This window comes from Arvicola amphibius, chromosome 11, assembly GCF_903992535.2.
Source record: "Arvicola amphibius chromosome 11, mArvAmp1.2, whole genome shotgun sequence".
Taxonomy (NCBI): domain Eukaryota; kingdom Metazoa; phylum Chordata; class Mammalia; order Rodentia; family Cricetidae; genus Arvicola; species Arvicola amphibius.
This window is the reverse complement of record NC_052057.2, coordinates 8,865,318-8,987,647: the sequence shown is the minus strand read 5'-3', so window position 1 is coordinate 8,987,647 and position 122,330 is coordinate 8,865,318. Positions and strand designations below refer to the sequence as shown.

General features: G+C 38.7%; 1 protein-coding gene across 1 annotated transcript; it reads right to left on the bottom strand.

Annotated features, from left to right (window-relative positions):
- Window positions 1-3,152: 3,152 nt before the first annotated feature.
- Window positions 3,153-110,005, bottom strand: Wdr49 (WD repeat domain 49). The gene is made up of 18 exons (XM_038347937.2): window positions 109,823-110,005; window positions 92,117-92,557; window positions 91,399-91,575; window positions 90,433-90,607; window positions 78,374-78,541; window positions 76,460-76,608; window positions 66,563-66,796; window positions 52,432-52,596; window positions 46,893-47,008; window positions 42,461-42,591; window positions 40,598-40,696; window positions 38,836-38,997; window positions 36,415-36,602; window positions 35,153-35,350; window positions 32,125-32,306; window positions 17,881-17,984; window positions 16,656-16,802; window positions 3,153-3,283 (listed from the first exon to the last, which is right to left on the bottom strand). Exons 1-18 carry the CDS (start codon window positions 110,003-110,005, stop codon window positions 3,153-3,155), a joined length of 3,150 nt encoding a protein of 1,049 aa, XP_038203865.2.
- Window positions 110,006-122,330: the final 12,325 nt, after the last annotated feature.

Here is a 122,330-nt window from a genome sequence, read left to right as displayed (position 1 = left end):
CAAAGTTAATTTTTCCTTTTGAGCTCAAACTAATCTCAGGCAGCTTTTATTCTGTCAGTGTATACCATGTATTTTAAGTGATAAGAGGAATATAGTCTAAAAGGAAAAAAGGATTACATTTTATCCGGTATAGATGTACATATTGCAAGCAACTATTGAAAATCATAACACATCTTATTTTAATATGACAAGTTCCTTTCACTTTAGAAAAATGATTCTTAAGTAATTGCATTAAAATGTTAATTCCAGAAGCAGGTTATAATGCTCTAGGCTATTAGCATTTGACAGGCGAGACCCTGCTACTTGTTTAGCACAATTAGATGCTGTAAAGAAGGAAAGAATCGTAAAACATAACAGCTCGATGTCACTCATCTTTCTTTTTGTATACATTTTGCCAAATTATTAGAAGTGGTAACTTTAAAAGAGACTTTCAGAGCTTTAAAGCATCTATTGAATTTATCAAATGTACTTCGAGACAGCTCCTTTTAATCATTTTTACAGACGAGGCCAGGAAGTTCATGAGGAATGGAATTAGTGTTATATAACGCGCCAAGCTTTGCAGACATAATAGTCTTTAAAAAAAAAGAAAGTCTGTGTATGTGGAGCAGATTTTGTTACACTAATCTCTTCAAAAATAATATCAGGAGTTAGAAATTAAAAGTGCTTATCAGAAGAACTTCTAAATTACACCTGAAAAGGTGATATCTCGTTCAATCTTAGCCTAATTAACTATTGTATTATTTGTGAATCCACGTGAGAAAGCTGAAGGCAAGATGAGTTTTTCCTGTACATGTGTGAGCAAGTCATTTTACCTCTGCTTTCTATAACTGGACTTCAAATGAATAGGAGGATGCATGCCCTCATGGGTAATAGACAAATGTGCATGGAGAAAAGAGTCATCACAAAAGATTTGGTGTCCTAATTACATCTCCTTCACATCTTAATAATCTTTTAAATTTCTTGTAAAGTGTCTTTGATTTAAGTTCCCTTTACTATCATCAACCTTTGACTCATCAATCACTGTTATGGTTTGAAATGATGGATTGTTCAATCAAGAATTCCATTCAATGTAAAAATTCTTTGCAATATCCCCATGAGATAGTTTGTTTCTGTTATAACAGCTAAAATAATTTTTACTCAAAGCAATATTTTTAAGTTTTAAATTTTTGCATCGAAATACTTTCAAATTTACATAAATTTGCCCGTAAGTACAAAGACCTGCAATCTCTATGTCCTTTTGTCAGTTTCTCCAATTGTTACCATATACCATACTTGTATACTACATATATCCTTGATTAATCTAAAAAAGAGATAAATAAACAAAGAAACATAGATAGATGTCAAATCAATGATAGACATAGATAATGCTTGCATACACAGATATGTTTATGTGTTTTGAATACATATATAGTATTTTTTAATCATTTGAGGTCAAGCTGAAGCTTCTATTACATAGATTTCACATATATTATATATTTCCTCTAAAGAGCATTTTCAGATAAATACCTCAACACACATGCATGCACTTACATCAGACAGACAGACAGACAGACACACACACACACACACACACACACACCCTCCTGGATCTTTTCCACATATTATTACCATCCAACAAGAAGATAAAGTTATAATACTTGACTCACTAGTAACATAAACACAGACAGAAATTAATTCTGTTCTCAAAAAACCTTTCTACTCCTCCCATTTCCAAATCAAAATGTTTGCTCAAATAATGATGAAAAAATCTATTGTTAAAGTCCATGTCATTAAATATATCCCACAAAAGTGAACAGAATTATGGTGTAAATCGTTAATCTTAGAAGTAAACAGATCAGAAAGGGAGGGAACGAAGAAAAATGTATAACTCAATAAAATCAATAAAAAGAAGTAAACAAATCAGCGTTATAATCCCAACAATGAAATTTAATCAGTAGACAATCTCATAATCAAGAAATATGTCATCTTTCAAAATGAAAATTTTAAAGGATTGCATATGAGATTTAAATACTTTGAATGTTTTCGTTGTTGATCAAAATTATCTATCATATGTTAATTATTTATTAGCAAGTGTTATTTCAAGAGTTTTACAGTCCAAATAGTTTAAGGCCTCTTTAAAATATAAACATATGCATATAAACTGAATGAATTTATTAATTTTTCTAAAGAGTACAATAAAAACGTTACAACAATACTGGTTTCCTGGGGTTTGATGTACATAAAGAAATGTTTATTACAAGGAAAACCAGTAAGTGTCAGAACCAAGCATTGCCTATGTGACTCTTCTTGGACAGTGCTGTCTTTGCAAGAGTCCAGGCATTTTGCTTTATTCAAGGTTGTTAATTTTTTGGCTATGGTACGCCACTCGGTTTTCAAATACAAAACCAGATTACTTCCACAAATTAACCTCTAAAGGCATAAGAGCAGGAATAGAATTCTAAAACGATTACTTGGAAATACTTATTCTCATTTGACTACTACATATTAAATCTTTGTGTTGAATATTAACCTCACTGTGTACATCCACATGTTCAATGGACATATGTTAATCAAAAATATTTGAAAATATTTAGTGACTTTTAAATGTCGACATCCCCAATTTGATCATTAATGTGTTCCAAATTTTAACACTATACACCATAAATTTGTACAGCTAAAACTTTTAATATTCCTATATATTAAAAGAATATTTTTAAAGTATATTTTAAAATAATAAAACATGCTGCTATCTAATTGTCAATATCAAAATTGAGGAAAAACAAATTACAAAGAGGGAGAAACTTAAAATAAATTTTAAATGAGTTTTTTTAATTTGTTAGACTTTTATATATGTTAATGAAGATTTAATAATAAGACGGTACTATTAATGTCTGTCTACAGTGGCAATTATAGGGACAACTAAGTAAAATACTTTCTTCTGAAACAGATAAAACCAAATGGCATTCCTCCAGGTTAAGGCACTCTTTCGTATATTTCTTCTTAGATTAGACAGAGGAGGGAACAATTCTGAATGAAAACAGAACAAACACAGTCTGAAGACCTAGTTTCTTGAAGTTTACAGGTAAAGCAACAGAGAAGGGAAATTCTGGACATTTCTTGGCATTTTCTGGGAGTGGTTTATGGCACAGTGGCGCGTTTGTTTTTCTGTTTGATCATAATTGCTTCCTGTTCCTTTTTATCTTCACTTCGCCACTTGTTTCTTGACACAATTGCTTGTCTTGTCTTTCATGATCAAGAATTTCTTTAGGGAACAGGTTTTTCTCATCAAATACAGCTTTCAAAGCTACAGAAGGAGGAAATGAGATGAAAATTACATATAGTATGAGCCCCAGTTAAATAGCAGGGAGAAATCTCTCAAGATTTCTTTGTCTGAAAAGCTTTGTTTATACACCCAAGATTGTACCGGGGAGAGTTTTTTCTAAGATTTGCTGTCTGTTTTAGTTTTAGCTTAAAGCTCTCTCTCTCTCTCTCTCTCTCTCTCTCTCTCTCTCTCTCTCTCTCTCCTCTATCCTCTCTCTCTCTCTCTCTCTGTGTGTGTGTGTGCATGTGCGTGTGCATGTGTGTGTGAGAGAGACAGAGACAGAGACAGACAGACAGAGACAGACAGAGACAGACAGAGACAAACAGAGACAGACAGACAGAGATAGACAGAGACAGAGACAGACAGAGAGAGACAGAGAGACAGTTGTCCTACTGCTTTGTGTATGAAAATAAAGACTGGTGATTTAAGGGTGAGGACTGAAGAAGAAGCTGGTGTTTTCTGTTTCTGTTTTTTAATCTACTTTACAGCTATCAAGGGCTTGTAAAAAGCCCAGAACAAATTATTCTGTATTGCAATAAGAGAATTAAAATAATCACAACACAGTTTGACTGTCTGAATGACTAAACACATGCATCTGCACTTGCATCCTTACAAAGCACGCTGATGTGCAGGGACCTGTAGCTTCAAAAAAAAAAAAAAAAGGGAAAAAAAAGAGGCAAATTATTCCTATGGCTGGTGGATACAGCACAGCAAGTAGTGGGAGGAAACTGTGCCATGTGATCAAGGAAATAATTCTGGCTTCCAGTGTAATTCTGACATTGAACAAATGCACACTGTAAGGACATTATACAAATGTATTGGGCTAAGGCTATCAGACACTAATATGGCTAATTCATAGGCTTCTCTTTGAATTGATTAAAAGCAGAAGCAGTACTTGTGCCGGTTACACCATAAATATCATGAACACTAGAACAGGATGTGAGCAGAAAGCAGGTAACAGAAACATTGCACATATAAATATATTCTGTATAAGAATACATAAAGAATGGGGTAAAACCTTAGCTACTATTTGAAAAAGATTTTGAAACCCTAACAGGATTTTAGTTACTTATTGCAAAGATGGAGATGAAGAAAGATTGCCAAAGGTGAACAGGGATGTCACCTGGAAAAAATAAAGAGTGTGTAAGTACAGAGAAACAGGAGCTACTGTCCAGGTGATGGGGTGACTCAGCACAATAAGACTGAAAAGTAAAGAAGAGAAGCAACATAGGATAAAACTGAAGCTTGGCTGATGAGAACGTTAAATGCCAAACCAAGGAATACTAAAAGAAGAAAAAAAAAAGAATACTAAACAACTTAAAATTAGTGATATCTTGGGCTGGGACGATGACTCAGAGGATAAAGGGCTTGCTTCACAAACATGAGGATTAAAGTTTGGATCCACAGAATGCACACAGAGTCAGATGCAGGCTAGACTGCACACAGAATGAGTGTCTATAACCCCACTGTCCCTGCAGTGAAAGGGGAGGTGGAAGGAGAACACTAAGAAGCCCATCCCATGTGTTTGGTTATAAGATGAAAAAAGAGAACCAACATTGGAGGTGTCCTCCGACGTCCACATGTTCACCTGCACACCCCACCCACCTACCCACCTACCAACGCACCTACCCACCCACCTACCCACAAACCCTACTCCATCACACACTTCTCAACAAAGGTAAAAATAAGATAAAAGCACAAAATGAAACAAAATAAGTAAACAATGATAAATAAATAAAACACTCCTTACTAGTAGTATAAGCATGGTTATGAAATTCAGTATCTTTCCCTTTCCATACTTTATTTGGATAGCAAGATAAGAAATGAGAGGGAATTATTTTGCAAACAAAAAAATACTATTTCAGAAAACCTCAAAAGGAAGAAGCAATAGAAGCACTAAGAATATGAAGAATATTCTTTATATATAGTCCCAATAGTTGAGACTGCAGAAGCTACACAAGAAGAAAATTACACAATGGAAAGTCTAAGGCCAGCCCCATTAGCAGCAACAGTGGCAGCTCATAAAAAAGCAAAACAAAACACCAATCAATCAACCAACCAAACAAAAACATTCACAGGATTTGAGAGTACCCTAGAAATATATGACAGTGGGAACCAGACAGTTGATCATCAGGGAAGGTAGAGAAACTTAGTGTTCAACTTTTTTATGAGACAGTGGAAGCAAGACAGGTTGCAAAATTGTGGGAGCTCACAGACTCTAGACTGACAGCACGGGAGCCTGCATGGGACAGAAATATACCCTCTGCATGAGGGCAACAGTTGTGTAGCCTATAGCCTGGTCTGTTTGTGAGACCCCTGGCAATGAAACCAGGTTCTCTCGCTAGTGCATGAGCTGGCTTTTTGCAGCCCATTCCATATGTTGGAATGCCTTGCTCAGCCCCCATGCAAAGGGGAAGGGCTTAGTCCTGTGTCACCTGTATGTGCCAGGCTTTGTTGACTTTCTGAGGAGTGGATGAGGAAGGGTTGTGTTGGGTGGAGGTGGAAGGGAGCAGGAGGAGGGGAGGGAAGGGGAACTGTGGTTGGTATATAAGATAAAGAAAAAAAGAAAAAAGAAAAAGTAAGAACAGAAAGGAAATACTTGTAAGAAAACAAGGAAATTACTGAAATTGTTTAGGATTCTAAGCTTCAATTTGATGATTTTCTGTCTGTGTGTATGTATGCTTGTTGACTAGACTCACGATGCCTAAGTCCCAAAGAATTTGTTTTCCAGGTGCAAATAATAGTTCCTAACTTTTCTAGATCCCTTAGGCAAATCTGACTTAATCACCTGGAAGACATAAAAGCAGTCCTGAAGCTTTCCTAGGAGAAGGAAAACACTCCTCTGCCCAGAGTGCCCATCTTCTCTTACGACTGAGATCTACGTATTTTGTAGTTGCTTCAGGCACCCCACCCTGCCTTAAACCTTCTCCTACTCAATATAGACCCATGCTGGTGCTTTTTCCGTTCTGACCAGTATATTTGCCATGAGTCAATCGTTTACTATACAGTGGTGGCAGGAGATCATGAAGACAAACAAGTGAATTTGTCATGGTTCCTGTGACTTGGTACTGATGTCTGTTGAATAACCCTAAGAACGAAGCTTGTGTCCATCAAGCACGCAGCTTATTTTAAAGCAGCTTGCCTGCATGGCACCTAATTAGGAACCTGAATCACTGTCTTCAAGGCTACACAGCTTAAAATCTTGGAGTGGAATTTGCTCAGAAGGGTTAGCAACAATCATTATTAATTGGTTCCTTGGTCACAAAGATCTTCGAAGTTTGTGAGAGCTTCCCTTCTGACTTTCAAAAAACGAAACTCCTTTACTGGACACCATAATCTCACATGAAGTTATTCCTGACATAGTTATCTAAATTTCTTCTTCTACCTAGCTTCTCAATGACCTCCAGATACAAGAACCTGTGTTCTGACTTTGGCAGACATCAGTTTTGCTTCCATCTCGGCGACTTTAGAGCTCTGTGCATCGTGCTTGGACTATTCGGCCTCGATGTCTTTGATGTCTCCATCTCTCAGAATTAGCCTGACATGCAGGAGACCTGTGGGGCTTCCAGCTCAGTCAGGTCTCTTCTGGATGCTTTGGTTACAGTATGGGATCTGTATATAATCCTCTTCTGGATAATTTGGGTACTACATTACATGGTTTATTTTTCCTACATGACAATTACCACACAGGCTTAGATTCTCTCTGCTTTATTAACTTATCAGGTTAGCAGTTCCATTGCTGTGACAAAGACTGAGAAAACAACCTCAAGGAAGGGATCATTAATTTTAGTTCCTTGGCTCCTTTGATCTTGGGCCTGTGGAGAGCGAAGGCATGGTGGTTGGAGCATATGGTCATTGTTACTCAGTAGAAGATCATAGAGGCAGGGAATAGGAACAAGATACAACTCTCAAAGACATGTTCCCAGTGACCAACTTCCCCCATCTCTCTAAAGTTTGCACCACCCCCCGAAAATAGCTCCACCACCCAAGGATCAAACATTCAACACATCAGAACACTTCAAGCGTCAAAACTTCTTTACTGCCTGTCTCCTCTAAATGGTAAATTGAATGGAGGAAAACCCTTGCCTGCCCTTGTACACCTTATATCCTTAGCACACAGTATTGGCTTTGGCTAAAGGAAAAAAATCAAATATTCTCTATATAAATATTATATATGTATAGATAGAGATATTCAGGTGAGAGACATGTCCATACACTTAAGCACTTAAGTGAATCTGCTGAGATAGCAGAGTAGGTAAGAACGCTTGATGTCAAGCATAAAGGCCTGAGTCTGACCACTGGGACCCACATAATAGAAGGAAAGAATGAACTACCATAGGTTGCTCTCCAACTTTTACATGCATCATGACATGCACATGTTCTCTCTGTCTCTCTTTCACACACACACACACACACAGAGAGAGAGAGAGAGAGAGAGAAAGAGAGAGAAAGAGAGAGAGACAGAGAGAGAGAGAGAGAGAGAGAGAGAGAAAGAGAGAGAAAGAGAGAGAGACAGAGAGAGAGAGAGACAGAGAGAGAGAGAGACAGAGAGAGAGAGAGAGAGAGAGAGAGAGAGAGAGAGAGAGAGAGAGAGAGAGAGACCTAATAAAAACAAAATGTAAAAAGTTGCATCTATGGGCCCGTGGGATGTCTCAGCACTTAAGGCCTCTTGCTTCTCTTTCAGAGGACCTGAGTCCAGTTCCCAAAACCCATCTTGGACAGATTCTAACAGCCTGTAGCACCAGCTCCAGGAGATCCATTGCCTTCTTCTGCCTTTTAAGGCACAAATGTACATGACACACACAGAGAGACGAGACATACATACGTACGTAAGTAAGAATAAATCTTAAAATAAAAATCTACTGTTCTCAGGAACAATTTGCACTCATTCTTCCCTACTAAGAAAAATATGGCATTAACTCACCCACCACAGCATTTCATGGTTGGCTGTCTGACAACGTTTTCTATAATGACAACCCCAAAGTATTTTTAAGTGATGAAAATGAAGTACTTGCTGGTTGTGAAGCAATGGAAAACATTTTTCACAGAAATAACATGATGTCCTGACTTACAAATGACAAAGCTGGTTTATCTGCTGCCATCTGGTGTTCTTTTCCCTCACTAATTGGCAACTTCATCAGACTGACAATAGCGAAATTTTCAAAGATGACCTGAAAGATGTACGGACTCTATGCAAACAGCACATAACAACCAGGTGTGGATGATCTCGGGATGCTCAGGTTTCTGAAAACCTTCTCCCTCACACATATTTCCAGCCACATTCTAAATCCACTCACTGTTCTTTGTCTAACACCAATGCACATAATAGACATGAGAATTGCTTGTTAAAATCACATTGGCCAGGGACACTCTAAACACTATGCTCGCTTTGTGATATCCTGAATAGAACTCCTCAATAGAAGTTTTATATCAGCATTGTCAAAGTCCTGCTAAATTTCAGCCTCTGTTAGGTAGGTTTCATTTAGCTGGGAGGAGCAGAGGGAAGGGAAACTGTGGTTGGGATGTTTGAAAAGAGAATCTACATTCAATTTCAAAAATCTTGTCTACTTCCAATATTCAGGAGGATAACTATATGTTTTTCTTTGGGTTCAACTTCTTATATAGCTTCTCTAGGATTTTTTACGAATTATAGGCTCGATGTCCTTTATTTATGGCTAGAAACCAATTATGAGTGAGTACATCCCATGTTCATTTTTTTGGGCCTGGGTTACCTCGCTCAGGATGGTGTTTTCTATTTCCATCCATTTGCATGCAAAATTCAAGATGTCATTTTTTTTTTTACCGCCGAGTAGTACTCTAATATGTATATATTCCACACTTTCTTCATCCATTCTTCCACTAAAGGGCATCTAGGTTGTTTCCAGGTTCTGGCTATTACAAATAATGCTGCTATAAACATAGTTGAATAAATGCTTTTGTAATATGATTGGGCATCTCCTGGGTAAATTCCCAATAGTGGGATTGCTGGGTCCTGGGGTAGGTTGATCCCAAATTTCCTGAGAAACCTCCACACTGCTTTCCAAAGCGGTTGCACAAGTTTGCATTCCCACCAGCAATGGATGAGTTAACCACAGACTGGTGTCAAAAAGTAGTGATGGCGTAAAGTGGCAATCTTCACATGATTCCTAACAATGTTCAGAGAGGCCATTGTCTATTTATATTTACCAAATATCTGTTTATTGCACTTTGATGTTTTTGTGTGCATACGTGTGTGTTTGTGTGAGCAAGTGCATAAATTCCACACTGTTCAATTGGAGGTCAGAGGATGTTTTATGGAAGTCAGTTCTCTGGTTCTACTCTGTGGGTTTCGGGGATTGAGCTCCAGTCATTGGGGTAAACTTCAGATGCCTTTTCCCACTGAGTCCTCTCGCCAGCCTCAGAATATCCTTTTCATACATTCAGATAACTTATAGACCCAAGTGTCGGCTTGTGTTTCTGAATTTAATGGTGGATTTTCCTTGGAGGAAAACCTTGTGCTTCCATGGAAAACTGTATTTTACCCTGAACACCTTTGTAGGTTGTCAGATTCAGGCTGAGCTGACTGGTCTTGATTATTTTGCCTCTTTGTCAATTTGTATACGAGCTTCTTTAAAGTGTTACCCAAAGACCCATTTGTTGAAGGTTTCTTTCAGCAGCATATAGCACTGCTGGAGGATGGAACTTTTACAAGATAAAGTCTATAGAAAGGAAGTATGTCAGTAGTAAAGAACTATAAGCAGATATTGGGACTTCTGCCCTTGCTGACTTTCTTCTTGGGTCCAGCTAAGTAAGCTCTTCTCCTGTCACACACTTCCTACCTGGATGCCATTCCCCAACCATAAACTCAGAGCTGAAAAGCTATGTAGTCATGATCTGAAACCTCTGAACTCACAAGCCATAAAACTTTCTATGTTGAATGTCATCAATCATTTAACACAGCACCAGAAAGCTGACCAGAGCAGGAGGTTAGAGGTGGATGAGCAACTCTCTTGTCTAGTAGAGATTGAATTGATTTCCTTCTCTCCTTGGAGATAGCAGTTTGGGTGACTGCATCTAAGTTATGCTATAGTTGATTTCCCTGTCCAAATTATCATTAGTAATTCTCATTTCTTTATTTCCCTACCAAGCTGCAACCATCTAAATTAACTTTTCCAATTATGTCACCCCTCACCACCACACAAAGGCATCACTAAAAACTAAATCCCCACAACCTAGATCTGCCGAACTCTGGGTTGCCACTTGAGGATCCATTTATCACTAGGAGCTTCAGCCATCCAAAACTGCCACTTCCCAACTTGTGGTTCAGCAAGTGCTGTGGAATAATCCTTCTGTACAATAAGAATACATATTACTCTCATTGGTTGACGAAGAACTGGCTGACTGGTATCTAGGCAGAAAGCATAGGTGGGGCAGCCAAACTGAGAATGCTGGGTGGAAGAAGAGAAGAGTCAGTGGAGTTGCCAGGAGACACAAAGGGAGCAAGACATGCTAGAGGACAGGTAAAGAAAGCCATGAGCCATGGAGTAGTACATAGATTAATAGGAATAGGCTAATTTAAGCTGTAAGAGCTACTTAATAATAAGCCTGAGCTACCAGAGAGCATTTTATATTAAGTCTTTTGTGGCTCTTTGGGAGTGACTGACAAGACACAGATAAACTGCACCTAAAAACTATTGCAGGAGTTTTACCCACAAGGTTTCCTGAGAGATTACTGAGATCTTGATTGACCATATCCAGAAGGGGTCTGGCCTCCTCTGGATTGTACAGCAGTAACTGATACTGGTTCATCATCCACAAAACAGAGCCTGAGAGCAAGCACCTGCTTTTACCTGAGACTGAGCTTCTGTATAGCAGACATGAATAAGAAATCTCATTGTTCTTCTGTGCTCCAGAAACAATTACTCACAAAGACGCCAACTCCCCTCATATTACTGAGGCACACCTTCTCTCTCCTTTCTCATTGTTTACAAAGACTCGCAGATGACTTCTTCATTTGTGCGAAAGCACAGGCCTTCTGCCAATCTGGAGTTGGCCTTCATTAATAAGAATCTTCCCAATTATAATGGCCTGAATAAAATCATCTTTAATAATTCCTTGTAACTTGTCTTGACAGATCACAATAGTAATAAAACCCACTTTGCCTGAAGTGTCCCTAATACAGCACTTTTTCTACAATGAAAGTTTTAAAGATTCAAAGAATACATATGAATGGTTCTGGGAAAGTTAGTAGTAAACCTAACCTGCTAGGTTTAAATACTATTAATATAGCATACAGAAGAGGGAGTTAAAACTGTTTGAGAACCCACTGGGAACAACTTGGAAGTTAAAGAGAAAGAGCATACGATGTTTCAAGTCAAAAAATAAAGACAAAGAATACAAAAAGATATTAAAAGCTCAGTAGCTAAAACTGAAAAACCACCAGGGGATTAGGAAGTATTTGAAAGTGTCCCATCCAAAGTAATAGAACTTTATCAGTACCTGGCACAATGCCGCTTAAAGTACAATTGTCAGATAAAATTCACTATTGTTTCCATGTTTTATTCCCTTTATAAATAGACTTTCTTCCTTTAAATTACTATTTTAGAATTTACTGGGGGTAATTACTCTGAGACATATATTCTCAAGAGGTCCCTTTCTAAAGGCCCATGTTGCTGTAATGTCCACATATTGCATTTGAAATTAGATGAAGAAAACATGAACGTTAAATTAATTCTAAACTATGTTTTACCTCTGTTGCTACTCAGTCCCCATGCTCTCTTTCTTCTCTACCAAGGCCAGTTACCTTTCTAGATGGTCCACAGACACATCCCTGTCTCCAAATCTGGAACTGACATTTCCCAACTTTGAACCCTCTTCATCTGCATTTCCTCTCTCAGCGAGGATCTTTTGCTTTGGCATAGTTATTCAACTTGAAATTTGATAGATCTCTATCTCTGATCAGAGCAGGTGATCCTTCTCATTGAACACTTAAACACTTTGAAGGTAGTTATTTTCTAAGGTTTTCATCTTAAAATGATATTATGCTGCCTGGTAAGTGATCGGGGTATGAGTGGTGGAAGACAGATAGATTGCACACATCTCAACTATTGTACTAATCTACCTTCAACCCAGATCCATGATAGCCACCCTCCACACTGTTCCTAAAAGGTTGTCTACAATGTAAATATGATCAAGTAAGTTTCCTGTTTCTTTTTCAACAATAATTTTGTTTCTGTGGAGGATTTGTTAGGCAGAAGACAGTTATCATTCTCACATAAAGCTAGAAAAAATATCAGGCATATCAGCTCTTATAGTTATCAGAGGGCATGCGAAGGAACAAAGATGAACACATTAACTAAAGGGGCAAACAGCAGGAAGCGTTTTCTAGATGACCTGAGTTGGAAAAAGTTTTCTTTAGGTCATATGTGGACATTTTTAGGAGATAGATTTCTGATAGGTATGATCAAACCTGAAAGCACTCAAAAAGGTAAACATTAGGCTTTTCAGGACAGTCAGGATTACAATTAGTTCAAAATGAGCTTGGGTTACAAAGCAAGAACCTGTCTTGAGGTGGAGGTGTATACTTTGTTCCAAATGTTCTGATAGCTCTGTAGGGCAGTGCAATATATTGGAATACAGAGAAACCCAGTATATTTGGCCAGTATTCCCTTCCACTTTCTCTGAACACTGGTACGGGTGGGAGGCCATTCAGTAGAGTGGAAAACCAAAGAAATACATGATCTTGTAAGATTTATAGGACAATATTCCTCTATCTAAAAGGAGAGAAGTCTAGCTCAGGCGTTCTAAATCAGAAGTGCTCTAAGTGCACTGACAGCTGCACTCAGCACTATCTATCACAATTCCGAGTTTTATTGGCACATGTTGACCACAATTCTCTCTACAGGACTAAATAGCCTTCACTTCAATATCTATAGATTTTTAAAATTTCTCTTGAATAACAAAACTTACAAGGCTTACAAAGAAGATATAAAATAATAGCCAAGGATCAAGAATAAAAGCAAACAGCGAAAAACGATTCAAGATTACCCAGTGTGAGCAGACCAGAACTGTCAAATTACTATTCTAAACAAGTCTTGCCTGCACATACTGTTGTAACACCAGCTGTACAAAAGAGTGAGGCAGGAGGATTGTCTAACTTCAGCAGTTTGAGGCCAGCCTAAACAACAGAAAAAGACTGCATTTAAAACTAAACAAAACTTTTGGGAGTAACCAATCACTTATTGATAGGATTTAAGGTCCACTCCAGAAGACAGAATATGTGTGTCTATATGCATCCATATGCCCAAATATTTATTAAATCTAATTAAATAATTGATTAAATAGATATATTTTCTTGTTTATTTATTTTATGTGTAGAAGTATTTTTTTCGTGTGTGTGGCTCTGTGCATCATTTGCCTGGTGCTTACTGAGTTCTGAAGTTCAGATCCCCTGAAACTGGAGTTATGGATGGTTGTGAGTTACATGTGGGTTCTGGAAATAAAATCCCAGTCCTGAAATAGTAACAAGTGCATTTAACCATGGAGAAATTTAGCACTGGGCTAGGCTCATTTGAAAACAGACTGAAGGTCTAGGAAAGTGACTTATGGGATATAAAAACTCTCATGAAATCATTGGGACCTGAGTCCCATGCCCAAAACTCATGTAAAAATATTAATAAGCAAATTTACATTGAAAACAAGGCTACAGGGAGTTCTTTTGATGAAAGGACATGGTCGTAGATAGAGCCTTGCTACTCCAGGTAGAAAAGCTGGACAGCATAAACAGTATTGTACCTTGAGAGCAGTCAAAGATAATAACACCAAGACATAAAAGTCAAAGCAGTCACAGAGGAGATAATGTAGACCCATTTAGAACAATGGAATAAAACACATCACTGGCTTCTCATTTTTTAAGAAATCAATGCCAATATCCCTTGAATGGCACAGTAAGTGCTCCATCTGGGTTTCTGCACATTCTCTTTGGAACTCAGTCACATAGACCCCCATGTATTTTCCTTTGACTGTTCCACTCACAGTCTAAAGGCATGTTCTGTGGCTACCAGAAATACAGACACCCCTTCTTTTCTGGCCTGCTTAACTATTATTACCTGTAGAGCCTGTTTAACTTTGATCTGTTCTGATCAACTGTTTTGGTTGAGATGTGTGTGAATTTGTGTGTATTGACTGTGACCTTGTGCATATATGTTCAGCGATACATGATTGTGGTCACCCTTTGATATCATTCCCCAGAAGCCATTCACACTCTTTGTTGTTTTGTAGGTGGTCTGGGTCTTTTTGCATACACATTTTTAATTTCTTTTGCTGGATAGTTTTATAGAAACTTGACAAAACCTATTGTCATCTGAGTGGTAGAAATCTCAATTGAGAAAATCCCTCCATAAAAAGGCAGTAGGCAACCCTGTAGGGTACTTTTTAACATTACTAATAGGCCAGTGAGAACTTAATCCATTCTTTGAGGACACAGCTCTGGTCTTGTGGTCATGGCTTCTATGAGAAAGGATTTTGAAATAGCCATGAGGATAAAGCCAATAAAGAGCCCTCCTTTGAGACCCCTGCATTACCTCCTGCCTCCAGGTTCCTGGCCAGTTTTAATTCCTAACTTGGCATCCCTCAATAGACTGTAACTCAGAAACAGAAGCTAAATAAACCTTTTTCTCCATGAGTTTCTTTGGTCATCATGTTTCCACACAGTCCCAGCATAACCTACAGCTCACCCTACAGGTTAACCTAGCTAGCCAGGTTCTGCTAGGATCCCCTCTCTCTGACTTTCCTAATTGTTGAGTGCGAGGATTAGAAGCTGAAACCATGCACACACATTTAATCACATGGATTGTGGAGATACAAAATCTAGTCTGTAGCAGATATTTTGTCCTCAGACCCATCCTTCCAGCACACATACTCATTCTTTTTTTTTCTTTTTTTTTCCAGTTTATTTTTTATTAAAAATTGCCATCTCCTCCCCTCCTCCTCCCCCTTCCCTCCCCTCCCCTCCACCCACACCCCCACTCCCTCCCTCTTGAGGCCAAACAGCCATCAGGGTTCTCTACTCTATGTTGAGTCCAAGGTCCTCCCAACTCCCCCCAGGTCCAGGAAGGTGAGCAACCAAACTGACAAGGCTCACACAGAGCCCGTCCATGTCGTAGAGACCAAGCCCATCGCCATTGTCCTTGGCTCCTCTGTCAGCCTCCACCATCAGCCACCCTCAGAGAGTCCGATTTGGTCGCATGGATGGAGATAGAGACAGAGCCCCACATTGGAGCACCGGACTGAGCTCCCAAAGTTCTGATGAGGAACGGATGGAGAGAGATCATGAGAAAGAAAGTCAGAACCATGAGGGATGCGTTCACCCACTGAGACGGCAGGACAGAACTAATGGGAGACCACCAAGTCCACTTGGAATGGGACTGATGGAACACATACTCATTCTTAATGTTAGATCATTCTTACAAGATTACAGATTGGAAGCCCCAATTCCATATACCTGAAGGCTTAAAGTTTAATGAGCTCCCTCCTGCTAAGGGAGTTTTTCAAGAATGAGTTTGAGCCCTGTGTCAGGCACTGGAAAGCTGAGACAGAAGGTCTCAGATCACTGTCACGTAACTCCATCCTTTCAGTATCCCACAGTGAAAACATTCCGTTTCCATCAGTTATTGGAAAATGAGACCCGTTGCAGTGTCCGGATGCCTTCTCTGTACCTGTTCCAGTTTCGGGTTGTGTTGCCTGAATTCCCACGAGGCTCCTTTTGTGGGAAAGATGTTTGGACTAATATTCCTCAAATGCTCACAAACTGTAAAGGCTGGAAGAGTCTGAAAAAATAGAGCATTCTTGTGCACATGCCGTTTCGAAATCCTCAGAGATCGTCCACTTGCATATTGTCAAGTTAAGCTTCCTCGTCCTCTCTTATTAGCCAGGCACTGCAGCTGGAGCCTCTGAGACAATGCACTTTAAGTGGACGCTATTTATAGAGACAAGGGAAGAACAGAGCCAGATTGCCAGAGTCTCTTCTAACTCTTTAAAATCTCATAATGCTTCTATCTCTGGTATCGGTTTTGAAAATGAAGGTTATTCGGGTAGAAGAGGTGCTCAGCTATGACAGATTCATGGTATCCAAGGCAGGCTTCCTGCAGAGCAGCCACACAATGGAAATATCCATTTCATGTGTTACAGCCATTTGGTTCTTCTTGCTGAGAGCACAGAGCTGTGAATCTTGACAACCACACCACACTTTGTTTCATAGCAACCTACAAGGCAAATATGTTGTTTGCATGCTATTCTACGGTATTTCCTTTGCCTTTCATTGAGTCATAGAAAGAAAGAATGGTGGTTGGTGATTGTAGGCCACCTAAAGACTTACTTTCAGAGAGCAAAGGGAGCTCCGGAATTGGGGGCTCATCTTCCTCTGGTTCTTCCTTAAAATATTTGTCAGGGTCAAGAAGAAATGCAGGTTGAGTCACTTCAGGCAGCTCTTTCAAGTCTCTAAGGCTTAAAGACCTAAAGGTGCCTTCAAACAGCAAATTCCAGGGAAGGAGGAGAGGAAGAGCACAATGAATGTCGTTAGCTCTTTGAAATGACCTAATGTGCTTCCAAATTCACTTTTTAAAATTTACCCGTCTTATTACTCAGTTGGTGCAGCTGCAGTGATTACCACATCCTCTAAGCGCAGCTGAAAATAAACCCAGGGTCCTTTCTGTTCAAAGGACAAAGAGGAACCAAGGCTTCCTTTTCATTTATTTTGTGTATTTTTCTACAACATTCCCTTGAAAATGACTATTCTACAGTTTTGGAAAGGCTTCAATTCCTCTCTTTTATCTCCAAGAAAATTATATCCTTTGTGAAATGGAATATATTTTTCAGTGTTTTTTGAAGAAAACAGCTAAAATTTTGAATTGACAGGTACTTTTTCATTCCACTATAGCATAAGCCACAGCAGCATCCTATTTATTTTGCCTGCGAAGAAGTAAAAGGACTTATGTGAGCTGCACATTAAAAGCGAAGTTTTGAATGAATTGGAAAAAGTTTTTGCTTCAAATGACAAGTGAGTAATGAAAGAGGACTCAATAAATGTTAAATTCAGGTATGGTTTGTGCTCTGTGGCTGTTAGTCCTGTGAAGGCAGAAGCTGGGCTCTGACTGTCTCACTGTATTTGTTCGACAAGGCCTACCCTAAGCACATGCTTCTTGTGCTTTGTTACTCATGAGAATCATCACTGAGAGAGTGTTTTAAATCATGGGTCACCAGGTACCACCCTGGCTTCTGATTTTTTTTTTTTTGCGGGGAAGAGGAAAAGATGAATGTACTAGGATTTACATTTGTAATGTGTTCCATAATGCTGCTGGTACTAGACCTAATAATTCTTTGAGAGTCAGGGTGATGTCAAGCATCCATTGCCATTTACTGTGTATGCTAGAAACCTTACAACTTATTTAATAGGTCCAGGACTTACCCTCCTCCTTCCCCAGATAAAAATAGAATCACTCCATTTTATTTATTAATATGAAATGAAAATTTCTCATAGACAACATAGCTCCTTGTCTTATTCATATTAGTCTATAAAATGCTATTCTATACTGTTTACTTACTGGCTGATTTCTGTATAATTTCATGATAGCAAGGTTTACGTGTTTTTTTCTTATCGATATTTCTCTTCTTATATTTCAGACTGAAATTTGTTTCTTCAAATGATCTGAAAAAGGAAGAAAATGTTTAAAGTATAATAATAATTAAAAAGTTGGAGAGATGCTCTCTGGCTATGGCAAAATATCTTAAGTTTGCAAAAAATTATATATCTATTCCTGTGTTTGTAAGTAGTGAGAATGACATTTGCTTAAATTAGTGAAGCCATCAAGCCTTTGAATAAAGTGCCACTACCCAGTTGTTAGCATAGCAGGGAGAATACAAAGGTGAAGGCCGGGAAAGACTCTTCTGCAGCTGTGAAATCAGGGGAAATGATACAAAAGATTTTATAGAAGCACATTCACACTCCCCTCACCTTGTGCTTAGGTGATGAGACCCAATAAAGCATCTTTGTCATCGGTCAGCATCTCTTAAAACTAGCCTCTTTTTTTATAGTGTCCAAGCCAAAAATGATCAATAATTTTACGCTTCTATATGTATCTATAAGAAAATTTTAAAAGAACTGGAATGCACACAAAACCTCCTACAAATGAAATATGGGGAGCTGTGCTGGCTAACCGTGGCTGTCAACTTGACTATACCTGCAATCAACTAAAAGTCAAGCAATTGGCACACCTGTCAAGAATTTTATCAGTTGGATCATTTGATTTGAAGATCTACCCTAAATCTGGGCCACACTTTCTGTTGATATTCCATATAAAAGGATGTGGAAGAAGGAAGTGTTTGTGTTTTGCCTGCTTGCTCTCACTTTCAGGGGCAAATCCAGCTACCCTGCTGTGGAGGCTTTCCTTGACTGGGGTTAGAACCTATTTCTTTGTTTTGCAGTGTTGCCTGAAGACCAGCAGCTCTCTAGGACTGGAACTGCTAAGACATCCAGTTTCATGGACTGAACAACAACTGGATTCTTGGTATTTCTGTAGGGAGACCACCATTGTTGGACTAACAAGAGCACAGCTCACAATCCACTCTAATAAATCACACACACACACACACACACACACACACACACACACACACACACATGCTCTGTTCCTTTAAAGAATTATGACTAATACAAAGGGAAAGAATTTTATACCACTGTACATCCCTAGCAGAGAAGAGAAAATGATCTTTAGATGTTTAACATTCACTATCGTAGATGCCCAGTTTAACAGACAAAACTTCTGTCACTTCCAAAAGTCACTCTAAGTATGTAAAGTACAGCAGATATGGATGTACCTACCCTCCTCATGTCATGTGTAATGATGGGAACCAGCCGACCCCCTATTCTGCATCTCTTTCTCACATCCCCTTGCCGTTTGGTCACACTTGATAACTTTTATTACCAATTCTGTCACAGATTTTCTAAGTATGGAATCGTGAGATAATTCTTAAGCCATCAGTCTTAGGTTTCTTTCTATATAAAGAAAATTCTTGGTGTTTTGAAACTCTGTGTGTGTTTGTGTGTGTGTGTTTACATGTGCATGTGTGCATGTTTGTATGTGTGTGTACATGTGCATGTTTGTGTGTGTGTGTGTGTGTGTGTGTGTGTGTGTTCCCCTCTTGCTCTTTCTCTTGGTTATCTCTTTTTTTCCCTTTCTTGTTCTCTGTCCTTCCACTTCTCCTAAGTCCTGTCTGCTGGCCCTGTTCAGTGTATTACTTCCTCGACATTACTTCCTGACCTCTTCCAGATGCCTCTGCATACACTCTCCCTCATATCTACGATAGAACCCCATTCTCCAGCTATGCCTTGAAGCTTGCATGTCCTCACTTTATACATGCCAAAACCTGGAGGAACCTGGACAGCAAGGGAAACAGAGAAGCAGATGTTTCTGGCCGTTGCTTGACTCCCTCTCTTCCTGACCTCTGGTTGGCCTCCCAGCCTTCCTGGACCCCAACAAACAGGCACCCTACATTCAGTTAAGCAACTATAGAACAAATTATGTTGTTATCATCAACAAAAAGCTGGAATGTCAGATCCAAAAGAAAGGGAACAAATTGCTAACTGTGGTACCTATTAACATACCAAACTACACCGTGGCCTCCAAGCTCTCTCAGAATCACAAACACGTGTTTCAGGGTCCATGCTGGCTTCCTCCCTCTTCTCTTCTTACCCTACCCCCAACTTCTGCAGCTCATGGGCTTCCCTTTCGTCCAGCTTCTCATTTATGTAACCCTGCCATTTTTACCATGGTCTTGATCTTCCTTCCTCAGCACCTTCTCTCTTGTCTTTTTCTTTTTTTAATTTTATTTATTTATTTATTAAAAATTTCCACCTCCTCCCCACCTCCCATTTCCCTCCCACTCCCTGCACTCCCCCTCCCTCTCCAGTCCTAAGAGCAGTCAGTGTTCACTGCCTATCTCTTGGTCATCCCTTCTCTTCCTCTCCTGCTATCCCCCTCTCTCTTCCTGGTTTAGTCTCCTGATCATATTCAGTGATCTATTTTCTCTCCCTGATCTAGACTTCCAGGTGTCTCTGGGTGTACTCTCCCTTATATCTATAATAATAAACCTCCCTCTCAACCATATCTTGGTGTGGGTATGGCCACACTATAAAGTATCACCTGTAACTCCAGTTCTAGGGAATCTGACCCCTCCTGACCCCATCAGTGCTGCAGGCACATGGTGCACATAAACTATAAAAGGGCATGTATATATTTACAGACAAAGTAAATAAATTCTAAGAAATTATTTTAAAAATCATTATTAGCACCTAATTAGCTAAACTCCAAATTTTGTTAGTATTATTGGTGGTATGTTTTCTTTTTCCTTACTGCCCTTTCTCTGTAATATCAAAATTCTAAGGATTTGATTCCTGAGCTTTCTGTAGCCTATGATACTTTCTCATATTTTCCTTGTTTATCACAATGTTGTCAGTTTTAAGAATCAGGTGTCATATTCGTAGTCCACTAACCCTTAATTTGAATCCAATGTGACATTTTTCATGTGTTTACACTGCAGTTGGTGGTCATTTGGGTGAAATGCTGTCTTGATTACACAGCACCAGAGAAACATTGTCATCTGACTGCAGATACTAACCTTTATCTCCTGGCGAATATTATGTTGCCCGATTCACACTAATAACATCCTGACTGTGCTCACTGGAATATAATTTTTCTTTGGAAGCAAGTTGTCAAACAAGTCAGAGTTTAGGAGGGGCAGGTGAAAAGCTTTATCTTGAGAGCCCATGTATCTATGAGAGAATCATTTGGAGTCACATAATTTTCTAAGAGAGCTTTGCTCCCTGTAAACAAATTTTGGATAGATGGGAAGTTCTTTCCCAGTAATACTGGATTGTTTCCCTCACAATAAGTCATTGCTCTAAAAAAGAGCATATTCTCTGGATTGGAGAGGTGACTCAGGTGTTACAGCACATACTGCTCTTGCAGGGGTCCCCTGATTGGTTCCCAGTGCCCAAGCTGGGTGGCTAACAACTGCCTGTAATTCCAGCTCCAGAAGAATCCAGACCTTTGATCTCCATAGGCACTCGTATTCAGGATCACAAACCTACACAGATACACATAAGGAAAACTAATAAAAATAAATATTTTCAAAACAAGCATATATAGTCGCTTCTGAGTTTCACAGACTAAATCTGGCATCTTCAGACTGTAAAGGAATCTGTAACAGTGGGGATTTAGTAGGATGCAGGGAGGTTAGGATTGCCACTTGGACAGTCTTTGTAACTATTGGTCAATACAATTTCCCTGGGAAAGTATCATAGGCATAAACTGACTGCAAAAGCGTGAGAGGTAGAAAGGTCCCACATCTGAACAGTTAATGCCAAACCTTGGCTTTTCCCAAAGTGTTATGACCTTTTACCCCTATTGAACCATTTTCTCTCACAGCCTCATCAAATAGAATTTAAATTGACTATCTTTTGTAGGGAATAAAATGTGTTATTCAGAGATAGACAGAAGTAGGCAAAATGTAAAAAAAAAAAAAAAAAACATTCCAGGAACTATAGCATATTGATTGACTTATTTAAATAACTACACATAGACTAGGGTCAGGCTATAAAACCTTGAAGGCAAAGGACATCTCTGTGTGATGCTAGACTGCAAAATCATCTACATACTCTAAGGCTAAGAATAAGGCCAAGAGTATACAAGAGTACCACTTGCTTTCCACCGATATCTAGCGTTCAGAAGAATCATGAAAATATTCTGAGAACTGGAAAGGGGTGAATATTCCTAAGAGGAGGTGCACAGATAAAAATAATGAAGCCAAACAGGACATCATTTCTCTCTGCTCTGGATGTACACAGGAAATATAATAATTGTGACAGGAACTCCAGAGTCCTATATGGCGTAACAAGAAAATAGAGGGTGGTGGCTCTGGTACAGCAGGTACCGCACAAGGTACTGGATGACTGGAGAAAAATGCTTTATCACTTCAGTCTGGTACACGCTGGGCAAGCATCAGGGCATAGCATGAAAGTTTTAACTCAGAAATTAGAATGTCTGAAGCCTTTGGGTGGATATTTGATTCTCTCCTCCTGACTTTCCCAGATGTGAACTGGGAATGAAAATAGCATCCCCGACCTCAAAGTATTGTGAGAGTAAATGTCTTAAAAGACCTTAAAAAAAAGACTTTCTGAAATACGCTTAGAGCTCCGTGAATGTGGGTTACTATTATTTTACTCAACAACATGACTTGATTTTATGCTACTAAGGGAGTTCCAACACCACTTCCTAGCAAGTTCTAGTATTCTTGGTAACAGAAAGTTCAGACAAAACGTCAAGAAATATGACACGTGGCCCAAATGATAGCTTATTCTTTGAAGGTTTTAAAGACCTGAATTTCAAAATTTAATAGGTCTTAGCATTTCATATATTATATGTGATAATTATCACCACAGATTGTTGGTAAAAGCTGACTGTCAGTTATTCAAGATTTCTATGCCAGATAATCTCCAAACTAAAATAGAATGTAATGATTTTTCTGTTTTTCTTTAAGTCTATCCATTTTATAATTTACTTTCTAACATGGCATCTATTGTCAAAATAATTAGGTAATCAATAGCAACAAAATTTTAAATATCAACTCCTTATTAATAAGGATAGCACATATATAGCACACTATTATTACAAGGTATAAGAATGTAACATGAGGGCCTGCTTTTTGGGGTTTCTGTCCTGCCCAGTTCCTGCATTTGCTAAGTCACAAAAGAAAAATCATACAGAGGTCTACATTAGGTTATAAACTGATTGGCCCATTATACGAACACTAATAGTGGAGTGTAACTTCTATGAAAGTTGCTGTGGTTTTCCGAAATCTCGGTGGAGACATCCAGTTGCCACGCACCATGCCCCCGTGTCTGCCTTCAATGTGCTTTTACCCAGTTACCGAGCTTCGGGCAAGGGGCTGGAGGTTAAAATACACAGACATACATACAGACAGAGAGACAGAGACACAGGTCATCCTTGAATTCCCCAAGAATGCCCCCTTTATTGTGTTCAGGAGCAGATTATATAGAGATAGCCACGCCCCAGCCAAACCCACCAGAAACCACTCTCCTGCCATCAGGAACTCCTGAAGGTCTTGTGCTCAGAGCAGCTGTAGGCACTCAGATCAGGGGTTTACAAGAAATTCAGGATCTGGGGTCTCACTGCTCCCAACAGTGGTTAATGTAAATTTCTATTTTGTTCTTCATTTTACTTTTTCTGGTTCCTTATAATTAATCCCTCTTTAAAGTAATTTTAAAAATAATGGTTAAAAAGGAAAATGTAACACACAGTCAAAGAGGGAATGAAATTGCTTACTATTTCTGTAGAACATGGAAGAAGGGTGCTATATGAATGGATAGATTTGTTTATCTCTACTAATGATAAAGTAGAAGAGCATGTAAGATGATGTATGAGTGCATCTCATCGGGATTCTTCAAAGAGGAGCTGAATGTCCTAAAGATGTTACTGAGAGAAGTCTAATATGCCTCTAATAATTCTTTCAACTTCCCTATTGAACTGTAAATGTCAATATAAATATCAAAATGTTCACATTCACAAAGAAAATCAAATTAAAAACAATGAGTAAGATATCTTAGGGTGGCTGAGGAGAAAGAGGTGATCTCTATTAGTTTGAGGGCACCCTGGTCTATATACTTACTAGGGCCAAGGCCAGCCCAGGAGTACACGATGAGATGATATTTCAAACACAACACCTCTTGCCAAAATCACAAAAAACAACCAAACAACATCAGTAGCAAAAAGATATCAAGGGAGGACCAATGAGATTGCTCAGTGTATGAAGGGACTTGGCGCCAGCCTGATGATCTGAGTTCAGTCCCCGGAACCTGCATGGTCAAAGGAGAGAACCAACTACAGAAAGTTGTCTTCTGACTTCCAGACATACAGTATGGCTCATCTGTATATACACATATTCATAAACTCATACAACAGCAGATGATTCATAAAACTTTACACAATAATTGAGCAACATGGGGTTGATTTAATGTACATTCAAAAATGCTTTCTCCAATTTTTTTTTTTAAAAACTTGGCCAACCACTTTGGGGTGGTGGGTTTAGTAAAGAAAAAAAACATGTTGTTCTTACAATGAAAATATATCTTGAGGTTCTAAAGTCTAAGTGTTTCATTTTGCACATAATTCCATTATGTGGGAATATATTCCAGAAAGCAGCACTCCTCCGTGGCCTCTGCATGAGCTCTGCCTTCAGGCTCCTGCCCTGTTTGAGTTCCTGCCCTGACTTCCTCCAACAATGGGCTATATGGTATGATAGTGTGAGCCTACTAAACCCTTTCCTCCACTTACTTTTGGTCTTGGCGTTCTGCCACAGCAATAGTACCCATTACTAAAACAGAGGACAAGTACTTCGTATTGCTGTCACGTAAGAAAAAGTACATATGTCCATAAGGGTTCTCATTTCCTATTGGATCCCTTCGTTTGTTCCTCCACTGTTTTTCATTTTCAGAAAGAACGGGACCCTACTAAGAGTTACAAGATGGCTCATCAGCTAAGAGTACTTGCTATTCATGTCTGACAATGTGGGTTTAGTCACCGATGGGGAGAGAGAACTGACTCCTAAAAGCTTCCCCTGAGAAATGATCTGCATGAGATCTGTGGACAACTGTGCTAACTGAACAAATTTAATGTCCACGAATCTTTTTATTGGCCAGCAACCAAGAGCAGACTCATGCCTCAGGGTCTCTTAGTGTTGAAGCTCATAGATATAGCAATTTTAAAAATAAACAGAATAGAGATGAGAGCAAGGAAAGAGATATCTCAATTGAGGAAGCCATTATAAGGTTAGCAAGAAACCTGCCTCTAGAGAAATCTCCAGGAACCCACAAGGATGAGCCCAGCTAAGACTCTAAGCAATAGAGGACAGGGAGACCCAAATTTGACTTGCCATGGAGTCAGACATGAATATCTTAATTAAGATAAATATCTTAAATATCACCATAGACTCTTCATCAAGCAATTGATGGAAACAGAGGCAGAGACCCACATTGGAGCACTTGACTGAGCTCTCAAAATCCTGTTGAAGAGTGGGAGGAATGAGAATATGAGCAAAGGGGTCAAGACCATGATGGGTACACCCACTGAAACAGTTTACCTGAGCTAATGGGAGCTCACAAACTCCAGCCAGACTGAGAAGGAACAAGCATAGGACCATACTAGTCCCTCTGAATGTGGTTGGGGCCACTGGCAGTGGCAAAAGGATTTAGCCCTATTGCATGTACTGGCTTTTTGGGAACCTATTCTCGTTGGATGATACCTTGCTCAGCCTAGATATAGTAGGGAGGGCCTTGGACCTTCCCCAGAGCAATGTGCATTACCCTTTCTGAGTATTGGATGGGGGTGGGGTGGGAGGGTAAATAAAGGGAATGGGAGGAGGGAAGGGAGTGGGAACTTGGATTGGTATGTATAATAAAAAAAGATAGATTGTTTTCTTATAAATAAATAAATAAATAAATAAATAAATAAATAAATAAATAAATAAATAAGAAGCACTGGTCAACGTGTCCTGGGGGGAGAAAACATAATTACATCAGTATTTGAGGGGGTTCAGAGCAACAGTTCTTTTTTGTTGTTGTTAATTTTAGTGGTATTTTCTATATACTACATAACGTTTTTCTGATTTACACTTCCTCTTAGTTACTTTAGTTTTGTATTTTAACATGTAAAAGCATCACTTATTCTAATTAGTATGTCTGTATCAGGGTCAGGGTTAAAGACAGTCCCCAAAGGGATGCTAATATGGTTGTCGCTATTGGAGTGTAGAAGACTGAGAAGTATTCATGCAGACATAAACAGAGTCATGAAAAGGTGTTGCTGCCTTTTAGCCGGTTCACCCTGAACTCTACTTCATTACCTCTCTCAATCTCCCCTGACTCTCCTTCTGCCTTTCTCTGTATCTTTCTCTCTCTTTTATCTCTATCTTTCTCTCTGTGTCTCATAAATAAAATGAAAATTTATCTTTAAAATGGTAAGTTAGCATGTTGGCTGGAACATATAATATTTACATTGACCCTTAGGGGGTTATGGAATGAAGAGAAATCATGATCTTGCTGTGTTGGCCTCAGTTAACTCTTTTGCTCATCTCCAAACTGAGTTGGTGGGAAGCATCACATCCTTGCTAAAGTCTTTCCATTCTCTGCCTTCTATGCTTGTACATATTAGTGATGCTCTATTTCTGAAGCAAAAATGTCCTTTGCCTGAGAATAAATTGATACTTGACATTTTGGAAAGCTACAATTCAAAAAAATAGAAGAATAAATACCAAAGTTTAATTTAGCATAGCAGGTTGTTAAAAAGAGAACAATTTTCTTTTGTCTCTATTTCAGCAAAAGTTGAAAGCTTTGAAAAGCAAAATTATTAATTAGGAATTTAAAACAAAGATCTATACCTCCTGCTCCAAAATGATGTGGTACATTCTTTGTACTGACCCACTGTACCAAACAAAGGAATTGCTTCAAAACAGATCTTGTAATTCCTGTGTCCACTGCCACACTGAAGAAGTGACAAACACAAATTTAATAATATCAGAGAAGCTTCAGTGTGCATTCCTCTTCCACAAAGTGAAGCACACTTCACATTTCCTTATTTGAGCCTTATTTCATGCTGAGTAGTCGAAACACTGCAAGTATAAACCCTGAAATGACCTTAGAGGGTAGCAGTAGGTTGCTATGTCATTAAAACATAAACAGGTACGTAGGCAGGTACGTAGGTACATAGCTACTTGTGGGTAGGAGCTCCACAAGTAAGCGGGAAGGAGAACACAGTAGAACATGTGCCAATGTAAGGTTGTTTGTATGGACAGACTATACCCACACAGAAATTAACTCAAGTAGAGTTGTGCACAGGCCCTAATCTAAATACACCGTGTGTGTGTGTATGTGTGTGTGTGAGAGTGTGTGTGTGTGTGTGTGTGTGTGTGTGTGTGTGTGTGTGTGACCTCAGGAAACAACCAATGGGTGCATCAGTTTGAAACATTCAAAACAAAGATCCCTTTGTGGAGGTCACCAAAGAACCCCCAACTGTATGTACTCCTATATTAAAAGTGCAAGATTTGCCCATGTGCTAAGCCTAGAGAAGTGTGATTCCATCATTTTCCTTCTCTTTTATTTCTCATTTCCATTTCTTAACCTCAGCAACTGGAAAACAAACAAATCAATGAGTAACAGGGAAGAAAGAAAGACAATATGTGTTGTGAATGATGATCTATTGGTCATCATAGAGAATAAAAGAATACAGTAGCATTCCATTGATACATGCTGGGAGTTTTATAGAGCAGATTTCTTATCATTTTAAGCATTATTTCTTTTCATATTTGGAATAAATAGTGAGTGAACTTTATTTTTTAAGAAGTAAGTTGAAATGACTACCAGATTATGTCTTGTAATTACATTTGTCTAATGGGAATAGTGCTTTTTATGAGCATGTGATAGTTGCTTACTGACTCAATAATAACATTCTAAAAAGGAGTATCAAATCCAGATAGAGTCTCTGGTAAGTTGTAGGAAACATGTAAGTCACAAGAAATACCAATTTTGTGCCACAAAATAGGAGTAAAGGAACATTTAGTAACTTATTCTAGGAAGCAGCACAATTCTTGTAGCAAAACAAGACCCAAAAAAATTTAAAGATCAATCTCTCTCACGAACATAGTTTTAAAACCTTAAAATATTATTAAGCCAATCCAACTCTACATAAAAGGAGATATATAAAACAGCCAAGTAGAATTTATTCAAATGTACGTGTGCAAAGTTTCTCCACCATTTAGAATCAATTTATTCAATCCTTGCTCCATTCAACATCAGATTAGGAGAAATTTTAACTAATACAAAAAGGAAACAAAAAGAAAAGAAGTACAGATTGGAGAAAAGAAATAATAATAGTTTTGTTTGAAAATGATGTTATCTACAGAGAAAAACTAAAAATAAAAGTTCTAGAAAAGATAAATTATCATAGCAAGACTTAGTGATACCAGGTTTTTAGAAAAAATATAATAACATATATCATAATAAATATATATATAATCATACATAGTAAATATAATAATCACTGGACAATTGTATTTTGAAGTATTTTCTTCTCCTCCTTTCTTCTTAACTTTTGGAGATCCTACCTACAACACTGCTTAGGCACCAGTTTATGTCTTAATGAGATATCAATCCACTACTACTCACTAATGTAATTTCAGGGTTTATATTTTCAGTATATAGCATTTATGCTAGCATAAACATTGAAGTATTTAAGCATAACCTAAAAAATACACATGGAAATACCTGTGTTTGAGAAACTATGAAATTCTAAGAAAGGAATTATTTTTTAAAAGATGTATAAAACTAGAAGAATATTTCTGTATAGCAGTATCCTCTAAATTGAAACATTCACCCCACTGGCAAGGGGCAGAACTCAAGAAACTTCAAGTGAACAAAATGTCAGATGTCCCAGAAAGTGGAAATTTGGAAGATTCTAGAAGCCACATCCCAGCTTTATGGTAGCAGTAAACAGCTGCTATGTGACCAGTCGAGCAGAACAAAGATAATTCTTCCACCTGGCTAGCTGCCTACAAGTATGACAGCTTTCATGAGTCATCAGCTGTATTGACCCAGTATTTTTCAAGACACAGCTACTTTTTTGAGTCAACCTTTGTATATGTTAGTTCTCACCCATATTCCTATTAGTAACCACAGTGAAACTCACCAGTCCACCAAACTGGACTTTTAAGCAACTATCACTTCATTCTTCGGTGTTTCACTTTGCGAGGTAATGGCTATGTATGTATTGTGTCTCCCCAGCAACAGTCTGAACTGTACATTCAATAGAAACCATAATCAAAATTCTAAAAACTTATTTTATGAATGTCAATAAAGTGTCTGAAGATTTTAAAAAAGGTGTAAGACCCAGAAGAGCCAAAAGAATATGGACTAAATAAAACAAGAATACTATGAACAAACTTTACTTCAATGCTTAATATAAAACTGCAAAATCTGAAACAGAAATTTGTTGGTGAAAAACACAGACAGCCAGATCAATGGAATAGACTAATTGTCAGAAATAGCCCAATGCAAATAGAATGGAATTATTATTTATAATTATATTCTAATTAGCTACTATAGATGTAATCAAGACATCATTTGATGAGAAATGGATTGTTTATCCATATTACTTAGGGGTAAAAAAAATAGACTCTCTAGTCTTTAGTGAATATTGAGGAACTTTAAATGTGTATCCCTTAGTGAAGGAATCTATCCTATAAGATTTTCTCACTATATAACTCTTAACTATATGCCATTATGGTATGGGCAATGATAAGAAGAGAACATAATCTCAGTTGGTGCTGAATTCAGTCACAGGGATGGAGAAAGACTATAAAGACATGTAAGAATTAAGTCTGAAAGAAGAAACAAAAGATGAGAATTTAGATAATCTCAAATAGATAGAGAAACTTTCTTTAATTACAGAAAGGTGCCATCCCCAAATATGTCTACACTGTGGTCATGGTACAGGACACAGAAATACAAGAACCAGAGTTCAGAAGAATATCAATTATAATTATGAATTTGGGTATGTTTTGTGATCATTTTCATTGAATTTTAGGAAACAACCTTCCTCAAGACCCAGTAATACCACTTTTGGGTATATATCCAAAGGATGCTGATCATACCACAAGAACATGTGCTCAATGTTCTTAGAAGTATTGTTTGTCATAGCCAGAACCTGAAAACAACCTAAATGCCCCTTGACCAAAGAATGGAAAGGAATATGTGATACATTTACACAGCAGAAAAAAATAACATCTTGAATTTTGCAGACAAATGGATGAAGTCTACTTTAATCCCAAAAGCAACTATTAATCACAAACTATTTTACATTAGTATGGATTTTGGTTTATTGATACAAATTTAAAGTTATACTGTAGGTATGTTTCTATTCTTATTTGGGGTGTTCTGTTTATTCTACTCATTTAAAAAGTAATGTATAATAAAGAAATGCATGTCAGTAGTTAAGCATCTATAACCATCAAACATATAGTCAAATTTAGTGCTGTATTTAATAACTTAAAACTTTTCACAATGTTAGGCACATCTGCTCCTGGCAGCAACAATTTAAAAAATGATTATGGGTAGCAAAGAACCTCCATATAGAGTTTATTTTATTTATGGCAAATCTAGCGATTTGGGTGAGAAACTGCTTTTGTCTTGACTACTGTCAAAATGTTGTTCAAACTGGACAAGCAGGACACAAAAGAAAGTAACTGCCAACTTTGTCAAGATGGGATAAAACAGTGTTTCAATATTTCCTGCTTCACAGAAAAGTCTGTCAGGTATTATAGGTTTTTATCATAGATGGATGTCATAAAGTTGGAGGAAAACTGCAGATGACTGTCCAGGAAGCCAGATGTCTCTGTCATCTTAGAAATGACCCATACTGCACTTATAGTTTACTCAAGTAATATTATATCCTTCTTGAGTCTTTGATGGAGTTGAAGGCTAGATAGTTATTACAGTTTTCCTTAGTTATGATAGAAATTAAATTAGGAACAGAACTTTGGACTCAACAAGAAAAGATAAATAATTTAGTAATGTCTCCAAAACTGCAAAATAAAAATGGATTGCACATTGTAAATGTAATTTCTACATGATAATTGTTCTTATTATGTATAGTTTTACTGTGTTAGAGTTTAACCCTTTTCTTTTTATTTAGACAAAAAGGGGGAAATGTCTAAAAACCTTTTGTACACTGTGAAGATGTGTCTTTCCCAAAGAGCCTATTGGTTTAGTAAAAAGCTAAATAGCCATTAGCTAGGTAGGAGGTGTATTTGGGAGAGCCAGACACAAAGCACACTGGGAATAAGAAAGATGAAGTTGCAAGGTGACACAGAGGGACTCAGACATGCTGGAGGACAGATAAAGCAACGAGTCACATGACAATATATAGAAATAATAGAAGTGGGTTGATTATAAGTCATAAGAGCTAGTTAGAAACAAGTCTAAGCTATTAGCCAGAATTCAATAATTAATAAGAGGTCTCTGTGTTGTTATTTAGGAGCTGGCTGTCTGGACAGAAAAAAAAAGCCTAAAGTTTTGTAGCTTGGTCTACTTGTGAGATTCCTGACAATGGGAGCAGGGACTGTTCCTAATGTTTTGGCTAGATTTGGGAAACCTATTCTTTATACAGGGTTGCCTTGCCCATCCTTAATAAAAGGGGAAGTGCTTAGATCTAGAGCAAGTTCGTTTGTTGTGCTTCATTAATAGTCATGGGAGGCTTGAACAGAAACAGAGGAGTAGATGGGGGAGAGAGGAGATGGGGAGGGTATTGGAGGAGAGGAAACTGTGCTTGGGAGTGAAATAAATAAACAAATTTAATTAAAAAGGAAAACAATACCCACAGTCCTAGTACTGAGAAGATTGGGGCAGAAGAATATTCAAGAATAACCTGGATTACCTGGCAAGACATTGTCAGGTGGAGAGAAAGAGACAGACAGACAAAAAAATACACACAGACACAGAGGAGGAGAATATAAAGAGAGGGTAATAAATAAATAGAGGCAAAAAATAAAATACATAAGAAGCTCTAAGAACATATCCCAGCATGCACACTCAATAATCTCCAAGCCTTAAGCAAGTTTGAGGTTGCCACTGGATAGATTCAGAGCCCCAAGGGAAATTATGTCCAGCTGTACCTAATTTCTAAACCTCTAAACTTCACATCTGGACAAGGATTCAAAGTACTTACAGGTGCTTTGAATTGTCTTTGCTTTCTTCAGTTAGTAGAAAGTCTTCTTTTGGGGCTAAGCATGACTCGTCTTTAGAAAAAGCAGGAATTATTTTCACACTTTCCTCTTGACTTCCACTTTCTATGAAACTAGTACCTCTTTCAGGAAGAGAAAAATAGTTTTCAATATCCCAACGGCTTGCCTAAAAAGAAAAATATATTTTATTTTCACCTAACATTTATATGCCTTCGCCCTGTCCAAGATTAATACACAAACTGTCATTGATATTCATAAACACAAATGAGCAAGACCAGCTATGATCTTAGTCTTGTAACAGAGATGAAATATTTATAACTTTTGTAAGGTAGAATATGAGCTACAAGGTAAAAAAGAAACAAACTTATCAAATGAAACTAGAGTGAACCAAAAAAGTGATTTGGGCAAGAAACTGCTCTTGCCTGGACTGCTTGATGTTATGCTGTACGGACTGGATATTCGGGACACACAGAAAAATGACTGCTGGAAGTTGCCTAAAGAAGGTGAAGATGGTCTTCAGGATTCCTGCTTCATGAAACAGTCTGCCAGACATTCTGCAGGATATGGAAGAAAGTTACTGACCAACTACCAATATAGGCAAAACTATCTTTGAAACTTCCTGCTTAATGGAAATGTCTGCTGGATACTATGGACCTGTAGCCTGAAAATGGATGCTCCAATGATAGAGAGCACTTTGGGTGACTGTCCAGATAGTGAGACATCTCTGTCAATTCTAGAGTTTTAGAAGTTGCTTACAATGTACTTTTTATTTACTTAGGTAATGTTGTATCCTTCTGGAGTCTTTGGTGGAATTGCAGAATAGATAATTATAGTTTTCCTTAGTTATGATAAAAGTTAAAGTAGATATAAATATTGTAACTGTAATTCTTCCTTGATACCCGTTTTGTTGCCTGTAATCTTGCTATGTTTAGGTTAAAGCCTTTCTTTTTATTTAGATAGAAAATGTGGGTGATGTGGGATTCTCCTCTGTATGCTGTGAATACCATAGCTTAATAAAGAAACTGTCTTGGGCCTGTGCAGAGCAGAATAGAGGTAGGCAGGGAAAACTAAACTGAATTTTGGGAGAAAGAAGGCAGAGTTGGGAGACTCCATGAAGCCCTGCCAGAAACAAATGCTGGATAGAACCTTGCTGGTAAGCCACAGCCACACCCCCATGTGGCGATACACAGATTAATAGAAGTGTGCTAAATTAATATGTAAGAGCTAGCCAATAAGAAGCTAGAGCTAATAGGCCAAACAGTGATTTAATTAATATAGTTTCTGAGCCGGGCGGTGGTGGCGCACGCCTTTAATCCCAGCACTCGGGAGGCAGAGGCAGGCGGATCTCTGTGAGTTCGAGGCCAGCCTGGTCTACAAGAGCTAGTTCCAGGACAGGCTCTAAAAAAAGCTACAGAGAAACCCTGTCTCGAAAACCAAAAAAAAAAGAAAAAAGAATATAGTTTCTGTGTGGAGTCTGGGTGGCCAAGTAATGAACAAGCAGTCCCTTACTACAGGACATACTTCAAACCCTGCATCTCCAACCCTGATGTCACATTCTAGCCATATCTCCAACTCCATACAGCGTTGTTGATTTCAATAAACCTATTCCTCTTGGGTTTGTTCCACTCCCTGTTAGCAGCTTTCATTATCAGGTATCCAATGACTTTATCATCTCCAACTTCTAGGGGTCTCCAAGGTAATCCAGGCTTCACCTTCACAGCTTCAGAAATGACTTCTCTGAGTCTCTATGGAGGGACGCTCCTGACATAAGCCTGGCCTCAACATCTTTCATTAGTTGCAGAAGGAGATTTCATAATGCCTTCCTCATATCATTAGCTTGAAATCCTTAACAACAAGGTTGAAGGCGAGTAGGGGATGGATGGTCTATGGGATTGTGGGCAGAGAGGGAAGAGAAGCTGTACCTTGTGGTCTGTTGCAATGCTAGGGACAACCCTACGTTACTGAGACTAAGGGAACACAGACAGAAAGGGGAAGGACTGTGGGCAACCTACCTAGTTTTCTGGCTGGGGTTGAGCAGGAGGTGACTGCTGAAGTTCGGGTCTAAAAGACAGAGACCACTGGGGATGTTGGTAAGAAAGGGGTAGTCTGTGGAATCCACAAGAGATATGAACAGAGGGCAAGGAAGGCGTCAGCTGGTGATCTGTTGGAGCACTAGGAACAAAACTCAGGATTTTACTGAAATAAATCTTACAATAACTATGTGGAGCCAGTAAGAGCTACCATCTTTCCGTGTCATACTGAAGGAGGAAGCAGGCAAAAGCACCTTGGTCTAAGTACTCCCACATTGACTTCATCTGCAGGATGAAATAAATTTCACATTCCCAAGACCTAGGGGAGCTTAGAACTTTCCAACGGTTGAGCAACCTCATTCCTGTATCATAGAAACAGTCATTATTCATCTTTAGTTCTTTAGAAACATTATGGTTGTTCCTAACAGCATAAAGAACAAATGATTCTGATTGGTTGGACTTTAAGGCTTGCAACGTATGTTGGTTGACAATGATAGAAAACACAAGGAAAAAAATCACTAATCTTGACTTCTGATTGGTGAAATTTATAACTGTAACTTGGCAACAAATGTTTGTAATTTTTGTTCTTATAAACCCCACTTTTGCTCCTGCTTGGGACTGTCAGAAAAAGAAAAAAAAAAAAAAAAACAAGACTCCCGGGTCCCTGTCCTGTAATCCTGATTCATCAGGGACCCTGTTATGTGGTGAATTTTTAAAACCTTTGGAATTCATTAATGCTTTCTCCTTCCTCATGGCATGTAACAGAACAGACTAGGTATAAAAGCATGTGCCCTCCCCCTCATGGGGCTGGTTGCAGTTGGTAATCAGGGAAAGTGATTATAGAGGAACACCTGTAGCATTCACATCAGTCCATCCATAACCAGTAAACTATAGACAATAGAGGAGACTCCCATAGAAATAAGCAGAGATTTACACTAACTGCCACGTAAATTCTAGAATAACAGAGAAGGAATGTGCGTACCTGACCAAAGACCAAGGCAGGAGCATCACAAAGCCCAGTCACACAGACACTGCAATCCGCAGAGGAGGAAATGATAACCAGGTGACCACGTGACTCACACATCTGCAAAGAACTTATCTGGTCCTCATGGGGTTGAAATGATCTGAGCAAGGTTGGAGGCTGGGTGATTTTGTTCCCAGTAGAATTGGTACAATAGTCCTGAATGGAAAGAAATACCCCAAAATTTAAAAATCCACATAATTAAATAATAAATAGATGATTTGTAAATTAATATCAATCTTTAAGAAGCCTGATATGAAAATGGGAGGATGCATTTATAAATAATAACTTATGATCTTTCTTCAAGAGAAGCTCATGATGACAAAGCTTAGAAACAGCTATATTAATGTTGACAAGAGTCTGGCCACTGAAATGAGCAACTTGGGAAAAGAAAGAATAGGAGGAAAAGAGGGTGATTAGTATCTGATAGAGGAGAGCTTGATGACATGGAGACACCATATGGTACATCATCTTACGATTGTTAATTGATTTTATTAAGCTATACACTTTTCTCTGCTCCCCTCCCTTTCTCTCCCTTAGGAGCAGGTAAATAGTTGCTACATCAACTAACACAGGACATTGATAACAGTAAATGAAGGACCAGCACACTAGATGGAATTTAGAATATTTTCACCTAAGATTTTTCCTACTGTTTATGTCCGATCAGTGCTACAGTGAGTACTGACAAGACTGTACTCCTACCATGGACAACTGGCATGGCTGGATATTAATAAGTTTCAGCACTGATAAAAATCTGTTTTGTTTTTGTTTGTGTGTAAGACACACACACACACACACACAGAGGGAGGGAGGGAGGGAGGGAGGGAGGGAGGGAGGGAGGGAGGGAGGGAGGGAGGGAGAGAAAATTACTTGAAAACAAATCTATGCGAAAAATATGCAAATAGTTTCAACTTTTGTTTGTTTGTTTGTTTGTTTTTTTGAGACAGGGCTTTTTCCATGTAGTCCTGGCTATCCTGGAACTCACTCTGTAGACCAGGCTGGCCTCGAGCTCACAGAGATCTGCCTGCCTCTGCCTCCCAAGTTCTGAGATTAAAGACATGCGCCAGCACTGCCAGGCAAATGGGTTCTTTAAAATACTTTTGACGGAACATTTCTCCCTTTATCTAGGAAATAGAAAAGCTATCACTCAGCCAAATACTTATTTTTTTATCAAATATTGTGCTTAAAATAATAATGGTGCTGTGAGAACATTTTCCGTTTACCTCTATGTTCCAGATTTTCAACCATCCATCAGGATCTCCAGTGGCAAGGTACTGATTGTGTTTATCAGTAGACATAATAATGGATCCAACTCCAGCATGAGCCAAAAATTCAGCCAAGAGTTCTTTCTTAAATATATCCCAGAACCTGACGTAACCAGATGCTCCACATGACACCAGGTTAGCACCTCCTGTTGCATAGGGGAAACAAATTAGAAAAATAAACTCAGGAAACCCAAAGTGCCTCCTATTGGAAGCGTACGAGAGTGGAGAGGTCAGTAGCATTGCACACTAGACTGAGCACCATTTCTGATTCTCTACATTATATGATGGCAATTATTCTATGTTACCCTTGCTGTAACATTACGAAGAATTTGTGTGGAACGTTTATAACACAGGTTATAAATAATATTCTTCTGTTTGGTTTTCTTTTACTCATTCATTTTACATTGATATTATTTGCATTAAACTCAGATAAAAATAATTGACTTATTTGATGAATTTATAAATTATTAATTTAAACATTATAGTACTATCCTGAAAATATAAAATAGATATGAATATATTTTCATATATAGGTGTATGAAAATATAAAACTTATTATCCCTGGTAAGCCACTGGACATGTGCACACGAGGCAACAACCCTCGTATGAGGTCTAGATGCAGGCATGCACTCATGTCTGCACAGATATGGATTCTCTACTGAGCAGCAACTCATGGATTCTTTTTATGAGCTCATTTTAAAATGTTTCATCAGGAATTTTATTATGAGCCCTTGTGGAACCCGTCTGTTGCTGTTAATAGGTCTGGAATTAGCCTTTTATACTTTCCATTTACATAAAAATGTTTTCCGAAAGTATTCCTCTGTGGCAAATTTATTATTAGATAAATCTGTAGATCATTTTCCCTTTGTTACATAATTGTTCTGGCAATTAACCGCGGAGTTAGGGTGAAAGTGATGGCTTGTCTTTTTCAGTAGAAGCACCAGAAACCTAATATTAAGAAGAATTAGCTATGAGGAATTGAAAGTAATTTTAGGGTACTGTTTCATAATGTGAGGACAAGTATGTTTTAAGAAATAGTTTTGTAATAAATTTCAAATTCATCTTAAATATTGCATAAGGTTTTTTAAACAAAAGTTTATTGATGATGATTTTTTATATAGATACCATGCAGGTTTTTCATTAGCAAATTCAATGTAGAAAAGTGATTATACAAAATATGGCTCAGATATGCTCATTTCTTTATCTAAACATGTAATGTTCATGTCCAGATCCCAAAATTTTCATAAACAAATGAAAATATTTCTCAAACCGTGAGGGCCCACAGATGTGATTGGAGGTCAGTGGGTTTGAGTTTATTTTTGCTCTTTCAAAGTTGTTGACAACAAATGTGGCTGCAAACAAGGGATTCTGACAGAGGGTGTGGTTAATTAGTATTTTGGGTATAGAGGGTGATCAGCTTCACCTGGACCAAAGGTCAGAGAATTCAAGTCTATTCTGTATATCAAGTTAATGAAGTCTGTTGCTTCTCCCCGCCCCTTTTAAAGTGAAGTATATAAGCACATAGAAATTACATTAAACATGTGTGAATTCAGTATTCACTATATTCCCCTCCAGATGCTGTTCTGTGTTCTTTCTCTTATTTCTCTCATATCTCTCTTCCTTTTGGCTATAGTTCTAATCATCTTGCTCCTACTCTGGAATGTGTGACTTTAGTCAAGGATGGTCTTCAACATCAAATTATAATTTAGTTGAATGTTCAATGAATCTTCTCTACATTAGATTTTGTGGAGCAAGACGTAGCTGTATCCAAATCATGACACAAAAGTAGGCATATTGTTATCTTGTCTATAAACTAGTAGCTCACCACAAAAAGTCACAGGGTAGCACCAATGCTGGTATCTCTCTTCACAAAAAATTCAAATGAGACTCTGATCTATTGTAGGAAGTACAATTCAAATAGCAAAGACACTCAAACAATGTTCAATATGTAAACCAGGCAGTACTTAAAGTAGGATATGCAGTCAATTCAAACCTTCCCATTGAGTCCAATCTCAAACCTTGTCAGTGCAGTAACAGGTACTTTGATACGCGTTGACACACACATTGACTCATGCGATCTATCTATTCCTCTGCCCTCCCACCTGCGTATCATGACTGAAACACCAATATCAGTTGTCTGCCATATGAAAGAATTGCTGGAATTTTTCTTGACCTCATCTCAAAATTGACAACAGGTAAATTATTAGGCAGATCCATTCACCACTCTCCCCATAATAAGCTTCCTGTCCAGATGTCCCCATCCTTTCATGAACCAGGGCAGGCTACATGGCTACACAAGTTTTTTAAGACCCAGATAATGAAACCCTTTATTGCTCCCTTTCTCAAATACCAAAAGGCATATATACACATATATTTTACCTGTTGCTGCATTGTTTCTTCTTCCTTCAAGGAAGCAAAGCTTCGTAACAGCATTGTTACCTTCTGTGTCAATCACAACTTTTTTGGCAGCCTGAGTGGCCTGCTCTGCCAGACATTGTGCTGGGCAACTTCTCTTGGCATTAAGTTTTTGGGCTTCTGGGTCTGTGATGAAGGAAAGGACAGGGATATTGGTGAAGAGAACTGTCTTGTCGTCAAACCAGAAAGCTTAAACAACAACAGAGTCTCTCCCATCCAGGCCTTGGGTGAGATGAGGCCACCAAGTCTCACAATGTGTATTGAGTCAGTTCCTATCAAGGCTCTTACTATTCTCTTCTACAACCTCAACAGAAAAGTTTTTTGATTTCGTTTTTGCTTTGCATATGCATAAGTCAGTAGGTAAAGTGCTTACCACACAGGTAGGAACACCTGAGTTCCACCTGCAAAACCCACTTAAAAACAAAGGGCAATACCGTACACACTTGTGTTCCAGTGCTGGTGGGGAGATGAAGACAGGTGGATCCCAGGGGCTCACTAGCCACAATAGCTTTGTCTACTTATCTCCAGTTCACTTTCTGTTTCATGTGTGCAGTTTAAGAGGTTCGTGTTCCCATCAGCATGCCTCCACTTTGCTATTATTGCTTTACTCCTCTAGAACCATAAATGTAAATAATCTGTTTCTTCTACAAATTGTCTTTGGCCTGGTACTTTATTGCAGAAATAGGAAAATGACCAATACAAGTACTGCTACTTTTTCTGTCTTACTTCTCTATGTATTTAGTCATAGCCACAGTTAGGATGCTTTAAATATAGATGGTACTCTCTTGAAGGCAAAGGGAGAAACAGAGGCAGAATTACACTATCCCCTTGGAATTTTGAGATTAATCTTTATAGTTGTGTTTTTGTACATAAAGCAAGTCAAAGCTTTGTGTCTGCAACCAAATAATCCCTCAAAATCTTAAATTCTTAAATTGGTTGTCTTACTCCCAATAATTCACTCTTCAGTTTTTCACACACACACACACACACACACACACACACACACACACACACACACACACAAATACTACCTCTAGGGCCCAGTACTTCAAATTTTATTCTCTATGAGCTTACCCAAGTGAGACAATAGGAACTGGTTTGATAATAGGAAAAGAAATAACCATTATCTAAAGAAATTCATCTAAAGAAAACACTTTAGCTTCCTCAGAAACTAAGATAAAACATTTAAGACAATCGTGGTGACACTTAACTTAAGCATAAAATATTCATGTGCTTGGCTAACTGCTATAAAATATAATATACTCCTGTCTAATGCTCCTCTCATGTTTCCAAAGTAAGGAATAATTTATGATATCCAGGTGGCATAATATTTATTATCAGCTTCAAACCGAGGCTGAAAAGCCAATCAAGTGAGTACAGTTACCATTTTCCTACCAAGCGATACCCAAAGTCCCTCAAAGGCAATCCTGCAAGTTTTATTGGTTAAAGCTAAACTAGATAAAAATGAGAGTTCTCCCCCTGCTATCAATAACACAGAAATGCTGACATAGCATAAAGAGAAAACTGGAATGCCACGTATAATTTGCAAAGTCAAGTTAGTCTCAAGGTTCTTCTTAGTGTGATATGGTTTCACTATCTCTAATGCTTGGAGCTTACAGTCTGTCACCTATTAATCAGGTGTCCACAGTATCAGACGCATGCATTAACAGACAGGCCTACTGTACTATAGCTCAACATAAGATTTCAGTTTCAAACTTGCACTCACCTAATTTAGATATTAGCTGCCTCTGATAATCAGGGTGAAGGACATGGTGAGCATTTTCTGTGCTGCTATTCCACAGAACAATTTCTCCATCATAGCTCCCTGTTGGAGCCAGGGCAAAGAACATAAAGGACCAGGTGATTTTATAGAAATATGCAAGGAGAAATAAAAGGAAGCCATCATCAATGTGTATTATATAAAATTTTATAAATAGTAGGTATTTTATATTTGGAGATATGAATAATAATGATAACTAATACTTTATTAACTGTGGAATTTCAATACTTATAAAGTAACCCATTTATTTGGTGGATATAAGCCATATAGCTATCTTATTTTAATAAATCATTCTGAACAAAGGCTCTGAGGTTAAAGTACTTGAGTCTGAGACCAGGTCCTGCCAATAATAATACACATGATATTGACTCATCCTGATTCCAAAATATCTTCACCTATAAAACTGGGTAAACAATTGTACTTATATTATGGGCTTATTTTAAGAATGAAAAGTATTTAAGTGGTGTTAAACAAATAGGCAGGTATTGAGAAAGTGTGAATCACTTTTATAGTTCTGTTCCTACACTATTTGTGTGTGCACAAAGAGAGTGCTTTGCTTTTATTTCAGCTAAGTTCTTTGTGAAATGCTTTCTCTGATTCTAAAATTCTCCCAACAGAAAGTCATCTGTTCCTCTTTTGTTTTGTTTTCAAAAGAATGAGAGAAAAGCTCAAACAGAAAAAATTATGACCAAGCCTGTACTGTGGAGAAGTCACACAGCAGTCAGTGTTCAAAGGGCACACTCAGTGGACATTGAGGACAGTCCACTACTGAGCAGAGGCACAATGTCAAGTAAGGAGCACAAAGGACAGCTGAGTTAGGGTGAAACATATATATATATATATATATATATATATATATATATATAGTCACTCCTAAGATTTGGGGAAGGGAAAAAAGTCATATCAAGTTTTATACTGTTCTGGACAAAGCAATCGACTTAGTGCACAAACTATTAGGTAAGGGGATGGATTTCAGCTCCCCGTGATAGATCTACTATTATTCACTATGATTCAAAATGCATTATGAACAAAGTGCTTGGAAGAACATTTTCCCTGTACACCTGATGGTATTAGAATAAATTAAGAGCTAGATTATGCCAAAGAGTTAATTTTTCAAAGTTATGAAGAAGAGATAACATGTCATCGAAGACAGATAATGAAGAGAGTCAAGATATTCTAAATTAGAAGTATTTGGGTGCTACCAAAGTATGATTCTTACCCAAAAGCTCTATTACTGCTCTTGAAAAGTAAACAGTATAATCAAAGTTAGTGTTCACTAATAAATTTGTTCTATGTCAAGCACTATGTTAAAATATTATACTGGTTCTCTGTACCTTAACATAATAATGCACACAAAACTATTCTTAGCCAAGAGAACTATGAATTAACATTTAAATAAGTCACGATGCCGGGCGGCGGTGGTGCACGCCTTTAATCCCAGCACTCGGGAGGCAGAGGCAGGCGGATCTCTGTGAGTTCGAGACCAGCCTGGTCTACAAGAGCTAGTTCCAGGACAGGCTCTAAAGCTACAGAGAAACCCTGTCTCGAAAAACCAAAAATAAATAAATAAATAAATAAATAAGTCACGATATCATCCAGTAGCTAAGTAGCAGAGCCAGTGTGTGAAACCGCAGATACAGCCATGGAAGCTGGTGGTCCTCACTACCATAAAAATAAGGACTGAAAGGAACTGCATGACTGCTTCGTTGGGAAATCAAATCCCTTTTCAGTTGAGAAAAGTCTTTTTTTTAATTTACTCAAAGCCAACAAAGTCTCTCTTGTCCATTGTCCAGTGAAGGCTCAATTCACCTGTAGCAAGAGTTTGTGGGGGTAAAAAGGCAGCACACAAGATGTCATCTTGGTGATGGATTCCTCCTTTCCATTCTTCAGACTGGATGGAAAACTGATTGAAGTTCTGGGGTCGAAACACAGTAACTGCTCTGTAAAATGATATAGAATTTAGCTGCAAATCTAAAATTGGCACTGATATTGAGTAGCCATTATCCACTTGAATGGTGCAATTTGAACAGTCTGAAAGACTCTACCACCCAAAATTTTATCACTACGTGCTATCCGTAGTAAAGTAAGCTTCCCACTGAAGTTTCTTTAGAATTCTTACATTAAATCTCTGGTAAATGCTTAATGTGGAAAATAAAGGTTAATTGTGCTTCCATGACTATTAAAACCAATGATACCTTCATTTATCAGATTAATTATCTGCTTCCAAGACCTGAAAAAATTTCCTCATATGAAACTATTAAGTTTTATGACAATAATAAAAAAAAACTAGAGTAGGTCTATGAACAAATATTGCCATGTAGTTTAAGTTACATCAATTTGATTTCTTTCATCAAAGCTGCTTCGTAGGATATTTACATGTATTCATTCCCTATGGTATTTTCCAGAATTACCGTAACCATAGAGTCTTGGAAATCACTGTATCTAAAAGCTGCCGTTTGTAGAAAGTGTTTGAAAAATGCCATCCCCAGGAACTATGAGATCTGGAAAATAGAGACATAACAGTTTTAGAGAAGTCGATCTTGAGGCACTGCCGACAAATTGGAGTGTAGACCATGAAGAAGATAGAGTAGACAGTCCGGTACCTGGGAGGGAATGAGGCAGCATAGATAACAGTTTATGGGGGAATCAGCAATGCCAAGTTTCCACCCACTGTCTCGAGTTCTGGCTGACAACCAATATTTATCCTTCTTTTCATGTCTACACTCTGAAGTGATATTTCATTTGTATTTTAATAAATGAAGCTTGCCAGAAGATCAGAGAGTAAAACAGCCACCCTGGTCAGCCTTCCAGAACAGGCGGTGGTAGCACACACCTTTAATCCCAGTACCACACTAGTTTTCTATAGAAACCAAGCAGTGGTGGTGCAAGCCTTTAATTCCAACACTACAGAGAAATATAAGACAGGAAGAAACAGCTCTCAGGCGGTCTCATTCTAGGTATTTCTGGAGGCAGGATCGCCATTTCGAACTGAGATAGAGCTAAGAGCCAGTGGCTGACTGTTTTGCTTTTCTGACCTTCATGTTGAACCCCAAATTCTGTCTCTGGGTTTTTAAAAATAGTGCTATAACCTCCCTTCAAATGACCATTTGTTACCAAAGCTTGAGTCCTCACTGCCATTCTTCCCTGCTCCCTGACATCATGCATCTTCAGCCCCTTATTTGTCAAACCTAATGTTGGTCTACACTCTTGAACAAGAAGCTCCTTTTCCTCCTTCAAATTCTTGCTTTCAGTTTGCAAAGGACATTTTGTTTGTAATCTTGCCTTGTCTGATATCCTCTTCAAGCCTCAATTTTCTCCCTCATACAGAAAAAAGGTAATATTTTTCTCCCCCGGTTCTAAAGACAGAGTAAAATTTAATGTCTATATTTATTGTTGTTTACAAGCAATGGTTTGTTTAATTTATTTCTCTGATGGCCAGTTTTCTTGTCTACCATTTTCTTATTCAATAAGTATGTTTGTATATATGTGTGATTAGAATTAGGCATACCATTTAAATATATTTAGAATATCATATATATTAGGCTCATCATTTATATATATATAAGAAATATCACATATATATCATAAGAGTATTTTTTACTTAGCCATATATTAGAATATATAGCTAATAGAATGCATATAATTTATGAATACTATACACATAACTTAGTAATAAATATTCCTTGGTTCAACAAAGAACAAAAGAATAATGTGCACAACGACAAGAGGAGAATATATTTCCTCCACTCTAGTTGTGAAAAAGAATGTAAAGTAGAGAATATATCTGATCAAGTATTGAAATAGAAACAAATATTAACACCATTTTACAAACAGGACAGGAATTTCTAGATATAGTAGAAAAAATAAAGACCTGAAGGTGTGTAGAGGATGTCATTAAGCTTAGACTGGAAAATGAGCAGAAAGGGACAAATTAAAGTGCTACAGCCTTCATCCATGCAGACATGGTGCTCTAAAGAATGCAGCTATAATACTCACAGGTGCAGGTATCCAAAACTTAGGGTATAAAATGAAAAAACCTTAGGACAGCTGGGTTGTGCATTGGAGGAAAAATCAATAAAAATGGTGATGGTCTATGCCTGTGGCCATGAAGCAGATCTCAAAATCCGAGAGGAAAGTGGTGTCAGAGAAGAGACTGAGCAGTGCATTCCGTGAGAGATATCTGGTAGGAAAGCAGATGAGTGAGCATAAAGGTGACAGCTCAAGGCAGAGATTCGAGGCTTCTAGAAGACACTGCCTGCCTACCAAGATGAAGGCAACGATTAAATTAGATAATGTATGTAAAATACCCACCGCTTTACAACACCATGAACAAAATAAGCCAGCAAGTGTATTTAGGTGCCTCATTCAATCAAAGCAATTTCTACACAATCCTGAGAGTAATTATCAAACCAATCTCTATATCTAGACAGAGCCTGAAGTTAAAGCTTCAGCTTAACCTGAGAAGCTCTCTCTGGGTTTTATAGAATCAATAAGATGATTGGCAATCTTTACTTTTTCTTCTTTAATCACTGAGCCACGCTGAGTGGTTTCAAGTCCATATTTTCTCAGCTATAAGCAAGCAGTTGTCGTCTGACTTTATGAGCTAAAAGCCTACTAGTTAGAAATGACCCCATCTGGTTCATAAAAGCTCCATCCTAATGAAATGCTTCTAGGGAAACAGATTTTTGAAATCCATATCTATAAATATTGGATACTATAACTGATAATTCTTTAATGCATTCAACAGATAAACGATCCAAGTCTGACAACTCTGAGAAAGATGGGAAAAAATGGAGACAAAGAATAATCTAATTTTCTTTCATTTTACTCTTCCTAAATCTTCTCTTAGTTGTGATAAGTAACTAAGAGCTTACAAACATATATCAAAGCACAAAATGTTTCTTTAGGCCACTTTTCAATAACTTAACATATTAAACACTTTAAATTTTGTTTTATAAGCATTCATAAATATTATCTTTGGGGCTAATTTTTAACTATGACTATCTAAAAATATAAAGAAATGCTGTCTGTGAATTTTGTTTTAATTAATTTTTTCTGTTTAGAGTGTAAACTGGATCAACTGGATACCATAACCTCACCCTTCCATGGAATAAGAGACTTCAATTTAGTCATAACCATGGTCTACCTGTAGACCTCTGAGCCCCAGCCTGCTGAAGAGTCGTAACTTGGTAATGAATAAGGATTGCTACCAGGCCTGTGAAAAAGCCTTGTCCTTCCAGCTAAGGATGATTGAATTGGTCTTTAATATCAAATAGAATTATTTGAACTATGTTTTCTTTATCATCAAACTGCTCTTGAAAACAATCCACATATAATCATTTTAGGACTGAAAAAAATGTCTGTCCTATGATTGAGGAGAATCACCCAACATACACTGCTGATTTAAAAACGTCTTAAGCCTACTTTCAGGCCATCCATAAAAGTTATGATTATATAACAAACAATATCAGGCAAGTTACCTAATACAGCAATATTTTATGAATTATCAAATTTCTAAGTGAGTTATTCTCAAAACACTTAATTTTCCTGGTGTTTGTACAATGGCATAGAAACATGGTCATCCATGAATCCATGATCCCTTTTTTTTCTCTCAAGAAAAGTAAAGAAAACAAAAATAATTTTGCTAACAATGGCAGGAAAGAAGCTCACCCATGGAAGGCAGAGCTTGCTGTGTGAGGTGCGTTTCCCCAGTGTCTGGAGAAAGTGCTGGCATAGGTGTCAGGGAGCCATTTCTCTCCTATAGCAAAGAGCAGGGCTCCCACTGTGATGAACCTAGCCTGTTGTTCGTAGGCCTTTAGAATTGGTTTGTGGAAGATATGTGGATTCCTTTGGAGATGCAGGGTATGAAAATGTATCAGAAGAAAAACAAAAGATTTCCTGTGCAATTGAGGAGGCCATTACAACAGTCAGAGTTACTGAATTTGCCATATAGGAGAGACTTGAAAACTCATGAAACGATATTACATATTTATCTGGAATTTTTAAAATAATACTCAAATTTCAAAACCCAAAAGAAAGCCCAAAAATGGCTCCCCTAGTCACCCGAGATGGATAATCTTGCGGTGTTTTATTCACAAAGCATCCAGTTCCAACTCACCTAGACTACCAACAAGTTAATGACTCATAAGCAAATGAGACTTCTTTCGTCTCCTTTTGTATTTTGATTCAGATAAAAACATGCTCATTTTCACTTCTGACATTGTACATAAGAATATCATACCTCTCCCAGCCCACAACCAGGATAGTCTTCTTAAGAACCAGGATCTGCGAAATGTCCACAACTCCATCTTGCCCAGCATGTAGGGTGTGGTGACAATATCCATTAAAGTCCCACACCTTTCAGAGAAAAATGAAAAGCAGCAGTGAGATGGGAACATGAAAATATCTTCAGTGTGGGAAGTAACAGCGCAACAGGGAAAGTCTGTTAAACATGAGTGTTTACATTCTATGTTAGTTTATCTCAAATGTCTATTGTGTGAAGTTTGAAATCACTTAGGAGGCAAATCTCTGAGTGTTTACTCTGAGGGTGTTTTCAGAGAACATTAACTCACGTGGAAAGACCCCATTCTAAATGTCCATCTCATGGGCTGAGATTCCCAGACTGAACAAAAGGAAAAAATGGATGATACATTGTCACTTATCCGTCTGTTTTCTGCCTGCACTTTTGGTGTGACCAGTCTCTTCAGGCTTCCCCACCATGATGAACTGTACCTTAAACCATGACCCAAAATAGACCCTTTTAACTGTCGGTTCTGCCAGGTATTTTATCATAGCAACTTGAAAAGTGACTAGTACAGAAAATTGGTACCAAGAAACAGATCTCTCACTGTGATGAAACTGATCACATGGGAATGGTCCTTTGGGACTGGTTTTCCAAAGAGGTGTGGATAAATTTGGGGCTGCAGCGTGCTGGTGCTCGAGAAGCCATAAGAACTGATAGGCTTGTTGTGAGGTTTGCAGGGTAAAAATGCAGAGAGAAGAACCGGGCAGTGGTGGGGCTCGCCTTTACTCCCAGCACTTGGGAGGCAAAGGCAGGTGGATCTCTGGAGTTCAAAGCCAGCCTGATCTTACAGGACAGGCTCCAAAGCTACAGGGTATACAGAGAAATACTGTCTCAAAAAAATAAAAAAGAAACAAAGAAAAAAATGCTGAGAGAGAAATGTACATAGTAGAAGGCAGGCTCATGAGCTGCTAGAGGAGAACAGGAACCCCAGTGAGAACTGGGCTAGAAGATATTCATGTTATAATTTGGCAAAGAATCTGAAACCTTCTCATCGTGTTCTGCGAACATGAGTGGGGCTGAGTGTTCAAAGCAATGGCTAGCCTCCTGTGTCAGTGTGTGAGTCCGCATGGGTATGTTCTTCTGATTTTTCTTTGTTTTTTTGCTGTTTCCTCTGTGCTTTATTTGTTTCATTGTGGTTTGTTTAGTTCTTTGCTTGCTTGCTTATTTTCTAAAGATAGAAAACAGGTGTGGAGGTGAAAGGATGGAAAGGCGAGGAGGATCTGGAAGGAGATGAGGCACCGAAAACCTTGGTCAGAATGTATTGTGTGGAAAGAGTCTTTTTCAATAAAAAAAAAAAAGTAATGGAGTAATTTGTTTGACAGAAGATAACGTTCAGGCAGTGACACAGATACTACTCGTTGTTCTTGTTCTCCGTGAGAAAGCAGCAAGTAGAGCAAAGCAATGTGAGAAAAAGGTCAGAGCAGAAATGATTTTGAGTGAATTCAAATTTGCAGATATGGCACTTGAGATAAAAGCAATATAATTGTTGAAGAGATTAATGCCATTAAAGAGATAAATTTTTTTTTACCTAGGAACAATAGAAAAAAAATGCTAAAAGGATAAGACATCAACCATCAAAGTTGTAACTTGTACAAATGAAAATTCACCTAGAATAAAACAGCCTGGACTGAAAATACTACCAAATCAATACTACCAAATCATTTCTTACTAGAAAAAAGCTCCCTGAGGATGGGCATTTACAGATTTGGTCATCCAGACAAACAGGAGACACTACAGTTGTGATAGAATGGTCAAACTCTATCTCAAGATGGAAACAGACCTTGGCAGCAGCATCCTAACTAGGACTGGTTACAAAAAAAAAAAAAAAAAAAAAAAAAAAAACCAAAACCATAGCTTTGGAGACTTGAGAATGAGGGTCTCCCAGTATCTGTGGGAGAGAAACTGAAAATGTAGATGCTCACCAGTGAGTAGAGACGCAGTTAGTCATGTCCAAGCAATGAAGCAATAGGAACAAAGAAGCAGGGTTACAGTTTCTAAAGAGATGAGCAGTGGATAGAGGAGGAAGTGCAATGTTTCCCAGCAAGAGGAAGACGCCACCCTGCCCACATGCCTTTCTCCAGACTCTTCCAACTGTCTATTTTCCTGCATCATTTAAATAAATGTGTGAATATAATAAGGTGTTTTCTTGATTTCTGTGAGATGCTCTTGCAAATAAGTGTGGCACAAAGAGGGGTTCTTAGGATTTAAAGCACATGGATTATAGAATAGATCCCAATCCGTCCTTACAACTTTCCATCTATGAAGCAGTCAACTGAACTCTAACCTAATTGCTCTGTAGACAGTTAAGGTACTTAATGTGTTAAGGACACCCAACTGGTAACTACTGGAAAATTCACCACATGATTGCTTCTGTGGGGGTGGGGGGGAATGTCTTGTGTGTGTGTGTGTGTGTGTGTGTGTGTGTGTGTGTGTGTGTGTGTGTCCTCCAGCGTTCTGTTGAATTGAATATTTTGGAATCGATTACCATCCTGTCTGTTTGTTTGTCTTCCCTTACATGTGATATAGGCACCATATTCCTCAAGGATGAATAAAGGATTAAACATCTAATTCAGGGTCTAAAGCATACTCCTGTCTTTTGCTGATTGATCTGCCAGACCCAATCTTAAAGTATATCTAACAATGGTTTGACTTGCTACTCAGGGACTGTGGTATTGACAGGGCCAAAAGATACATTTTTACAGAGAGGGAATCAGTAGGTCACTGGCAATTAAAGGAAGCCCAAAGATGAAACATTTTGACAAATATTATGCACATTTTGACAAATATTGGCACTGTGTATTAAAATTAAAACCATTACACTCTTTGACTTCAAATTTCAACATCTGTAAACTTTTCTCACAGATAGACTCATTCTCAGAATGTTTTTAAGCATATCCTAGAGTGCTGTTTATAAACCTTAAAATTTTGAATCAACATAATTCCAATTAGCAGCAGACTTAAGTTGTATCACATGATAGAACCACCAGGAAATGGATCATGCTGCCGGCATTGTTCAGTAGTTAAAGCACCCGTTTATAAAGTGCACGGTACTTGTTTCATCCTGAGTAACACCCTCCTTGTGCACAAAAGAGAGGATGAGTCATCTGCTATTTCTAGACTTGCCCAAAAACCCTAACAACTGGGACACCTTTGACTACAGCACTTTAACTCTTGGAGCTTTAGCACCCTCAAATGTAAAATATGGATTTCCTCTTGCATCGCTATGGGGAAGGGGGCTTTGTAACAGTATCTGCTTCAAAGGTAACATTTTATAGAATTTAGTAAACATCATTATTATATAGACTATCCTTATAAACTAATATCCAGGGCGGAACCCTGAAACGGCAGACCAGCATGTACAGTGGTCTGTCATCTAGCCAAAAATAGCTTTGAGGACAGAAAAACAGACAAGAAAGCAGCAGTGCTGGTCTCATAAGGGGAAAGGGGAGCAGTGACTGCGTGTAGACTTTACTTCAAAGATTAATTAGTTTTCAGATCTTTCAAAACCATAAGTGGAACACAATGTTAATACCTTGATCATACAACTTCTGATTTGAGATCATAAATGGGGTTGCAAACTGTCATTCATTTTTATTCCCTCACAAAACATGCCCAAATAAGCTTAACCTTTATTTACACATCTAATGCAGAGGTTGCCAGACTTCAGCTTATGTTGTGTGACTGTGGTAGGAATAAACACATCTTACAATTCAGTAAGAATACTACTAAATAGATTTTAAGGTTTATTTTAGTATGAATGTATGCATATGTGTGTCTCTGCATGTAGACGTGCACAAGCATGCAGAGGTCCACGGAATGGAGGCCAGAAGAAGATGCCCTGGAGCAGAAGTTCCAGGCAGTTGTACAATGCGGGCACTGGGAACCGAACTCAGATCTGCGTAAGAGCAGAAATGTTTCTCAACTGTTCAGCCTTCTCTTCAGCAAGGAGACTCATAGCCACCTCTAAAATGTGCAGGTTTATACAGAGAACCTAGGGTCCTCTAGGCTCTGCATCCATGATGTATTGCTTTCTCTTAGACAAGACTCTTAACTCTGCTCCACTAAAATAATTCCCATGAAAAAAATATTGAAAAGATCTGGCCATTCCTCTTTCTAGGAAGTGTTTATCATGGATCATTTTTCAGTATCTACAAGGTCTACCTTACCCTGAACTCCATAACCAGTTCCTTCTATATATGGGGTAAATGGGCTTTTAGCCCTTGTTTTATTCTTGTCTCAGTTTTCACACTTTAAGATTGGATAATGAGGCATTGGATGATTCCTTTTGCCTGTGAAACACTCCAGTTTTGGTTGTTGCTCTTTTGTTTCTCTTCATCTGTTAGGACTGGGGTGACCAGTGACTTTTACAGACTGAATTAGATCTCCTGTGAACGAGGACCTTTCCTTTAATAGTTCCCAGTCCTCTTCTCACTGATCCAGCTTTGCATAGCCGTATTCTACTAATAAACTGAATTTTTCATGCTAAATCCACCCTAGCTCCCTTCTCATGGTGACAATTATCACCCCGGGTTTTCCCTGAACTTTGCCCCGAAATGTAGGGTAGTGTCTCTACATGCCCAGGTAGCTTTTTTGTGACTCCCCTGCACTTTAACAGAATGCATTATCTATCCCATGCCAGTGGTTCATTTACCTGGGAGGTAGTCTAACATCTTTCTATCCCTGTTATTGACAGCTTTGGGAATCATGTAGTTTATTTAAGAAACTACTCTCTGTTACCTCACAGTGTCACGAGTCACCAATGAAAGACTACCATGACTGTCTGCATGGCTCTCTACATGACACAAGGTGAGAAGTGTCACTCATAACAATTTCTAGTACGTGCATCTGCCTTAGCATGAAAATTTGATCACGATGCAAATTAAAATATCTCCTTCCTCACAGAATAAATAAATGGCAGTAATAAAATAAGAAAACTGTAAGAAATAACGTACTTTTAGTTTAGGATGGAAAAGAAATATGATTATGATTACAATTTTATTAATCCCATCTCACCACCTCCCTATGTTCATATAACAAAAATACAAGTCATTAAATATGTTTACTTTCAAGTGTTCATCTTTTTGAAAAAAAAGTATATTACTGCCGTTTAAAAACTTTATTATGTTATCCTATCCCACGTTTCATAAATTTAGAATAAAGAAAACAAGAGAGATGTTAGTCGAAGCATGTGAAAATTATCCAAGCCTCTTATTTTCAAAAAGTAATCATGCACTAGAAGAGGCTTTCTGAAATAAGTACGCTTGGCTGTTTTATTACAAATAATTTATTCAGAAAACTCATTTATTCATCATTCTTACAGCTTCATTGTCAGCTGGTTTATTTAGCTGCTATCTGGTCTTGTCTTTCTTCTCCCGAGGCAACAGAGGCAACAGCAAGCAAAGCTTCAGTTGTGACTCTCTACATATCCTTGGAGCCTCCTCATACCTGGGTAGAAAAAGTCTCATTTTGTCCATACCTTTACAGTCCCATCTGTGCTGCCAGTCAAAAGCCGGGTCTCATTTGCATCCAAGGCCATGGTGCTGATCTCTGCGTTGCCATGACAACCAGAAAACTGTTTGATTTTCTGCCCGGTTTCTATCATCCAGAAGGAAACAGTAGACCCCACATCAGAGCTGATTACCTAGGGGAAAATAGCAAAGTGGAGAAATTAAATACAGTTTCAGGATCAACCACTTCCATTTCAATAAAAAAAATTATCTTTACTATGCATTTTCACCGCTGAGATCCCTCAGCAGTTAAACACATTTTTTGCAATGTGTTTTTCTTCTGTTTGTTAAGCTGATAACATTTCAATTTGTAGGCCAGAGCTGAAGTAATGAAGTCATGATTCTCTTTATTATAGCAGATAGTTATCTGTTTCCTTTACCACTGCTCAGCCCAGCTGTCTAGAGGCCATCTTGACTTAATACCTCACTGCCAATAAACACGTAAATCTTTCACATTTATTAAAGAAAGGCAAATCTCATAGTTATGCTATTGCAACACTATTTACTAAGTAAATTGGAACTTTTAATTTGTGATCTACTTCCATGTAACATTAACAAAACAAGGCAATTCAGGCCACATTGGGAAGTAGTTAAAGTCAACAAGTTACTGGACCTGTTACTTTGTTATGCCATCAGTCCTTTCTTTCTTTTTACTCAGAGTGTGTGTGTGCGTGTGTGTGTGTGTGTGTGTGTGTGTCTTTCTGTGTGTTTTTTTCAATTATTCATGTATCACTGAAAACAAAGAGCACAGGTTAAATATAAATCCACATACACATATACACCTCAAGAGAAAGCAACAAAACAAATGCTAGGAGGAAGATTAAATATGATAAGAATGAGACAATTTGTGTTTGATAGGGGCAAGTCAACCACATCTTTCCACTCTAGACATGCAACATCTATAAGCACATAAACATGTAAACAGTAATTTAACTAGGGTAACACCTTGCTTTTGAGAAGACAAAGTATTTCCCTACTGTTTACATGTTAAGTGTCATTCTATAAATGCAAACTTATTGAGAAAAGTTTTTATTTCAGATCACACGTGCTGAGGGAATCTAATGTATGTTAGTAAGGATAACACTGGCCGTGATCATAAACACATGCATGTATTCTACAGGCACTTGCTGAATATCCAGACTGTAGCAGAAGGACTTTAATAATGAATTTCTACTTTCAAAAACTCTAGATCTATGGATTAAAACCTCCATGTAGAGTCTAGAGGGATGGTTCAGTCTGTAAAGAGTTTGTCACACAAGCACGAGGAACTGAGATCTTTAAAAAAGAGCCTGGAAACGGCAGCCCACCGCACTTATTATCCTAGTGATCACTTGCGAACTTGAAGGCAGTAGTAGGTCCATGATTTTACCAATGATTCTTGACAGGTAATTCTTTTCTTCCCACCTTTTGTAACTAGTCTTACTACTCAAGGTGAGAGTGGCACAGTGTGGCCTACCTTTATCCATTGCAGAATCCTATGATATTTAAATTTCACTTAAAAGATATGAGGACTTCTTATTGAAAAACATTAAGAAATTCGGTGAAGGCCAAATTCAATGCATGTGAAGGGACAAAGAAATTAATTGTCTTTGTTAGGGTTTCTATTGCTCTGGCTATGACCAAAAGTAACCTGGGGAGGACTGAGTTCCTTTTACCTTATAGTTTGCAAATACATCACAGAGAAAAGTCAGGGTAGGAACCTGAGGCAGGAGCAGAGGCTGGAGTGCTGCTCACTGACTTGTTTCTCATGGCTTCTTCAGTCTGCTTTCTTATATCACTCAGGACCACAGCCTCGGGGTGGCACTGCCCACAATGGGGTCGGCCCCTCCCTTAGTTACTGCTCTATTGCTGTGAAGAGACACCATCCCCAAAGCAACTCTCACAAAAAATAAACACTTAAACATGGATTCAAAGCCCACCCCCAGTGACAACATCCCTCCAAAAGGCTACATTTCCAATTATTCCCAAACAATGCCACTAACTGGGGATGAGCATTTAGGCAATGAGCCCATGGGAGGTATTCCTATGCAAACGATCACAAGCCCTTACATCAATCACTAAGTAAGAAAATGCCACACAGGCTTTCCCATTGCATGACCTTATGGAGGCATGGTTTATTTTTCAATTTAAGTTTCCTTCTCTCAGAGGACTCTAGCTTGTGGGAGTGGACATACAACTAGGACATAGTCATTGGAAACATGATCTCAGAGCAAATGTAATTGTCTGAACAGAATGTTCACAAGACTGGGGCTAGCAATTGTTGATCATAGATTAAGGAAGCAGTCACATGGGACCCAACCTCTCATTGATAAACTATTGGCAACTGAAAGATTCTAAAAGAGATGAAGTCATTGTCTTCAGTGTGTGCCCGATCCAGGGATCCACTGGAAAGTTCCAACCTTGTGGTAACACAGACAATTCTGCTTAAAATGACTGAGTCAGAAAATAAACCAAAAGTGATATGTATGTAATAAAGGAACATATAGGCATAAAAGTGTATGGCAGGAGTTTAAAGAGTGCGTGAGACCAAGAGTGATTAGAGAGTATTAATTATATACATGTATGAAATTGTCAAAGAAAAAAGTTCATGAGTTAACAAATGAGAGAAAAGTCATAGTTATTAAAAAGGAGAGGACCGCTGCAGAGGCTGTTGTTGGTAGAGACACCTCTACCAGAAGAGCAGAGAACAGAGAAGGGATGCAAGAAGACCACTCGGAGCCAGCTAGAGTCATGCATGTGAGGGAGTCTTGGCAAAGCAAGTCATTCTAAGGCAGAAAGGAGAGGAGGGCTTGAAAGAAGTAACGAACCATTAGTAAAGTTTATGTTTCAGAGAAACAGAAAAGAATCAGGATCAGATTTTTTTTAAGCTTTGTTCTCTTCTCTGAAACTTTAATTCTGATTAAATGATTCCTTAAATGACATAAAATATTACTATTAAGCTAGGGGAAGACTTCAAAGTTAAATGGCCTGCATCTTGGAAATAATGTGACCTAATATTTTTATCATCATAAGCATATGATTGTTTCCACTACATTTTGTTTGAGGACCCAGAATCTCCAGCAAATGTGCTCAAGTCTGTCTTTTTCACCAGTTAATTGTCTGAAGTTGGGCATGAAAGTTAATCATATTAATTAACCTCTGTAGGCAACACTTTACCCATCTGTGATGCAGAGATAATTACAACTAGCCCAAACCTTGTTAAAATGGCTTAAAGAAACTAATGCTTGTAAATCGCTAACTACAGCATATGGCATTGCTGCAATTAAGCTGGAAAAGTTAGCCATGCCACTCTTCTAAGGCTCATTTCTGTTGGCTATTATTGAGCTCGTTCATCTTTTATATTCGAATTAAAGAAAAATAATATATGACTTTCTGATATCACAACAATGAATGAAGATGATTATAATTTTAGAAACTAGAGTTCAATGTACATTGAAATTTCAACTATATCATGGCTCTTATCTTACATAATCATTACTTATTTGATTCATAATTTTTACATATACAAAGTGATTTGATCAGATTCACTCTCTTACTTTGCTATCCTCTCTTAGTCCCTTTCACTTCTAACAAACTCCTTCTTCACACTAGTTTCTCACCTGCCATGTCTTTCATGTCGTGTGTGTGTGCAAGTTGTGCATGTGTGTCTGTGTGTATCATGCACTATATTTAATTCGAATGTCATCTCTAAGCATGAAAGGGGAAGTATTTAACTGAACAGTGATGGCAACTTTCCAGTCTCTACATCACTGAGTAACTATTAATGCAAACTCCTCAGTGAGAGGTAGGGTTTCATGAGTTTCTCTCCCACTCATAATGAATTATCGACAGGCCAATTCTTTTTTAATTTTTTTATGGTTTATTTTTTTATATTTAAAAATTTCCATCTCCTCCCCTCCTCCTCCTCCATCCCTTCCCTCCCCTCCACCCATACTCCCCCTCCCTCCCTCTCCAGGCCAAGGAGCCATCAGGGTTCCCTACTCTATGTTAAGACCAAGGTCCTCCCAACTACCCCCAGGTCCAGGAAGGTGGTCAACCAAGCTGAGAAGGCCCCCACAGAGCCCGTCTATGCAGAAGAATCAGAGCCCAGCGCCATTGTCCTTGGCTTCTCAGTCAGCCCCCACCGTCGGCCACATTCAGAGAGTCCGGTTTGGTCGCCTGTTCCATCAGTCCCATTCCAACTGGAGTTGGTGATCTCCCGTTAGTTCTGTCCCACCATCTCCATGGGTGAACACACCCCTCACGGTCCTGACTTTCTTTCTCATGTTCTCCCTCCTTCTGCTCCTTATCAGGACCTTGGGAGCTCAGTCTGGTGCTCCAATGTGGGGCTCAGTCATTTTCTACATCTATCGCCAGGTGGAGGTTCTATGGTGATATGCAAGAAATTCATCAGTATGGCTATAGGAACTGGCCTTTTCAGGCTCCCTCTCCTCAGCTGCCCAAGGAACTAGCTGGGGGCATCTCCCTATCTTAATTAAGGGAGCCATCTGAGGATTGTCAAGAGACTTGACTCTAGAGGAGTTCCCGGGTTGACAGGCCAATTCTTAATGCAGGTGTTGAGCAGGTAAAACAGCTGTTTCAAGTTCTGTCATGAAGTAGCCACAAAATGCCCAGAAGACAATGCTACATAAATTCTAAGGGATTACGATTCCATACTCTTTAAATAAATACAACATTCTCTGAACATAAAAAGCAATTTGTGATAGTAGTCTTTTAAAAAAAGACTAAAGCTTGTGAAGGATTTTTAATTGTTTTCAAATCAAATTAAGCAAATAGTATATGTCCAGTACTAAAAGATGACTGTTCCCCAGCAGAAATACACATGAAATTGTATTTGTTTATATTAACATTGACATTTGAAAGCCATGTTAAAAAATTTGCCCCTCTACCCTTTCGCCTATGTAGACATTGGTTCTGAGATCAGTAACGACCACCCTTGGTTGCATTGTGTATTTAAAGTTGACATTTAAAAGTCATATTAAAAAATTTGCCCCTCTACCCTTTTACCCATGTAAACATTTATTTTGGGATCAGCAATTACCACTCTCTGTTGCATGGCGCACCCCCTCCCCTGCCCTCCTGCTTGAGCTCCAGCACACCAGCCCTCCTTTTGTATCACTCTTCTCTGGTCCTGTAAAGCTAATGCATAAAACCTGAATCAACTGTGGCAACAGCAGACAGCCAGTCTGATTCCATTATATGGAAATCTGCCTTCCCGTGCTGAAGGCAAGAAAGCCGTGCATTGAAACTGACCATGTCACAAATACTCAGCCTGCTTTTACTAGCTTCTAGTCTTCTAGGGCAACATTGGAAAATTAGAGAAACAATGCACCTGAAAAGACTTCATGTTTAGTAGGAGTACAGTTAATACAGATTGGCAGGTTAGGAAAGTAATTTAACTCCAGGACACTGGGGACTTTGTTTTTAGCTAGTGATTTTTATAAGCAATAAAGTCCAGAATAAATACTGGCAACACACTGGTGAGCTTGCTTTTGACTACAACAAATCTCTTTAAGCATGCGGTTCAAGCCTGCTTGTCTTTTATCAGAGTAAACTTCAGCCACTGTTGGCTTGCCCTCCATCTGCAGAACAGAAGTTGCCCCACCTAAAGCATATATCTTAATTAAGGGAGCCATCTGAGGGTTGTCAAGAGACTTGACTCTAGGGTGGTTCCCGGGCTTCCAGGGAGATGCCCCCAGCTAGTTCTTTGGGCAGCTGAGGAGAGGGAGCCTGAAAAGGCCAGTTCCTATAGCCATACTGATGAATTTCTTGCATATCACCATAGAACCTCCACCTGGCGATAGATGAAGAAAATGATTGAGCCCCACATTGGAGCACCGGACTGAGCTCCCAAGGTCCTAATGAGGAGCAGAAGGAGGGAGAACATGAGAAAGAAAGTCAGGACCGTGAGGGGTGTGTTCACCCATGGAGATGGTGGGACAGAACTAAAGGGAGATTACCAACTCCAGTTGGAATGGGACTGATGGATCATGCGACCAAACCCGTCTCTCTGAATGTGGCCAACAGCGGGGGCTGACTGAGAAGCCAAGGACAATGGCGCTGGGCTCTGATTCTTCTGCATAGACGGGCTCTGTGGGAGCCTTCTCAGCTTGGTCGATCACCTTCCTGGACCTGGGGGGAGTTGGGAGGACCTTGGTCTTAACATAGAGTAGGGAACCCTGATGGCTCCTTGGCCTTGAGAGGGAGGGAGGGGGGTATGGGTGGAGGGGAGGGGAGGGAAGGGGGAGGAGGAGGGAGGAGATAGAAATTTTTAAATATAAAAAAATAAACCATGAAAAAAAAATAAAACCCACATTCCAGTGCAAATGGGCCTCACATGCTGACCTGCTGTGACAAGAACATAATACGTTCTATGTACCTGAGCTTGTAAGGGTCTAGGAAGATATGGAATCTTTCTGTCCCTCGCATCTAAGGCTGTCACAGCTAATCAGACAATTTCAAGAAATCAGAAGCTGTATCCATGTCACCTAATTGTCTTCTTGCAATTCCACAAATAGCAGGCAAAGTGAGTCATCCTTCATATGCATCCCAAGTAGGGGGCTAAGTAACAGCAGGAATCCAAAGTGATAGCAGCCGATGCCATTGACTACCAGGGGATGGAGATATGTTATTTAATTGCTGCTTATAATGGTATTTTTGTAGTCAGTGCTATTTATGGCCCCATAACAGGAAGCAGGCAACGTCCTTTATTCTCATTTCCCATCACATCACTAGGAGTTACATCACAGTAAGTGCAGAGATGAGGAGAATGCTAACATACCGTGAACTAGCATATAAACTGGATTCCAATATTTTAAGACAACCATTCTCCATCTATAAATTCTGTTCCTCAGATTTCACCTCTTCCACTGTTGATTTGTAGCTACTATTTCATATCAATTCCTTGGATTCACTGATCACCACATGCTTGCAAGTATTTCTAAGACTTACCTAAAATAATGAAAGGCTCTGTATGATGAGAAAAGAGAGAGGAAAATGTGTTGCGACAAAAGGTAAATGAAGAAAGGGGAGGAAAAAAGAAGCAGGGCAAATAGAGAAAATGTATTAATTGTAAGAATTATACAGAAGTATAGTTGAGGCAGAAGCGGAGAGTACTTCAGGTGGCTTCAAAATTAAAGCAAGAGCTAACTGACATGAAGGAATGAGTTACACAGAGAACTGGGAGACAAGAACTTCAGGCAACAGAGAGAGCAGTTCAGAATCCCTCCAAATAGTAGCAAGGAGGCGCACAACCCTTACAAGGTGTGCTGGCGTGATGGAGGAAAACCACCACCAGCTGAGTCTGCCTGTGGACAGTATTCAGAGCTTCAGAACACCCCAAAGAGCTCTGCATCATCACCTATGACAAACGCGTTCGATATAATGCATATTCTTAAACACTTTGTTTTCTTGTTGTTATGTTGTTTTGTTTTTTGAGACAGGGTTTCTCTGTGTAACAGTTCTGGCTGTCTTGAAACTAGTTCTGTAGACCAGGCTGGACTTGTCTACAGATTCACAGAGATCTGCCTGCCTCTGCCTCCTGGGTGCATGGCTTAAAGGTGTGTGCTATCACTGCCTACCATACTCTTAGAATTATTAATATATATATATATATATTATTAATATATATATAGTCATCTAAAGGAAAATGATATATAGAATAATCCACATACATTCAAATACATGCAAAAATAAATATATGTGTATTTGTTCACTTGTATAAGAATAAAATAATCCATGAATCTTGCCCCTTCTATTCAGTTTTATCCAGAAATATGTTTATGCCCTTGCATTTCCCTGTTTAATTTGGGAATCTCAGAGGGGTCATTGCTTGCCTCAGAGAACCAAAATTCGGAGGAAAAATGGGCCGCATTTGGACCTAGTGGGTCGATGAGTGAGAGGCTGGGGGCAGCCGTGTAAGCACCCTGAATTCAGATCAGTGAGAGGTTAGTAGGATTAGAGTGTCGACAGGCACGTATAATTGGTGGTCTTTTCTGTGAAGACTTTAATTTCCTCACAGCCCACAGTGAGGAACCTCTCTTAGCCGAGGGTTCTCTTTTTACTAGCCAGGAGCCTGCTTCTCAGGGCATGAAAGAGGCGCCATGCAGTTTTTGACTGGTGGTAAAGGCTCTCCTTGGTGGGAAAAGACCATGACCCTTGCTTTTGGTTCTTGGATATGGGGGGTATAAAATATTCTTAGGTATGGGGGTATAGAATGTTGGGGACCAGGCTGGCCTCGGGCGCTTCCCTATTTTGCATAGTCGTGGGTGGCAACATAGTAGCACCAAGGGATTGTGGTTACCAACTTGATTGATGCCTAAAATTACCAGGTGTTACTGCCTCTTAGGCAAGGTGGACCAGGTGGATCTCCTCTGGAGGAGCGCCAGTGGGGGACCCCATGAAGAACTCCTTTGTGCCTCCTGGGTGGAGTTGGTGGGAAGTTATTAGTGAAAAAAAAAAAAAAAAAAAACTTCTGCAAATATTTGATTTCAGAAACAGGCAATTCTTTGGCTGCCCCAAAGAAGTGCTTTTCTGTTTCAATTAATAAAATGTGGAGCAGTAAGTCCACTGTGCCCCTCCCAGTCACTTCCAGGGACACCCCACTCTCTTCATTTATAAGCAAGCTTTGAGAAACTTATAATGATACTTTATATACTGCAATAGCAGCAGAACTTACATTCTAAAAAGTGAATAAAGTAACCCTGAAAGATGCTCATCAAATCCAGAAAGCTGGGTGGGTAGATAAGGAGGAGGTGGCATGGTACTGTTAGTATATTTATCCTTTTGTCCTTTTGGTAAGAGTGCTACTTCTTCCAAATAACATGCAGTAAAATAAGTATGGGTATAGGTGAGCATCCAAATGTGTATGTGTGTGTGTGTGTGTGTGTGTGTGTGTGTGTGTGTGTGTGTGGTAGTGAAACCCATAAGACTGGTGTAGACCATAAGCCTTTATCACAGGATCAGAGCACATCGTCTCAGGGCTGATTGATAGTCAATTACCGTTTTGAGTTGGCCAACGACAAAAAGTTGTGTAAACACAAAATGTGTCCCATGGAGCCCAACAATAAGGCCACAAGGAGAATATCATCATTAGTTTCCTTTCCAGTGCTGCTCAAAAGGGAATCTTACTGACTTTGCACTGAACTCAGTGCTGAAAATGTGGCAAGTCTTGTAGGGCAGCAATAAAGCACCCGTCAATTCTACTGTACAATTAGACAGTTACCGAGAGAATTAACACTGGAACTATTGAAATCCTCAAGTAACTTAATCTTTCATCAGCCTACCTCACCCATATAAAAAGATGTGCAAAAATGAAGGTAGGACCTGTGACTCAATATTTAATGAATTATTTTATTCGGGATTGATTTCCTATGGAAGTGTGAGACTCGATCCTCAGAAATAGCTTCACTCTGGATAAAGTTACAAGTCCCAGTTTGAAAATTTTCCACAGCCCATGATCTGTGCTCCTTTATGGGGACACCCACCGACAAGGATGATGGGAGCACAGAAGGAAGCCAGATGGCCACTGTCAAACAAATCCCTTGAAGTAACCATAGATGAGATTAATACGTGTGCACTTGGAGGGTAGATAATGCTAAAATTCAAGAGGCAGGCTGTGTATTAAATTATCAAACATGGACATCCTTTAACCTAGAAATCCATTTTCAAGGACTTCTTCTAATCAATAAAAATCTTGAGTGTGAATATATTTACATGCAAAACATCATAAGGGCAAAATAACCGTTAAAGAAAGTGGATTTATAAAAATCAGATACTAAAAGATACTACTCTGCCTCTTAAAAATATTATAAGGTGAGTGATGGGGACGTGGACTGTCAGCATGAAAGCACAAGGACCATAGCTCAGCATCTGTGTAAATGTGCATGATGACCTGTCTTTAGTCCCAAGACTAAGAATTCCCAGATCAGGCTGGCTATCAAAACTAGCTATATTTTTAATATTAATTATATTAATATTAAAACTAGGTTCACTGAGAACCCCTGCCTTAATATTTATATATGGTGGAGAGCAGTGGAAGAAGACACCAGATGTTAACCTCTGGCCTTGAAACACACACACACACACACACAAACACACACACACAATGTGTGGGGGAATGATGAAGTAGTTCTAGGTTTAGAACTAGGTAAGGAAATCTTTTTCAATATATTACTAATTTAATAAGTGCGTCACACAACCATACTTGTGTGAAATACACTCTGCACAAAGTTATCATAAAACTTGACAAAGCCTCGACATCAGCTCCTTTCTTAGTTGAGCTTAACTGCATTGTTTCAATTTCTTATAATTAGCATGTAGTACTTACAAATGACGTCTTCTACAAGCTAGCGATTCTAATAAAAGTAGCAAGCATTATTTATCTCCAAATTCAGTAACAACTATCTAACTTGACTACACATATATTAAAGGAGAAGACAATGGACATCATCTTCTGTAAAACCATACGAACTTGCATTAATAAGAGGAGCATCAGAATCATGAAGCTGAAATTTTTCCTATTCAATTTCATATTACGTATTAGAGATACGTATTTTTAAAATTCCCTACAATTATGAGTTTCTAAGAAAACTTTCATTTAAGAAACCTGTGCCTTCAGCATACTAAGTTCGAAAGGTCTTTCCGCGGTCTTCCTCATCGGGTCACTCTTGTTCTCTGGCTGGCTGTGAGAGTGTGCAGTTGCCTTTAACAGACTCATCTTGGCTTAGCACCTTCTCTTAGAAAGAAGGATTGTGGGGGGCGGGGGCATGGAAATAAATTCTCAGAAATATGCCTAAAGCTACTTTTATACAATGTTATGGTGGGGTCCCTTCTGAAACCCAGCAGGGATGAAATAGCATTAAAACGTGGGCAAATGCTAAAATGGCAACAAAAGAGAAGGTTATTGTCAAGTTTAGTCAAAACAAAAGTCTTCAAGATGGCACAAAAGGAGACAGAGGTGGAGCCAATGGGCTACATTCTGGATCATCTGGCATGTGCTTCAAACAAAAGATGAAGGAATTTGGGAAAGTTACAAAGAAAACCAGATTCCTCAAAGCAATGATACTCATGGGAAGAGCTACGGAGCTGGGAGAACTATTCCAGCAAAGAGAACTAGAGGCAGGGCATTCCAAGGCATCCTGGAAAACGCACAGTGCTGTATTCTGATCCTGAATTCTCTTAGACGCACGTTTAAGAAGGTGAAGCCAGTAATCTGACCAGCGTCACAACCCCCACATTTCTACCTCAGTATTTCTCAAAACCTTCCATCTTGAAATCTCTTTACAATTTTATAAATCATTGTAGAATCAAAATGGCTTTCATTTGTATTCAATAAATTATATACATAAATATATAGTGGAGACAAATTTGCATTCATCTATGTATAAATCCATCACATCGCACATTTAAAATACAACAGCATACACTCCCATAACTGCTAGAGCAATGACGTCATCGGCCATTGTGTACCTCTAGAATGCTTTTTCCCCCAAAGAGCTGTGGAAGAACTGACAGGAAAACTACTCTTGACATCTCCGACTCCCTGAAGATTTCAGACTCCTGGGGATTGAGCTCACAATATGAGAACTATTTCGGCCTTGAGTCTGTGCTTTATTTTCTGAGATCAAACCGAAACATTGGTGAACAGCGTCCATCCTCTGGCTTCAAGCTGTGTAGCCCATCTGGGCTCCCATAAGAACTCCCAAACTGATAGGCCCCTGTAAGTTCACAGTGAGCCCCGAGCTCTGCTGGTGCTCTGGTTGTGTCTTCTGGCTAGAGCTAACTCTTTCTCTTTGAGATTGCCATGCTACCTTGTAGGGCACCCCCCAACTCCTGTTCAATGTCCCGTTGCTCACCTTTTCATCCCTCTCTTCTTTCATTTTCAGTTCTGTGATGGGTATCTCCCTAACAGTACATCTGAGAGTAAGACCTAGGCTTGCCCTGGACAACAGTCTCCCTGAGTTTTTAGGGGTTGGGGAAAACTTTTTTTTACACCTGATACATCTTCAAAGCATGTTATTTGCTTTGCCCAACTACTCTGAAGTAGTAACTTGTTAAGGACTGTAGGAATACAATTTTCTCTGTACTTCTCTAGAATATATTCCTAACATGTAATGTTAAAGTGGGTTTTTTTTTGCCAGCTCAGTAGCTAAGAAAGGCTGTTGATTCAATACACAGACCTGTGTGCTTCAAAGTTATTTTTTAGTTATTTATGATGTAAGGCATAGCGACAAATAGAGATGCACTTGACTCCACAGGGACGCTTCCTGAATCATCTGTCACACAGGCAGGCAGATCCCTTTGTCTCTATAGCCTGCCTGTGTAACCTTGGTTTTATTTTCAACTCCCAAGTGGAAGATTCCAGTTCTTTCCTGCATACTGCCAGCTGAACGCCTCACGGAGTGTGGCTCATCGTATAGCTAGACAACACAGGATCTTAAGGATCTACACACAAACATGGCATTTTCACTTTGCCGATCTCAATTAACAAAATGTTCTCTAGGAAACAAATGCAGCCAGCTCTCAGCAGCCACCAGGGAGCCAAATTAACCAGTTGCCTTCATGAAGTTCAGTAAAACATTTGCGGGGGAATGTTGCTGTGCAGATGGAATTGGCACGGAATTGTTTTGTCAAGGATTTTTATCTCCCAGAATAACCAGAAAACCGAGTGTTTGAAGTGGTGGCGTGACACAATGCTCATTATTAACAAAGTGCTTTCCGTGTCTCTGAGCCAGAGCAGAAGCCTCCTCAGCCTTTGGAAGCAAGAATGGGTTGGAGTTATTGTTTAATTGTCCACGAGCTGGAGATCTGTTTCCTGACCCACTCCCACTCTATTCTTTCCACGGGGCCTGAGGTGAGCATGGCAGGAGACTAAATGTCAGTGGTGCCTAGAAACCAGATTCACAACTGACCCCACCACCAGCTTGTCTGGCTGGAAGAAGTTTCTGTCCTCCAGGAAGGGCCAGGATCTGTGTGGCCTCAAGCTCCGGAGGAGCTGAGCTTCATTGAGATTCAGGTAGCGATCTCATAAGCAAAGGCTGCAGTGTCATTAAAGTGGTGGGAGACAAACAACACCCGTGCTGCATACCAAGTGGAATCACATTTAACTGAATCATTTCCTTATGAATATATTCCAGGCTGCCGCTTGGAGCCACTGGTGTAAAATATGCCGGGGGAAAATGGATCTCTGCTAATTACATTTCATGCATATTTCAGAACTTCTCATGAGGATGCAAGAGGATCTTAACAGGAAATTTTATAACTACGTTCACCTGCATTTTGGTTCAAAACCTGAACTAGAGGTTAATGAAGATGATTATGTTCTGGGTTGTGCTGGCTTTAACCCAAATATTGTGATTCTATTGTGACAGGCAGACAATGACATTCCCCTTGGTATCCACCTGGAAACAACACACATACTGCAGAAGAGTATGTGGTGTTCAATCGTTTCCTGCCTGTGTGCTGTTTATTAGATTCACCATTATATTTTTAATTATATTTTTGAAATTATAATATAATTATACCATTTCTCCCTTCCCTTTCCTTCCTCCAAACCCTTCCAGAAAGTCCTCCCTGGCTATTTTCAATTAATTTATTATCATTAATTATTGTTATGTATTGATATTTATTAAAATATATACTCCTAAATATGTCCTGCTCTGTCTATCTAATGTGACTGGTATGTATGGTTTTGGCAATGACAATTTGATAGTGGGTAATGAAATAATATGCTCTTCCCTGGGGAAAACGATTTCTCCACTCTCAGCATTCCTTGGTGGCCTTTTGCTTTTTCTCTACGGCCTTGCAGTCTTCCCCTCGGCCACTTTGACGTGGTCATTTTTGCTGTCTTCATGTTGTTCACGATGGAAGAACCTACATTTGCCACTTTACTAAAGCAACATAATCCCTAAGTATACTCTAAATGTTTGTCCTTATACCCATTCATCCGTGCAGTGCATACACTTCAAGAAAACTTCTCTTTGCAGCAGAAGGTGGCCATTACCGTTGGGTTTATGTTAGGTTAAATTGAGGAAAGGAACCAATGACCTGGGGGGGGGGGGGGGTATGTCAAGACAGTAGCAGAGAATAAAGTGCCTTTACCTGCTTCAGGAGGGAATGGTAAAGGACACAGGTGACCCCTTTTGCATGGCTCTTCACCCTCTTGCTGGTTTCCTTTTTCATGGCCAGCAAGGCCAGCTGATTATTGAAGGAGATGAAAAGTCGTCCGTGGCTCTCATCAAAGTGGAAAAGGCACCTGTAGTCTTGACCTTTCGGGAAAGCACAAGCTATCCTTTGAATGGACAGCTGGTGTTGAATATCCCAGAGTCTCAGGACCTGGGCAACAGGTGATAAAAAGGGAAAATCGAATAAACGTGTTAATTATAACTCTGTTCCTACAGTATCTTCCCATCTCTCTCTTGACCCTGGTTATAGTCTCTACGGCACTGATTCCTTTGTGTTTCAGTTATGATGCTGGTGTTTTGGGTTTCAATTACCCCAAATACCTACAAGCTTCACTAGAGAAAGCACTGAGGGTTCAAATCCAGGATCAACGTATAGGCTTAGTAAAGGCTTGACGAAAGTAAAAAACTCTTCCCTACAAATGCTCATGCCTGAATCCCAGACCCTATGACTATGTTATTTTATAAGTTAAAAGTAAATTTTCAAGTATGATTGCATTAAGAACATTAAGACTGGGGAGTAACCAATATCTTTGGCAATAGCCTAGATTGATTGTGGGTTCCCATGGGACCCCTTTTACCAATAACTTGTTTAGATGAAACCCATTAACCAAACTAGAGGCTTCATTTGGTGACAAGAAATGTTCATCTGCAGCTACATCTCCCCATTATTTGGTGAGTCCATTTAGATCACCTTCATATATGTATATTTCAGGAAGTTTCTGCTGTATTAGGCTTCCATACAACCCCTCAAATGGGTCTTAGTTTTAACTATCTGTCCTCATATTCCCCACCACCACTATCTCCACCCTATCCCATTGTTTAACCCTCCCATTCCAGTCTTCTTCACGCATCCATAACTATTTTTGTACTTCCCTTACTGGTATGATTCATTCAGATTGCCCCAGTTCCTTACTCTGTTTTTAACCTTTTTTGGTTACATGAATGGTGGCATATTTATAGAAGACTCAACAGCTGATAGTCACATATAAATGAATACATACCATGCCTGCCTTTGGGATTTGGACTACCTTACTCTGGATGATTTTTCTCAGTTACAACCATTTATCAGTGAATTTCAAGATTCCATTTTTTTCCAACAACTGAATAATATTCATTGTGTAAATGTACCATGTTTTTTATCTATTCATCCATTGATATATATCTATCTGTTTTTAATTTCTGTTTTTTAATTTCTGCTTATTACAAACAGAGTAGCAAACGGCTCTATTGCTGTAAACAATGCCTGCATAATTCACTAAACAATGAAAACTCAAGCTGGTGCCTACCTACAGCTTTTACCTCTACTGGCTAGTTAGGGCTTAGGTCTTAGAGGGTACCATTCAGGCTACCAAAGGAGAGTGGTAAACACAAACTCAGCACATAACTTTCAATCTACAACGGTAACCTGAATGAAGATGCACTCATGCAACAGTGGTACAAAGTTTGTGGGAGTAACCAACCAAATGGATCAAAGACTTCAACATAAAACCAACCACACTGAGTACCATAAAAGAGAAAGTGGCAAGTGCACTTGAACATATTAGCATAGGAGACCACTTCCTAAATATAACACTAGTAGCACAGACACTGAGGCCAACAGATTTTATGAAAGAAGAAAGAAAGAAAGAAAGAAAGAAAGAAAGAAAGAAAGAAAGAAAGAAGAGAAGCGAAGGACGGAAAATAAGAAGGAATAAAGAAGATGCACAATAACGAAGCACGTAAAGAAAGAAAGACAAAAGAAAGAACTAAAGAAGAAGGATAAGAAAGAAAGAAAGAAAGAAAGAAAGAAAGAAAGAAAGAAAGAAAGAAAGCCAGTAGGCAGCACTCTTCCCAAACTCTGCTTCAGTTCCTAACTCAAGATTGCTGCTTGGGTTCCTTCCCCATGTGCCTTCAATTATATAAGGAATGAAAACCAAGTAAACCCTTCCCTACCCAAGTTGCATTAAGCCATAGTGTTTATCACAGCAGTAGAAAACAAACTAGAACACAGTTCATAATTAACAACTTGTATTTAGATGTGCAGCACCCATGTGCAGTTTATATCTATATTCCCAGTGCTGGAGAGGTAGAGACAGAAGGATTCCAGAAATCAGCTAGCCAACCAGGCTAGGCAACTGGTGATCACCTAGTTCAGTGGAGACTGTCTCAAAAAATCAGGTGGAAAGTTACAGAAATACATATGACCTTAGCCTTCAGCCTCCACATGCAAATGTATGCACACACGTACACTCTCACTTACACATGATGTTGGATTCCTCTCTGCATGCTGTGAATATCATTGGTTAATAAAGAAACTACTTTGGGCCTTGTAGCTTTTGAGCTACAAGGGAACAGAGATAGGTGGGAAAAATTAAACTGAATGCTGGGAGAAAGGAGGCAGAGTCAGGGAGAAGGCATGTAGCACCTCCAGAGCTGGATGAAATTTTAGCTGGTAAGCAACAGCCACATGGTGATACATAGATTAATAGAAACGGGTAAACTAAGATGTAAGAATTAACCAATAAGAAGCTAGAGCTTATGGGCCAAGCAGTGTTTTAAATAATATAGTTTCTGTGTGATTATTTTAGGGCTAAGCAGCCGGGAACAAACTAGCAGGCTCCTAGTAAGTTATGTACATACAGCATACCTAATGTGTATATATTTATATTTAATTTTTTGTTTTGTTTGAGACAGGATCTTATGTAGTCTATGCTTGCCTTAAGCTTGATGTGTACCTGCAGATGATCTGAAACCTTTTATTCCTACTGCTTCTCTCTCTCAGGTGCTAGGAATAGACATTTGCACCAACACATTCAGTAAAATATGAATATATTTAATAGTAATCTTCTTGTTTGTCAATTATTGTTTTTTACTAAGAATAATAGATAAATTCCTAAAATTCATATTTAACAATTTGTTCAGTAATTTAAATTTTTACCCACATGTGCTGTTTCTACTTACATTTTGATACCTAGCAACTTATAGAGCCCATACAAATTCCCATTAGTCAGGTTCTTGTTATGATTAGTCAGGGCCTGTTTGGGGCTCTTCATTTCACCTCCACCTTTACATAATTGGGAAAATAGATCCTAACTATTGATTTTTTTATCAAAGCAAATTGTTTTCACATAATGATAAAGATAAACTTCCTCACCTCATTTCATACCGACTGTCAACTTTTTAATAATGCGCGATTATAATGACCATCGTGTTTATGTGTGTGAGAAGTCGAAGCCAATCCATTGAGACTGCAGGTACTTGGATCCTACTTTAATCCAGCTCAGGTCCATGATCTTGCATGTGTTGACTTTATCCATCCATTCCCTCCCCTTCCTATGAAAACACGACTGCCAACTCAGAAATTATTTCAGTTGTGTGGGGAGAATGTAGTGAAATTGCTCAACCCATTATCTACATCGTCCCAAATCACAACTGCGAGGACTGGATTAAGGTGTAGGCCAGCACTCTGTAGTCAGGCTTTTTAGAAGAATCTTGCCAGAGCTTGGCAAAATCGCTCTCATTTACATAGACACTAATAAAACTATAATAACCAAAGATTTCATTGTTTACTGCACACATTACATTTATAATAAGTAGTTGTGTGAATAGGGAGGTGCAGGAATAAATGTGTCGACAGACAGAGATTGTTTTCAGTGCACTTTGAAAGCTGACTCAGGACCAGATTAAGATTTAATTCAAGGTACATGGCTTTAAAAGGTTCATAATTTCCAAATAATGACAGAAAAGCGAAGGAGGGAGAGAAAGCTGACTCAAATTATTATGTGTGGGGAAGCTTTCTAGTGTTCATAACAGTGCAGAAAAAATAGAAAAATAGAGAAGAGGCATGAGGATGTGGCTGGCTAGCAGGCTTTGAAGACTGCAATGCAGAAGCCTGGCGCTTGGAAGTCAGTTCCAAGGTAAATGGCTTAGGTGTAAAAATAAGAAGACAGGAACTGAAGGTGCTGGCTTTTCTCTGTACAACCTTATAGAACAGCCCCATTTATAGTTAGGTCTTCCAGTAATAAGCAAAACCATAATCAATAAACACTTGTTTTGTTTAATTGGATATAGTCTTACAAGAATGTTTATGTGGAATACATCAGCTACAGGTTCTATCCTAAATCAAGTCACAGTTGTTTGTCCTCCCAGAGGAGCAGCTAAAAGTTGCAGGGGGAGAGGATGTCATATTGGTGTAGGTACTGGTTCACTGCCCCGTCAAGCAAATGACCTACACAGACAGACAGAGAGACAGATAGGCAGACACACCACACACACACACACAAACACACAAACGACATAAAATTAGAACGAAAACTAGGAATGAAGAAGGGATTTGGTGTAAGTGGAAGAGGATAAATGGGATAATGGATTTTTTAGTCAAAGAAATTATGTCTATGAATTTATAAAAGAATAAATAAACATTTAAAAAAGAAAAACTACAGTTTGTAATTCTTTCCTTGGGAACAAGAGCACCATTTTCCAACTAAGTCAAGTTCATTGACATCAATTTTAGATGTTATCATGACTATTATTCTCATTCCCTCTTATTTTTTTCCAATTCTTTTAAATATAAGTGAAAAAGAGAATACCTACAGCTGATAAACACTTTAAGCAAAGTAAGTGGATACAAATTTAAGATGCTCACAAGAATCAGTAGCCCCTCTCCTTATCACCATATTCTGGCCCAAACTTAAAAGCAAACTCTCCTAACCCACCAGAGGTCAGGCAAGCTTCCGGAATCCATGGTAAGTCTGCCCTACCCCTTGCCTGCCCATGCTCACCCAGTATAACCATAACCACCCCTCCTCTCCTCATCACCATGCCCCAGCCCATACCTCTGGCAGACACCTCCTACTCAACCAGAGACCAGAACAGCATTCTGAAGTTCAGAGACATGGCCATTCCCCTAAAAACCAAACGGAAGTCTCCTACTCTACCAGAAGCTAAGCCAGCATCCTAAATCTCAGAGGATACCCAACCAGGTCAGAGGCCACACACACAGCCAGAACTCCAGCTACTTATTTGAGCATAAACCCCTGCTGGATCAGAGGTCATCTAGGCCATCTGAATTCCAGACCCCAATCTGGGCTAAGATTTACTTAACCACAGGCTACCCCAGACAGAACAGAAAGGAAACAGAAATTAAGGAAGAAAATACCAATTCAACAAAGAAAATCCCAGAAATAGGCACCCAGACTGTAATTATTCTAAATCCAGATACCTAATCTTATCAGTCTAAAAACACAGTCAAAACAAGTCAAAGCAATACGTCACCGTCGGAATCCATCCATTCCACTATGGCATGCCCTGAAAATGCCAGCACGTATGAAGCACAAGAAAATGATCTTAAAAGCAATTTTATGATGATGATAGACCTATTAAAGAGAAAATAAATAAATCTCTTAAAGAAAGTGAGGAAAAGATAATGAAAAATTGGAGGAAATCAAGATATTACTTAAAGAATGTCAAGAATCAATAAGAAACAATACTATTTAAACTAGCTGGTGATTAAATAATAGAATCATGGCCAACTATACCATAAAATAGAAATATAAGAGAAAGAAAAGAGAGAGTGGCACAAAGGGAATATATATATATATATATATATATGCAGACATTATATTTATTATATACATAATATATATACTCTCAAAAAAGGTCTCTATGAGATTTGTTTAGTGTGATTCAATGCCTGCTCTGCATGCTACGTGTTATGGTATGGTTTGCAAGTTGGGCAAGAGCCTGGAGTTTGAAACACACACACACACACACACACGCACACACACAGAGAGAGAGAGAGGGGGGGGGGGCGGGGGGGTATTGCCAAGAATTCCCCAAGAATGTCTTCTTTATTGTGTTCCAGGGCAGCTTATATATGGTCTCCTTGACTAATGGCCACGCCCTACCTCTCAGGTGCAAGTCCACCAGAAACCACTCCCCTGCCACCAGGAACCTGAGGGTCTCGTGCTCAGAGCAGCTGCAAAACAAGTTGTTTGCTCAGAGCAGCTGAAAGCATAGAGAAACAAGTTGTTTACTCCAGCAGGCAGGGGGCCACAGGAAATTCAGGGTCTGGGTGGCCACAGTCCTCAAGAGTTTAGGAAAATATAATGAAGAAAAACATATTGTGCATGATACACATATATACAAACAATAAGTACCATCTTGTATCTATGCGTACACACAAAATAGAATATAGCAACATACTACAATAGTATATTAAGTATATAACAGCACTGTATAAGAGGGACATCAAGGGTTCATCATTGTTTCCTGAGAGAGAAACGGCTTTAACGGAGGAGGGAGAAAGATGTTAACCACCTTGCTCTCCACACATCTTCTTCATCTGTAGATTTTAAAGGAAAAACTTAAGCCATTTACTTGTGCAATTGAAACAAAATGAAAATTCTTTACCCGTAGATGAACGGATAGAAAACGGAATGGGTCGGGATCAATGGTTAACGTCTAGTCATCAACAAAAACCCCCAGTGTTTCTCTTGCCAACCATGGTTCTAGAGAGTAGATGCCAGGATCTGGGAAAATCAGTACCTCAAACAAAGGATTAAATTAAAAATTAACATGATCATGATGGCCAAATCAGGATTAGCATCTTATGAGAGAATGCTCAGGAACAAAGAGGAGCTGAATCCAGCATTCTTCGGAATGTAAGCCCCCAACAAAGAAATCTTTTCCTGCTCTTACAATTCCTCCTATAAATGAGCAGATGACCAGCTTCCAACAGGGCCTTTCCCCCAGTCACTAACATGTTAAGAACAACAGCTTAGGAGGAGTCCAAAAAAAAAAAATTACATCAGACTATGATAATTTATCATGATAGGAAATTTTAAAGGAATAAAGTTGGTTTCTGCTCCCTTAAAAAGTGACAATAGAACAAGCTCTCTGAAAGAACTAACGTTGCAGCGCATATTGTGAGGAAGTTGTTTAGATCTGACTCTCTTTGATCCTCTAATTTGGCAACTGATTGATGATCGTACTATCCAATCAGAGGCCCTTTAGGAAACAAGATGACGTTTCATCTTCCCTGGAGCTCTAGTTTCGCTACAGTCCTATAAAACATCCAAGAGAATTTTGCAGTAACACAACAGAGACTTAGCCCAGTGGCAGAAAGCCCTGCCGTTTGCTGTAGACATAAGGATGGTCATGGATTCATGAAAGTGAAATGTATTCCAACCAACCTGAGGGACAGCATGACACGTTTTTATAATGACACCACAGTTTAGAGACCAAAGTGAAAATTGACGGACAAAACTGCTTTGGAAATAGGCCAGGTAGTCTTAATATTGATCACAGCTGTATGTGATCAATCCTGATTCAAATTACATGTTTTTGCACTTGCCTTTACGGTTATGACAGCTTTCGCAGAGCTTCATAATGATGAAATATCTGATATCTGTTTCCTTTTGTCTGATTCAGGTTTACTCACTTAACTATAGTTTATTGAGGACCTTGCACATGTATGGCGCAATCCAAGGAAGATACAGTCCCTCACTTTAAAAATCTTAATTCAGAGTTACACTACTTATATTTTATCTTCCACCGTGTGTTTATAATATTAATATGTGCTAGATCCTGGGAGTGATAAGAATGAATTTAACAAGTAACCAATACCTTCCAGTCAAAATTTAAAGATAAAATATAGAAACACAGTGTTCAGTAACTGAAATCAGAACAAACGGTTCAAGGACCTCAGAAAATAAGACAACTAAATCCAGGAGGGCATCCTAAGAGATCTCATACCGAGTTTCTTTACTACTTTCCGACCAAAGCAATAGTTCTTCATTTGGAGCTAGAAACATGGAGTCAAAGAAAAAAACCTAAAGTATGTAAGGGGTTATGAAAGATACTGAGAATACAGGTTAAAAAAAAACCCAACATCTTAAGGAAGCAAATTAATGATGATAATATTCTAATTAAGAACATTTGGAGCACACAGAAGGAAACACCCACGTCTACAGGAGCCACTCCAGAAGATCTGAAGGCTGACAAACACCTCTGTCGGTTATAAGAGAGAACAGGAAACTCCAGGAGGCCATGGAATTGCAGTGCCAGTAAACTGTACTGTGATAAGAGCCAAGAGTTAATACAGCTCGCATGTGAATTAATAAAGAAGAAGAGAAAGAAGTGAAGTAGACTGACCAATTGGAGAAGGGCTTTGTGTGAAAGGTTAAGAATTTCAGAGATGTCAGCTAAATGGAGGGTAGAACTGAGAGACCGACAGTTTCTCATTCGTTCATCTGTTTTTTTTTTCAAACTTCTTTATTAGTAGAATGGAAGGAAACTTCTGCAGTAAGAAGACACAGCAATGTTTGCAGTATTTTTAGAGTTAAAGAAATGAGAGTTTCTTTGCTTTGTTGTTTTCTTTTGTTTTTACAGAGTCTCACTATGTGTCCCTGGATTGCCTAAAATTTACTCTGTAGACAAGAGTGACCTTGAATGAGCAGAGGTCCACCTGCTTCTGCCACCCAAGTGCACTACCACTCCCAGCAAAGCCAAGATTTTTTTTTTAAAGTTAGAAAAGTGGCAGCTGATAAAGGAGCAAGATGATGAACAGAGTTTGATGATAGAATAAACAAGAATTGACAGATTACTGGTAATGTTTAAGGGAAAGGGGGATTTCTATGATAGCTAAAAAGAAAAGTAAGTTACAATAGCTAGGAAGACTGGGACACGGCTAAGGAGTTGAAGATGATTTTCTAAGTTTCATAGTTTTGCCTATTATACAGATAGATTCTTCAGACACAGGAAAAAAGTTCTCTGAATATCAGAGACTATTTCCACTTATTATCCACTTTTCTCTTCATAGCCAAGTATCTTGAAATCTATAATTGTGTGTGTGTGTGTGTGTGTGTGTGTGTGTGTGTGTGTGTGTGTGTGTTTGGCTGTACATATACAAATATATCACATGTTTGCCTGGTATCTGCTGAGGTCAGAAGAGGGCATTAGTATTCTGAAACTAGAATTATGGGTGGTTGTGAACCCAACCATGAGGATGCAAGGAATAACCTTTGTCCTCTGCAAGAGTCACAAGTGCTCTTCACCACTGAGCTACCCGTTTTGCCAAAAATCAATCATAATTTCGGCTGAATCTTTAATGTATGGAGTTATGTTAAATGGAAATTATATAACACATAAAAGGAAAAGTGTTTGGAGATTAAGAAATTTACTTAATTAGATACTATAGTGCACTCAGAATTCAGTTTAGACTGCATGATTCTTGGTTCATATTCCACAATATTGAAATTGCCCCATCAAGGGCTGAGAACATAACTCAGTGGTATAGTGTGTGTTTATCATGTGTGAGGCTCTCAATCAGATCCCGAAAATCTCCAAATAAGACAAAACAGTCCAATCAAGGTCATCAACCAGACATTTAATTAAAATTTATTGTATACTTGATATTTTCCATTAGCTTAAATTTATAATTTAATGAATCTTTCAAATTAAGGTGATGATAGCCAACTGAGTCTTTTCACTCTACCCAAACAGCATTTTCTTGTCCCCACATCCATTCTTTTCCATGTGGAATTAATGAGAACTTTGGATGCTCTTAAGATGTGCCATATGGAGTGTCAAATTAAAAGAATTAAACCTGTGAATATATCATTTGAACAAAATTTAATGAAATGATTTTTTTGTTCACTTGCCCAGAATTCTTATGAAGTAACCACCAATCAATACTTGTTCCAAATGAAGCTTTCCCCCAAGCCTTCACAGTTAGCCAGTTCGCATGAACAACTGACACCTCTCAGAGAAATCCAGGGCCCAGTGAAGATTAGGAATTGGGAGTGCAGAAAATTAGAGGTGTCGCGTGACTTACTTTATCTCTGGAGAAGCTGAAAAGCTGTTTTCTTTCAGCAAAGAACTGAACTGCTATGACACTGGCCGAATGACCCCATAGAACACCGACTGGTTTCGAGACCACATAGGGATTCCAAAGGCAGACTTTATTGTTGATGCCAGCTGTTGCTGATCAGAATTCAAAAGAAAAAATGTTTTTAAAATTATCCTTGTGAAATCAGTTTTTCACGTGAACATTAATACACCCTGTCTTGAAGAAAGGAAAACTTTGTCATTGCCCAACTAAATTGTGGATTCAGTTGAATGATGGGTGTGAGCTGACCTTAAGCAGTGGTTCTCGGTTTTCCTATTGCTACAAGCCTTTAGCAAAATTCTTCGTGTTGTAGTGACTCACCACCATAGAACTATTCCATTGCTACTTCATAACTTGAATTTTGCTACTATTATGAATCATAATGTACATAACTGATATGCAGGATATCATGACCCACAGTTTGAGAACCATTGATTTGAGGCAGGAGTTTTCATTGGCTAGAAGGGGAAAAGATTGTCTCATTTAGAAACCTACCCAAGGCCTGCCTGAGAGGGAATACAATTTCCCCTCCTAGCTCCCAAATTCCCAATTTCTGGACCAAAAGAAATTTAGACAGGATGATAGGTATTTAGGGGGTAAAAAAAAAAGAACTAATTATTCACAAGTCACAAGTCAATAAATAGAAATATTAAGAGTATATTATTTTACCACTGTTTAAATAATCAAGTATGTACAAGCCACCAAAAATCACCAACATGTCCATCCTGGCTTACTGTGAAATCAAATATTTTTATCATGGCTCCCTTATAACCAGGGACCATCTCAAGATCAAGCTAGGTACTATGCAAGCATGTATGATGTAATTTAACTCTCTGGTTCTGTCTTGGTCTTAAACTGATTATATACTGGCACTTATTATGTTTTCCAGCAAATTCCAAACAGATCAGTATAGAAGAATTAAATAACTATTCAGCCAGTGAGTTAAAGGGGTGATATTTGAGTCCTTGCCAAATTAATTCGTCAATCCCCCCCAGATTTCTCTGATATACTTTAGAGTATTCTTGTAAATCATCCCATCTCACCAGGTCTGTGTTAATCTCAGCTGAGTATTATTCATTATTTTAAGTGTCTGTTTGCTTAATGAACAACAGCATTTTTCCTGTGGATGCTAACTACTGAATGTGGAATTGTATGACCCATACCATAGGCTATTGAGGCTCTTTATAACTACTCTATTGATTTTTCTATAACAGATCTGCATGTCGGTTTTATAACGTTTGGACTTACATATCCATAGATCAAATTATCAACTTTCATAACATCTAGGTATTTAATTTAAAAGATTAATACCTGGAAAAGTTTATATTTCTGATACCTTTTGCATCAAAAAATACTTCCTTAATAAACTAAAGCTATGATAGCCTATAAATTCTCAAAAATTACTAGAAAATGTACTCTGAAAAGTATCTAATATTTGCAGTTATACTGATGTGTGCAAGTGTATATATGCTGTGTGTGCATGTGTGTATGCTCACATGTGTGAGAGTCATGAAAGTGATGGATTTGCTTGAGAGCAGCATTTGACAGAGTTAGGAAGATGGCAGAATAGCAGATGCTGTATAAACTGTCTTCTTTCCCTATGTCATCTCCACCCCTACCAATTCTAATAAAAGACTCATTAAAGCATCGGGGTGCTTTCTCATATTTCACCCCAGTGTAATTCAAACGCACTGCACATCATATGCATCATTATCAAACATTCTCAGGCAGTAAAATGTGAGCTGCTCAAGTTGGTCTCCCTGGCAATAAAGCAACAAGATGCAGTACTTCCCTGCATACAAATATGCATCCTAGACAATTTATGAGGCCCTCATAGTTATCGTGATTTATTTTACATACCAATTAAATTGAGCCGAGAGTGGTAATCAAAAGCATGAACGCCCTGGGCAATGTTGAAAGGTGTCATTTTAAGGAGCTTTTTTGCCTTCTCTCTCCACGCCAGCACCACAGTGTTTGTACTGCTGGTTGTGCTGGAAATGAAAGCATCTAAAGAGGCACTGTAAGCAACTGAAAAACAAATAAAAAGATAATCTTAAGCTGTTTTTACATAATAGAAAAATAGAAATATTTAAATATGTAATAGTAAAAATATCATGTGTGATGACCCTTCTCCACACTCAGAAGAGCCTATTCACCCATTCCCTCCAACCAAAGAATTTACAGCAAGGAACCATAGCACATTCTCCAATCTGACTATCCTGTACTCTAGACATGCTTTAAGGTTTTGTTTGTTTGTTTATTCATTTGTTTCTTTTTATGGAACACAAGCAAAAGCAGCGCTCATCGCAAAAGTCGTGGAGCATGCTGTAGAAGAAAATGAAGAGGTGATCCAATTTGTGGACTCTTCTCCCCAGACCTGAAACAGGCAAACAAGAACCAGCAAGCATCTGCTTGCTATGGTTCATGAGGAAATGACAATTTATTTAAATTTTGACCAATCTAGAATGCTTAAGAGTAGATAGGCCAGGACTCAGACCTGGTATGATCCCAAGTGAAGCTAAGATTCGGGTAAAGGTGACTAACCCCGTGTCTGATATTGTGAAGCATAATAATCCTATTTCCTGAGCAATAAAGGCCCAATCCTCATGTGTCATGATGGGCTTTCATTTTTGTCAGAATCACAGACTCCCAAAGGTGAGTAAGTGCTCTTTTGCCAGCCTTGGACATGCCACCTTTTATCCACACAGAGGTCCTCTCTTGATTTTTGCTCAGAAAATGAGTAATTTGTATCCAAAATTGAAAGATTTCTAACTTAAAACCAAGACAAAAATCCCTGCCACACACAAAGGATTTTGTCAATATATAGAGTATGGAAAGTTGCTTCAACAGAAATACTTATAATTTTTTTTCTGCCTGCTGCTTATTAGGTAGAATCAAGTGAGGTAGACTCAGAAGACAATTCTCAGTGAACTCGGAACATTTCTGTACCTCTAAAGAAGTTGAGCGCTGGCTGCCCTTTATTCAAGATTATGTTTTCAAAGACATGAGCATAGCAAACAGCCTCAGAATGCAGAGTTAGTGTCTCCCTTTCAAACAAATGGCAGGCATTCCTGATATCCAGAAAAACAGGGGTAGTTTTCTCTGGAGCAGAAGGAGATGCATGTCCTGTGCCCGTATAAAAGGCTCAAGTTCCCTCAATCTGGGTTTCTTCTACGCTAAAACATTTATGTGAAGGCAAAATGTGCCTTTTGTGGACTTGTAGCAAAAGTGTCAATACTTACACCGCTTGCTTTCTTGTGGATTATATATACTTTTCATTTTTTAATCTGTGCCACAGGCATATATTTCCTCTGTCACTGTAGGATTTTTGTTGAAAGTGTGCTTACAGCGTTGGACTCTGGTTATACTTGAGGCAGTATAGTTACTCTATAGCTCAGCTGAAAAGAGCACAAGGGCCATCACGGCCACTAAATCCAGGTCAAAGTGCTTGCCGCTCTGCCTGATGACCTCACTCCAGTACCCAGAAGCCACATGATGCCACACTCACGCCACAGTCCATGCACGGACCATACACATTCACTCACAGAGTCTCACACAAAGAGACAAATGTACAAACAATTGTTTTGAAAACTGTGAGAACTCAGTCTTCAAAATCAGAAGCAAGTTAAGTACTTGTAACCTCTCAAATGGATACATTAAATCCTTCCTTTCAAGGTAATAATAGGGAGGGTTCCCCTTGCATATTAATGAGGGAATTATGACCTTAGACCTGGGATTAGGGCCTTATGTAAGAGATAAAAGGGAATTTGTCCCTTTCCTCATGAGAGGACACAACTGGAAGATGGTATCTGTAATTCAAGAAGTGTCCTCCAGACACCATGTCTACCAGCAGTGAAATCTCCGAACTTTACAGCCTTCAGAACTATAAAAATAAATGTCTATTATTTATACACTATTCAGAATATGTGCTTATACAAATATGCATAAACAAATCTCCACATAATTGCAAAGAAACGGAAGCTGAAGCACAGCCAGGCACAGTCCTTTCTATCTAACCTAATCTATTGAGTTAATTATTTCTAGCAGGGCAGTGGTGCTGCACACCTTTAATCCCAGCACCCAGGAAGCAGAGGCAGGCAGATCTCTGTGAGTTCGAGGCCAGCCTGGTCTACAAGAGCTAGTTCCAGGACAGGCTCCAAAGCTACACAGAAACCTTGTCTCGAAAAATCCCCCCCCCAAAAAATAGAGTTAATTATTTCTGAAAGCAGCTAGAGTTTGTTCACTCACGAGCTGATATTGACTTGAGAATGGCTTAGTTTAATATATTTTCATATCTATCTTTCTGGAAAACAAATAACTCACATGATCAATTTCTGTTTAATAAGATTGAGACTATTTAGAGTGCCACCTACAGATATCTGTTCTTAAAGTCATTTAATCTTCAGAATTACAGCCTCTCACTAATACCTGTGGTGTGAAAATACTGAAGAACTAAATTCACTCAATGCCTTAGACATATGACTCTAAGCTTAGAAAAGAAGACATATAAATCAAACAATTAGACTATCTTATCCCATAGTAACTTGCTACACTGGATGGTATAGGGATGAGTCCAAAGAAAGACATCATGTATGATTCAGTATTCTGAAGACATTTCACAATTATTCTATTTTGACAACATTCTATTGATGAGAAGTAAGACAAAATACCTTACTTGTATTAAAGGAGCGTGCTTCAACAGTTATGCATTATTAGCAAGGAACATTTAAATATCACGCAAGGATGGGGCTAATCAGTTAAGTGTACCTATTGTTCTTGCAAAGTACCTGAATCTTGTTTCCATCATCCATGTCCCGTGGCTCACAGGGCTCCAGATCCATAGAATCTGACAGCCTGTTTTCACATATGCATATACCAGCTCGGATACCCATGACCACACACAATTATTTTTTAAATATAAAATGAAGAATCCTCCAAGGGAAGCTGCATGACAACACACACCTGTAATGCCATCTCTGAGATAGGAGAATATAAACTCCAAAATATTGAACCAGCAGAATTTCAACCTACCTTTTAATTTTATAGGTGAAGAAAAGTGAAAAAGAAAAAACACAAAAACAAGTGTAATTATAAGGCTAAAAACAGATGATGTCTATTTCAAACTTGGGTCAGGAGTTCTGGCATCAACCATCTGATCAGAGGAATGGTGCATAGCATGGAGTATTACAGATCCAAGTTCAAAGCTAGAATCTCCAGAATACAACTTGAGTCTGCAGAGCCAGACTCCTTGACAATGGGGACTTCGCATACTGTAGCATGCAGATGAGTCACCGGGAGATTACAGAGAAAGTGCAGATTCTCACTGTGCAAGCCTATGATTGGTCATCACTCACAGTGCCTGATGTTCCTGCTTATACTGTCTAAGGACCATGCTTAAAGGAACAAGATGCTGGAAATAATTCTGTAGAGATAGACATTATTTCATACTCTAAAGGATGAATCACCAGTTCTTAAATTTCAGAGACTAAATATTTATTCTCATGAGAACCATAGACTCCATCAGAAACTTGTGCACATAGCACAAATTTGGGTATTAGATGCCAGAGTTTTAATAAGCTTCCCACCATGATCCATACATGATAGAGCTGAGAAACTCAGGCAATAAACCTCTGAGCCCAAGGTAATGTTGGATTAAAAAGGAGCTCTCTGCTTGCTTTCTTATATGGCTCTTCATATTTGATTACTGGAAAAGGGTTTGATAAGCACTCCAGGTTATAGTGGTATATTATTTGCATTTTAATAAATAAAGCTTGCCTGAAGGTCAGAGTGCAGAGCTAGCCACACTAGTCACTCATACAGGCCAGGCAGTAGTAGCACACACCTTTAACCCTAGCTACCACACTTGTTAGCCTTTGAGGCTTGGTCGAGGTGGTGCATGCCTTTAATACCAGCATGAGAGGAATATAAGGCAGGATGACACAGGAACACTTTTCCTTTCAGTTTGAATATTTCATAGAGCTAAGAGCTCTCTTGTGCTTGACTGCTTTGCTTCTCTAATCTTTCAGCCTGAATCCTAATATCTGTCTCTGGGTTTTTAGTATTCGTGGGACACCAAGTTGTCCTGGACTCACTGTAAGGTCCAGTCTGGACTCAAACTCACCACCCTCACATGTAAGACTCAAAGAGCAGGGATTATACATTATGCATTTTATTTTTTAATTCTTTAGTACAAATACATTTAATCATTTTTTGAACTGAACACAATTTCTTCAAGAAAAACAGGCAGCCAAGATTCAAAAGAGATTTCAGAAAGGGAAGCATCCTCTGGTACACAGAATAACTCAGTATGAAATGTCATGAAATAGAAGAAAAAACTACAGAAAAAGATGGTCCATGTTTCCGGTCTGTTTCTAGCTCTTTTTTTATAATGATGAAGATGACTTGATGAACCCTTCTCATACGCCAGGCAAAATGCGCCGAGCTCTTGATCTATCATAATCTTCATTGTGTAAGTTATTTGAAGTTTGCTAATGAGAAGACAGACATTGCAAAACTCAACTTGCCCTGGGTCATGTGGCTAATTACAGATGGAGATGGGACCGAACTGACTGTGAGCTCCTGCCGAAATCTCAGTGGAGACCTCCAATTGCCGCGCACCGCTCCCCCCGTGTCTGCGTTCGATGCGCTTTTACCCAGTTACCGAGCTTCAGGCAAGGGGCTGGAGGTTAAAATACACAAACACATACATACAGAGAGACAGCGACACGGGTCATCCTTGAATTCCCCAAGAATGCCCCCTTTATTGTGTTCAGGGGAAGATTATATAGAGATAGCCCCGCCCCAGCCAAACCCACCAGACACCACTCTCCTGCCATCAGGAATTCCTGAAGGTCTCTTGCTCAGAGCAGCTGTAGGCACTCAGATCAGGGGATTACAAGAAATTCAGGATCTGGGGTCTCACTGCTCCCAACAAGCTCTCCTTTGCTCTTTGATTATATTCATCCTTTGCACTCAGTCACACTGCCACCCACATGCCAGGACCACATCTGGGAGTATTTCTAATGCCAGCTACATTTCTGTCCCGTGTGGCCTCACTCCCAAAACAAACCCCCACTAGAACTTCAGTCTTCCCTTCCCTTGACTCCTTCATGTTGCTACTGAGTTTATAGGAGAACCATGGTCCTTTGTCTTCCTGAACAACTCCATTCTTGTCTCTCATCCACTGTATTTCTCTCCTATGAAGGAGAGAGGTGGAAAGCAGGGAAGCCTAAAGACACAAGCAGTTCATGGAGAGGTAAGTGCATAGAGTTTTGTTAGATGTTAGAGAACAGTTCGCTTCGGGGGCGTTCCACCTGCTGCCTGATGGTCACTTTTATAAATATATCAAAAAAAATATCTGCAGGAGTGAAGTATCAACGAGAGACTCACTCAATACATTCCTTTTGTTTATGGGAAATGTTTAAGCTTACTATAGCATGTCACTCAAAATCAATATTGTAAGGTCTAAAATATAAATCATTGCACCATAACCTTATCATTAAATCCACAGAAAATCCATAATGTGATTATATTAGAATTAGAGCAAAATATTCCTATCCTGAAAATTACATTGTCACGTGTTTCCAAGTATATCCAGTTATCATCTTTGGTTTGGGGATCGCTAAGACACAGAGCTTAAAGTTGCTCTAGTTTCAATTATTGTTCTAAGATTCAAGGCCGGGACTTACTGGATGACATTTATGGGTCTGGAAGGTTACATTCTACAGCTTCAATAATTCACACCTTATATCTAAATCAAGATATAGCTTGTTTCTCATTAAATTGTAGAACGGCAGAGCTCCTGGAGAAGACATGGGTAAAAGAGAAGAGAAGAGCCATAGAGCCATTGCTTTAAAAAACAGGTTACCTGAAATGTAAAAATGTTTTTCTCATCTCTTTAATTGCAGTAAGGAAATTACACACTGTGATAAAAATAAAATTTAAAAAGAAAAATCTCTCTAGAGCATTAGTTATGGAATAAGATGAGCTGGACAAATTAATTGTTTGTTTTTTACACTCCAGGTGAGTTTGAAAATTAGAAGAAGAAACATTTTTAACATAATTTTACATGACATTTTAAGAATAAAAGACAAACTCCAGTGTTTTTATCATTATACATGTTTGTTTGTCTAAGAGGGACACACATGGGCCCCAGAAAGGGGAAATAGTTAACATCTCATAGGTAAACTGGGAGAAGGGATATAGGGGAGGGCACAGGACATGGGAACTTGAGGAATCAAAAAGTCCAACTTGAGGAGGGACGGAGGGGGAGAGCAGTAAATGATATCTGGATAGAGCGAGCCATTATGGGGTTAGGGAGAAACCAGGTGCTAGGGTGGTGTAGGAGGTCCTTCTGTTTATGTGTTGCTTTTATTGGTTAGTGAGTAAAGAATCTGCTCTCAGTCAATGGCTTAACAGACCATAACCAGGCTGGAAGAAATATATATATATATAGAGAGAGAGAAGGCAGCATCAGTGAGATGCCATGTAGCCACCACTGGGGACAAATGACTGCACTGCAGCCTATCGAAACTTTGCTGGTAAGCCACAACATCGTGGTGATGCACAGATTAATGGATCTGGGTTAGTTTAAGATATATGAATATGCCAGAAATGCATTTACGCTATTGAGCAAACAGTATTACAAATAATAAAGTTTCTGAGTGATTATTTCATAGTCTAGACAGCCAGGAAACAAACAAGCAGCCTCCTCTAACACTAGAGAAATTACCAGAAATTCACAAGGATGAATTTAGCAGCTAAGACTACTAGCAATGGTCAGGAGGGTGCCTGAACTGGGTTATTGGAGACCATTCCTTATGTTGAGATATCTTGCTCAGCCTTGATACAAGCGGGAGGGGCTTGGTCTTGCCTCAACTTGGGATGCCAGTCTATGTTGACCCCCCAAGGGAGGCACTACCTCCTCTGAGAAGAGGACGGGGCCAGAAGGAGAAAGTTGGAGGGGCAGGAGAAAGGGAGGGAGGAAGAACTGGGTTTGATATGTAAAATGAAAAACAAAATAAATAAAGAGAAAAATATTTTCTGGGAAAAATAGGAAATATAAGAAACAAATGCCTATTTGGTCATTTAAAGTCAAAATGTGTTTTTAAAAAACCAAAATCTATATTGCTAAGTATCTTTTAAAATAGAAGTGTAATTAATTTCTGGAATTTCCGGAATTTCCAGAATGTCAGGCAGAAGTGTCTGTATAATGCAAGCAGGCTGAAGGAAGAAAATTGTTTCGTCGGTCTCAGGTCATCAGCTCACAGCTAATTTCTGCTGTGCTAAACACAGCGTGACTCCTGGCAATAAGGACAACATGGTCTAGCTACTCAGTGATGCCATCTCCTTTACCTGGAAGGGATCATTTCAATTCTGGGAAACAGAGCAACACAGGGACATGTCCCCAGATCCAACTTCCCTTGCTAGCACAATCCCTGCCAATTATAAAGACTCCCTAAGGAAACACAACCTAGTGTCTGTGTTTAAATTCTCTGGCAACAGTTCTATTAATTACTGCAACAATTACGATTTCGTTATCATTGTTAGTTGATGTTATCACCTTCTGTGTGCAATCAAAGTGGAAGAATATATTTTGATGTGATTAAAAACTCATGCTTTTTGGTTTAGCAAAATTTTCCAACTACCACTGAGTGACAGTCCAACCACTTGTGTTTGTTTCTTCATTTGTTAGAAACAAGATCATTCTCCATGGCTCAGAATAAACTTGAACTGTCTGTGTAACCCAGGCTAACCTCAGACTTACAATCTTCCCATAGAAATTGAATTTTAGAATTAAAGACATGCACCACCACACCTGGTTCATGCTTCTTTAATAGCTACACTCTCAGAAAATGGCTTCTGAAACATGCCCATAGAAGACCATTCCTAAAAAGGAAATTCTCTGCGATTCAAGACAGTCTCTACAGTACTGCCCTAAAAGTCTACATTCATTTGTAACCATTTCAGAATGCAATTATTTTTCTATTAAACTATGACATAGAGCCACTCAGACCAGATTAAAATATTTTCTTTCTCAAAATTTTAAGAAGACTGAATCTTAACTCCCATTTAAAGCATATGTTAGCATACATAGAACTAAAACTGAATTTCTTCTCTGACACTTCCACATAACAAATATTTTATCCTTAGCTTTGCTAAAAATGCATTTCCATAGTTGTTTCTTTTTTCACTTGTTTATTCTCTTATACTAAGAAGAAAATGCCCAAATATATGCTTGAGAAATTATAAGACTATTTATCCATGCTGCTGCAGGGCAATGGGTATCAAGTCCAAGCAACCATCTCCTGGTTGCCCTTGGCAGAGCAGGTCTTGGAAATCAAGGAGCTGTGTCCACAATTGCTGAAAACCCCAGTGAGCTACAGTTTGCTCTATCTTCCATTTCTCCTTTCTTCTTCTTCAATTTTCTCTTCCTCCCTTCTCCTCATATTAAAACAACCAAACTTGAGACAACAGTCATATTTAAGCTGGTGTCTGCTGCTGTGTCTTCATTGATTAAGAGTTAACTAGTCACATGTTTAAAGGCAGTTGAGTCTTAAACCTAGAATCTGAATAAGGGAATATTTTCAAATTACTTATGTGTATATACATGTGTACTTGCCTGTGTGTTTGTATGTGTGAGATAAATTATGTTTTTTTAATGTATGAGCTATTGTGTTTCTCTCTGCCTTCCTCTCTCCCTCCCTGTGTGTGTGCATGTGCGTTTGTGTGTGTGTGTGTATGTGCATACCCACATACACTAAGGCCTCATGCAAGCTAGATAACTACCTTACCACTGAGCTATATACTCAGCCTTCTTTTCAGTTTAATTCTGAGATAGAGTCCTAGAATGTTCCCAGTCTAACTTTAAGTTCACTGCACAGTTCAGGCAGTCATGATCGCTTTGCCTTAGTACTGAGTAACTAAGGATAGATATAATTAGATGTAAACATACTTACACACAGATATAGATGATAGATAGATAGATAGATAGATAGATAGATAGATAGATAGATAGACAGAGAGAGAGATTTGATGCTTAATATTGATTAACAACTTGACATAAACTAGAATACCCCTCTGGGCATTTCTTGGGAGGTCTGTGAGGGATTATCTTAATAACATTTACTGAACTATTTTATATATATATATATATAATATAATATAATGCGGTGATTATATAATATAAGAAAATCCCATGAAAAACTCTTGCTTTGCTTGTTTGTCTGTATATCTCACTAAGTGTTGGAGAATTCATCTCACCTATGGCTGCCATTATATTGCTGCTGCTATATTATATATTATATTGCTGACACTGGAATCCTGGACTAAAGACCACTAGCTCTTCAGGAATTCTCTGCAACAGACCAAAGTACTGAGGCATTGGACCTCCTGCAGTGACCAACTACTAAATCTCAGTCTCTTCAGTGTGAAAATAGCCATTATTGAAGTGTGTGTTTGTGTGTGTGTATGTGTGTATGTGTGTGTGTCCTTTTTCTGTAGCTAGTTCTTAATTTACAGTGGTTTTAGGAGATACAATCTCACACAGGACTTCATAGATCCTTGAAACAATCTTCATTCTGACTTATTTTCATACTTTTTATCAACAAACGAGAATGATATGATGAAAATATGATGAGATCCAAAGAACAATCTCATATTGTAAACAAAGAGACAATGACTCATAGATGGGGTCCTGTGCTGTTAACACTGTTTTATTTTAAGAGGCGTAAATGGAATCAAGTTAGAATTTGCAGTAGACCTTGAGCACAAAGAAGATGTTTGAACACCACTCATTTGCAGAAACTCTTACTTGAAATAACCTCAGCCTCTTCGAAAGAATCGTACTACAGACTACTTATTTGTCCATGTTACTATAAAATAATGGAACCCAAATAATAGGCTAACCTTCATGCTACAGGCTACACCTTATTTATCCATGACACTGTAAAATAACGGAACCCAAATAATACACTAAACTTCAAAGACCCACTACAATAGATTTCAGAACTTACTGCTCTGTTTTTATAATCTGTTCTTTCATTTATGTATAGACATATAACATTTAATTCAAAATCAGCTCCAGTAGTTTCCTTCAGTTCATCTCCACTACATTGATCTTATTTTGGTGTCACAAAAATTTGACACATAATTTTCTGCCCGTCACAATAGGAGATGATCAGAAAATGTGCGATTTTGTTTTCCCGAACATATATCCTGCCAGAATCAAAGGATAGAGAGAATGTACCAAGTGTATAATTTATACTAAAGAAAAAGTCATAATATGCTGTCACTTATATAGAGCTTGACTGGGGACCACATGGTAGAAGATCACTTACAACAACATGAAATACAAAGATCATAGCTGCTGGAAAAGACAACAATTGATACCTTTGATGATCTCTTCTTTAAATTATATTAAAAGTTGACTGTTAATATTAATTTTATTAGATATTATTCCAATCGATGAGATTGCTAATATCTATTCTTTTGAGTGGATTTTCATTAGTGTAGCAATTTTGACATGAGGAAAATCACCATGGTCTTTTATATAAGTAGAGATATTGTACACATTGTTCTTGAAATTATCAAATCCAATTTTAAGAATTAAAATACTTATGAAAACCATTAAATCATTAATGATTAAACTTTAAGAAAGTACTAGTGTTCTATAAATACTTATTTATAAAATTATCACAAAGAACTACTACTCATGTACTTTAGACAAGAAGCACTCAGATATTATATCAAGAGGGAGATAGGAAGGAGGAAAAATGGAAGGCATGGGAGGGAAGGAGAACAAGATGGATGGAGAGGGAAATAGAGAGAGAGAAAGAGACAGATTTATCTATAACTTGAAAGCAGAAGAACAAGAATCACATGCCTGAGCTGTATAATGAAAACTTTTCTAAAGAAAGAAAGGAAGAAAATGGAAGAAATAATGAGTACGAAGTGACTGTCTTAGCTAGAGTTTCTATTGCTGTAACAAAATACCATGCTTAAAAAGCAGGTTGAGAAGGAAAGGGTTTATTTGGCTTAGACTTTCATATTGTTGTTTCGCATCAAAGGAAGTCAGGACAGCAACTCAAATAAGGCAAGAACCTAGAGGCAGGAGCTTATGCAGAGGCCAGTGAGGGGTGCTGCTTACTGTCTTACTCCAGCTGACTCTTTTATAGAACTCAGGACCCAGAGACAGGCACTGCCCACAATGACCTCCTCCCCTCAGTCACTAATTAAGAAAATGCCTTGCAGCTGGATTGCAGGAAGGCATTTTCTCTAGCTTCCTTCCTTTCAGGTAGCTCTGGCTTGTGTGTCAAGTCACTAGCAAGCAAGCAGTGACTTTTCTTACAAAATATATTTAAAATTTTAAGCATGTATGTATACATAACTAAAATAGTAAAAGTAAAGGCAAAAATATATAAAAAATTGTCAATAAAATTAAGCAAAAGGTTAAAAAGAAAGAAAAAGAAAAAGGTAAAAAAAAAAATTAAAAAAATTACATTGTGAAGATAGCCAAACTATGTTTCTCATAAGAATACAAAGAAAAAAGGGGGGGGAGAAAAGCACTTATGGGGCATTCATTAAATTCTTTACTGAGCAGTGTGTGAATGACTGAGACAGGGTAGGATCAGAGTGGAGTAGAAGCTGAAGAGAGTCTGTGACAATTTTCTTCTGTCTTTTGAGATCTCTGAGAGCATAGTTCACCTGAATTAACTGAATGAAGCATACATTTTAGAAGGAAAGAAAAGAAGTAATTCCTGCTAGCATTCAAGGGATAAAGAAAGTCTAGCCCAAAACCTCCAGAGAACCAATTACTGGTTTCTAGATTTAAACATTCTGTGTGAAACATTTTCATCAAAGAATCTAAATGTCGACATTGACAGTGACTTTTTCCTCCTGTTATTGTTCAAACTCAGTACCTTGCCTGACCCAGTCTCCATGATGAAGTGTGTGCTGTAATACGTGACAGCATTTGTGACTTCCAGAGAGCAGCTCAGGCCAGTCAATGGTCATTGTGGCTTCTTCATCCTCACGTGCATTAGCAGGCCGTTCAAAAAGGGAAATGGTGGCTGCCGTGAAAGCAATCCCTTGAACCTTGAATCATTGAAAGGGAAGCAAACATAAGCGACATAAGAGCTATTTGGTGGTTCTATGTACTTTAAGATTAACACGAACTAGGATCATGAGTTAGAACGATTCTTATCCAATATTACTTAGGGCCCATAAGCTGTGGCACTAGGACCATTACATACTTGGTAAAGTGGCTTTCTAAGCACTGCTTTTCACTTCAAAAAGGACTTGACATTGAAAACAGTAAGAATGGAAACTTTCACAATCATGAAAGAGAATTGATTGTTCAAACCTCTTCGGTGCCTGGCTCACTCCAGTGTCATTGAGTAAGTAATGATGTCTCTCATCCAAACTGCACTTTGATAGGAGAAGGAATGACTGCATCCATTGTCACAGGCTCATGCCTCTATTCCTCTGCTATATGATACTAAAAATTAACACACTCTTGGCTGTATGATAATGAACATCCTCCAAATCAAAACAATTACCTTATAATGTCCATAGGAAGTTAGTTCAGACATTTAATAGTCAATATTTATTCATATGGAGAACCAATGGATTAAGTATTTTATAACATCAATTATGTAAGTTTTTTAAACTAGAAAAATACGGCTACAAGTAGACCAGAAGATCATATAAGGGTCTGTATTTTATCACTAAAAGGTGGTAAATCTCTCACATGTGTGATGGGTATAGCCTCATAATTTGTAACATAGAAAGTCATACTCAAGGTGCTTTAATTTCTACTTCTCACTACAATTTGAGGATTAAAAGAATTCTTATTGTGTGTTCTTATCTTTCTTTCCCTCACTTACCTTTCCAGTTATATCCCCAAAAGAAAGGATGGATTCCTTGGGATCAAGAGGATCATACCAATAATCCATGCAGATGGGAGTTCCTTTCAGGCCTTGGAGTTTGTACTGACAAGGAAATTCTTCTTTAGACAGTAGATCATAGAAACAAATCTCTTTGCTTGTAAAGGCCACTGCTATCTATAGTGCCCAAGTTAAAAAAAAAAAATCAAAGGATATTTATGGTGGATTTAGTGAAATTAATATACAAAACAGGCATGCAAATCTAATTTCTGAGTGAGATATAGTTCTCTGAGTGTCTTTACAATGTTATGGAAGTATGCATAGCACAAAGGTATTCAATTATAACATTGGACTTTTAGCCAAAACAAAATATTTTAATCATGAAAGGCATCCAGGCACCCTTTTTGCTTATTTCAACCATACATCCACCAGCATCCTCCATCCCTAAGAATGATGACAATTAATCACATTCAAAAGGAAAAAGAGAAAAATATATGAGTCATTCTTTATCTGTGGTGTCATTTTAAGACACTCAAGTTAAGGGCTTTGGAAAGCAAATACTTCTGCTCACATTTCCTCCAGGTTTGATGAGAGTCACCAAAGATGAATGTGGCTCTCTGTCACTGCTGGTATTGCACTTGGTATTGACCAGAGGCTCTCCCCCAAAATGTTCTCATCTTTATCATAAGTAGTGAGTGTATTTATAAAGGCTTTGTACCTTGTTAACATTTTCCAGAGAAACCAAACTTGTCACCCACAGGTGTTTGAGTTTGCTAGCATCTGAAGTGATAGGAAATGCTTCTTGCAACTTTAAATTCTCTCCCCAGACTCCTAGTAAGCCTTCCTTGCTGATAGTCAAATAACGACTTGACGTTGTTAAGAAAACTACTTTCTGAATGGTGTCCTTGTGTTTTCCTGGGAGAAATACAAGCTCCTTCCATTGAGGAACCACTGTTGCCTTTGCTCGTTCATCTCTCTCATAAAGTGATAGCAGTATAAATGAAGTCAGCTTGTCCCAGTCAATTAAGCCATCCCGGGCCACATCCACTTTGTCAAAGAGTTCTCCAAATTCTTGCTTGGTGCCCCAGCCCAAAGTCTCTGGCATCTTCTGTATGAATTCTTCCCTGGACACACATATGGTTTGTCTTGTATCTTGGGACTATAGATGGGAACAGAAAAGTAAGACAACAGAAACATCATCACACAGAGAAGAGCATTGTGCTGTATCAAGGTTGAATTTAGTCAGCAATTCCTGCAGCTTGGGAAGAAAAGCATCTTCTGTTTGAGAGTGGTGCTATGCTTACATGGATTTTGGCAGGAGAGACAAATAATTTATAGTGCTAGAAACTGCATCCTCACAGTGTTGAGGCAGGAGAGTTGGAGAATATGTGTTGATGGAAGGTAGGAATTGCAGAGATGTGAGACATTAACCATAAAGCTGGAAAAGGCAAGGAATCAGTTCAGAAGGGAAAGCAGTTCTGGTAACAACTTTGCTAGCCCAGTAAATCTCATTTCGGACTTTTGACCACCAAACAGTAAGTCAATAAAATGGCATACGTATGCAACTAAGTTTGTGGTGATCTTTTATAGAAGCAACAGAAGGCAAATATAGTGGCTTATATAAGAATGAATGTAAGGTTTGATAGAGCCAGAAAAACTACAACATAATGAAATTTTAATTCAAGGATAATAAATATACTCTGCAACATACTATTATAAAAGACACTGTAATAATACTTATATTCCCTAAAGTATGTGCTAATGCTAAGCTACCAGATACTACAGCATGACTCCCAAAGAAAACACGAGGTTGTGTTTCTTCAAATCTCTAACCACCCCATTCTCATAAGGTGCTAATGACATCATTCTATTTGGTGTGTTTTTCTACTGAAAGACACCTTATTTAATGTCATTGCTATTTATTTGTAACTGAATTCATGAGCAACAGCATTGTAATTCATTATATATTTTTTGGCATTTCCCAATCTTCTTGAGCTTGGGATCATCAGCAACACCTCACAAATGCCAGGGAGCATTTTAAACAGCAAATCATCAGGTGGCAGATGTGGAAAATACGGCTCTAAGGAGATGGGGAAGACACGATTTGCTTGTATTATAGCAGCAAAGCTAGGAGAAGGCTGCAGAATGACAACTTTGTTTGACTTTGTAAGTCTAGAAGTTTTACATTTCAACTATTCTCTTTATGCTTCAGGTCAGGAAAATTCTGTGAGTATTTATTGGTTGTTTACAAAGAAATTTGGGGTTGAAGGCAAATTCACAGTCTATCTGTATTTCAAGTAAGAACAGAGCTTAATATTAATAGTGGAATTTGTGATAAAGGAATCGACTTTTTATATTAGGAAGTCAAAGAGTGAAGATACACCTAGTATCACGTGGTATCAAGGAATAAAACGGCTCGAACAAATGGATGTTTTGTTTGCCATTTGTCCTTGCCATTGCCCTCCCCCATGAATGTGCATTTCTGGGTCCATCCATATGAAGGAATTATGAGCACATTACTTCACTGCTTAGTGTTAACATCCATTTGTAGGATGGGTGTGCCAGCATCAGTCACAGCAGTATTGGTATAAAGATAATCTCCAGTATTGTATAATAGATTGGGGTAGTCAGTTGGCTGATGGAGATTTGTTTAGTTACTTAACTAACTAAATCAGTTGTCTGAAAAAAAAATAATTGCATTAAATGCTTTGACAACTTTATCTTCATTAATTTATTTTTAGTCTGGAAAGTTTGGATAGATGAACTATTTCAAGGGTCATATTTTCAGTATAAACAAAGATATATTGATCTAAGTGTACTCCATCATAAACAAAATTGAAAACTGTTTTTAAAATTAAGTCAATTGTGATCTTTATTGTAAGACACTACAGCCATGATTCTCAACCTGTGGATGGATCACAACCCCTTTGGCAAATCTGTCTCCAAAATTGTTTACATTACAATTCAAACCAGTAGCAAAACTACAGTTATGAAATAGCAACAAAAATAATTTTACGGTTGGGGATCACTACTACATGAGGAACTGTATTAAAGCATTCAACATGGGAAAGTTTAAGAAACACTGTGCTGCAGAAAAGTCTGATCATATTCTAGCTTGATAAAACACCATTTTAACCCAGACCTTCAATATGTTTTCTATGAACCAGTAACTGTGCTATATTGCTAGGAACAGGAAGCCTGATAAATACAAAGACAATTTTATTTTGTGTATTTAAAATTATAGAATTACTAATCTAGCATAAAATAGCAGTTACATTCCCTGAAGTAATATAAACAGCTGCATGACAATGTTCTGCATTTTTGATAATGCCACCATGCACCCATAGGAGAGATGAGAATTACTCCAATTTATGAACCTGATAAAAAAGGCACAGAGGTACATATGACTTCCATGATGGTTCCATTAGTTATGGTTCATACATGGTTTACATATTTGGTTTAAGTTTAAAGATAAAACCATTTTTTACATGTTTATTTAAAATGTCTGTGTCTGCCATCCCTAGTATTAGCGCTATAAAACTTATATTTTTGAATATGTGAATAAAAATATGTTTTAAGTTCTATGTCAGCATGAGTAAGTTGACAATGAACATATACTACATATATAATATTATTTATACATGGAGTCTGATATAATTTAACACATGTGGACAATGTGGCTCTAAGGAGATGGGGAAGACAGCCTTTCCTTGTGTGACAGTGGCAGGGCTAGAAGAAGGCCTCAGAATGTCAATGAATAGAAATGATCTGCTCAAGGGCTTAAAGAATTCCCTGATTAAAGGATTAAGGATGACTCTCCTACCCCATCAATTGGACTCCACAAGCAACAAGTTCTGCTCTGCCCCCAAACCCTCCTATCCCCTGAGACCTCAGAGGAACTCTGAAGCACAGGCTGAGACTGCCAAGAGGTGAGTGATCACCCACCCAGTGGAGCGCCCCACTCTCTGGGCCCTCGATACTGGGGCAAAACCCTGGACCGCTCCTCTACCTGCCACAGACTCTCTGAGCAGCCACCAGGCAAGCTCCCTGCAGGTAAGCTGCTCGAATACTTCTACCCCATTGATTGGACCCTGTATGCTACAAGTCCTACTCTACCCCCAAACCCTCCTATCCTCCAAGACTTCAAAGGAACTCTGAAGCACAGGCTGCAACTACCAATTGCAACTTGCAATGGACCAAGACAGCAGTCCAATAGAGTGGACCAAGAGAGACCTCAGCAGCTTCCTGAGACACATTAACAGTACAGAGCAGATCAAGATCAGCGCCCAAAGACCAGACAGCAACTACAAGGAACGGACTAAGAGGCAAAGACACTTCTGGCATCAATTAGAAGAAGAGATGGCTAGGCACCAATGCAACAATTCATTCAACAACTTCAAAAGCAACAAGGGGGGGTGCTTGTTCTTTTCACCTGGAAGTATCTCACCTGATACCTTTGTGGAACTGGCTTAGAAGTCACAGATTTTTCTAATGTGTTTTTTTTGTGTGTGTATATGTATTTATAGAATACAACCATATTATCACATACAGTATATATTATATACACACATACATATGGATCCATACACGTAAGTGCACATACATACACGCGTGCACACACACAAAATGACAGAAAAGACTGGAATACACGCCCTATGTATAAACGTGCTTGGCACTCGGGTTTTATCATAGAAAGTTTTTATTTATCCTTTAATTTTAGTGGATAGTTTTCTCAGGTATAATAGTCTGAGTTGATCATAGTTGTCTTTCAGAGCTTGAAATATATGCTTTCAGCCTTTATTGCTTTAAAACTTTCTGTTGTGTTATCAGGTGTTATTCTAGAGGTGCTGACTTTCTGAGTGATTTGACCTTTCTCTAGTCCTGTCTTCGGCATTCTATACTTGGTATGCTTGAATGAGCATCTCTTTCAATTGCTTGGAGAATTTTCTTCTATTACTTTACTAGATAACTTAATAGGTAATATCTATCTCTATGTTTTCACTATGATATTCTCTTTCTGTGCTTATAATCTGGATTAAATTTTTCTATAGTGTCTCATTTGAGTTGCTTTAACAAAGTTATGATCACTCTTCTAAATCCTTCTAGGATGTCATTTTCACTAATGATCATTACTATGGATAAATGGATTTTTTTTTGGAGGAGATATATTGTCTTGTTTTTTTTCCTGTTATTTCTATTCCTATGTTGGGATTTGTGTGTCTAGGATTTGTTGGTTGAGTTTTTTGTTTTATCATTTTTTGAAGTAACCTTTTTTTCAACACAGGTATTTATGATGTTCAGAAAGGAGCAAATTTAGAGCAGAGTTGGACTGTTGATTTCTTCTGCCTTTTATCTATCTCAAACCTTCTGTATGTCAGCCATAGTTGGATGCCTCCAAAGGCTTAGTAGAAGATCTTGGAGAAAGGCTATTATAGCAATCTGAACTGCTCCTGTGTTTCAAGACTGATTGAAGCAACTGGTGTCAGTCAGGAAGCTAGGAGTAGTCTGCTGATTACCAGAGGAAAGTATTGGGTGGTTGAAAAGTCCATGGTTGGGATTTAGTAAGTTCCAAAGGGAGGGAAAGGGCACAGGAGAAAGCAATGGTCCTTGGCAGGCAGTCTTGGGATTTTAAAGTGGCTTTAAAAGTGGGGAGCTTAAAATGGGAGGCATGTGTCACCTATTTGCCTCTCCAGACCATGTCAGGAGGTCAGAGAAGTCACTGGAGTGGAGTAGGCAGGAATATGGCAATTCCCAAAGTTAGAGAAAAGCACAGAGAGATGGTAGTAGGTTCTGGCAAGTAACCAAGGACAGAACCAGCACATTATTAGTCTCTGAAACTCCTTGTCAAATCCTTCTTCAAATTATTAGATAAATTTATATTCTTATTAGCAAAACCTGAGGTTATCTATACTGAAGACCCTTACCAAAGTAGAGATTTGTTCTCAAAAGACTCCTCAGGTAATGACGAAATGTAATTTTGTGTTTGTTTGTTTGTTTGTTTTTGTTTTTTGAGACAGGGTTTCACTGTAGTTTTAGAGCCTGTCCTGGAACTAGCTCTTGTAGATCAGGCTGGCCTATAACTCAGAGATTCACTTGCCTCTGTCTCCCAAGTGCTGGGATTAAAGGTGTGTGCCACCACCGCCTGGCTGAAATGTAATTTTTTTGAACTACACACATGTACATCTTTCTGAAAAAGATCAATATATTCCCAAAGAAAATATTGAAAGTCATCTTTCAAATTCTGCCAAACATGTTTCCTAACCATTTAACAATAACAACAGTGCTTATAATAAAATGCATAACATTTACTCTTTTTTCTACCTAAAAATTTGCATCTAAAAAGACAAAAAATGCACATGAAAGTTAAATTTAGGAGGAAATCATAATGCAGTTTGATCAAAGTCTAGATATTTTCTCTCTTGTCAAAGTCTGACAATGGATAATAGTGATACTGGTCTGATTCTTTATCTTCATTCATTAGGTATTTGCCATCAGAACCTGTAAATAAAAGTCAAAATGTTAGATGAAAGATTTTCTTCCACCCATGTACTCATGAGAAATTATGCAAGGATATATATACCATACAAGGCATCAAAGGATAGATTTGTTTATTTATTCAACAAACATTGAATATCCATTCCATGCCAAATACTATTATAAACACACAGAATTAACTTCAAATAAGGTAAACTCTCTTGAAATACTTTCATTTCAGTGGAAGCCAAGATATGTCAGTCATAATGGGTAACACATGCTCCCTAAATTACTAGAAGTCTAACAAAGGCCTGAATATCACTCTGTTGTTTTTCTCATATTAAGTACCATGTGGCATTTAAGCTTGATGATATTATATAAGCATCAGTCTTAAAGAGATCAGAACCTTTTCTTTTGTTTGTACACTTTTTTTGCTTTTACTACAGACAATTGGAATTCAACAATGTTTCCTTTTCTTTAAAAGTTCAAAATCGGTATCTAAATCTTTTCTCGAGCCCCACTAGTTTTATGAAGCATTTCACCAAATTAATAATTTTTTGTCAGGCAGTCAGTGTGAGTTTTTGTTAATGTTCCATTACAGTTGAATGAAGACACACTATCAAAATGCATCCTCTCTCTATCTTTATAATTAAATTTTAAATTAGCATGCTGCTTTCTAATGCTCCATTCCATTGTGTTTGGCTCAATTTCCCTTGCTTATAAACCGTGCTGGCTATGAATATGTATTAGGGCTCTCTGTCAAATGCTGTGAGCATCTTTGAAGCAGAAGAGAAGGTACATTATTTCAGAACAGCTGCCTCCCTTTATAACATCCTCTGTAATCTCCATCTGTCCAAGAACAGTCACGAAAAACAGAGCAACAGGACAGGAGAGACCATTTGACTGGCTTAAGTTCATTGTGTCCTCCTACTTCAATGGGCTTAGTTGGTTTCACTTTTCACTTACTCTCTCAAAGGAACTTACTAGCACAAACACAGGCCTTAACATCCCAGTACACAATGTACAAGTTTACAGTAAACCCTGTGGTGTTGGAATTGAATTGAAGATATTATAAAGTCATTATTTTTTAAATCTATTGATCAATGATGTGTGGATATTGATATGAATAAGTATAAATAAATTCTAGCTCTGTCAAGTAAAAGACACAGAAGAAATATCATCCCTGGTAGTGGTAAGGACCCTTTTTCTCAAATCTTAATTGTCTAAATAGTATTCTCCAATAAATGGAACTAGAGTCTTGAAAAAGTGACAGACTCCAAGTCTTGGGCACTAATGAAATCTTGTGCTGGAAAAATAAAAATAAAACACTGATAGGGAATATTAAAAGGATGCAGAAGTTCTGAACAGAGGTGGCGTATGCCGTTATTCCCAACATCAGGGAGGTAAAGACAGGTGGACTTCTGTGAGTTCAAGGCCAACTTGGTTTACAAAGCAAGTTCTAGGACAGCCAGATTGGTTACACAGAGAACCCTGTCTCAAAAAACAAAAATAAAAAAATAAAAAGAAGAGAGAAAGAGAGAGAGAGAGAGAGAGAGAGAGAGAGAGAGAGAGAGAGAGAGAGAGAGAGAGAGAGAAAGCAAGGTAAAGAAACTGACTCAAAGGATCCACTGCCAAAACTTGAGGGAAGTTGAACCTTACAAAGAGTAGTGACAGTTATGGCTAATAAAGTATAAAATATCAATTATAAAATATCAATTCATGAATCTCTAGTACGCTCAGATGAAATAAAATGAGAGTGAAAAGGGACGAGAGTGAGATAAAGAAGTCATAAACAGATGCCGTCCTGACAATTAAAAATGATTAATAATATTTAAAACATCATTTTATAAATACTGTTTCTAGCAATGATCATTAAAAATAAAGCAATAATCAGGCCAGTGAGAGAAAGTTTGTTGAAAAATAGTCCTAATGTAATATGAAAACATCACCCAACACGTGTCTTTGTAGGGGATAACTATGGTGGAGCCACTTTAATCACAGATCAAAATACTATATTGGTCACATCTGTGCCCCAAAACATGACCAAACAACTTAAAAAGAGGAGCGAGTTTCATAGACTCATGGTATCTGAAGGTTTGGTATTTATTTGCTTTTCTTTGTATGTTTGGATAGTACCTCTTGATGGTGGAGCTGTGTGGTAGAGAGCTCTTCTAACCTCATGTTGTTTAGAAGGCTGAAAAATGTTGTAGCAAAAAGGAACAGACCAAAGCATACACCTAAGGACACACACCCAGTGATTTACTTCTTCTGGTTAGGATCCATTCTATACAATTTACCATCATAATACATGCTACCACATTATAACTTCATCATAATATTGATCTATTCTGTAGATGAGAACCTTTATGATCTACATGTTTCTAGAAATGCCATCGCAAAGGCCCTCCCCAGAGGATCCTTCATTAATCCCCCAGGTGTTTACCAAGTTAAGAATCAAGATGACCGATTCTTACAGTATTATTCCTTATGCCAGACAAGCAGTAGACAGAATAGTTTCTGAGCTGTGTCGTTGTCAAACATTAGGGGGCCTAAATCTAAAAGTGAAGAGGCACTAATCCAACCCCAATTGTAGTTTAGAACGCCCTACTGGCACAAGTTCTTTGAAACATCCATTTCATGGGAGATGAAAGGAAGAATTCCTGAAGATTAAAGGAAACCAAAAAGAAAGACTGACTAAAGCAAATGACTAAAAGCATAGGTCCTGGGTTGGATCTGTGAAAAAAAATATAATGTATATTCTATAGAAATATTGCAAAGATAAGTAGGGATATTTTAATAAGGATTTTGTTAGGTAATGTATGAGGTTAAGCTTTCTTGATACAAAAGGGCATTATGGTTATGTAGAAGAATGTATTTATTTCTAGCAGGTGCATGTTAAACTAATTAAGGCTAAATTATGATGCCAAAGTTATTTTTAAGTAACTTAGGTGAAGCCTTTGATATAAAATATGTATAAAATGACAAGGAACATGTCAAAATGTTAATTGTTAAATTTAATTGGAAGACGATTTTGCTGCAATTGTGCTTCGTGCTTTATGCGTGTTTGATACGTTTTAAAGAAAACTCAGAGAGAACAATTAACCACTTCTTCTATGTTCCCTGACTCCACCTTACTCAGCATGCCCAATCAGTCAACAGTTGTGTACATCACAGCTATAAATTTCATTTTAATCTCTCTTCAATCAGTAACAAATCCACTGTCCTAGCTTTCTAATTGTCTCTCTTCTTCCTCTCTGCCTATTGCCAATGCCACAATTATTCCCACAAGGTTCCAAAACTACTCAAGCTTTAAAGTTTTTCCTGAACTATAAATCTTATTGTCTAACTTCCATAATCAAAATGTGCCAAGTCTCTTCACAGACACCAAGATAAACCTTAGTCCCTTTAGCACGGTTCCTTAAGTCCTTCCTGATATGGTTGTGGCTTGGTCCTCAGTCTCATCTTTATTACCTTTTCCTTCACAGATGAGTTCTAGATTCCTGGAAGTAGGTAGCAAAATACACGCTACTGGCCACATCTGCAATCTCAGCATATGGGAAGCTAGAGCAGGAGGGTCAAGAGTTTGAATTCAGCTCAGGATATATAAGAATTTCAAGGCCATCATGGGTTACCCAGCAATATCTTGTTTAAATCAGTCAATCAACCAATGCCTTATACTCCCTTGGTAACATAAAGCTTGTGGTTTTGTTTGTTTGTTTTGTTTTATTTTTGCAAATGGCTTTCTTAACCCCCATTCTACCTACTGATGTCCTTACCTGCAAGATGGGAACCTGGGTATTTCTTACTTAAGAAAGGCTTCTGGAAGGCCTCTCTCTGGTATGAGAAAGTAATTTCTTGCTTGAGTTTGAGCTGCTCCCCAAACACACGTGTGTTGAAGGGCTTTTTTTTTGCCATATGATGAGTTTTGAGAAAGTGGCTGGATCATTAGAGCTCCATCTTCATTTGCTGATTAATTCACTAATGAATGTACACTTTGATGGCATTATTGGGAGATGGAGAAAATTAGGAAATGGGGTCTAATTGGAAAAAGTGGATCACTGTGAGTATGCCTGGGAGGATATGGATTGTCCCTAGACCCTTCTTTTACAGACTTTGATTCCTGGGAATCAGTGAATGATTATTTTTCCTACGTATAGCCTTCTACCATGATGTTGTATCTTCCAGCAGGCCCAGGAACACACATCCAAGTGAACATGAGCTGATAAAGACGAAACTCAAAGTCAAAATAAATCCTTCCTTCTTTGCATCATTTTCTCTGGCATTCCATCACTGCAATTAAAAAGTGACAAATAAACCCACTATCTTGCATTCTTCTTAATCCAATGGGAAACTACAAAGAAACTGTAAGTTTACTTATGCTGTAGTCCTCACTGAGCAAAGACCTCGTTTTAAGAATTTTTCAGTTATTACATATAGACCTTTCTATAAGTGTCAGCCGTAAGTGTGAGAACGTAGATGAGTAAAAGAATATGCGACTATGAATATCCCATAAACATTCCCCTGTGTGTTGTAGAAGAGATGATAATTTTACCAATAATAACAACTTTGAAGTGGAATGATGGCAAAGAATATGGAACAACAGTGTATAAAATAATCGGGGAAAACTAGGAGTAAGTTTGAACAAGGAAACAATGAGAGATATTCATTACAAAGAAAGATACAAAAGCTGGTTCTCAGATCAAATGAACAAGAGTCTGGATCAGCCAAAAACTCAGGCAAACAAGAATAAATCCTTTACTTGGGATTTCTATTTCCTCACCTGTTAAATGAAAGCCATAAAATCTATCTCTGTAGTCGCTTCTTGTCTTAATTAGGGCTTCTAATGCTGTGAAGAGACACCTTGACCATGGCAACTCTTATAAAAGAAAGACATTGAATTCAGGTGACTTGCATTTTCAGAGGTTTAGTCCATTTTCATCATGGTGTGACATGGTGACATATAGGCAGACTCAGTTCTGGAGAAGGAGCTAAGAGCCAACATCTTGACCCACAGGCAACAGGAAGTGCTTTGAGTCACTGGGTATGGTTTGAGCATATATGAGACTTCAAAGTAAGCTTCCAGTGTCAGACTTCCTCCAGCAAGGGCACACCTACTTCAACTAACCAATTAATGCAACACATAGATGGAAGGACCTCCTACATATAACCCCTAGTGACAGGGAGTTATTCCACAAAGTACAAAAAGAAGGAAGATTACCTAATTAATAATATTGATACGAGGCCACAGTTATTCTGATACAGAAACCACATAAAGACTCAATAAGAAGGAGATCTATAGATCATTTCCCTTATGAACATAGATACAAAAGTCCTCGTTAAAATACTTGCAAACCAAGTTCAAGAACATATCAAAAAGGGCATTCACCAAGATCAAGTAGGCTTCACCCCAGATATTCAGGATAGTTCAATATTAAAAAAAATCAATAAGTATAATCTGCCTTATAAATAAACTAAAGAAAAAACATACATAATAATTTATTTAAGTGAAGAACAGGCATTTGACACAATCCAATACCACGTGCTATAAGTCCAGGAGAGAGTAAGGATGAAAGAGACATACACAAATTTTATAAATGCAATTTTCACCAAATACATAGCCAATATCAAATTAAATGGAGAGAAACTCAAGTAATTCCTCTTAAAACAGGAACAAAGCAAGGTGGTGCATTCTCTCCACATCTATTCAATATACTACTTGAAGTTTTAGCTACAGCAATAAGGCAACTAATGATCAAGGGGGTACAAATTAGAAAGGAGAAAGTCAAATCATCATTATTTGCACATGTTATGATAGTTTACATAAGTGACTGTAAAAATTCTACCAGAGAACTCCTATGGCTGACAAACAATTTCAGCCAAGTGGCTGGAGACAAGATTAATTAAAAAATATAAGTAACCCTCCTATATTAATGACAAATGGACTGAGAAAAAAAATCATGAAAACAACACATCTCCCAGTAGCCTCAAATAATATAAAATATCTTAGGGTAACTCTAACCAAGCAATTAAAAGATTTGCATGATAAAAGAACTTTAAGTCTTTGAGGTAAAAAATTAAAGAAGATATCAGAAGATTGGAAAGATTTCCCATGATCATTGATTGGTAGGATTAACAGAGTAAAATGGGCATCTTATCTAAAGTAATCTATAGAGTCAATGCATTCTCCATCAAAATTCTTATACTAGGACAGAGGAAAGTATTTTCTGTCTCTCTGGAGCCCTAACTCAATGTGGTCCATAGTATTTAATGCATGGGGTTTCATTGAATTCTCCAGTAGTTTAGAGAACCATGAGAAACTTTTTAGATACATAAATATTGAAAGAAGCAAGGTAAATCAAGGTAACAAGAAAACATGAGGAAGGATGGCTCAATCTATACTAACCAATAGGATTTTTCCAAGGTGATAACATGTTCTGTATTTCCTGCAGGTTAATATGCTACTCACTAGCCATGTAGGGATACTGAGTGCTTAAAATATTATTAGTATTTGTATGGAACTGATGCTTTAATTCCATTAATGTTTCATTTTATTTAGTGAATAGTCACACCTAACGTGTATCAACTAGGCAATGAAGAACTTGTAGGAAAGCTAGAGTAATAATCTGATGTTGTATGTGAAGATAATTAGGGAACTATGTCTGCACACATGACAATTGGAAGAGTCAAAGAAAATAGCAGCCTTAGTAATTTTGAGCAGAGAACATCACTCCCTGTAAAATCGTCATTGTTAGAGCCACATCACTGACTGAGGACATGAAGATCCCTTTTTCTGCATAATAGAGTTACAGTCTAAGACATTTTTGATACAATGAGCAGGGGGAAAGCTTTCGGGATTTGATCCTGAGCAAGTATAAGATGGAGCTTTGGGAATTCAGCAGGAACTATTTAAGATTTCCTATTTTTAGCTATTCCTGAGTGGGTAGTGCCTTGTATCGTTATGGGCATACAATCTCTGGGAACACGTAACAAATGTAACATCAAAATTATTTGATATTAAATTCAGGTAACTATCCTTTATAAATTTTCTTTATTTCTGTAATTTAAGTATAAGAAAATTTGTCAGTGTGGTGATCTGGTGGAGTTGCACAACAAATGAAGTGATGGGCATTGTCTCCTTCCTCGCGCCTAGCTAACAGGCTTCTTCATGGCTTCTTGACTCCAGTCTGACCAGAGAGCAAGGTTAAACATTAGTTCACCAAAACCCACACTTTATTACCTCCCCTGTTCTAGACTCATCTCCCTACGTCTCTAATACAGAAACACAGGGAAAAATGGAATAGATGCGGCCCTGCAAGAGCTCCTCACCAAGTTGTGTACAAAGGCCATATCGTTCATAAAAGACACATTTTTTTCATTGAGATCGGTGCACGTCTTTATTTCCCTGACTCTTTGGTGACGACACTATTTACTAACATTGCCCATAAATCTTAACAAGTCATACAAAATCGTCAAAGAATTCCTCTGCTAATTGCAATTGCCAGCTGTAGGCGTGTTAGGTTTGTTTAAACATCATTACCTTAGTGCTGAGGAGCGGGACCTACAGAACTGGCCTGATTTCCTGCTTCCATCAAAAAATAAGTGTTGGATTCCACTAAGGGAGCTGGGGGAGAAAGTGTCTGGCTTGCTGCTTTTGTTCAGCAGGTGCTAATTGATTGTGGCTACTGAATGAACTTTGGGCCACATAATAGAGTTACAGATTAAGCTTTGCCCATTTACCTCGCACAAGTCCACTGAGATGCCTTTAGAAAAGAAAAACTAATAAAAAGTGTTATGGGTTATTCTTCTCTCTTTTTTTGTCAAGCTTTTCCCTGCAGTGATTTCATTGTAGGAGATTTTTATTTGCTGATTATGCATTAACTTCAAGTTAGAAGAGCACAGAGCCTACACAATCTCAACTTAATGGGCTTGCTTTGAGTGAAGGCTTTAACTTATTTAAATTGAAATTCTCTATAGCTCCATCTCAAAAGAAACTTGTCTTGGGCTTGTTCTCTATAGCGCATCTCAAAAGAAACAAGACTCACTGGCAAGTCAGCATAGCACCAGAGCAAAAGAAACTGTAAAAAAAAAAAAAAAAAAAAAAAAAAAAAAAAAAAAAAAAAAAAAAAAACCCACAAATTTAAAATGACTAAGGGTTGACAGCCAAAGTTGTCCCTTGGCCTCTATATGCAACCATATACATACATGCATACCTGCACACACATTTGCACCTGGAGACACATACATATATACACATATGCAAAACAAAGGAAAATAACACTAAAAATTTTGCAGGGCATGCATGGGCAAATGATAGAATACAGTAGGTAGGGCAGAACCAAACCTGGACCAGAATGCATGAGCCAAGGGATGAAGTAAACGTTGTTGCTGAGAGAAGGAATTCAGAACTCAGACCAGGGAGCCAAGTGTGCTGGATAAACTGTGGCACCAAACCAAACAGATAGTGGAGCAGCCATGAGCAGAGCGAGAAGGTCCTGACACATCAAGGCACGCGATAGAGAGTGGGAGGAAAGAAGGGTTTGGGCACCTTGCATGGGCTCTTCAAAAAAAAAATCTCATTTCTCTTGGACCATAATCTCCACCTCTCACCATTCCTACAGAACGAGCAGCCACAGCCACTCCTTCTCCCACAATGGCTGACTGCTGAAATTCTAAAGAAAATGTAAAATATGGTTGCTATCAGAATAATATAAGAATCTAGAGACTGTGTCATTTCTCTAAGCTTTGAAGCTCTGCAGGAAGGCTGGAATGATGGCATTTCCCAGTTCTATGAATAATCACTGCCCCACTCCCTTCCAGCTGCTGCGTGGCCCTTTGACACCATCACTTGAAAGAAAATGAAACCCTAAGTTCCCTTGTAGTCACTCTGGCCCTTCAACTTCCCTACTCCAAAAAGGATCAAGACATCAATTAAAACCTTTTGTCTGCAAATAGAAATGTGAAATAAGAGGAAATGATGCCTTTGTACTCTGTGAAGATTCGCCTGGGTAACTCTCGCTTCATATCACAAATGAGAAGAATACAGGAAAATTATGGCGTGTCATTCAGAAACAGAACTTTCTTCAGGAAACCTGAGTTAGAATCAAGACAATGTTAGATGTTATGTGGCTCAGCCTCTACTAATCAAATGTATGACAGCTTGTGTTCATTGAGAACTTCTCCTGCGAGGCAAACACTGGTCTTAGTAATTATACCCCACTTACTTATAACAAAACTCCTATTTCTCCATGTTAGAAATAAAGGAAAATGAGACTCAGAGATACTGGTTTTCATAGTAACATTGTAAGTGGCAGAACTGCCCAGCAGGTTTGATTTGTGACTCTCAGACACTGTGGTAATTTTAACTCATCTGTATCAATGTATAATGGGCACAACGACTCACTTTGTTCCTGAATGTTACAACAACTAAATAATAATATGGTGTAGGATAGTTCATGTAGAGATTGATGTAAAATATGTAATGCCCATTCATACATCCTTAATACACACTCTGTGTGTGCGTGTGTGTGTGTTCAGTTGCTCATGCACCTGTGTGCCTTGCATGTGGAGGCCAGAGATCCAATGTTTTCCTCAACAGTGTTCCACCTTGCTTCTTAATACAGGGTATATCACTGAACCTGAAACACTTAATCAACTAGAACAGCTGGCCAGGGAGCCCTGTTTCCATTTCCCTAGCATTGTATTAAAGCTGTGCTTTATTGTGCCCAGCTGTTATCCAGGTGCTAGGGATCAAACTCATGTCCTCAGGCTCATGAGTGTCCTCAGAACCGCACTGCCAATCTAAAGACAACACATTATACTTTTCTTTCTTTCTGTTTCATTTTTAAAGTTTTATTTATTATTTGTGTGTGCATGTGTGTGTGATGCATGCACACGCACACACACACACACACACACATATGGGTGGCATATACCACAGTACACACGTGGAGGTCAGAGGACAACATTGTGGAATTGGTTCTCTCTGTCTGCTTTCCATGAGTTTCTGGGATCAAGTTCAGGTCTGCCAGAGTTTCCAGGCAAGTGCTTGTTAAACCATCTTTCTAGCCCTGATTTTGATTTAGAGATAGGCCTTCACTCTGTTGTCAAGCCTGCACTGAGCTGGAGGAGCTCTTACATAAACTTCCCCAGTACCAGGATAAATGGAGGTTTTTTTGTTTGTTGGTTTGTTTGTTTGAGAGATGGTTTCTCTGTGTAACAGCCCTAGCTGTCCTGGAACTAGCTATAGGCCAGGCTGGCCTCGCACTCACAGAGATCGTCCTGATTCTGCCTCCCACGTGCTGGGATTAAAGGAATGCGCCCCAGCTGCCCGGCGGAGGCTGGTTCTTATTGCGATGTTTTCCATCTAGCATGGTGACCCACCCGAGGTCCTTGAATATGTAATGCAAATGCTCTTCTCCACAAAGTGTGCCTCCAGTCTCGGTTTTTCATTTAAACACTGCCTGTTTTTAAGGAGCTGGATCTTAGCCAATGCCTAATAGCTCTACAGTCTCAAATAAGCAGTCTTTACAAAAAAAACAAAACAAACGAACAAAATGTAATATAAGATAAATGAATTTCGTCTCAGAGCCTGATGTTTCTGAGACTAAGTGTTCTATGAATGGACCTCGTGCGCCGCTCTTTAGGGTCCTGTGCTGTAGCTATGTCGGGGAGCCACTCCCTCTGTGGTGAAATGGGTTCTGACAAAGCCTCTCTGCATTGGCCCTTCTCTGTGCGTGATATCAGCCTTGGCTGTGCACCCGCCATCAAGTGTGGTTCCACCCTGTCTGCTGAGTGTGTGAAAGATGAACTTCTTGTCTTTTCCTTTACTTTTTAAAAGGAAAACTATCATAGATCCCAAAGGTTTGAGGGAGCTTGGAACCGCATGTTCTTTCCCTTTCAGGTCCATTCACTCATTCTTGTTTCTTCATCTTGAAATTTCAAAATAAATGGTCACCCTTTTGAAGATTCAGTGTCACATGAGCAAGCATTCAGACTTTCCTTGGAGGTTGAAGAGTGGTTTGGGTTCACCCAAGACTGATGTGTTTCAAATGCTGCCCAGCCCCAACATCAGGAGCATTTCTCGGACACATCTACTTTCTAACACCTTAGCTCTCATATACCCCAGCATTCAAACCCTTTGTGTTCTCAGCATCAAAACAAAACTGCCACATTTCTGTTCATTCTGGAGCCAAAGCTGTCATAATCCACTGTTATATTTTCTTGATTGTCCTCAAGCTGTCAAAATGTTTGCAGTGACTATCAAAACATGCCAAATTCATCTGGGGCAGTGGGCATGAGACACATTGAAATCTTTCAGAAAAATGGATTAGATGAATAGCAAATACACAAAGATTAAAAGAATGAAATGTGGGATGCTCAGTGTTACTAAATATGATAGATTTTGTTACACAGAAATAATTGGTATTTATCTAGGTAGAATCTGAATTGTTATACAAAGCAGTACCAAGCAAATGTCTTTTTAAAATTCATTTTATTTTCAATCTCTCTCTCTCTCTCTCTCTCTCTCTCTCTCTCTCTCTCTCTCTCTCTCTCTCTCTCTCTGTGTGTGTGTGTGTGTGTGTGTGTGTGTGTGTGTACAGATAAACATGCATGCAAATGTGTGGATCAATCTCAAGCATCATTCTTCGGGGAACGTCACCATGTGTTTTGAGATGGGGCTCTCACTGGAAATGGCTGACTTACCGACTATGCAGGACGAATGGCCAGCGAAGCCCAGAGGACTCCTTGCTTCCACGTCCCCAGCACTGAGATGATGCGTGAGCGCCTGTACATCTAGTTTGTCACATGGGTGCTAGGTATCAGATTCAGGTCTTTGTACTTAGGCTGCTGATGCTGTTAACTGAGATACCTCTCAGACATGCTATTCCAGTATTTTCAACCAAAAGTGTGTGTTTCACCACATCCTCTGGTCAGTAAGATAAATGCTCACCTCAAAGACCTGCTGCATCTTCACACAATCCTCCACACGGAGCTGGTTTTCAAGGAGGCTGTAGGCTTCACTCACAGTAACATCCTCTGTCTTCTCACGGCATGTTGGCTCCAGCTGTGGCTCCACGTTTAACTCAAGTGCAGCATCAGGGTGACTCCTAATAACTTCACCCTTTCTCAGCATCCTAAAACTCTGCGTTTGTTTCTTTTGTTGCTTTGATTCCTTCAATAGGCTCCTTTGGGAAGGAGCCCAACTTAGAAAAAAGAATTTAAAATGAAAATTTTAACTATATAATTACAAAGCAAAATATTGGAACAAACACATTTTTCCCTCACCCGGTGGTGTACGTGCCCCCGAAGGCCACTTTCCCAGCTAATGAGGAGTTGTTTGTTTGCTCTATCCTGGTGCTTTTGTGTGTTTCCTGGCAACCAATATCAAGCCAACTGACTTTCCCTTTTCCTCCCTGCGCTGATGTTTAATGTTTAAAGTTGTCTTTAAGTTATGTTTTAGAAGAATAACTCACCTTACTCTTTTTGATATAAGGTACACCCTCTAATATTTAAAGACAACTTTGAAAAATATTTTTTTTCTGTGAAGCCTGTCTATACAGTTAGCCAAAAGAGAGAGCCTGACATTAAAGAACTTTATACTTTCCGCTCACAAAATGTCTTATTTTTATTTAATAAAGGTCTGCTCCTTATAGTCACTTTGTCATAATCTTTATGTACACATTGTAAAGATAACTCAAAAAAGGTTCCAACTTATTAAAACTGTAAAAGGAAGGGAAACAAATATCATCAGTTAAAATACAGTGGTAGTTTTACACCATTGCTAGACCTATCTGTACCACCCCCGGTTCAGCTAAGAAACATGGAAAGGAGAAAAAGGGAGAGAAGTAACCGGTGGTTGTTTGATGGTGTTCTGTTTTTGTTTGTTTGGTGGTTTTGGTGTTGTTTGTTATTTTGCTCTTTTGGAGGGGGTAGTTGTCATGTTCCATTTTCCAGAAAATACACTTGGAAATTTCCATTCCTTCCTTTACTTGGACTCCAAACTACTTTACGAAGCATGTATTATCATTATTCCCATCTGTGAGCAAAGCGACAAAGTGGAGAAGGAAGATGTGGACCACAACGGAGGGGTTCTCACGCATCAATCCTCGTGACTCAGGTGGTCATTTTGCACCTTATTTTCATCTTGTTGAGCTTCCCCGAGTTCTGATCCTGCTCCAAGCGTCGAGGGGCTCCATAGTGCATGGTGATGCTGGGAGCCTCTCCCATAGCACAGAGCAGACTTTTTTTTTTCTCGTTTTTTTATTCAAGATTTCCATCTCCTCCCCCTTCCCTCCCCTCCCTTCCACCCATACCCCCACTCCACCCCTCTCCAAAGACAAAGAGCCATCAGGGTTCCCTTCAGTATGTTAAGTCCAAGGTCCTCCCAGCTCCCCCTAAGTCCAGGAAGGTGAGCAACCAAACTGACAAGGCTCACAGTGAGCCTGTCCATGCTGTAGAGTTCATGTTCATTGCCATTGTCCTTGGTTTCTCAGTCCTCCTCCACCGTCAGCCACATTCAGAGAGTCCAGTTTGATCCCCTGTTCCATCAGTCCCATTCTGACTGGACTTGGTGGTCTCCCGTTAGATCTGTTCCACCGTCTCAATGGGTAAACGCACTCCTCGCGGTCCTGGCTTCCTTGCTCATGATCTCCCTCCTTTTGCTCCTCATCAGGACCTTGAGAGCTCAGTCTGGTGCTCCTATGTGGGGCTCTGTCATTTTCTCCATCCAATGCCAGGTGAAGGTTCTATGGTGATATGCAAGATATTCATGAGTATGACAATAGGATCTGGACATTTCTGGCACCACTCAATTCCAGGTCCCGGGAGCCCAAACAGGCTGAGCTGTGGGATTTTGTGGCCCCAAAGACGGGAGGATGAGGCGGGGTAGGGGGTTCTGGGTCACAGAGCAGACTTTTTGCAAGCATCCTGTGAGTTTACTAAAAGAAAAACAACACAATTTCACTCATGCATCCATCCACTCCCTCACATACCTATTATATGTTCAAAAATCTATAAGAGTTATTTGGACCTGACGTCTGGTTCTGTGAGGCTTACAGTTTAATGGAGCGATTACCTGCTTCATTTGTCTTTCAAGACAAATCTAACATCTTGCTGCTTACAGTGCTAGGTTCAGAAAGACTTTGAAGCCATAGGTGCAGAGGAAAGATGGTCCTACAGATTATAGATAATGTATCGTAGATGCAGAAGGGCAGATGGGAGAGCTTACAAGTTTATCTCTTATTTGTATGTTTGTGCATATTCATATTTGTGTGGGTGCACATGTATGTGTGCACATGTGGAAACAAAGGGATATTTCAGGGTCCTATATCAACTGCCTGCCACCTATTTCTTTTCTTTTGTTTTATTAAGTCAGAATCTCTCCTTGGTTTGGCCTTCCCAAATAGGGTTATCTAGCAGACCAGTTTGATCTAGGGATCTTTCTGTTTCCTGGCTCCATCTATCCACTGTTGGGGTGACAAGACTGTGCCACCATGCCCGGTTTGTGTGTAGGTTCTGAGGATTAAACCTGAGTCCTCAGGCTTGTAAAGCAAGCACTTGATGATTGGAATCATCCCCTCAGCCACAATACTTACCTTTCCTGGATTAGGCTCTCTTACAAATTAGGAAAACATTTTTAACACTACAATTATGTTATGCCACTAAGTTATCTCACATGGGGACAAATTTTGCCTTCCTATCATTTTATTGGATAAGTTACAGTGGTTTGGTTCAGTTAGATCAGTCCCATGTGTGTTTGCAAAATATTTTCTAGTGATATTCTATAAAGTTGAGCTTTGTTCAGTAACATATACTAGTAAGGGAGGAAGAGAGAATAGAAAATGCATCTATAAAGACACATCGGAAGAGGCAGGTGTCCCACTGATGATAATGCAAAATTCCCTGATTATTCTAAGACCATTAAGCTGCCTGGCCTACTTAGCTTCCATAAAGATGTATCTGCAAATGTTCTCATTAGTGAGACAGGAATGTGTAATGAGCAACTAATTGTGCTAGGAACTAATCAATTCACACAGTTGTCTTTCTGGAAAATTATGGCAACAGAAATCATTCTTGATAATAAAGTCTTAATAGATCTAATGTTCATTATGGTCATGTGGGTAATTTTCAGGTTACATTTTCATAGTCCTGTAAAATCCATAACCAGGCTCTTGATGGTTGAACTTGACCTCCTTTGCCATCTTCTGTGAATCAATTACAGTTCTATAAGGAAAATCAGAATGAAGTCTATGTGCCCAGTGTTGATATAAAGCTAAGGCAAAAGACTTATAAATTAATAAAGCTTACTTCTCTAGGCCAACCTCCTTCAGCACAGTAGGGCATCCAAGGGTTAAATGGGCCAACACACCCACCTGTCTTTACTTCCTTTGCAATCTTGGGTCTTAATGACTTTTTCTACCCAGCAGATACCCCATCTGTGGCTTTATCCCTACTCTCCAGCCCATACCCAAAACCCTTTGCTTTTCCCCTCCTGCAATTACTCGGCCGAGGGGAGAATTTCTGTCCCTCTATCTTCCTTGCCCTTTGTTGCCCCTTTTTTTGAACTGGAGTTACATCTGACTTTCTTTACTCTCACTTAGAATTCTCTTTCCATCTCCTCATTGGAAACTGTACCAAGTCAAAGCTGCAGCTTCTCTGAGTCAGAAGAGGAGAGAGGTGTAAGGCCACTATCCTATTGTCTTCTGAATGCCTTCCCAGCAGAGCCCCACTGACCAAACAATTAAAACCATCTTCTTCCCAGAGCCCATGGTGGAGCACAAGGTTAATTTCAGCATCTTTTTAGCCCTGGGTATAAATTAGTTTCTTCACTCCTTTTCTCGTCATCTTCAGGATACAGCCCATTGTTCTGTCTATTCTGCAAACACAGCATTTTCTTTCATTTTTTGTAATCGAGCCATAATCATGCTTTTCTGTATCCTAGCATATCTGTCTGTGTCTTTCCTTCCTACTAGAGTAACACCTTGAGAAAAGACTTTACCTCGAGAATGCCTGTGACCTTATAATGCCCTTCAAAAAGCTGATCAACAGTTATACAGCAGCACAGTGATGTGTGCTAATTCTTGAACAGCATGAGCAAAAGCAAAGCTACCTACGTGTTACTAATCTGCAAGGGGTCCTGCAAACAGATCTCACTGAGTCATAAAAAGAGTCATAATCTGATAAAAACAAAAGACAAACAATATTTGAGAGTCTGTCCTTTTGATGGTTGGCCTTGACTGCACATAGATTCTGTCTTCTTGACAGAATTTAAAAACACAGGCCGGGCGGTGGTGGTGCACGCCTTTAATCCCAGCACTCGGGAGGCAGAGGCAGGCGGATCTCTGAGTTCGAGGCCAGCCTGGTCTACGAGAGCTAGCTCCAGGACAGGCTCTAGAAACTACAGGGAAACCGTCTCGAAAAACCAAAAAAAAAAAAAAAAAAAAAAAAAAAAAAAAAAAAAAAAAAAAGTAAAAACACAAAAACACGCCTCCAGAAAAATTCGTAGCACATTCTTAGAAAGGATCAGTTGAGGGGTAAGCCCAATGATATCCTGGCAAGATATTTAGTGTTTTATCTTTTTGTCCATCCTGGTCGACACAGCCTCCAATTGTATGCAATACTAGTACCATTGCAGTCAATACTGAGAACATTCATAGATAACACATTCTGTTCTCTTGCAAGCCCTGTGCTATGCACAGTATAACCACCACCAGATTTTAGTGAAGAAACTGAGGCACCCATAGATATGAGCCATATAACAAAGAAACGCCAGGACAGGACGGAATCCCAAACTAGACTTGTCCATGTCCTTCCTCCTCTAAATCCCCAGAAAGAGTAACCTGTTAAAAGTTACAGCAAATTCCCATCCAGTTTAGGAGCTAAGATGTACAAAAAGTAAGGAAACATGAGAGTAGATCCTGGACAATGCAGGGGAAGGTGCATAGAATTCAGAGTCAGGTCACGCTCAAGTCGTAGCTCTTATTCTCAATCCTATAATCACAGGCAGGTTGAAGAAAATGAAGACAGTAATACTGTTTAACACACAGAACCATTTTCTCGGCTTAAATGGAAAATTATAGTGAAAATTGAAATGTATACTCTAAACACGCTGTGCAGCTAAGTTAATGACAGCATAGAAAAGGCATCATTCTGAAACCTTGCGGAGATGCGGTAGGATTTTGTAGAGGACTGGAACATTGCAATTGCATGTCAGAATGAAACTAATTTATCCACATCAGGGCATGTCATGTCTACATTGAGATTCTGTAACCATTTTCATTGTGTCTAGGAAGTTCTAATGTCTAAAGTTATCCTGGAGAGATATGCCATATCAATATTTCAAGATTAGTCATGAAATTCAATAATGAGAGGTATGGGGGTGAAAGGAGTCATCATTTTGTAAAATCATCTTCATCTTTAGCATTAGGTGGAGCTAATGGCCATTGCAGCAGTCTTTACTAAGATATGGTGTGCCTGATACTCAGGAATAATTTTTAAAAGCAGATTTATTCTTTGGCAACGTTATACATGCATATAATAGAGTCCAGGTAAGTCAACCCTCTAATCTCTCCTATCTCTCTCCCACCCCACCAACCCCCAACCATTCTCCAGCAAAGAACCCATTCCACTCTTATGTCTTTTCCTTTCGTTTTTCTTTTGCTTTGTAAGCTATTGGATTTCACCAGGGTCTCTCATGTGGCATTTGTGTGATACCGTCCACGGGAGCATTCGTCACTAACTCACCAGGAGCTACGGAACTGAAGACAATGATTTTCCTCATCTGAAGCAGCCCTGGATCGCTGGTAGTTTCCCTAGGTGGGATGTAGCCCCATAAGTCTCCCCCCCATCAACAACTGTTTCCTGACTCAGTCTTATACAAGATCTATGCAGGCAACCACAGCTGTGGGAAGTTATTGAGCACCCTGGCCTTGACATACCCGTAAGACAATTGTTTATAGACCTCTTCCCTGGGATTTGGCTCTTACATTCTTTTTGCCCTGTCTAAAATTTTTAATAACAAGATATTTAATATATTATAACTACAGTGAAATTGAGTATAACCCCGTTGGACTCCTAGAATACACAAATCACCCAAACCATTTACTCTTTCATATTTATAATTACAAATTTCATTCTACATTGGAAGTGTATTCTAATTCCATATGTACTCACTATATTGAGTAGACTTAAGTGAAAACATACTGAAATAGAAATGATACATTTTATAGATAGGGACAGATAGAAAAACATAAACACACCATATACAAGCATGTATACATACACCCAAGCAGAAAGGTTATTTACTGAATGAAAAATTTAGTGTAAAAATGTTACAGAAAAAGCAGTAGATTGCCATTAAATATACCCTTTAAATCTATTTCATATCCTTTGTTTCATGTCCTCTGTTTTCTGTTTGCTTCTTTTCCTCTCCACTTACTATAAAAAAAAAAAAAAAGAAAATCGCATCAGCTCATACTTGTGTGAAAGATGCCGCCATTTCACCTTTGTTTATGGCAAGAAATTCTGTGTAAGAGAGAAAAGAAGACGGCGGTAACAAAATGGAATTCAAAACTTGTAAAAAAAAAATCAAAGTTCTGAAGCAAACTGCACTTTAAAAGATTGAAAGTTACAGCCCCAGGAGGGAAAAACCACAATAAATACTTCCCCCAGCACATGATGCTCCTGAACACAGCGCTTCTAATTAAATGCCCAGAAGATCAGGGCTCTATTTCTTCACAGCTGCAACAGCAACTGTAAAATTAATATTGGAAACCCACCTGAAAACAAATTGTTGGGAGTGCACCCAGAGAAGTCATCTTCGGAAATGCAGATGGTGCTTTGCAATCACTGCTCCAGCAAATGCTGCCACAGAAAATGCATCTCAATTATTCAATGCATTCTAGCTGTCTACTTTTCAAGATAAAGTCTTCACCCTGTCTGAAGAAATATGAGATTCTTTGGGGGGAAACCTTCAAAATACAATCTGGAGTTAGGTAGGGAGATATCCATGTTCAGAGCCAAAGACAGGAGTGCTAATGGCATTTTTATCTCCACTGCAGATGGGGGCAGGCAGTTAGTGCTGCAGGATCATCCATCTATTGATAAAACTTAGAAGGGGAGATATGTGCCTTATAGACTTACCAAGTGGGATATTAAATTTAGGAAGACAAGGTAACTCTTTAATTAGGTGAGAAATACACAGATCTCACAGTAACCAACTGTGGGACCTTAAGGGAATCACTTAATATTTCTAGCATCAGAATCTTCTTGCTTAAAATAAAAGAATTAAATCACAGGATCACTAAGGTTCCTACAAGCACTTACATTATAATTCTTGGAGGAGGAGGCACAGGAATGTAATAAGCTCTGTCTGATACAAAAAGCGGCTATGTTCCATGCAATGGCATTGCATACACCCCTGAAGCATAAAGGAAATATAACTTATCAGCACAGGACTTTTTAAAGATGGTGGATCAGATCATAACATATACCAAGCATGAATCTATCACTCAAGCATCTGCTATGTCAACCGCACTACCTGCTTCTAGTGTTGGAAGAACGGTGGGATTTTAGCACTTGCTTGTATGTAGTAAATGGATTCTCTCAAAGGAATGCAATTTGCATGCATTTGATTATTTGATTATCATCAGCCACTCCCTTCCTTAGGCAATGATTGAACATTCATTAGGATAAGCTGGCCTTTGTTTGCATGAGAGGTACAGTCTACCAAGTGAGATAGGCCAGGAATTGCTGTACATTTTTACAAAAACACAGTGAGGTTCTGTCCAAGGAGGAGTACACAGGGGCGCTTAGCCTGCAGTTGCAAGATTAAGAAAGGAAGCTACATTGAGTGAGTTTTCCCTATGGCAGCACTCCAATGATGACTAGGTAGCTAGATCAAAACTAGAAGAAAGAAGGTCAAGCTGAGGAAATGATCTTTTCTATGTTACAGAGATGACGGTTTTCATGATGTATTCCTGGGGGCGAAAGTGATGACCTTTAGGTGATCCTTTAGAATCGAGACGGAGGTCAAGTAGTAAAGTGAAAAAGACTGACTGGACAGGTAACCTGGCCGGGAATTACATGAACTGTGCTGTCTGTGAGTACTCACTGTGCCTCCCCAAGTTTTCAACTTTGGAATGTAACACGAAGCTGAACACTGGTCGTTCACTTCCCAGCAGCTCAAGCCTGGGGAGATTTATAAATACCTGAGACAGTTTCGAAAAGGCCAATGTTTAACCCCATCCTAGAACAATTATATAAAATCTAGCTCTTCAGGTGGAATTCAGCCATGAGTAATTTTTGAAGCGCCTTACATGCTTCTAGAGACTTCTAGACTGCAGGAAAACTGAACTGATCATAAGGAATAAAAAAGAACAGAAGAATGGCCTTAGCCTAACCACTCTACCATGCGTGCCTCAAGAACAAAGTACACTCTCTTATAGGCAAGCGCTGTACCTCAGAGCTGCACCCCTTGTTTTGGTTTCTGTGAGCATTTTATTAGAGGAAAGTATTGAGTTAGGAAGTCATTATTTTACAACCGCCTCTAGTAATCATTGAACCAGGAAAGGATGGTTATCAATGGATGACGACATTTTCTCAGGAAATAAAATATTTGCATCACCTCAAAGTAGCTCCCCAACAGACTGCTTACAATTCCAGCAGAGGCGGTGCGTTGCACTAACAGGAGTTACCAAAGTTACCACCACTAATGATGAGGTAAACTGGCATTATATGTATTCTAATGTGATGCGCGTGGAGTTACCTAACATCACATCCTCATTAACTGGAGTAACACTTAACTGAGAAGGGGAAAATGTAAGGGTTACAGCTGGGGAGAGTGCTGCAAAAGTGTCTTTCAGACATGCTAAGACCACTGAATCCACGAGGTCACAATATATAAGATTTGAACAAGCCATTCCCAGCCCCAGCATATATGGGGAGGGGCTCACAAAGTCCTACCCCTAGCTAAGGATATGAAGGTTTGCAAGTTAGGAAAGAGTCAAGTTTTCTTCAGGGAAGTGGCCCCTGCTGGTTTGTTCAAACTCCCGTGGGCGGCTCTAGACCCATCCACGTAATGATCCACAGAACAAATTGAATGGTTTATGAAAAATATAACTGAACTTTGATACGGTGTGGTAGGATGCAGGCCTTGGAGGTGTTGAAAGGGCAGTGGGTGATTGACAGGATGAAAATCCATTGTTAATGTGTATGAAATAATGATTTTATATATATAATGGAAACTAAACATGAACTGATAAAGAGACAGATGGAACTCCATAAAGCATTCTTTGTCTTTGAGAAAGTCAGTGATACAAAAACTTGAAGAAAGCTTAAGACTGAAGACATGTAGCTGGTAATCCCAGTTTGAGAATCTGGGTTGACTGCTTAAAGGGTATGGGGAGGACTAGGCTAAGAATGGGAAATACACACACACACACACACACACACACACACACACACACACACACAAAGTATTGTAATGTTTTAGAATAAAGGTCGTGATACTTAAAATAATTTCAGCAAATCCAATAGTAATAGATGGCAAAATAATAATTTACACATATGTATAATATCAGACTTTTTCTGGTTTTACACAATTTCTTCTAGGGCTTTACAGTTTTTAATTAATAAAGTAGAGAAATTAAATTTTGGGGATCTGGCCCGTAGCCATTGCAGCATCAATGGACACCTAGCTGAGGGAGTGAGGGCAGCCTCACTGAAGGAGCTGTTAGTTCTTCTCACTAATGGACACCTAGCTGAGGGAGTGAGGGCAGCCTCACTGAAGGAGCTGTTAGTCCTTCTCACTTTGATTTTCATACCTGGGATGCTCAGAATGCCTTCTGCCCTGCCGAGGAGTCCTCGACTGTATGGTCACTCTCTGGGTCTAGTCTGTTCCTCAGCACAATCTGCACTGTATTAACACTAGTTATTCATTTCCTCATGAATATGGTGACAGTGGAGTAGCGGTCCTTTAACCAAGCCGCATTTTCTCATGTCTAGAACCTCTAAGCTCCTTCAGAATCCATAGAGCTAGTGTGGTAAGAAGGATTTTTATAGAAGCTCAAATGTCTAAGCATTTCTGAAGTTTGAAGAATGGCTATTGAGGCACAGATTAGCTTTTTCCTCTCAATGCTTTGAGAACAGTTTGACTTCACTACCTGACTTTTTTTTTCCACTAACCTGATAATAAGAATTCATATTTTGTGCAGGTCATTGTATCTACAATAAGTAAAGAGAAACTGCTTTCCCCGATTTTCTTACTGGTAGAATTGACCAGGGAAGATTACCTTAATTGTCATCATAGAACTTTCATCCAGTATCTGATGGAAGCAGATGCAGAGACCCACAGCTAAGCATTGGGCCAAGCTCCTGGAGTCTAGTCATAGAAAGGGAGGAACAATAATATCAGTAAAAGGGTCAAGACCATGATGGGGATACCCACAGAAACAACTGACCTGATCTAGTGGGAACTCAGTGACACTGGACTGACAACTAGGGAACCAACATAGGACCAAAGAAGGCCCTCTGAATGTGGGTGATAGTTGTGTGGCTTGGTCAGTGTGTGGGACTACTGGTCGTGAAACCAGTATTTATCTCTAGTGCATGAACTGGCTTTTTGGAGCATATTCCCTATAGAGTGATACCTTGCTCAGCATAGGTACATGGAGGAGGCCTTGGTCCTGCCTCAAGTGATGTGACAGACTTTGTTGACTCCCCATGGGAGGCCTCACCCTCTCTGAGGAATAGTAAGGGAGGGGAGTGCAGTGGGGAGAAATTGGGGAGGGGGAGCTAGAAGGAGGGAAGGGAGAGGGAACTGGAATTGATATGCTATATTAAAAGAAGTTTTAAAAAGCTAAAAGAAAATGCAAAAAGAAATAACCACATGACACAATTCTGACTAATGGAAATAAACATACCTGGAAGATGCTGGGAACCTAGAAGGGCTATTATTTTATTTAACAGGAAAGAAAGGTAATCATTCTTTCCTTTGCCTTGCCTAAAATGTGGATATGATGACCGTCATAGCGGAGAGCAAAACCATGAAACTCTTAGAAAGTTATTATTAGCCATTTTATCACCATTGGGAAGTACATTTTTCTTATTCTTATTGGGTGAAAAAAAGGTATCACTTTGAGAGTTAGGGAATATAGGAGTTAAAGGGAAGATCTTGGGAGGGGCTAGAGAAAAGAAAAGGAAGGGGGAGTAGTGTAATTATATTTCAATTAATAATGTATAAAAGTAATTACAGTGATACTAATAAAATGGAGTTTTCAGTCTGAAAATCACTGATATTTAAACATTACCAAGTATTGTCCCCTGTAACCTAATACTTTACTAATCAATACAAGCAATTATGAACAAGCTAACCATCCTCCTGCCTATCATTCATAGTAAAGCAATGAATGTAATAATTTACCTACAATCTTGTGGAAGAGGCAGAAAGAGTGTATAATCAGAAGGGGTGGAGGATACCAGGAGAGCACGGTCCTCTGAATTAAGTAAGCAGGGTGCATACTTCAGTAAGCTCAGAGACTGAAGCAGCAAGCACATGTCCTACTTGGGTCTGCACCAGGTCCTCTGCATATATATTATAGCTATTACCTTAGTATCTTTATACACTGACTGGGACAATTAGGTCTCTCTTATGCCTGCTCTTGGGACTTGTCCTACTGTTGGGTTGCCATCTTATTTCAATGATGGTTTTTGCTTCATCATGTTATATTTAATTTTGGCATGTTCTTTTTCTAATGGAGAAAGGGGAGTGGAACTGAAGGGGATGGGAGATGGGAAGAAATGGGGTCAGTGGAAGTTTACCTGAGCTAATGGGAGCTCACCAACTCCAGCTGGACTGGGAAGGAACAAGTATAGGTCCAAACCAGTCTCTCTGAATGTGGCTGACAGTTGCATGGCTAAGGCAGACTGAGGGGCCACTGGCAGTGGCACCAGGATTTATCTCTACTGCATGTACTAGCTTTTGGGAAACCTATTCTCTTTGGATGTATACCTTGCTCAGCCTAGATATAGTAGGGAGGGCCTTGGACCTTCCCCAAAGCAATGTAGCTTACCCTCTCTGAGGAGTGGATGGGGGTGGGGTGGGAGGGTGTGTGGAGGGAATGGAGAAATGGGAGAAAGAACTTGGATTGGTATGGTCTTTTTTTTTTTTTAATCTAACAAATTTAAAAAAGATGGATGGGCATTGTGGGACCCTGGTCTCTTCCTTTCTCTGCAACATCCTAGCTGTGATGACAATGACTCACTGGTCACTTGTTATAGGCCTCAGCATCAGTCTTGTGTAGAAACTATATTCAAAATACACCTTTCCTGTACCTGCTGATTATTTCAATTATTCTACGTTACCCTAATGGAAAGCCTTCTCTCTTGCTCTAATTATCTCTTTTCTCTTTGCCAAATTGGAACTCTGGTTTCTGACTCTAGGTATCAGAAATGAGAGCAGA

Coding starts and splice junctions, on each gene's coding strand:
- Wdr49 (XM_038347937.2), bottom strand. CDS start 110,005: ATGCTGAGAAAGGGTGAAGTTATTAGGAGTCACCCTGATGCTGCACTT. Junction 66,797..76,459: donor TCAGCTTCTCCAGAGATAAA/GTAAGTCACGCG, acceptor CCTGTTGCCCAG/GTCCTGAGACTCTGGGATAT. Junction 32,307..35,152: donor CTGCCTTGGTCTTTGGTCAG/GTACGCACATTC, acceptor TTTTCTTTTTAG/GCAAGCCGTTGGGATATTGA.